The 144,179-nt window shown below is 45.1% G+C and overlaps 2 protein-coding genes across 2 annotated transcripts; one reads left to right on the top strand and one right to left on the bottom strand.

Moving 5' to 3' along the window:
* The first annotated feature begins 6,988 nt into the window (after positions 1–6,988).
* E2F5 (E2F transcription factor 5) lies at positions 6,989–82,271 on the top strand. The gene is made up of 9 exons (XM_073631898.1): positions 6,989–7,246; positions 52,860–52,969; positions 53,212–53,373; positions 54,225–54,268; positions 60,273–60,337; positions 61,052–61,280; positions 62,924–63,121; positions 66,485–66,529; positions 76,926–82,271. Exons 1-9 carry the CDS (start codon positions 7,124–7,126, stop codon positions 77,039–77,041), a joined length of 1,092 nt encoding a protein of 363 aa, XP_073487999.1. The 5' UTR covers positions 6,989–7,123; the 3' UTR covers positions 77,042–82,271.
* Positions 82,270–111,459, bottom strand: RBIS (ribosomal biogenesis factor). The gene is made up of 4 exons (XM_073631897.1): positions 111,328–111,459; positions 101,978–102,097; positions 101,769–101,882; positions 82,270–82,369 (listed from the first exon to the last, which is right to left on the bottom strand). The coding sequence occupies exons 2-4, from the start codon at positions 102,089–102,091 to the stop codon at positions 82,301–82,303; spliced, it is 297 nt and encodes a 98-aa protein (XP_073487998.1). The 5' UTR covers positions 102,092–102,097; positions 111,328–111,459; the 3' UTR covers positions 82,270–82,300.
* Positions 111,460–144,179: the final 32,720 nt, after the last annotated feature.

Raw genomic sequence — 144,179 nt, forward strand, 5'->3', positions numbered from 1 at the left:
TTACCGCTCACCCATTGGTTGCTAGAGGTTACTGCACATCATTATCGTATACCCATTGGTTGATAGAGGTTACTGCACGTCATTACGGCTCACCCACTGGTTGCTAGATGTTAGTGAACATCATTACCGCTTACCCATCGGTTGCTAGAGGTTACTGCACATTATTACCGCTCACCGATTGATTTCTAGAGGGTACTGCACATTATTACCACTCACTGATTGGTTGCTATAGGTTACTGCTTATCATTATCACTCACTGATTGGTTGCTAGAGGTTACTGCAAATGAATACTGCTCACTGATTGGTTGCTATGGGTTACTGCTTATCATTATCGCTCACTGTTTGCTAGAGGTTACAGCACATCATTACCTCTCACTAGGTGGCAGGGCAGTATTGTGGTGTGTGATGCAACTGTTGGGGTACAGTTGGTTGGATGACAGGATGCAGTTTAGGTTGATGGTGGCAGCATTGGGGTGAGAGGCTGAGATCATATCTCCTCTATAATGATAGGGGGTAGGGTGAAAGAATGCCAGAGGTGGGGTACAGTAGGGATGAGGATGATAATGGCAGGAGGCAGGGTGGTAGGGTACCAAAGGTGGGGTACAGGGGGAAGATGATGACAGGGGGTGGGTTTGGTAGGATGACAGAGGTGGGGTAGAAAGGGATGATGGGGATGTTGATGACAATGGGCGGGGTGGTAGGATGTCAGCAAAGGGGGATGATGATGATAGTGGTGGAGTGGTAGGAAGCTGGCAGTGGGGTAAAGGGGGGATGAGGGTGATAATAATGAGGGTAGGGTGGTTTGATGCTAGAGGTGGGGTACAGGGGGATGATGGGGATGTTGATGACAGGAGGTAGGGTGGTAGGATGTCAGAGGTGGGCTATGGGGATGATGAGGATGATAGTGGGTGGGGTAGTAGAAAGCTGGCAGAGGAGTACAGGGGGATGAAGATGACAGGGGGTGGGGTGGTAGGAAGCTGGCAGAGGGATGCAGGGGGATGAAGATGACAGGGGGTGGAGTGGTAGGAAACTGGCAGTGGGGTACAGGGGGATGAAGATGACAGGGGGTTGGTGGTAGGAAGCTGGCAGAGGAGTACAGGGGGATGAAGATGACAGGGGGTGGGGTGGTAGGAAACGGGCAATGGGGTACAGATGGGATGATAATGATGGGGGAGGGGTGGTAGGAAGCTGGCAGTGGGGTATGGGAGGGATGAAGATGACAGGGGGTGGGGTGGCAGGAAGCTGGCAGAGGGGTACAGAGGAGATGAAGATTACAGGGGGTGGGGTTGTAGGAAACTGGCAATGGGGTACAGATGGGATGATAATGATGGGGTGGGGTGGTAGGAAGCTGACAGTGGGAAGTATGATGACAGGAGGTAGGGTGGTGGGATGCCAGGAACGGGGTTGATGAGGAGGATAATGATTATGGCAGGGGTCAGTAGGTGGCATATGCCAGATAGCATTCATATCATCAGGGCTGTGTGTGTGAGTTCATGGGCGGCTGGCAATGGTGATTTTTGGGGCGCCCTCACTCAGGAGGTGACATCACGGTATGCTGTCAGTGTTGGGCAGGACCATCAGATAGTACCTTGAGGCTGTGGCAGACTGGCTCTTCGATGACTGTCAGGCGTCAGCTATGGCAGGTCCTCCCTTACAGAGACCATCCATCCTGCAGAGGAGAGCAGAGAGCTGCACAGCTGCTGCAGGCATTACCTGCGCTCTGCACATGGCAGGAGATTTGAAGAGCGTGGCAGCAGGGGAGGAGCCTGGGGAGGGGAGTACATGGAGCCACCCACTGGCCATGAGACCTTGTCAGTGCTCAAGTGATCAGCCTTCTCCTGGCCATGAAAAACTAGTTGCAGGGAGACCGCAGGCTTTTGTCCCATGTTAAAGACGGTCCTGGGGACACCAACCGGGGGACATTCCCACACACAGGATAGGCAAATTAGGTGGCCGCGAGGCCCCTGGGAGCGTGAGGCCTTAGGCGACCGCCTAATTTGCCTAATTACATAATTGCCAACATTGTAAAAAAATGTATAGGGACACTTTTTTTCTGTAGGTGGGGTCTTATTAAAATTAGGGGAGGGGCATTCATTTGTAGGCGTGATGTAGAGGGAAAAGAAAAATGCATTGTGCGACGCAGCCAAAAATGGGCATGGTTTAAACGAAATGGTGGGTGTGGCTTAAAGGGGGTGTGGCTCGAAGGGGGTGTGGTTAGAGTCTGAGATGAATGAGGGATGGAGGGAGAAAGAAAGGTAAAAAGAGAGAGGGAAAGAAAGAAAGAGATAGGGGGAATTAGAGAGAAGGAAGGGAAGAAAGGCAGATGGGACAGGGACAGCAGGTCCAGATCCTACACCACAATAGAAATATGTGTATTCCAGGAAGTTCAACAACCAGCAGATAAAGATACTCCAAACACCTGGTGTTAGCGCTTCAATCATCCCGGCACCATGGTTGTTATGGTGTCAGGATGATTGAAGCGCATTGTTTCTATTATTAGATTCTAATATAAAATGAAATAGTTCAACTCACCATAATGCCGAATCAGTGGGAGCCCTGAGCGTGTCACTTGCCACCAGATGCCATCAGGCATCCCTAGACCCCCTCCTTACATCAGGTGCCCCCAGTAGGGTCCCTCCTTACACCAGGCATTCTCAGTAAAGTCCCTCCTTAAATCCAGAACCCTTTTATCCTTTATAGCCAAGGAAGCTGCTATGTTAGCCACTGTTTGATCTGCATGTAGCACCCTCTCAGTTAGGCTGCTAGGGAAGATAGGCACATTTAGTTCTGTTGTGGCTCACCTGTAATCATTGGAACAGCTTTTGATTAGTTTAGACTGCTCTGGACTCTGCAGGCTTAAGGTTGTATTGCTTCCCCCTGTTTGCTGGAGCCTTTCAGAATATAGTGGGTGGGAGAATCAGATGAGCAGCCTGAATAGTTATGTGGTTCCAGCCAATCCCTGGGGAAAGGTGCTCAGAAGGTGCCTGCGAGAGTGCATAAATAGTTTGGAGACTCAAACAGCAAGGTTCTTCTCAAGGAGGAGAGGTTTCCATCCAGAAGGGCTGATGCCCTTTTGGTCAGCTCAGCTGAAGATTCTGCTTGTCTCTCATCAAGGTCCCAACTGTGCATAGCTGGGGGCCTATCCTGCTACAATTCTTTGAAGCTAAGAGAAGGGCTTCACTAGAGATCTGGTCTAACAGATTCACTGTGAAGCCTGCAAAGATTAGAGTGTCCTCACATTTCTGTTCAGTGTTCTGGAGTATCCCACAGCTTCCCAACGCCCCATTCATATTAATCTGCAATAAACTTCAAGAAGACAACCCCTAGACTGTTTACCGAGCCAGAAGAGCGTATGTTGCCATTTGGCTGGCTGCTGTTGAACCTGGGACAAAATCAGCAAAGGTTAATGCTACATGCAATTGTCATGGTGCTGTGCATATGATCAGTTATGACACCAGCCATTTAATTGCTTGATAGTTCCATTGAGTGCACAAGCAAACGTGACACTTATCATCCATGGCATGCCTTGAATATAACTATTTTGGTAAACCGTTAAATCGATGATTATAGTTCCATTTTAAACTGAAATTTCAGCTAGGATTAAAACTGCCATCTGACAGAAAATGCAAGATAAAACCTTGCCTTTTCATTCGAGCCGACTGATTTAAAGATCTATCATTACACCATTTTTTACTGTTCTTTCCTATATGGGACAAAGTACATGTAGCACTTTGTTCCATTTTGCTGGGTGCTTCCTAATCCTAGTTGTGAGATCTGAATTGTACCCCCTCCTGCCATGGCTAATCTGACAATAGCTAAAAAGGAAACGGATGCCTCAAAATGGCAGCATGTTTCAGATCTCACCACTATCCCAAGACAAGCAACAGCAAGAGAAAAGCAGAGAAGGAGGGGCATGTCAGCCTCTGCATTCTTGCCATGCTTGTCTCAGAAAAGTGATCAGAGCTGAGACAGTCTGCTGTCATGAAGCATCCATCTCCTTCTTATGCAGCGTACATGCGAGCGGACTTTTCGACCGGACTGGTCCGACGGACTGAGTCCGGCGGACAATCTGATTGTGTGGGCTTCATCGGACCTTCAGCGGACTTTTCCAGTCGAAAATCTGACGGACTTTATTTGAAACATGCTTTAAATCTTTCTGACGGACTTGAGTCCGGTCGAAAAATCCGCTCGTCTGTATGCTAGTCCGACGGACGAAAACCCACGCTAGGGCAGCTATTGGCTACTGGCTATCAACTTCCATATTTTAGTCCGGTGTACGTCATCACGTACGAATCCATCAGACTTATGTGTGATCATGTGTAGGCAAGTCCGTTCGTTCAAAAGTCAGTCGGAAGTCTGTCAAAAGTCTGACGAAAGTCCGCCGGAAAGGCCGTCAGACTTTTGTTGCTGAAAAGTCCGCTTGTGTGTGTGCAGCCTTAGTTGTTGTCAGATCCACGATGATGAGAGGTGAGGGGGCAATGCAGACTTCATTACAAGGGTGAGGAAGCACCTCACCATGGGGAAAAGTACTGCAAGTACATTGTTTCATGGGGCGGCAAAACTGGAAAGTTTACTTCTTTAAAGTAGTAGAGAGGCTAAACCAATTATATATGCTGTATACGGATTATAAGAAATCTTAGGCTACTTTCACACTGAAAGCATCGGTGGTAAAGCGCCGCTAGTCTTAGCGGTGCTTTACCATCGTTTTAGCGGTGCTTTTTTTGCCCGCTAGCGGGGCGCATTTAACCCCCACTAGCGGCCGAAGAAAGGGTTAAAAGCGCCCATATACACCGCTCCCAAACTGCCCCAAAGATGCTGCTTGCAGGACTTTTCAGAACATCCCGCAAGCGCACCGCCCCAGTGTAAAAAGTCACACTGAAATGAATGGGGAGGTGGTTTTCAGGCGTTAGAGGCTATTTCTAGTGCTAAAACGCCTGAAAACTGCCTCAGTGTGAATGCAGCCTTAGTGTATTAGCCACAGCAGCCGCTCATTTACACCAAACAGCCAGAGCTGTGCGGTCACATGACGGTTCAGAAGAAGAACGTCTGAAGGAAGAGATTTAAAGGGGTTGTAAAGGTAATTTTTTTTTTTTTTAAAAATAACAAACATATCATACTTACCTTCACTGTGCAGCTCGTTCTGCACAGAGTGGCCCCGAACCTGGTCTTCTGGGGTCCCTCGGCGGCTGTTTCAGCTCCTCCCCGCAAGCATTTACCACCTTAATGCGAGCTCCCTCGCATGGTGGTGAGTGCTTGCGGGCGCGCTCCCGTGATACAGCCGGCGGCTATAGCCGCTCGCTGTATCACTCGGCCCCGCCCCCCGGCGCGCCGCGTCATCGGATGTGATTGACAGCAGCGCGAGCCAATGGCTGCGCTGCTTTCAATCCATCCACTGCAGCCAATCAGCGACCAGGCTGAGCTGCAATGAAGATGACGAGGACAAGCAGCGAAGATTCGAGGCGTCAGGTAAGTAAAACGGGGGGCCTGGGGGCGGCGGTACTGTCAAAAGTTTTTTCACCTTAATGCATAGAATGCATTAAGGTGAAAAAATTTTTATCTTTACAACCCCTTTAACCTTCACATTAAGAGCTGTATAAATGTGGAATAAACTCCATCAAGAACTGGTTCTGTCCAGCTCAGTAGATCTTTAAAAAAAAAAAAGCTAGATGCATTACTAAATGCACAAAATATAAATGAATATTAAAGAGGTTGTAAACCTCCGAAAAAAAACCTTGCAAGACAAAGGCATAATGAGCAAGTATGCATCGCATACTTGCTCATTATGAAATACTTACCTTAGAATGATGCCCTGCAGTGCAGTCCGCACTCCGCTCTCACGGCCGACATCTTTCCCGGAGTTACTTCCAGGTTTGTGGGCTCCGGCACTGAGATTGGCCAGAGCTGCAATGACGTCACTCCCACGCATGCACGCGGGTGCCGCCGGTCACGGCACGGGTCCTGAAGAACTGGCACAAGCAGACGTTCCTTCAGTGCACATGAGCCGGTGATGTCGATGGCAGCGTATATAGTAAATATCTCCTAAACGGTGCAAGTTTAGGAGATATTTACAGTACCTACAGGTAAGCCTTACCTGTAGGTACAATTAAAGAGGAAGACTTTACTTCCTCTTTAACATTTAAAGGGAATAGCACCTGGGGTAGTTGGTCCAGGAAATATCAGATTGTCTCCTGGGGGATCAGGAAGGAAAGTAAGTACCCCGCTGCAGCAAATTGGATCATGCTTTATTAGGGGTTCTTTTTGCCTTGCTCTGGATCAACTAGGTCTATAGGATCATGTATAAAGAGGTTTTCTATTTGTGTTTTTTTTTAAATTACTATTTTATTAGTCGAACTAGATGGACTTCCTTCAATCTGATTATGTAATGAAAGGTATTTACACTGAGATTTCTTGCTATCTGCAGCATACATAAGAGCTGCATGAAGGCAATGTTTATAATGTGGGCTGTTGCAGCCTTTACTTCTACTTTAACCAATGTTAAATGTTCTGCTTAAAAAAATGTCAATCTTCTCGGTGTTACACAGTGAATGACACATGATGTCCATCCATGGGGTTCAGCCCAGCACCATGCAGGGAATGTCTGTAGCACACTCCCTCAGGATCCTCCAGCCACGTGCTCCTGTGTTGTTCTCCTAGTCATCCAATGCCTGACAGCTTCCCTGTTTACTATTCAATGCTGATTGGCTCACTCCGGGATGACGTAATACCACCGAGCCCATACTACCTATTTGACTGAAAGCCATACTTGAAAAGGGAAAACACACAAAAGGCAAAAAACGATAACGAGGCGTGTGTTAAAAATAAAAGAAACCGAACTCTGCTTGCAAGCAATTAAAACAATACTAAATAAATCTTTCAGGCATTCAATGTTTTTCCTCCCATCTAAGTTTGCCAATTGCCAACATGGCCGCACCAGCTTCTCATGGCGCTTTCGGTCCCTTAAATATGTCGGCTGTGGGTGCCTTCAAGTTTCCGTCTCCAAGGCAACCGCGCGGCTGGACGTCACTTCCGGTGTGGTGGTTTCTCTCGTGGAGCTCCTCGTGTTCTTGCTGGATACCGAACGGTACGGGTGTGGGGCGGGCTGGCTTTAGAAGCCCGCCCCGGGATGACGGGCATGGCGGAGCCGGCGGGAGTGTCCAGCAGACATGAGAAGAGTCTGGGGCTCCTCACCAGCAAATTCGTGTCCCTGCTACAGGAAGCGAAGGACGGAGTGCTGGATCTGAAAGTGGTGAGTGACCTCTGACCCCGGCCTGTCACCCCCTGACTGGTGTCCCCCCTCCACAGAGCCCGGCCTGTTACCCCCGACTGCTCTCCACCCACCACAGAGCCCGGCCTGTTACCCCCGACTGCTGTCCCCCCTCCACAGAGCCCGGCCTGTTACCCCCGACTGCTGTCCCCCCTCCACAGAGCCCGGCCTGTCACCCCCTGACTGCTGTCCCCCCTCCACAGAGCCCGGCCTGTCACCTCCTGACTGCTGTCCCCCTCCACAGAGCCCGGCCTGTCACCCCCTGACTGCTGTCCCCCCTCCACAGAGCCCGGCCTGTCACCCCCTGACTGCTGTCCCCCCTCCACAGAGCCCGGCCTGTCACCCCCGACTGGTGTCCCCCTCCACAGAGCCCGGCCTGTCACCCCCGACTGGTGTCCCCCCTCCACAGAGCCCGGCCTGTCACCCCCGACTGGTGTCCCCCCTCCACAGAGCCCGGCCTGTCACCCCCCGACTGGTGTCCCCCCTCCACAGAGCCCGGCCTGTCACCCCCCGACTGGTGTCCCCCCTCCACAGAGCCCGGCCTGTCACCCCCGACTGGTGTCCCCCCTCCACAGAGCCCGGCCTGTCACCCCCGACTGGTGTCCCCCTCCACAGAGCCCGGCCTGTCACCCCCGACTGGTGTCCCCCTCCACAGAGCCCGGCCTGTCACCCCCCGACTGGTGTCCCCCTCCACAGAGCCCGGCCTGTCACCCCCCACTGGTGTCCCCCTCCACAGAGCCCGGCCTGTCACCCCCCGACTGCTGTCCACCCTCCACAGAGCCCGGCCTGTCACCCCCCGACTGCTCTCCACCCTCCACAGACCCCCTCCACAGACCCCCCCCCCCGACTGGTGTCCCCCTCCACAGACCCCCCCCCCCGACTGGTGTCCCCCTCCACAGACCCCCCCCCCGACTGGTGTCCCCCTCCACAGACCCCCCCCCCCCGACTGGTGTCCCCCTCCACAGACCCCCCCCCCCGACTGGTGTCCCCCTCCACAGACCCCCCCCCCCCGACTGGTGTCCCCCTCCACAGACCCCCCCCGACTGGTGTCCCCCTCCACAGACCCCCCCCCCGACTGGTGTCCCCCTCCACAGACCCCCCCCCCGACTGGTGTCCCCCTCCACAGACCCCCCCCCCGACTGGTGTCCCCCTCCACAGACCCCCCCCCCGACTGGTGTCCCCCTCCACAGACCCCCCCCCGACTGGTGTCCCCCTCCACAGACCCCCCCCCCCCTGACTGCTGTCCCCCTCCACAGAGCCCGGCCTGTCACCCCCGACTGGTGTCCCCCCTCCACAGAGCCCGGCCTGTCACCCCCCGACTGGTGTCCCCCCTCCACAGAGCCCGGCCTGTCACCCCCCGACTGGTGTCCCCCCTCCACAGAGCCCGGCCTGTCACCCCCGACTGGTGTCCCCCCCTCCACAGAGCCCGGCCTGTCACCCCGGACTGGTGTCCCCCTCCACAGAGCCCGGCCTGTCACCCCCGACTGGTGTCCCCCCTCCACAGAGCCCGGCCTGTCACCCCCGACTGGTGTCCCCCCTCCACAGAGCCCGGCTGTCACCCCCGACTGGTGTCCCCCCCTCCACAGAGCCCGGCCTGTCACCCCGACTGGTGTCCCCCTCCACAGAGCCCGGCCTGTCACCCCCGACTGGTGTCCCCCCTCCACAGAGCCCGGCTGTCACCCCCGACTGGTGTCCCCCCTCCACAGAGCCCGGCCTGTCACCCCCGGACTGGTGTCCCCCCTCCACAGAGCCCGGCCTGTCACCCCCGACTGGTGTCCCCCCTCCACAGAGCCCGGCCTGTCACCCCCGACTGGTGTCCCCCCTCCACAGAGCCCGGCCTGTCCACCCCCGACTGGTGTCCCCCTCCACAGAGCCCGGCCTGTCACCCCCTGACTGGTGTCCCCCTCCACAGAGCCCGGCCTGTCACCCCCGACTGGTGTCCCCCCTCCACAGAGCCCGGCCTGTCACCCCCTGACTGGTGTCCCCCTCCACAGAGCCCGGCCTGTCACCCCCTGACTGGTGTCCCCCTCCACAGAGCCCGGCTGTCACCCCCCGACTGGTGTCCCCCCTCCTCACAGAGCCCGGCCTGTCACCCCCGACTGGTGTCCCCCCTCCACAGAGCCCGGCCTGTCACCCCCCGACTGGTGTCCCCCCTCCACAGAGCCCGGCCTGTCACCCCCCGACTGGTGTCCCCCTCCACAGGCCCGGCCTGTCACCCCCCGACTGGTGTCCCCCTCCACAGAGCCCGGCCTGTCACCCCCCGACTGCTGTCCACCCTCCACAGAGCCCGGCCTGTCACCCCCCCGACTGCTGTCCACCCTCACAGAGCCCGGCCTGTCACCCCCCGACTGCTGTCCACCCTCCACAGAGCCCGGCCTGTCACCCCCGACTGTGTCCCCCTCCACAGAGCCCGGCCTGTCACCCCCGACTGGTGTCCCCCTCCACAGAGCCCGGCCTGTCACCCCCCGACTGGTGTCCCCCCTCCACAGAGCCCGGCCTGTCACCCCCGACTGGTGTCCCCCTCCACAGAGCCCGGCCTGTCACCCCCCGACTGGTGTCCCCCTCCACAGAGCCCGGCCTGTCACCCCCCGACTGGTGTCCCCCTCCACAGAGCCCGGCCTGTCACCCCCCGACTGGTGTCCCCCCTCCACAGAGCCGGCCTGTCACCCCCGACTGGTGTCCCCCCTCCACAGAGCCCGCCTGTCACCCCCCGACTGGTGTCCCCCCTCCACAGAGCCCGCCTGTCACCCCCCGACTGGTGTCCCCCCCTCCACAGAGCCCGGCCTGTCACCCCCCTCGACTGGTGTCCCCGCCACAGAGCCCGGTCCTGTTCACCCCCGACTGCTCTCCACCCTCCACAGACCCCCCCCCGACTGGTGTCCCCCTCCACAGACCCCCCCCCCCCCCGACTGGTGTCCCCCTCCACAGACCCCCCCCCGACTGGTGTCCCCCTCCACAGACCCCCCCCGACTGGTGTCCCCCTCCACAGACCCCCCCCCGACTGGTGTCCCCCTCCACAGACCCCCCCCCGACTGGTGTCCCCCTCCACAGACCCCCCCCCCGACTGGTGTCCCCCTCCACAGACCCCCCCCCCCCGACTGGTGTCCCCCTCCACAGACCCCCCCCCCCCCGACTGGTGTCCCCCTCCACAGACCCCCCCCCCCCGACTGGTGTCCCCCTCCACAGACCCCCCCCCCCCCGACTGGTGTCCCCCTCCACAGACCCCCCCCCCCCCGACTGGTGTCCCCCTCCACAGACCCCCCCCCCCGACTGGTGTCCCCCTCCACAGACCCCCCCCCCCGACTGGTGTCCCCCTCCACAGACCCCCCCCCCCCGACTGGTGTCCCCCTCCACAGACCCCCCCCCCCCGACTGGTGTCCCCCTCCACAGACCCCCCCCCCCCGACTGGTGTCCCCCTCCACAGACCCCCCCCCCCCCGACTGGTGTCCCCCTCCACAGACCCCCCCCCCGACTGGTGTCCCCCTCCACAGACCCCCCCCCCCCGACTGGTGTCCCCCTCCACAGACCCCCCCCCCCCGACTGGTGTCCCCCTCCACAGACCCCCCCCCCCCCGACTGGTGTCCCCCTCCACAGACCCCCCCCCGACTGGTGTCCCCCTCCACAGACCCCCCCCCCCGACTGGTGTCCCCCCTCCACAGACCCCCCCCCCGACTGGTGTCCCCCTCCACAGACCCCCCCCCCGACTGGTGTCCCCCTCCACAGACCCCCCCCCCGACTGGTGTCCCCCTCCACAGACCCCCCCCCCCGACTGGTGTCCCCCTCCACAGACCCCCCCCCGACTGGTGTCCCCCTCCACAGACCCCCCGACTGGTGTCCCCCCTCCACAGAGCCCAGCCTGTCACCCCCCCGACTGGTGTCCCCCCTCCACAGAGCCCAGCCTGTCACCCCCCCGACTGGTGTCCCCCCTCCACAGAGCCCAGCCTGTCACCCCCCCGACTGGTGTCCCCCCTCCACAGAGCCCAGCCTGTCACCCCCCCCCGACTGGTGTCCCCCCTCCACAGACCCCCCCCCCGACTGGTGTCCCCCTCCACAGACCCCCCCGACTGGTGTCCCCCTCCACAGACCCCCCCCCCCCCCCGACTGGTGTCCCCCTCCACAGACCCCCCCCCCCCCGACTGGTGTCCCCCTCCACAGACCCCCCCGACTGGTGTCCCCCTCCACAGACCCCCCCGACTGGTGTCCCCCTCCACAGACCCCCCCCCCGACTGGTGTCCCCCTCCACAGACCCCCCCCCGACTGGTGTCCCCCTCCACAGACCCCCCCCCCGACTGGTGTCCCCCTCCACAGACCCCCCCCCCCGACTGGTGTCCCCCTCCACAGACCCCCCCCCCCCCCGACTGGTGTCCCCCTCCACAGACCCCCCCCCCCGACTGGTGTCCCCCTCCACAGACCCCCCCCCCCGACTGGTGTCCCCCCTCCACAGACCCCCCCCCCCCCGACTGGTGTCCCCCTCCACAGACCCCCCCCCCCCCCCCGACTGGTGTCCCCCTCCACAGACCCCCCCCCCCCGACGTCCCCCTCCACAGACCCCCCCCCCCGACGTCCCCCTCCACAGACACCCCCCCCCCCCGACTGGTGTCCCCCCTCCACAGACCCCCCCCCCGACTGGTGTCCCCCTCCACAGACCCCCCCCCCCGACTGGTGTCCCCCCTCCACAGACCCCCCCCCCGACTGGTGTCCCCCTCCACAGACCCCCCCCCCGACTGGTGTCCCCCTCCACAGACCCCCCCCCCGACTGGTGTCCCCCTCCACAGACCCCCCCCCCGACTGGTGTCCCCCTCCACAGACCCCCCCCCCGACTGGTGTCCCCCTCCACAGACCCCCCCCCCGACTGGTGTCCCCCTCCACAGACCCCCCCCCCCCCCCCGACTGGTGTCCCCCTCCACAGACCCCCCCCCCCGACTGGTGTCCCCCTCCACAGACAGACCCCCCCCCGACTGGTGTCCCCCTCCACAGACAGACCCCCCCCCCCGACTGGTGTCCCCCTCCACAGACAGACCCCCCCCCCCGACTGGTGTCCCCCTCCACAGACAGACCCCCCCCCCCCGACTGGTGTCCCCCTCCACAGACCCCCCCCCCCCCCCCGACTGGTGTCCCCCTCCACAGACCCCCCCCCGGTGTCCCCCTCCACAGACCCCCCCCCGGTGTCCCCCTCCACAGACCCCCCCCCCCCCGACTGGTGTCCCCCTCCACAGACCCCCCCCCCCGACTGGTGTCCCCCTCCACAGACCCCCCCCCCGACTGGTGTCCCCCTCCACAGACCCCCCCCCCCGACTGGTGTCCCCCTCCACAGACCCCCCCCCCGACTGGTGTCCCCCTCCACAGACCCCCCCCCCCCGACTGGTGTCCCCCTCCACAGACCCCCCCCCCCGACTGGTGTCCCCCTCCACAGACCCCCCCCCCCGACTGGTGTCCCCCTCCACAGACCCCCCCCCCGACTGGTGTCCCCCTCCACAGACCCCCCCCCCTCCACAGACGCCCCCCCCGACTGGTGTCCCCCTCCACAGACCCCCCCCCGACTGGTGTCCCCCTCCACAGACCCCCCCCCCCCCGACTGGTGTCCCCCTCCACAGACCCCCCCCCCCCCCCCCGACTGGTGTCCCCCTCCACAGACCCCCCCCCGACTGGTGTCCCCCCTGACTGCAGTCTGTCTGACCCTGTCTGCTGTCCACTGCCTTCTGCCTGCCACTTCCTGACTGCGTTCCCCCTAAACCCAACCCTGGCCTTCCACCCCTGACTGTCTCCCTCCACTGATCCCGGCCTGTCACCACCCACTTGAGTCTGTCTAACCCTGTCTGCTGTCCACTACACCTGCCCTCTGCCTGCCAATTCCTGACTGCGTTCCCCCTAGACCCAACCCTGGGTCTGTCACCCCTGACTGCTGTCCCTCTCCACTGACCCCGGGCCTGTCACCCTGTCTGTCTGATCCTAGAAAAAACATAAAATGCAGCGCTCTGAAAGAATGATCAAATAAATTCCAACGTAGTACTGTATGCATAAACAATGCTATTTATTCCATAAAGTTAACCACTTTAAGACCAGCCTCGTTTTGGATTTTAGGTGTTTACATGTTTAAAACAGGTTTTTCTGCTAGAAAATTACTTAGAACCCCCAAACATTATATATGGTTTTTCTTCTAACACCCTAGAGAATACAATGGCGGTCATTGCAATACTTTTTTTTGCACCGTATTTGCGCAGCGGTCTTATAAGTGCACCTTTTTTAGAAAAAATTCACTTTTTTGAATAAAAAAATAAAACAGTAAAGTTATCCCATTTTTTTTTTTATATTGTGAAATATAATGTTATGCCAAGTAAATTGATACCCAACATGTCATGCTTGAAAATTGCGCCCGCTCGTGGAATAGCGTAAAACTTTTACCCTTAAAAATCTCCATAGGCGACGTTTAAAAAAATTCTACAGGTTGCATATTTTGCGCTACAGAGGAGGTCTAGGGCTAGAATTATTGCTCTCGCTCTACCGGTCGCGGCGATACCTCACATGTGTGGTTTGATCACCGTTTTCATATGCGGGCGCTACTCGCGTATGCGTTCGCTTCTGCGCGCGAGCTCGTCGGGACAGGGGGGTTTTAAAATTTTTTTTTTTATTTTTTTTTTAATTTATTTTTACACTGTTTAAAAAAAAAAAAAAAATTGTGTCACTTTTATTTCTATTACAAGGAATGTAAACATCCCTTGTAATAGAAAAAAGCATGGCAGGACCTCTTAAATGTGAGATCTGGGGTCAAAAAGACCTCAGATCTCATATTTACACTAAAATGCAATTAAAAAAAAAAAAAAGTCATTTAGAAAAATGACATTTGAAAAAATATGCCTTTTTAAGAGGCGTGGACGGAAGTGACGTTTTGACGTCGCTTCCGCCCAGCAGTGTCATGGAGACGAGTGAGCGCCATCTTGGCCTCACTCGTCTCCAGACACACCACGGCACAGGACGCGATCGCCTCCGCCGCTACCGACGGCTCCGGTAAGCGGCGGAGGGCACCGGATCGCGGCGGGAGGGGGGGGGCCCTCTCCCGCCACCGATAAAAGTGATCTCGCGGCGAATCCGCCGCAGGGACCACTTTTTTTATCTGAAAGCCGACTGGTGTCCCCCCTCCACAGAGCCCGGCCTGTCACCCCCGACTGCTCTCCACCCTCCACAGACCCCCCCCCCCGACTGGTGTCCCCCTCCACAGACCCCCCCCCCCCCCGACTGGTGTCCCCCTCCACAGACCCCCCCCCCGACTGGTGTCCCCCTCCACAGACCCCCCCCCCGACTGGTGTCCCCCTCCACAGACCCCCCCCCCGACTGGTGTCCCCCTCCACAGACCCCCCCCCGACTGGTGTCCCCCTCCACAGACCCCCCCCCCGACTGGTGTCCCCCTCCACAGACCCCCCCCCCCCGACTGGTGTCCCCCTCCACAGACCCCCCGACTGGTGTCCCCCCTCCACAGAGCCCAGCCTGTCACCCCCCCGACTGGTGTCCCCCCTCCACAGAGCCCAGCCTGTCACCCCCCCGACTGGTGTCCCCCCTCCACAGAGCCCAGCCTGTCACCCCCCCGACTGGTGTCCCCCCTCCACAGAGCCCAGCCTGTCACCCCCCCGACTGGTGTCCCCCCTCCACAGAGCCCAGCCTGTCACCCCCCCCCGACTGGTGTCCCCCCTCCACAGACCCCCCCCCGACTGGTGTCCCCCTCCACAGACCCCCCCCGACTGGTGTCCCCCTCCACAGACCCCCCCCCCGACTGGTGTCCCCCTCCACAGACCCCCCGACTGGTGTCCCCCCTCCACAGAGCCCAGCCTGTCACCCCCCCGACTGGTGTCCCCCCTCCACAGAGCCCAGCCTGTCACCCCCCCGACTGGTGTCCCCCCTCCACAGAGCCCAGCCTGTCACCCCCCCGACTGGTGTCCCCCCTCCACAGAGCCCAGCCTGTCACCCCCCCGACTGGTGTCCCCCCTCCACAGAGCCCAGCCTGTCACCCCCCCGACTGGTGTCCCCCCTCCACAGACCCCCCCCGACTGGTGTCCCCCTCCACAGACCCCCCCCCCCGACTGGTGTCCCCCTCCACAGACCCCCCCCCGACTGGTGTCCCCCTCCACAGACCCCCCCCCCGACTGGTGTCCCCCTCCACAGACCCCCCCCCCCCGACTGGTGTCCCCCTCCACAGACCCCCCCCCCGACTGGTGTCCCCCTCCACAGACCCCCCCCCCCCGACTGGTGTCCCCCTCCACAGACCCCCCCCCCCCGACTGGTGTCCCCCTCCACAGACCCCCCCCCCCCGACTGGTGTCCCCCTCCACAGACCCCCCCCGACTGGTGTCCCCCTCCACAGACCCCCCCGACTGGTGTCCCCCTCCACAGACCCCCCCCGACTGGTGTCCCCCTCCACAGACCCCCCCCGACTGGTGTCCCCCTCCACAGACCCCCCCCGACTGGTGTCCCCCTCCACAGACCCCCCCCGACTGGTGTCCCCCTCCACAGACCCCCCCCGACTGGTGTCCCCCTCCACAGACCCCCCCCCCCGACTGGTGTCCCCCTCCACAGACCCCCCCCCCCGACTGGTGTCCCCCTCCACAGACCCCCCCCCCCGACTGGTGTCCCCCTCCACAGACCCCCCCCCCCCCGACTGGTGTCCCCCTCCACAGACCCCCCCCCGACTGGTGTCCCCCTCCACAGACCCCCCCCCCCGACTGGTGTCCCCCTCCACAGACCCCCCCCCCCCCGACTGGTGTCCCCCTCCACAGACCCCCCCCCGACTGGTGTCCCCCTCCACAGACCCCCCCCCCCCGACTGGTGTCCCCCTCCACAGACCCCCCCCGACTGGTGTCCCCCTCCACAGACCCCCCCCCGACTGGTGTCCCCCTCCACAGACCCCCCCCGACTGGTGTCCCCCTCCACAGACCCCCCCCCCCGACTGGTGTCCCCCTCCACAGACCCCCCCCCGACTGGTGTCCCCCTCCACAGACCCCCCCCCCGACTGGTGTCCCCCTCCACAGACCCCCCCCCCGACTGGTGTCCCCCTCCACAGACAGACCCCCCCCCCCGACTGGTGTCCCCCTCCACAGACAGACCCCCCCCCGACTGGTGTCCCCCTCCACAGACAGACCCCCCCCCCCCCGACTGGTGTCCCCCTCCACAGACAGACCCCCCCCCCCCCGACTGGTGTCCCCCTCCACAGACAGACCCCCCCCCCGACTGGTGTCCCCCTCCACAGACAGACCCCCCCCCCGACTGGTGTCCCCCTCCACAGACCCCCCCCCCCCCGACTGGTGTCCCCCTCCACAGACCCCCCCCGACTGGTGTCCCCCTCCACAGACCCCCCCCGACTGGTGTCCCCCTCCACAGACCCCCCCCGACTGGTGTCCCCCTCCACAGACCCCCCCCCCGACTGGTGTCCCCCTCCACAGACCCCCCCCCCCGACTGGTGTCCCCCTCCACAGACCCCCCCCCCCCGACTGGTGTCCCCCTCCACAGACCCCCCCCCCCCCGACTGCTGTCCCCCTCCACAGACCCCCCCCCCCTCCACAGACCCCCCCCCCCGACTGGTGTCCCCCTCCACAGACCCCCCCCCCCGACTGGTGTCCCCCTCCACAGACCCCCCCCCCCCCCCCCCCGACTGGTGTCCCCCTCCACAGACCCCCCCCCCCCCGACTGGTGTCCCCCTCCACAGACCCCCCCCCGACTGGTGTCCCCCCTGACTGCAGTCTGTCTGACCCTGTCTGCTGTCCACTGCCTTCTGCCTGCCACTTCCTGACTGCGTTCCCCCTAAACCCAACCCTGGCCTTCCACCCCTGACTGTCTCCCTCCACTGATCCCGGCCTGTCACCACCCACTTGAGTCTGTCTAACCCTGTCTGCTGTCCACTACACCTGCCCTCTGCCTGCCAATTCCTGACTGCGTTCCCCCTAGACCCAACCCTGGGTCTGTCACCCCTGACTGCTGTCCCTCTCCACTGACCCCGGGCCTGTCACCCTGTCTGTCTGATCCTAGAAAAAACATAAAATGCAGCGCTCTGAAAGAATGATCAAATAAATTCCAACGTAGTACTGTATGCATAAACAATGCTATTTATTCCATAAAGTTAACCACTTTAAGACCAGCCTCGTTTTGGATTTTAGGTGTTTACATGTTTAAAACAGGTTTTTCTGCTAGAAAATTACTTAGAACCCCCAAACATTATATATGGTTTTTCTTCTAACACCCTAGAGAATACAATGGCGGTCATTGCAATACTTTTTTTTGCACCGTATTTGCGCAGCGGTCTTATAAGTGCACCTTTTTTAGAAAAAATTCACTTTTTTGAATAAAAAAAAAAAACAGTAAAGTTATCCCATTTTTTTTTTTATATTGTGAAATATAATGTTATGCCAAGTAAATTGATACCCAACATGTCATGCTTGAAAATTGCGCCCGCTCGTGGAATAGCGTAAAACTTTTACCCTTAAAAATCTCCATAGGCGACGTTTAAAAAATTCTACAGGTTGCATATTTTGCGCTACAGAGGAGGTCTAGGGCTAGAATTATTGCTCTCGCTCTACCGGTCGCGGCGATACCTCACATGTGTGGTTTGATCACCGTTTTCATATGCGGGCGCTACTCGCGTATGCGTTCGCTTCTGCGCGCGAGCTCGTCGGGACAGGGGGGTTTTAAAATTTTTTTTTTTTATTTTTTTTTTAATTTATTTTTACACTGTTTAAAAAAAAAAAAAAATTGTGTCACTTTTATTTCTATTACAAGGAATGTAAACATCCCTTGTAATAGAAAAAAGCATGGCAGGACCTCTTAAATGTGAGATCTGGGGTCAAAAAGACCTCAGATCTCATATTTACACTAAAATGCAATTAAAAAAAAAAAAAGTCATTTAGAAAAATGACATTTGAAAAAATATGCCTTTTTAAGAGGCGTGGACGGAAGTGACGTTTTGACGTCGCTTCCGCCCAGCAGTGTCATGGAGACGAGTGAGCGCCATCTTGGCCTCACTCGTCTCCAGACACACCACGGCACAGGACGCGATCGCCTCCGCCGCTACCGACGGCTCCGGTAAGCGGCGGAGGGCACCGGATCGCGGCGGGAGGGGGGGGGCCCTCTCCCGCCACCGATAAAAGTGATCTCGCGGCGAATCCGCCGCAGGGACCACTTTTTTATCTGAAAGCCGGCCGCCGCACGAAAACGGGGATACCGGGGTTATGGCAGCTAGCTGCTGCCATAACAACGATATACCCCTTCAAACTTAGGACGTACATAGTCGTGCGGCGGTCGGGAAGTGGTTAAAATATGGTTGAACAGTCAAATGAAATAAATGGTAGTGAACGTTAGCTGTGACCTCAGAGTAGATAAGGGGGAAACAATCACCTGGGAGGCTTGCCTGGATATGGTTTGAACATCAATCACCATCCAATGAAATGGAGGGGAGAAAATTCAGCTCCCAGAGGGGGAGTGTACTGGCTGCTGGCAAGACCTACAAGCTCCAGGTGGATGCCACGGCTGGATGGTGGTCAGCAGGATGGAAAGGCGACCTGTGTGATGTAAATGGCCCCAGAGGGAACAACCAAGCCGAGCAGGCTCGATATTCTCAGCGCGCCTTCTGTGACGTCACTGCTGTGATGGAGATGAAGGAGAAAGTTGTCCTGAAGTCAGTTGTGTAAGCGTCCACTGTTCTGTTGCAGTGACTTACATGTCTTGTGCCCATGCGCTTTGTCAAATCCCCCCAGCCTATCAAGACTGACTGCTGCCCCCCTACACTGACCCCAGCCTGTCACCCCTGACTACTGACCCTGGCCTGTCACCCTGGTCTTGTGTATATCTGACCCTAGCCTACCAAGCCTGTCTGGTGTGCCCTACACCTGACCCTGGTCTGTCACTTCCTGACTGCGTTCCCCTAAACCCAACTCTGGCCTGTCACCCATGACAGCCATCTGTCTGACCTTGAGCCTAACAAGCCTCCCTTCTTTTGCCTACACCTGACCCAGGGCTGTCGCCCTGGCATTTCACCTCTGACTGCTGTCCCTACACCTGACCTGGCCTGCCACCCCTAAATGCTTTCCTCTACACTGACCCAGGCCTGTCGCCTCCATCCGCTGTTCCCCCTCTTCTGGCTGCTGTCCGTCTGCACTGGCCCTGACTTGTCACCCCTGACTGCTGTTCCACCTCAGTGTTGTCCACTATACCTGGTATGTCATCCCTGTCTGCTATCCTTTACGCCTGTCACTTCTGTCTGCTGTTCTCTTCTCTTACTGCTGTCCCCTATTCCTGAGCCTGGCCTATTGCCCCTGTCTGCTGTCCCCTATACCTGATCCTGGCCTGTCGCCACGTTCTGCTGTCCCCTATACCTGATCCTGGCCTGTCGCCACCTGTCTGCTGTCCCCTGTGCCTAATCCAGGCCTGTCGATCTAAAATGCATCTTGTGAGCTGCTATCTTACAAAAATACCTAATGTACTTTCTCCAAGCGTCTTCCAGGACAGCCCATGAGACCTTGGGCTCCTCCTACCAGGACAGGAAACACGTCACCCCCACCAGATAAAAAGGGCGGTCCTCCAGGCCCATGTCAGTTATTTGTGTTTCCTCCGGACGGGGGGTAACATGTTCATGGAACCTGCTCCCATAGGCCTTATAAGCAGGGGCTTTGTATGGCTTTTTTCTGGGGCATTTCACTTACCTCTTCCTCTGCCAGAAGCAGCACACTGCTGGGGAGGTTGGCTGTGTTGCTGTTCTCTGTCCTCAGTGCCTGGAGAGGGCCAGGACCGGGGTGAGGTCGTGCCCCTAGCGCAGTGCATTGCACTCTAGCTCAGCTGAGCTTTGGTTGTCCTTCCCTGCCGACAGCCTGGCTGATCTGAGCAAGGAATGGAGGAAGCCGCAGCATTCGAGGGGGCGGAGCTATTGCGCTCCAAGCTGGCCCACAGGAAGTGCCTGGAGAGGGTTACTTCCGGGGCATATGACATCATCATCGGGCGCCGGAGATGAGGTTCCAGTCTTCATAAACGGCGCGAACAGAGAACGCTGGCTGCTGGTGTTTCTTGGTGTTAAGCAGCCAGGCTGTGGATGACCAAGAGGGGCAGAATGGATCCTCCTGCAGTACCTGCACAGGCAGCGGATGCAGTTCCCAACACCAGCACCTCACAGGTAAGCCTGGGGTGTTCTGTCACCACCTTACTATCCCTGTGAGTGTTCCCTCCCCCCTCTGTAGTAGTGGGTGTAAGGGGACACATTTCCTCCCTCCTGCACGTGGTGTTACGGTTTGTGTGGCTTTAATTACATTGTGGGTCATTTATTTTGTCTTGCAGACCAAGACTCAGGACAAGGCCCAAGCGCAGCCACTTAAAAGGAAATGTGCGGTTTGCGCAAACAAATTGAGCTCCTCATGGAGCAAAGCAGTTTGTCGCACCTGTATAGAAGGCCTAGTAAAGGATGACCCGGTTGCCTCCTGCCAGAAGATGCTTACTTCTGTTAGGGATGAGCTTGCGTCCACCTTCAGTTCCTTTAGAACGCTTATTGACAAGCTCCAGACTCCAGCAGAGAGTCCGTCTTCACTGAAGGCATCAGTAAGCACTCCGCAGCAGGCAGAGAGTGAAGACTCTGAGGCTGAGGTCAGATCTACCCGTTCTTCTCTGGAAGAATCAGGGTCAGATACAGAACCCAGAGATAGAGAATCCACTCGAGGCTCAAGATTTAAGTTATCTGTTGAGGATGTAGATGACTTATTAAAGGCTATCTATACTACCCTTGAATTAAAAGAGGAAGAGGTTCAGTTATCCAAACATGATCTTATGTATAAAGGATTACATAAGAGAAAATCAAGAGTGTTTCCAGTTCATAGTTCTTTGGTTCATACTATTAAACTGGAATGGGATAATCCTCTCTAGTAACCTAAAAAGGAGGTTTCCTTTTGATGAGGACACTGCGCAGCCATGGAATAAGAATCCCAAGTTAGACGCACCTCTTTCAAAAGTTTCTAAAAACTCGGACCTGGCGTTTGATGATATGGGTACGCTTAAGGATCCGATGGACAAGAGGGGGGATATCCTTCTCCACAGAGCCTGGGACTCAGCAGTTGGAAACCTGAAACCAGCTTTGGCTTCCACTTGTGTGGCCAGAAATCTGGAGGTTTGGTTGACTCAGATTCAGTCACATCTGTCAGCAGGTACCTCCAGAGAGCAAATTTTAAAGTCTTTTCCTCTCCTATTTCAGGCAGTGGGTTTTTTGGCAGATTCTTCCGCTGAGTCGGTAAGAATGTCAGCCAGGACTTCGGCTCTAGTGAACTCGGCCAGGAGAAGCCTTTGGCTTAAGACCTGGTCAGGGGACTCGGCCTCCAAGTTGCGCCTTTGTGGCCTTCCTTTAACTGGCGATCATTTATTTGGCCCAGGTCTACAGGAGGCACTGGAACGCACGGCTGATAAGAAAAAGGCGTTTCCAGAGAGAAAGAGAGTTCAGACAGCTAGAAAATTTTTTCGTGGCCAAAACAGGCAACAGAGTCCTAGAGAAAAGGACAGCAGGCCGAAAAAGCATTGGACTGGGCACAAAGGCAGGGGCAAAGGGGGAGTGCTATTTAACCCTCCTCAACAGCCCGCCAAGCCGCAGTGACTTGTGTTCCCCGGTGGGAGGGAGATTGAGGGCCTTCATCCCACAGTGGGCAGCAGTCACTCTGAGCCCCTTCGTCCTGGACCTAGTGACCAACGGGTACAGGCTGGAGTTTGTTCACCAACCACCAGAACGTTTGTTGGTCACATTTCCTCCACAAGATCGGGAGAAAGCGAGGGCTCTGGGTCTCCAGATCGGAGACCTATTAGATCAAAAAGTCCTGATTCCTGTTCCTCGATCGGAGCGGGGCAAGGGATTCTATTCCCATGTATTTGTGGTCAGAAAGCCGGCAGGAAAGTTTCGACTTATCCTGAATCTCCGGACCTTAAACAAGTCCATCAGATACAAGCATTTCCGTATGGAGACGGTTTTTACAATCAAAAACCTACTATACCCAAACTGCTTTATGGCCACGTTGGACTTAAGGGATGCTTATCTTCACATCCCTATCCATCCAGCCTTCCAAAAGTTTTTGAGATTGGCAATGAAGACGGGTATGGGGACCTGACATTTTCAATTTCAGGCCCTCCCCTTCGGTCTTTCCTCAGCCCCACGCATCTTTACGAAGGTGTTGGGGGAAGTGCTGGCTCCTCTAAGATTAAAGGCAATAACGGTTATCCCTTACTTAGACAACCTCCTGATAGTGGCAAAATCATACCAAAGGCTGTTGGAAGATCTCCAGGCTGTACAGGACTTCTTACAGTCCCTAGGCTGGCTAATAAACAAAGAAAAATCGTCCTTGATTCCGGCCCAGAAAGTAACTTATCTGGGTTACGATTTTTGCTCCGTGAACCAAAGAGTTTTTCTTCCTCAGGAGAAGATTACCAAAGTGTTCCAGACTATGTCAACATTGCAGACCAACCAGTCGGTCTCTCTGAGACAGGTGTCAAGGGCAGTGGGTCTTATGACCTCATGTTTTCCCGCAGTACCATGGGCGAGACTCCGTCAGCGTCCGTTACAAAGGTTTCTTTTAAGAAACTGGGACGGGGACGTAAGGTCCCTGGAGTCAAGGATCTGGCTTCCCGACAGGATAAAAAGAAGCCTGTGGTGGTGGAGAGCTGGTCAGCACCTAGCAGGAGGTCTCCCATGGTCCTTTCCCATTTCCCGAAGGATTACCACGGATGCGAGTTCCTGGGGATGGGGGGCCCACCTCAGCAATGCAGTAGCACAAGGAGAGTGGTCCCCAGAGGAGGCAAGGGCCTCATCCAATCAAAGAGAGCTGCTTGCAGTCCAGAGAGCCCTCCAGTCTTTTCAGATGGAGGTCAGGGGTCACAACCTCCAAATCCTGTCAGACAATATAGCGACAGTCGCGTATATCAACAAGCAGGGAGGCACGAGAAGCCGGAGGCTTCAGTCCATTGCCCAGGAGATCCTTTCATGGGCAGAGGGGAATCTAGCCTCCATTTCTGCTGTACACCTGAAGGGGAAAAACAATTGCCTGGCAGATTATCTCAGCCGTCACAGGATAGACCGAGACAACTGGTCCCTTCATCCCGAAGTCTTTGCAAATCTCACCAAGAGATGGTGTTATCCGGTAGCGGATTTGTTCGCAAACCGAAACAACCGCAAGACGGAGATATTCTTTTCCATGAACCCGGCAGACCAAGCCTTGGGGATCGATGCTCTGGCAAACCCGTGGCCTCCAGGCCTCTGTTATGCCTTTCCGCCAATCAGGCTGATTCCAGAAGTCCTCCGGAAGTTTCGGCTGGAAGAGACAGATCTGATTCTAATTGCCCCGTTTTGGCCCAAGAGGCCATGGTTTTCCCTGCTACAGTCTCTGGTTTCAGAGCCTCCGTGGAGTCTTCCGAAAAGGGAAGACCTATTATTGCAGGGTCCAGTATCACACCCTCAGGTGGTTTCCTTAAACTTGACGGCCTGGTATCTGAAGAAAAGATACTGAGCGCCCAAGGGTTCTCTGACAAAGTAGTCAGGACTCTCGTGAATTGCAGGAAGCCAGTTACTAGAGCCATATATTCCAAAGTTTGGAAAAGGTTTAACTCATGGTTATCTGAAAATGATAGATTAGCTCATGATATTCCGTCTATTTTGGAATTTTTCCAAGAGGGTGTCGACAAAGGTCTTTCTGTTAGTACCTTAAAGGTACAGGCGGCAGCTATTAGTGTGTTCCTCCAGTTTTCTCTCCTGGAAAATCCCACTATAGCCAGATTTTTCAAATCTATCTCTAGGGCCAGACCAGTAGTGGTGAGAAGTTGTCCAACGTGGGATCTGTCCCTAGTACTTCAAACTCTGGTGGAATTTCCGTTTGAACCTCTGGAAAGTATGTCAGTTAAGTTACTTACATTAAAAACTGTGTTCCTTATAGCTGTTACCTCAGCTCGTAGGGTAAGTGAGTTGCAGGCCCTATCAGTTAGGGAGCCCTTCCTCACGATTTTTGAGGATCAAGTTGTGTTACGAACCGATCCAGGTTTTTTGCCCAAGGTGGCAAGTACATTCCACCAATCTCAGAACATTGTATTGCCAACCTTTTGTAGTTCGCCACAGGGCGACTTAGAAAGAAAATTTAGTTTCCTAGATGTAAGAAGGATTCTCTTGGTCTATCTTGAGGTCACGAAGACCTTTAGGAAAACTGATGCCTTGTTTGTCCTCTTTTCTGGAGTTCACAAGGGGAATAGTGCATCTAAAGCCACATTGGCTAGATGGATAAAGCAAGCAATCTTGGAAGCTTACAAAATTAGGGAGGTCCCTACACCTTTTGTTACTGCGCACTCAACTAGAGCCTTGTCTACGTCTTGGGCTGAGAGGGCTGGTGCCTCACCGGAACAAATTTGCAGGGCTGCCACTTGGTCCAGTTACTCGACCTTCATTAAACATTATCGCCTGGATCTACTATCAGCTCAGGAGCAAGCGTTTGGTCGTAAGGTCCTTCAGGCAGTTGTCCCTCCCTAGACTGGTAAGTTCTGGCTCATCGGCTCATGGGCTGTCCTGGAAGACGCTTGGAGAAAAGCTGAGTTAGACTTACCGGTAACTCCTTTTCTGAGAGTCTTCCAGGACAGCCGGATTCCCACCCGGTATTGTCTGAAGTTATGTGTATTATGCATATGTTTTGCAGGGTCCTACGGTTCTTCAGAATACTGACATGGGCCTGGAGGACTGCCCTTTTATCTGGTGGGGGTGACGTGTTTCCTGTCCTGGTAGGAGGAGCCCAAGGTCTCATGGGCTGTCCTGGAAGACTCTCAGAAAAGGAGTTACCGGTAAGTCTAACTCAGCTTATTAAAATGAAAATGTTGAATGAAAGCTGCTAGCACTTTACGCACTCCCATATAAGTGTTTGACGATAAATCAAATAAATATCAGTGCAACGCTTTCTGTGCATACAATAAATTTACATCCTCAAATGTCTTTTTTTTTTTTCGTGATACATTAATTCTTCACTCCTTTTGACTTCGTAATTGTTCATATAGTGCTTATTATATTCATCCATTTCAGTGTTAAAATATTTTAAATGCCACCACCATCCCCGGATGTGTTCTCACCTGGAGCCTATGACTTTACAATGTATGCAAAGTCAAAAAGCGCCAGTGAACTATATGGTTTCAGCCTTTTGTCCTAAGAAGTAGTTTATCTTATGCCCCGTACACACGATCAGAAAATCGTACGGAAAATACAGTTTTCAAATTGATCGTACGAACGGATCGTTAGTACAGAGCTTTCGAGAGCCGATCATGACAGTTCATCTGATATTCTATGGAACGTGCACAACACTTTTTTCGTTTAATCAGTACAGTTATCGTTCGAAAATGCATTACAACACATGACATCCCTTCCGAATTTTTTTTTTCTGTCGTACGGGAATTTTCGTGACTTTAGTAAACTCATCAGATTCGATCTAAGATTGGCATGCAAAAGAGAATGGACGATCATTCATCCGATAATCTCATCGTGTGTACGGGGCTTTAGGCTGCTTTCACACTGGGGTGTTGGGGGCGCCAGTGGTAATGCGCCGCTATTCGGCCGCTAGCGGGGCACTTTTAACCCCCTCTAGTAGCCGAAAAAGGGTTAAGTGCCGCTGCGGCGGTTCGGCACTGCCCATTGATTTCAATGGGCAGGGGCGCTTTAGGAGCTGTGTGTACACCGCTCTTACAGCGCTGCAAAGATGCTGCTTGCAGGACTTTAATGGTCCTGCCAGCGCACCGCTTCAGTGTAAAAGCACTCGGGCTTTCACACTGGAGTGACAGGAGAGGCTCTTTACAGGCGTTATGCAGGCGCTATTCTTAGCGCTATAGCGCCTCAGTGTGAAAGCAGCCTTCGCGTTCCACAGCACTCCCACATGTTCCTCCACCGCTCAATGGAAGTAATGCCAAATTCCCTGGGCTGTCGCCCTTGTCTGCTGTCCTCTATACCTGATCCTGGGCTGTTGTCTCATCTGCTGCTCCCATACCAGACCCTGGCCCATCACCCCTGTCTGCTGTCCCATACACCTGACAGCCTCACGTGCTGTGCACTGGCCTCTGCAGGCTATGGGAGTAAATATCCTGTACATGGGAGTAAATATTCTTGCTGATTGAGGCAGACCTAGAGCCATAAAGCTTGGTTCATTGGATCTTTCGTTTTTGACATGGGTTATATCTAGCTACCTACAGGTGATTGACACTGACAAAAAAGGTTCAGGGACATCCCAAGAAAAGCTTACCATCTTCTTTAAAAAAATTTTTGTTTTCTTTCTCTCTGATAATTCCTCTATTAAAGTGGAAGTAAACTTCCAACATTACATTTTGCCTATAATGAGGCTTACCTATAGGTAGTGAAAATATCTCCTAAACATGTACCATTTAGGAAATATTTTGTGTACATGCAGCCAGGGACATCACTGGCACATGCGCTCTGAAGGAATGTCCGCCTGTGCCGTTCCTTCAGAGCCCTGTGCCGTGAACAGCGGCTCCTGCGTTCATGTGCGGGAGTGATGTCATTGTGGCTCCGGACAGTCAGAGCCATAGTCCGTGAACCTGGAAGTGGCCTCCAGCGATCGCTGGAATGCTTCGTTTTCAGGTAAGTTTCACATAATGTGCTGGTATACTATCACATCGTGGCTTTACCTTGCATGCAAGGGGGAAAAAAAATATCGGCGATTTACAACCGCTTTAAAGCAGGGCTAAACTGCACAATACTTGCCTCCCTTCAGGGGTCTGATGTCCCTCATCAGTATCTTCTACCCAGCTTCTGTGTAGCCTGCTGTGGCTGATCTTTTTTGGCTGGTGAGGGTTGACCTAACTCATGTGCAGGAGTGCAGCCATCCCAACATACAGGTGCTGTGCCGGAATGTAATCTGAGCTGCTCCTGTGCAAGTCTGTGTACATTCCAAAGAAGACTGGGAGCAGACAGGTTTCTTTTATTGCAGAAGGGACATTGCATGAGCCCAAGAGCCTTCGCTGCACCAAAACCACTGCATTTCTTCCTGCAGCTACCAGATCAGTTGACTCCTTAGCAGGTAGACTTTCTTAGTCGTCAGTGTCTTGACCCAGACCTGATCATCTCTTGGGCAGAGCTACATGTTTCAGACCTGTCCAAATCCCAGGTATGGAAAATTAGCAGGTAGGGGGGAGCAGGAGGCGGAGCCTAGCAGAGCAGACATGCATTGTTAGAGCTCCACACCGCTGAGAAGAGAAGGACAAAGCGGAGCCTGCAGGCTCAAAAGGTATCCATTTGAACCTTTTTGCCCCAGGGAACAAACTGTGAAAGTTTGGGCAGGAAATATGGTACTGGGAGGAAACCGTGGCAGAAATAAAAATCACCTCATAAAGAGCTCACAGGCACTCACTGCAGCTGAAGCAGCTCCAGTCACCTCACAAGATACAGCATCAGGGCGCTCTCACAGACAGAAAATGTCACAGCAAGACTCTCCATTTGAGTCAGATACAGAACAAATCCTCTCACAAACTTCTCCACAAGCCTCCTCAGTATCCCCAGTAATATTATTACAATTTGAAAAGATGCTTCATAAGGCTTTAAAACAAACCTCAGACCAAATAACAAAAAGCCTAACCAAAGAAATAAGAGAGCTGGGAAACCGCACCGCAGCCTTAGAAATATAAAAATGGATGAAATTGAAATTACAACCCAAGAAAATATAACAGAATTGGAACAATTAAAAAAAGAGAATTTAATACTTCAAACTAAGCTCGAAGATTACGAAAATAGAGCCAGACGTTCAAACTTGCGCATAAGGAGAATACCTGAAACTGTGACAGACCTGCAATCTACTATTACTGCTCTATTACAAGAACTAAAGCCAGATATCCCTATTGAACGTTTAGAACTGGACAGAGTACACAGAGCCCTCACAGCCAAAAAGAAAAATGGACCCCCACGTGATATAATCACAAAATTTCATTATTACAGAACGAAAGAACAAATACTAATTGCTGCAAGAGAAAAAAAGGAACTTAATTTTCAAGGACACAATTATCAAATTTTTGCTGACCTATCCCAACTTACTATTACTAAAAGACGATCCATGAAACCCCAACTAATGGAACTGCAACGCCACAACATTATGTATCAATGGGGCTTCCCCTTTTCAGTCAGATTTAACCACCAAGGTACAATTTACAGAAGCAGATTAGCAGATGAACTACAACAAACCCTTTTAAAATTAAATCTGACAGAACCCACAAGCAGCAACTCTCCCACACGCAGAAGAATGGCATCATCTTCACCTTCAGGGAGCACCCAGAAAATTTCAGAACAAAATGGGAATCATCATTCTCACAAAAGAGGCCGTTATGCCACATCATCCATGGACCAAGAAGATTCAATGGACTGACATCCTAATTCCTGATATCTCTTCATTTATTATACTAAGAGATGGTTCTCTATAAAAAAACTATTTATAACTGAATGTAACTGCATTCTGATAGTCACACACTGTGTGGGATCATGTTACATTCCAGTTATATTTCTTATTACTTCTGATTCATATAGCCTTAGAATATATAAGTGAAATAAGGAAATTCTTGTTCAGTTATATATTATCAGGTAATAACAATAGATTTATTACTTTTTAGGACAAATATGTTCAATAATCCAGAAGTAATGGAAGCTTTTTCTTTCTTTTCTTAAAACAAATATATTATTACCTAACTAGTTCCTAGAATTATGTTTTTGTTTATTCTAATCTGAAGCAATACAACCTCAATTTTATGAGTTAACATATCTAAACAGTTACATATGAATAAAATATGTAATTGTTTACTCTAAAAGGGTTAAAATCCCAAAATAATTCAAACTATCTTCATCAATACCAAAGTTATTAACAGTACCTTTCTAACTGAATTATTTAGCCTAGGGCAAGACTAACCATATACAACCACCCTGGAATAAATAATTTCAACAAAAACTATATTCTGCACTCCAATTAATGAAACATCATTTTGATGTCTTTTGACATAGCACTTCTCTCCTGTAAGCGGAAGATCCGTGTACCCCCATTAGCCCTCCTCATTCTCCCAACCATATTATGTGGGAGTGTGATGAAGGCACTTATTCCCCTGAGAGAGATATTTATTCTCTTTCACGGGTAAATTGTGATTACTTGCAAAAAATAATTTATACAATGTATCATCTAATCTCATATGTTTTTTGTTTACTCTTTACTCCAGAATTCACTGGTTTCTTTTCTATCTATTCATCTCTTCAGTCCACACAGGTTGATCTGCGCAGTCAGCTCTGCATAACAAAAAGTAAGTCAAAACTATTTGATCTATTGCCATGGCACCACTGAATATACTTTCCCTGAATGTTCAGGGAATAAATGTCCCTCAAAAAAGGACCAAAGCCTTCCGTACTTTCCATAACAAGAAGGCTCACATAGTATGCCTCCAAGAAACACACTTCACCAAAGATTCTACTCCAAAATATTTCTCTTTTTTTATCAACAAATTTACACGGCTTCTGCCTGTACCAAGCAAAGGGGAACTCTAATTGCATTTCACCGATCCACACCATTCACCTTATCAGAAATTAAAGACCCAGAAGGTAGATACCTGATACTCATGGGTTATATAATGGATACACCAATCACAGTGATTTCCTACTACGCTCCTAACAAACAACCTACACCATTCCTCTCACATATATTACAAGTGATTAATACACACAAAATAGGAACAGTGATAATGTGTGGGGATTCGAACCAGGTCCTCCTCCCATTTCTAGATAAATCACCTTTTACACCATCCAAAATAACCTCTAGATTACCTTTTTCTCAACTTCTTTCCAAATACAATCTGGTAGATTCATGGAGAGAAAGTAACCCAATGAAAAAAATTCACTTATTTCTCGCACCCTCATCAAACCTTCACCAGAATAGATCATATTTTTCTAACAATAGGAATGATACCAGAAATTATTGCATCAGATATAATTCCGATTCCGTGGTCTGACCATAATGCAGTATACACTACTATAGCCTCAGCCATACCAAAAGCGCATGACCCAACGTGGTACTTACCGGACATAATGCTCAAACACCCACTACATCAGATGGCCATTGAACAAGCTTTAAAGGAATACATATCAATTAATAACACAACAGACATCTCCCCAATAACACTGTGGGAAGCTCATAAGCCTGTCTTGCGTGGTACAATACAAAGACAAATGGCACTATTTAAACGGGAACGCAAAAATCTAGCAAAAAAACTAGAACTCAATTTTAATGCAGCCTACATATCATTCCAAGATAATCCATCTCAGAGTACAAAATCTCATCTGGAAAAATCTAGATTGGAATACGATCTATTTCTCACTGAGTCAGTTGATAAATCCCTCAAACGCTCCAAACACAATTTCTACATGAATACAAACAAACCAGTTACATATTTGGCTCGGGCATTAAATTCAACTAACAAATCTTTCAAACCAATACGTTTGAAATTATCAAAAAATGTTTACACTTGTAATCCAGTTAAAATAGTCCATACATTTCACTCACATCTCGCAACTTTATACAAGACAAACAATGAATTTAATCCTACAGAAGCTGAATCCTTCTTCTCAAAAATAACCTTACCTGAGTTATCTCAGAATGAAAAAAGGAGTTTGGATGAGCCTATAACTATAGATGAAGTTGCTAACGCCATAAAAGACCTAAAACTTAACAAAAGACCAGGCCCAGACGGCTACTCGGCTTTATACTATAAAACATTCTCAGAAATACTCTCTCCCATTCTCACTGAAACTTTTAACAAACTTCTAGATGGACATTCTTTTCGGCAAGAAACACTAATGGCAATTGTTTGTATGATCCCAAAACCCCTTTCTGATGATACTTCCTGTGTGAATTATCGGCCTATCTCTCTGTTAAACCTCGATATTAAATTATTAGCAAAAATAATAGCAAAACGCCTCAATAGCATTATAGGAAAATTAATACATAGAGATCAAGTAGGCTTCATGCCAAATAGACAGGCAGGCGATAATATACGCAGGGCAGTGTTATTGGCACATATTGCTAAAAAACGGAAAATCCCTTTGTTTTCTATCTCTCGATATTAAGAGGGCATTTGACACAGTATCCTGGCAATATATGCAATATTCATTACAAAAATGGGGTTTTGGACCCCACTTTTTAACATGGATCAAAGCATTATATAATAAACCCAAAGCCTATATAAAATATGCTGGATACAAATCTGAAGCCTTTAATATCGAAAGAGGTACCCGACAGGGTTGCCCATTATCTCCTTTATTATTTGCCCTTATACACAAACCCATGGCCCAATACATCAGAACAAACCAAACTATAACTGGCATTGAAGTAGGAGGTATTACACACAAATTATGTATATTTGCAGATGATATATTACTTTTTCTATCATCACCACAGGTCTCTGGTCCTAACTTAATACCAGCTCTTGATGGATTTTCAGCCCTATCCGGCCTTATGATTAATCCTAAGAAATGCCTAGTGCTTAATATTTCACTCACAAACATGGAATTGATCCCGGCTAGGGCTGCACTCCCATTCACATGGGCAGAAAAATCAATCCCATATCTTGGAATTCATTTAACAGCATCTCATTCTGACTTATTCTCAACCAATTATCCTCCTGTATTAAGACAGATCACAAATCTAATAAAACAATGGTCGCAACTTCCTTTATCCTGGATAGGGAAGATTAATGCAATCGAAATGACTATTCTACCCAAATTGCTTTATCTATTCAGAGTCCTCCCTATTCCAATTCCTTCCTATTTTTTGAGAATAGTACAAAAAAGAGCAACTTCGTTTATATGGGGCTCTTCTAAACCACGTATACCTATACACACACTACATCTTCCCAAAAATAAAGGAGGCCTGGGATACCCTAATTTTACTAACTACTACAGAGCAGCACATTTGGCCAGTCTGTCCAAATACCATGCAAAACAGGAAATCCCATTATGGGTATTTATAGAGGCTTCAGAAAATGACCCTCTATTAATATCAAATTTATTATGGCTTGATCCTAAAGACCGCTTTAAAATTCATAATCCCATAACTAAACACTTCTTATCTCTCTGGGATAAACTAAAAACCAAATATCAGTTACAATCTCCACACAATCCTCTCCTTTCTTTTATCAGAAATCCGGCCTTTTATCCGGCCTGGATCTACCCAAATTCTTTTAAAGCTTGGACAACATCAGGCATTCAGACACTAAATGACTTCATAGCATCTAAATCCTTCCTTTCATTCCCATCGCTTAGAGAAAAATATGATCTACCAAACTCTGAGATATTTAGATATCTCCAAATCAAAAATTTCTATATACCATTCCTAAAGGGGGATACACCATTATCCCAATTATCCATTTTTGAATCAATCTGTACAAAAGATCCGTTTGCTAAAGGTACAATTTCATCACTTTATAATCAATTATATGGAGTAGCAAATCTTAATAGACCCTCTTACGTTCAGAGGTGGGAGGAGGACCTGGGACGAACTTTAGAAGACACGGACTGGTCTAATATATGGCTCACATCTAAGTCATCTTCACCCAACATCTTAGCACTGGAGACAAATTATAAAGTCCTAACTCGCTGGTACCTTGTACCCGCTAGAGTGGCAAAATATTCACCTAATACCTCAACTCTTTGTTTTCGAGGATGCCCAGAAATAGGCACATATTTACACATATGGTGGACGTGCCCAGTAATCCAAACCTTCTGGAAGGAAGTCTTCGTGATTGCATCTAAAATATTTAAAAAAATAATACAACCAGATCCATATTTAACTTTACTTAATCTAAAACCGGAATGGTTAACACTCTCTCTTCAAACTTATGATCCAACTAATAACGGCTGCAAAACAAACAGTGGCCAAGGCATGGAAATCTCCTACATTGGTACTAGCAGAAACAATTCACAGAATGAATAATACAATGTCCCATGCTAAGATGGTAGCCATCGATCAAAATCAAATTCCAAAATTTGAAAAACTTTGGCATCCTTGGATAAAACAACAGTTCCTGTCAAACTTCAATGACTCTGTCCTGTTGCCATGGTAACAGATTAACTGCTTCAGATCCGGGCCGTTGTAAAATGACGTCAACAGCGCGGATCTAAATTGCCGGGACGACGTCTATTGACGTCGTCCCGTGCATGAGCGGCCTGCGCGCCCCCTGCAGGGCGCGCGCGGCGCGCTCGGTGATCAGCGAGTCTATGAGACTCGCCTGATCACAGATCAGAGTAAGGGGTTGGTCCCGACCCCTTACCACATGATCAGCTGTCAGCCAATGACAGCTGATCATGTGATGTAAACAGAGCCGGTAATCGGCTATTTTTCCTCCTCGCGCTGACAGCGCGAGGAGGAAAAAAAAAACCCGATCACCGGCGGCCGTGATCGGGACATCAGTCCCGATCACGGCGATCTTCTGACACAAGGCAATAGGCAGCAGTGCTGCCTACCAGTGCCCACCAGCGTCACCCATCAGTGCCCACAGTGCCAACAATCAGCGCCACCCATCAGTGCCCACAGTGCCACCCATCAGTGCCCACAGTGCCACCCATCAGTGCCCACAGTGCCACCCATCAGTGCCCACAGTGCCACCCATCAGTACCACCCATCAGCACCCACATCAGTGCCACCCATCAACACCCACATCAGTGCAACCTATCAGTGCCCATCAGTGTCACCTACCAGTGCCCATAAGTGCCCATCAGTGCCACCCATCAGTGCCCCCCCATCAGTGGTACCTATCCGTGCCACCCATCCGTGCCACCCATTCGTGCCACCCATCCGTGCCACCCATCCGTGCCACCCATCCGTGCCACCCATCCGTGCCACCCATCCGTGCCACCCATCTGTGCCACCCATCTGTGCCACCCATCCGTGCCACCCATCCGTGGCCATCAGTGCCGCCTTATCTGTCCCCATCAGTGCCGCCTTATCTGTCCCCATCAGTGCCGCCTTAACTGTGCTTATCAGTGCCGCCTTAACTGTGCCCATCAGTGCCGCCTTATCTGTGCCTATCCGTGCCCATCAGTGCAGCCTATCAGTGCCCACCAGTGCCACCTCATCAGCGCATATCAATGAAGGAGAAAAATTACCTGTTTGCAAAATTTTATAACAAACTATTAAACATGATTTTTTTTTTTTTTCAAAAATTTCCATCTTTTTTTGTTTGTTTCGCAAAAAATAAAAATCCCAGATGTGATCAAATACCACCAAAAGAAAGCTCTATTTGTGGGAAAAAAATGATAAAAATTTCATTTGGGTACAGTGTTGTATGACCGCGCAATTGTCATTCAAAGTGTGACAGTGCTGAAAGCTCAAAATTGGTCTGGGCAGGAGGGGGGTTGAAGTGCCCAGTAAGCAAGTTGTTAAATGACTTAGAGACACCCATTCTAAGGCTTCAAAGAGAACTAAAAAGAATAATAAACTGACGAGCGGGACAACCTTGTGGACCATACCTCTACCTTTCAACCCTTTTTCTTCTTTCTCTTTCCTTTTCTCCACCTTACGATTTAAAGCTCATTATCAGAATTTATTTGACCTATATACACTCTACTTGTAAACAATATGTATAGTAGGTATAAATCATTTAAATACCTACAAAAGTAACTAAGGAAATGATATATATCTTTAATTTAGGTTTACGTGAACCCAATGTTTAATATTTGAAATTTCATGATATTTACCTATATAAACCCTACTGTAAAACAATGAGCTTACTTTATAGATCCTTGTAAACTTACTTTATGTATCTTTATAACATTGTATACTCAATAAACTTCTTTTGACAAGGAAAATTAGCAGGTAGATTTTCTTAGTCATCAGTGTCTGGACCTGGCAGAATGGGCTCTTTTTATCTGGAGGTGTTTCCAGCCCTGTGCCACAAGTGGGGGATGCTGGATATGGATCTTTTGGCATCCAGATTCAGCAACAGCTGGACCATTGGGCTCTTGCAGTGGATGCTCTGCTGAAATTGTGGGATCAGTTCACTCTTATCTTTTCCTGTTTATTTTCACTACGGACGCTCCCTTGTCTGCTCTACAGATCAAGATGGAGAGCATTTAGGTGATTCTCATAACAATTAATTTGCCCAGGAGATAGTGGTACTCAAACATACTCTGACACTTGCCAGACTCTCTGTGGAATAATCCTGCACTTGGTCACCTGATGATGGCGGCAAGGCTGTTGATGTCTCCTTCCTGCTCTCCAGAAAGCTGGGTAATAGACTTCCCAGAAAATCTACCAGTGAATTGGGAAGACCTATTTTGTTTGGTGTGAGACTTTATCCTAGTAAGTATTCTGTGCTCTGCAAACTCTCTTTTCTCCAGCCTGGTCTGGATCAGAGTGAAGCTGCACTTGGGCTGAAGGTTGGGCACCAGGGCCTGAAGGCAATAGGATACTATCTAGAGCAACAATCTATTGTATTGAACGTTGAACCTCCAGACAGAGTGCCCCCTTGTCATGTATGGATGTATTTATACAAGGTGATTATATCCCCCTGGAGAATATATTAACATTCCTGTCTAACTCCATTGGGGAGATTTCTCATCCCTTCCTGTCCCTATTAGAGCCACATAAGGAAAGTGGGGTGCAGTAATTTCTCTGACAGAAATTGAATCAGAGTTCTGCAGAAGATGGTGCTGTACATGGAAGTATAGATTTGTGAGTTGTACTTGCTGTCAGGAACAGTCCTGAACAAAGATTTTCCTGGAGACCTGTAATGTTTCTCAAGTATAGAACTTGTTTAGCTTCTATATTTCAGCCTCTGCCTCTTGTGACTGGTAAAGCACAGTTGGTATGAGTAGATTATCAGCTTGGCCAAAGCTTTTAATATGAAGACAAGATCAAGAACACCGGAGCTTGACCTCATACTATCAGGAGGAAAGTTCAAAACTAATCTTAGAAAATATTTAGTAGTTGATACTTGGAATAGACTTCCAGCAGAGGTAGTGAGTCAATCCAGTCATGTGTGGGATAAACATGGATTTATACTCAAAGTAACTATATAAAAAAAAAAAAAACTGGGCAGACTCGATAAACCACTTATGCCTCGTACACACAATCGGATTGTTGGCCAACAAAACCGTGGAATTTTGTCCGAAGGGTGTTGGCTCAAACTTGTCTTGCATACACACGGTCACACAAATGTTGGCCAACAATTACGAATGTAATGACATACTATGTTTTTTTTTTTTTTTCAGCTCTTTAGCGCCACCCTTTGGGCTCCTTCTGCTAACTTCGTGTTAGAAGTTTGAGTGTTGGTTTGCGCTTTTCATTTCGCTTCTGAGCGGCCGTTTGTCAACCAGACATGTTGCGGAATCGGAGGAGATAATGTGTTATTTATTATTGGCCTTGGAGTTATTGCTTTGACATTTATTTTTTTTTTTTTTGGTGGAATAATGATTTGATTTGGTATATTCTCTATTTTTGGATGCATAGAATGCACTTTTTGGTTAAGTTCTATTGGCAGATAGCGTGTCGTCCCCCCCGCGCCCCCCCCCCCCCCACACAGACAAATAATGCACAAAAAAAATTGTGGAGAATACTTGGCTATGTGTAGGGCTGCAACTAACGATTATTTTCATAATTGATTAGTTGGCCGATTATTGTTTTGATTCATCGGTTAATAACCTTAAAAAGGTGTGGTGTATAATTTAGTTAATATGTAAAGTTTAAAAAAAGGCAATTTATTCCTAAATATCTTTATATGCAGGGGGTAAATATAAATAACCAACTATATGGTTAGGGAGTAAAATCTTTAATCCTCTGAGGATAACAGACAGAAGACATATACTCTATATACTATTAGAGGTTGAATCTGGTAAATATCATCAGACTCAAATCATATTTTTTTATTTAAAGAAAAAAAAATAATTCTAGACTGTTTTGCAGAATTTCAAACAGAACTGTAATATATTACATGCTTTTCTGCAGCTTCTCCTTTGAAGTATATTGAACCAAAAAAGCACCGTTTTGCATTGAAAAAGGTCCCTGACCCTTTCCAAATACACAGCAGCTGAAAAAAGCATAGATGTGAACGTTAAATGAACTGTAGTGCATTTCTGCAAAAAGCACCAAAAAACAAATGGGTGGGAACCAGGCCTAAGACATTTACTAACATAATGGAGTTAAAAAAAATTTAAAAATTAGCCCTTCGTTTTTTTACTGTGCAACAGTGAAAGTAATATTTACAGCAGTAGAGATTATTTGCTCTTTTTGTACTATGTAGGGCTAATTTTTAGCTTTTTTTAACACCATTATGTTACTGGCCGATTAATCGATTATGAAAATAGTAATCGATGAATTTCATAATCGATTAGTTATTGATTAGTTGTTTCGGCCCTAGCTATGTGTTTTACTTCAAATGACAGTTTGGGAGTAGGCAGTTACATTTTAACCACTTGCCGACCGCCTCACGCATTTATACTGTGGCAGAATGGCACGGGCAGGCAAAGTAACATATGGGTACGTTACTTGCCTCCTTGCCCCAGGCAGCGTCAGGTTAGTGCCAATAGCGCTAACACCCACGCACGCACCGTACACCTCCCTTAGTGGTATAGTATCTGAACGGATCAATATCTGATCCGATTTATACTAGCGTCCCCTGCAGTTTAGGGTTCCCAAAAACGCAGTGTTAGCGGGATCAACCCAGATACCTGCTAGCACCTGCGTTTTGCCCCTCCGCCCAGCCCACCCAAGTGCAGTATCGATTGACTGTCACTTACAAAACACTAAACGCATAACTGCAGCGTTTGCAGAGTCAGGCCTGATCCCTGCGGTTGCTAACAGTTTTTTTTGGTGAACTGGCAAGCACCAGCGGCCTAGTACACCCCGGTCATAGTCAAACCAGCACTGCAGTAACACTTAGTGACGTGGTGAGTCCCATAAGTGCAGTTCAAGCTGGTGAGGTGGCAAGCACAAGTAGTGACCCGCTGCCACCAAGAAGACAAACACAGGCCTGTCGTGCCCATAATGCCCTTCCTGCTGCATTCGCCAATCCTGATTGGGAACCCACCACTTCTGCAGCACCCGTACTCCCCCCCCCCTCATTCACATCCCCAACCAAATGCGGTCGGCTGCATGAGAGGCATTTTCTTTATGTCCTCCCGAGTACCCCTACCCAACCAACCCCCCAAAAAAGATGTGTCTGCAGCAAGCGCGGATATAGGCGTGACACCCGCTATTGTCCCTCCTGTCCTGACAATCCTGGTCTTTGCATTGGTGAATGTTTTGAACGCTACCATACACTAGTTGAGTATTAGCGTAGCGTACAGCATTGCACAGACTAGGTACACTTTCACAGGGTCTCCCAAGATACCATTGCATTTTGAGAGACCCGAACTTGGATGTATGTATGTGTGTGTGTGTGTGTGTGTGTGTGTGTGTGTATGTATGTGTGTATATATATATATATATATATTTTAATGTGTTGTCGTTTTATTGTTCTCTCTATTCTCTCTCTCTTGTTCTGCTCTTTTTTTATTGTTAACCCTTTTTTTGTCTTCAGGTACACCATTCAGCTGCAGCGCGGATTTATTTTTCTTGACAGCAACAGCGTTTGCTCCCACGATATATAAAGCCGTGACTCCAGCGGAGGTGATATATGCCGAAGCATGGGGGCAGCAGGGGCGGAGGAGCGATTTGCTCCTATCTTTTGGGGCAGATGCCCCCATGCTTCGGCATATATAAATGGTGCATGTATGCCCATCATTAGTGGGTGGATGAAGGGAGGTATTCTAATGGTGGGCATACCCACCGATCAATCTCTTTTTCGTTCAGCCCCCAAGCTGCAAAAAAGATTACAATATATGCCCAACAAGGACCAGCAACGTACTGGTATGTTGCTGGACTTTGAGTGGTTATACCAGAATGATGCCTGCAGGTTTAGGTATCATCTTGGTATCATTCTTTTCAGCCAGCGGTCGGCTTTCATGTAAAAGCAATCCTAGCGGCTAATTAGCCTCTAGACTGCTTTTACAAGCAGTGGAGGGAATGCCCCCCACCGTCTTCCATGTTTTTCTCTGGCTCTCCTGTCCCAACAGGGAACCTGAGAATGCAGCCGGTGATTCAGCCAGCTGATCAGAGACCAGAGTGGCTCCAAACATCTCTATGGCCTAAAAACCCGGAAACTACGAGCATTTCATGACTTAGATTTCGCCGGATGTAAACAGCGCCATTGGGAAAGCATTTTATCACAGCGATCTTGGTGTGGTCAGATGCTTTGAGGGCAGAGGAGAGATCTAGGGTCTAATAGACCCCAATTTTTTCAAAAAAAGAGTACCTGTCACTACCTATTGCTATCATAGGGGATATTTACATTCCCTGAGAACTATAAAAATGATTAAAAAAAAAAAAAAAAAAAAAATGAAAGGAACAGTTTAAAAATAAGATAAAAAAGCAAAAAAATAATAAAGGAAAGGAAAAAAAAAAGCGCCCCTCTCCCCCCCCCCCCCCTGCTCTCGCGCAAAGGCGAACGCAAGCGTCAGTCTGGCGTCAAATGTAAACAGCAATTGCACCATGCATGTGAGGTGTCACCGCGAAGGTCAGATCGAGTGCAGTAATTTTAGCAGTAGACCTCCTCTGTAAACCTAAAGTGGTAACCTGTAAAGGCTTTTAAAAATGTATGTAGTTTGTCGCCACTACACGTTTGTGCGCAATTTTAAAGCATGTCATGTTCGGTATCCATGTACTCTGCCTAAGATCATCTTTTTTTATTTCATCAAACATTTGGGCAATATAGTGTGTTTTTAGTGCATTAAAATTTTAAAAATGTTTTTTCCCCAAAAAATGCGTTTGAAACATCGCTGCACGAATACTGTGTGAAAAAAAAAAAAAATGAAACACCCACCATTTTAATCTGTAGGGCATTTGCTTTAAAAAAAATATATATAATGTTTGGGGGTTCAAATTAATTTTCTGCAAAAAAAAAAAAATTTTTCATGTAAAGTGTCAGAAAGGGCTTTGTCTTCAAGTGGTTAGAATGTGTGGGTGATGTGTGACAAAAGCTTCTAAATGTTGTGCATAAAATGCCAGCTCAGCAAATAGCTTGGGGTGTCTACTTTCCAAAATGGGGTCATTTGGGGGGGGGGGGGGGGTGGTTGTGCTATCTTGGCATTTTATGGCCTTCAAAACTGATAGGTAGTGAGGAGTGAATCAAAAATTTACGCCCTTAGAAATCCTGAAGGCGGTGATTGGTTTTCGGGGCCCCGTACGCGGCTAGGCTCCCAAAAATTCCCACACATGTGGTATCCCCGTACTCAGGAGAAGCAGCTGAATGTATTTTGGGGTGCAATTCCACATATGCCCATGGCCTGTGTGAGCAATATATCATTTAGTGACAACTTTTTGTAAATTTTTTTTTTTTTTTTTTTGTCATTATTCAATCACTTGGGACAAAAAAAAATTACTATTCAATGTGCTCAACATGCCTCTCAGCAATTTCCTTGGGGTGTCTACTTTCCAAAATGGGATCAATTGGGGGGGGGGGGGGGGTTGCACTGCCCTGCCATTTTGGCACCTCAGCAAATGACATAGCAGTCATAAATTAAAGGCTGTGTAAATTCCAGAAAATGTACCCTAGTTTGTAGACACTATAACTTTTGCGCTAACCAATAAATATACGCTTATTGACTTCTTTTTTTTTTTTTTTTTTTTTTTTTTTTTTTTTACCAAAGACATGTGGCCGAATACATTTTGGCCTAAATGTATGACTAAAATTGAGTTTATTGGATTTTTTTATTTTTATATATAACAAAGTACAAAATATCATTTTTTTCAAAATGTTTGGTCTTTTTCCGTTTTATAGCGCAAAAACTAAAAACTGCAGAGGTGATCAAATACCATCAAAAGAAAGCTCTATTTGTGGGAAGAAAAGGACGCAAATTTCGTTTGGGTACAGCATTGCATGACCGCGCAATTAGCAGTTAAAGCAATGCAGTGCCAAATTGGAAAAAGTGCTCTGGTCAGGAAGGGGGTAAATCCTTCCAGGGCTGAAGTGGTTAAGAAATACAATGTAAAATTGGCAAGGGACACCAACATAGTTTGATCTTAAAAACTAGGGGGTAATGGCGTTGCACCAAAAAAAAAAAAAAAAACATAATAATCTTTATCCCTACAAAAAAAGCCTTTTAAAATTTGTTTGCAATAACTCCATCAGTATCACCAGCAAAGCAGCTTCTTTATTATCCCATTAAAGCAGAAGAGAATGTGCTCTGCATTTGGAGATTTCATAATTTGCCACGTCACAAATGTTAATTCTCCATTATGAGCGCTAGTTTACAATACCGACTGCTTCTGCTTTTGAGCATGCGTGTTTGTACTTTGGACTTTTGTCCGATGAACTTGCACACGATCGGAAAATCCGACAATGCACGTGTTGGCGGAAAATTTTAAAAACGTGCTAGGCAATATTTGTTGGAGGAAAGTCCGACGACAATTGTCCGATGGAGTATACACACGGTTGGATTTTCTGCCAACAGCCTGACATCCAACATTTCCTGACGGAAAGTCCGATCGTGTGTACGGGGCTTTAGTCTTTCTGCTATTACTCATGTATGTTTTCTATGAAATCCAGCAAATTAACTACCAAAAAGGTGTTGTAATTCCCATTTAAAGTGGTTGTAAACCTCTGAAATAGAAAATGAACAAGGCATATTCCTCTTTTGGATATACTTGCCTCAATCTAAAGCACCTATTCTGATTTCTGTCTGCTTTGTCCTCCCTTTGCTATCTGCATGAGTTACCTCTGACTGGCTATACCAACACCACAAACTCGGGCTCCATCCCTCTCTACAGTACATAGCAGGTGATTAACATCTGTGAATGTTTCCCTATGAGTCTGTGTAAAAAGGGTGGGTATCCATTCCCTCCACTCAGGTCTCAGGTTACACTCTGCTTTGCTGTATGTGAGTTCAGACTTTCCCACCCTCTGGAACTAAGGAATTGGCCTTCAATCTGTAATTTGAACTGTAGCAAAGGCTGCAGATAAACAAGTACAGTGTATGTAGGAGGATTTGTTTTCACCTATCACCCGAGGCTGGTCACTTCAGTGGGTATATGTAGGGGTTTACAACTACTTTAAAGATCCATGCATTGTCCTGAAATGTTAGCATCCATCCAGTTATAAGGGGGTTATGCATGGGTATCGGGTCATTGACTTTGTTAGACAGTTACTTGACATTACACCATGTGTAAAGGTTCTGTCTGCTGAGTGGTCTGTCATGCTCTGCTTGACAGTCAGCCCACACAGTATGGGTGCTCATGTTCTCATTCTGAAAGCTCTCCTGTGGTGATTGGTAATTTATTACAGATTGCTAGTCTTCCGTCTAGTGATGTCTAAGTTTCTATATGAATAAGACTGCTCACTGATTTCAGGAATAACAAGCAATAAGTGATATAACCATACATTTATACAGTTGGTCAGGTTTAAAGATCAGTGTTTTCTTTTAATGCAAGATGTATTTTTCGTGTCTTCTGGGTTACTGCACTTTGGATGTTTGTCCCTACCAGTGGCTCTAAGCTGAAATGTTAATTAAAAGGTGTTAAATGCCTTTAAAACGAACAAAGCATATCCTTACATAGTACATAGGTAGAGTCTGCCTTTTCTCTCCCTTCCTCTATATGCATGTGCCACTTCTGATGGTTTTTCTGGATACCAGACAAAAGACCCCAAAGTTTAATTTCCTAATTTTCCAAAAAATTGTGACAAAAATTACAACTTCAAAAAACTTGTACTTAGGGCCCTTTAACACTTGGGCGGTTTGCAGGCGCTATTGCACTAATAATGGCGCTTGCAAACCGACCCGAAACAGCCGCTGCTGTCTCTCCAGTGTGAAAGCCCCTAGGGCTTTCACACTGGAGTGGTGCACTAGCAGGACGGTAAAAAAAGTCCTGCTAGCAGCATCTTCGGAGTGGTGAAGGAGCGGAGTGTATACCGCTCCTGCCCATTGAAATCAATGGGACAGCACGGCTATACCACCGGCAAAGCGCCTCTGCAGAGGCGCTTTGCGGTGGTTTTTAACCCTTTCTCAGCCGCTAGCGGGGGGTAAAACCGCCCCACTAACGGGTGAATACCGATGGTAAAGCGCCGCTTACAATAGCAGCGTTTTACCGCCGACACCGCCCCATTGTGAAAGGGCCCTAAGTGACCAGGTTTGCAGACATCTCAGGAGGGATTTTGGTCCACTCTTTAAAGATCTTCTCTAAATTCTTAAGGTTTATTGGCTGTCTCTTGGCAACTTGAAGTTTCAGCTTCCTCCATAAATCTTCTATAGGATTAAGGTCTGGAGACTGGCTAGGCCATTTAATATGCTTCTTGAGCATCTCCTTTTGTTGCCGTGGTGGTATGTTTTGAGTCATTGTCATGCTGGAAGACCCATGCATGACCCATCTTCAGTGTTCTGGCTGATGGAAGAAGGTTCTCATCCAAGATTTTACAATACATGCCCCCATCCATTGTCCCCTCAATGCGGCAAAGTCAGTCTGTACATTTTTAGCAGAGAAATGGCCCCAAAGCATAATGTTTCCACCTCTGTTCTGGACTATAAGGATGGTGTTCTTGGAGTCATAGTCAGAATTTTTCTTCCTCCAAACATGGCAAATTCCTCTCCTCAAGAAGACACATGTACAGTCATGGCAGTGAACATCTAAATGATTGAAAGTGCTGTGGTCAGATGAGACCAAAATTGAACTCTTTGGTATTAACTCAAGTCGCCGTTCAGCATTACGAAGGAGGTCTGGTGTTAGAATTTTTGCTCTCATTCTGGTGTTCTGTGATATGTAACAAGTGTATCTCAATCAACATTTTCAGGTGCCCTGCCACGTGCGTTTAAGTTTGTACGTGCGTATATGTTGGGGGGGACCCCCCCATCACTTCTCAGTATAAAAGTCCTCTATGTGACCCAGAACATGTTTGATGATCACGAATGACAGAGGTGTCAGAGGTTTTTATGGGAATGCTTGCTGTGTTGAAGCAAGTGGGTCTGCGTGACAGCTAAGCAGCTAGCATTTTCAGAAGGGGAATAGGAGCCAAACCCTCGGATGTCATCCCGCGGTCATCTCTATCCTTGCTTAAGCATGTTGAGATGCTTGTATGGTTATATATCTGCCTGATACACCGGAATGGTTGAGTGCCTGTTATGTTAGTTTTCTACCTGTTTGTTATCTGTCATTAAAGTTGTGGTACAGAGAGGACTAGATATCTTTTTATTTTGTTTGTGTATGCCGCTGATTGTGAACTTGCGCCACTGATTAGAGGGATTGGAGACCTGGAATGGAGCAGAGCACGTATCCCACTTTAACCTGATTAGGGGACTGCTTACTTGGACCCACTAGTAACACAGGGGTCTAAGTATGAGGTGAGCTGTCATCCTGTCACTAGTGGAGGATCACATTTGAACACTTACTATTATCATTTAGCACAGAGGTACTGTATGTACTCCTTTTTTGGTGTATTTTTTTTTTGGACTCGCTAATTAATTGGTTTTTGATTCAATATAGTAATATCAGTTGTTACCATAGCTGCAACATTGTTGCCCAATATTTATCCGCTCTGTCGTTTTTGTTTTTGTGAGTTGAGCTGCAGACATTTGTTAGTTTAAGATTGAAGTGAATGATAACACTTTTTGGTGACAGCAGCAATTTGAACATTTACACTTTCACCTATTGAGTTGTTTTGTGCGGATTAAGGTTTTGTTTATTTAGAATTGCACTGGAAGCTTTTTATTCTCTTGTGGAAAGCCTACTGTAAAGCTGTGGATAATAAACCAGGGCTGGGGTACGTAACCTTTTCTGGAGAAATTGTAATCTGGGTCTCCCCAATGCTGCCCATGTAATCTGTTAGATGGATCAGAATTCATAGTCTAGCTCAGGGTCATGAAATTTGTCTGATTTCAGGGTTTAAACAATGATTAGGGTTGCATGGATATCTGTACCGATACTAAGCATTTTCACGAGTACATGTACTCATGCAAATGCTCCGATACTGAAACCAATACCTTCTGGGCCTGTTTGCAGTGTGATTCCAATGTGAATAATCGCACCTAAACCAGACTGAAATCGCACAGAACTTTTTAAATCTCACTGCAGGCAGGTTATAAAAACTCACTGAAATGCACATGAAAACTGATGTGAAACTGTTGTCTCTGCGGGTGAAACCAGTGTGGTTTACCCACCCGTTTTCATGCAAATATGGTGTGAACAAGCCCTAAAAAGTCACACGATCCTAAAAATTGAATGTTGGTAATTGATATCTATGAGCACTTGAGAAAAAGTCTCGGTACTCTTACTCTGTCTTAAACTGGTATCTGTGCAAGCCTTATGATGATTGTGTAAGGCAGAGAGGAGTTGGGGCTATCTGGCCTTTTTTTTTTCTTCATTATATTAAACTTCACTCTACTCAGGGATCCACACACAACCCCTTACTCCTGGGTAATTGCTGCAGCAATTTAAAAAAGAAATTGTAAATGCCTGTTTTACTTGTGGTATTTCAGGTCTCTGGGTTTTCTATTGTCTCTAAATAGTGTAGGAGGGTCCTTCATCTAGTCCTACATCACAACTTGTGTGACATGTAGTAATAATAATATTATGCGCCAACAGTTTACACAGCGCTTTACAACTTGGGGGTAGACAGTACAAATACAATACACTTTTTAATACAGTAGGAATCACAGGGGCCTACTCCTTAGCGCTTGCAATCCAAGAGGAAAGGTCAAGAGATACAAGGGGTAATAACTGTGGGGGATGAGCTGATGGAGAAGATAAATGTACAGTTGTTAGCTGGGGGCCAGATAGGCTTCTCTGAAGAGATGAGTTTACAGGGATCATCTGAAAGTGGATAAAGTAGGAGAAAATCTGACAGATTGGGTAGAGTATTCCAGAGGATGGGAGAGGTTCTGGAGAAGTCCTGAAGGCAAGCATGGGATGACGTGACAAGGGAGTTTGAGAGCAGGAGGAGCGAAGAGAACAATTAGGTTGGTATTTTGAGACTAGGTTAGTGATGTATCTGGGGGCCAGGTTGTGTATGGCTTTGTAAGTTGTAGTTAGCCAACAAATTAAATTCAAGATACTGAGTGGCAGGCAGAGGGGTATAGCAGACGCTGAGCAGTTTGTGAGGTGGATGAGCCTGGCAGCAGCATCTGAAAGGAATCCTTTCAGACTTTAGACTCCTGCAGTGGTGCAAGGTGAACATGAGGAAAGAAAAAAAGCAAATGGTCAAGTGGGGAGTGAAAGATGAGGGGTTTAGTCAGGTCCATAAATATTGGGACATCAACACAATTCTAATCTTTTTGGCTCTATACACCACCATAATGGATTTGAAATGAAACAAACAAGATGTGCTTTAACTGCAGCCTTTCAGCTTTAATTTGAGGGTATTTACATCCAAATCAGGTGAACGATGTAGGAATTACAACAGTTTCTATATGTGCCCCCACTTTTTAAGGGACCAAAAGTAATCGGACAGATTAGCAATCATCCACCAAACTCACTTTTTAATACTTGTTTGCAAATCCTTTGCAGTCAATTACAGCCTGAAGTCTGGAACCCATAGACCTCAGGAGATGCTGGGTTGATCATCCCTGATGATGCTCTGCCAGGCCTCTACTGCAACTGTCTTCAGTTCCTGCTTGTTCTTGGGGCATTTTCCCTTCAGTTTTGTCTTCAGCAAGTGAAATGCATGCTCAATCGGATTCAGGTCAGGTGATTGACTTGGCCATTGCATAACATTCCACTTCTTTCCCTTAAACTCTTTGGTTGCTTTCACAGTATGCTTTGGGTCATTGGATGGCACTTCACAGTGCAGATGGACAATGAGTTCTGAAGCATTTTGCTGAATATGAGTAGATAATATTGCCCGAAACACTTCAGAATTCATCCTGCTGCTTTTGTCAGCAGTCACATCATCAATAAATACAAGAGAACCAGTTCCATTGGCAGTGATACATACCCACGCCATGACACTACCACCACCATGCTTCACTGATGAGGTGGTATGCTTTGGTTCATGAGCAGTTCCTTTCCTTCTCTATACTCTTCTCTTCCCATTACTCTTGTACAAGTTGATCTTGGTCTCATCTGTGAATGCTTTTTTAGATGTTTGGCAAACTCTAATCAGGCCTTCCTGTTTTTGAGGCTCACCAATGGTTGGTTCCTGGAGTGTTCTTGATCTGACCAACTGTTGTGAAGGGTGTTTTCTTCACCAGGGAAAGAATTTTTCAGTCATCCACCACAGTTGTTTTCCGTGGTCTTCTGGGTCTTTTGTTGTTGCTGAGCTCACCGGTGCGTTCTTTCTTTTTAAGGATGCTCCAAACAGTTGATTTGGCCACACCTCATGTTTTTGCTATCTCTCTGATGGGTTTGTTTTGTTTTTTCAGCCTAATGATGGCTTGCTTCACTTGTTTAGCTTTGCTTTGCTTAAAAAAAAAAAAAAAAAAAAAAAAAAAAAAACCCCAAAAACTTCTCAAAAGCCTGCATAGAAGTCTGAGACAACGCTCACTTACAGCACCTGAAGAGTTAGCTTTGTTTTGGAGGTATGAGAGATCCCTGCATGCAACAAACATACCGAAAAGCAGCAGTCCCTTCGTGTTTGTGTGTGTGTGTGTGTGTGTGTGTGTGTGTGTGTGTGTGTGTGTGTATATATTCTGGAAGTGTGTGGTGCAGATGTCACATCTGGTGTGCAGCATGGAGCAGCAGGAAGGTGAGTGGGGATCGGAGCAACTAGCAGACGGCACACATGGTGTGCAACATTGGAATGCTTGAATGTGGTGCATAGCATGGGAGAACCATAGCGGGAGGTGAGGGAACCAGAGGATCAGCAGGGCTGGGGGTACTACTGAGCAGGAGATCTGCTGAACAAGGATACTAATCTGGGGATCTGCTGAATGAGGGTACAAATCTGGAGAACTGCTGAACAGGGATACTTGTAAGCTAGGGGTTTGCTGAGTGGGGATTCTGTAAAACAAATAGAAAATCACACATACAGGGCATTTGCCAAGCTTTAAAAAGCATCACCGAAGCATAAAAAAAATGAAAGCATGTTGAAGGGGTAAGCACTTTAACTGCTTCCCGACCGCCTCACGCAGAAATACTGCGTCAGAAGGGCATGTACAGGCAGAATCGCTTACCTGTAAGAGGCGGCTTGCGGGCACGCGCGCCCGTCGGGAGCTTTGTGAGCGTGATCGCGGGTCCTGCGTACTCGATGTCTGCGGGGATACCCGCGATTGTTTCACGGAGAGGAAGAACGGGGAAATGCTAATGTAAACAAGCATTTCCCCGTGCTGCCTAGTGACACTGTCACTGATCACCGCTCCCTGTAATCGGGAGTGGTGATCAGTGTAGTGTCACACACAGCCCCTCTCCCCCCCCACAGTTAGTTAGAATCGCACCCTAGGACACACTTAACCCCCACAGCGCCACCTAGTGGTTAACCCCATTCACTGCCAGTCACATTTACACAGTAATCAATGCATTTTTAATTGCACTGATCGCTGTATAAATGTGAATGGTCCCAAGATCGTGCCAAAAGTGTCCGATCTGTCCGCCATAATGTTGCAGTCGCGATAAAGAAAAAAAAAATTAATTAAAATGCCATAAAACTATCCCCTATTTTGTAAACGCTATAACTTTTGCGCAAACCAAATCGCTTATTGCGATGATTTTTTGCGCTATAAACAAAAAAAATAGCATCAATTTTGAAAAAAAAAAAAAACGCAGAGGTGATCAAATACCACCAAAAGAAAGCTCTATTTATGGGAAAAAAAGGATGTCAATTTTGTTTGGGAGCCACGTCGCACAACCACGTAATTGTCAGTTAAAGCGACGCAATGCCGAATCGCAGAAAGTGCTCTGGTCTTTGGCCAGCCAAATGGTCCGGGGCTTAAGTGGTTAATGTGTATTTTTAAAGCTGAAGCAAGTTTAACCACTTGCCGACCGCCGCACGCCAATGTACGTCCCTACTTTGAGGACGGATGTCGTTGTTATGGCAGCAGCTAGCTGCCATTAACCCGGTATCCCCGTGTTCAATCGGCGGTCGGCTACAAGATAAAAGTGGTCTCTGCGGTGGATTCGCCGCAAGAACACTTTTATCCCGCTGCCCTCCGCCGCTTACCAGAGCCGTCGGCAGTGGCGGAGGCGATCGCGTCTGTCCCCTGGGCTGACATGGAGACAGGTGAGGGGAAGATGGCCCCCACCCGTCTCCATATCATTGCAAGGCGGAAGCGACGTCAAAACGTCACTCCTGCCCATAGCTCTTAAAGGGCCAATTTTTTAATTTATTTTTATTTTTTAAATTGCATTTTAGTGTAAATATGAGATCTGAGGTCTTTTTGACCCCAGCTCTCATATCTAAGAGGTCTTGCCATGCTTTTTTTCTATTACAAGGGATGTTTACATTCCTTGTAATGGGAATAAAAGTGACGCTTTTTAAAAAAAAAAAAGTGTAAAAGGTGAAATAAATAAGAAAAAAGCAACAAAAGTGGGACTTTAAATGAAGTGCGTGAAATGTCCAAAAAACAAAACCGATGGACTACTAGGAAAATTTTATTAAATTCATGGAAGTAGAACATGCATATAAAATTATATATCAATCACAAATAGAGAGAAATATCAGCAATAATAGCAGCAAATATACATGATTCAATGAATAAAACAATTCTCCATGGTACATCAGTAAGATATTAATACACAACCATATAATAAGAAGTATTGCCTGAAAAATAAGCCTCCAAAAAACTCAAAAAATTAGGAAATGGTATGACGCTGGTGAGAAACGCGACAATGGTAGCTCTACGCGTTTCGTGGCTTCTTGTGCCACTCGTCAGGAGCAAGCGCGTATCTTGATCTAAAATAAAGGATATAAATGAACTAGTGATTATAAACATGAAACGGAGGTGGGGTAATTAACAAGACCCCACACAGAGTGCATGCTTACATATTGTGGTTCGTGAGATGGTGGCGGAGGCCATACATCGCTCGGCAATCGGAGACACCACCCCCCCGGGAGCTGAGGTGGACGGACCGATGGGGGCAGCCCCACAGGGCACCATCCAAGGCAGGCCAGGACCCCCAAGGCAAACCTGGAGTGGGAAGTACAGATAGGAGATCAAAATAGCAACCCAACCGTGGGGGTGAACAGCTAAGTGTGAATGGAGAATGCAGGGGTGAAGTAGAAGAAAGATGAGTGACCATGTGGAGGACAAGGAAAGAAGGCTAAATAGAAGCATCCAGTTTAAGATAAAAGTGGTCTCTGCGGCGGACTCCGCGCCGCGAGATCATTTTTTACTCGGTGGCGGGAGAGGGCGATTTCTCCCCCCCTGCGTGATCTGGTGCCCTCCGCCACTTACCGGACCCAGCGACAGAGCCAATTCCTGTGGCCTGACATGGAGACGAGTGAGGGGAAGATGGCCCCCACCCGTCTCCACATCATTGCAGGGCGGAAGCGACGTCAAAAAGTCACTTCTGCCCATAGCTCTTAAAGGCCCGTTTTTTTGTTTTTGTTTTTTTCCATTTTTTTTTAAATGACAAAAAATTTTTTTTTTCTTTATTGCATTTTAGTGTAAATATGAGATCTGAGGTCTTTTTGACCCCAGATCTCATATTGAAGTCCTGTCATGCTTTTTTTTCTATTACAAGGGATGTTTACATTCCTTGTAATAGGAATAAAAGTGACACTTTTAAACAGTGTAAAAAAAAAAAAAGGTAAAATAAATAAGAAAAAAACATTTGAATTGCGCCCCGTCCCGCCGAGCTCGCGTGCAGAAGCGAACGCATACGTGAGTAGCGTCCGCATGTGAAAGCAGTGTTCAAACCACACATGTGAGGTATTGCCGCGATCGGTAGAGCAAGAGCAATAATTCTAGCCCTAGACCTCCTCTGTAACTTAAAACATGCAACCGGTAGAATGTTTTAAATGCCACCTATGGAGATTTTTAAGGGTAAAAGTTTGTCGTTGTTCCAAGAGCGGGCGCAATTTTGAAGCATGACATGTTGGGTGTCAATTTACTTGGCGTAACATTATCTTTCACAATATAAAAAAAAATTTGGCCAACTTTACTGTTGTCTTTATTTTTTAATTCAAAAAAGTTGATTTTTTTTTTTTTTTTTTAAGTGCGCAAATACGGAGTGACAAAGTATTTCAACGACTGCCATTTTATTCTCTAGGATGTTAGAAAAAAATGTATAATGTTTGGGGGTTCTAAGTAATTTTCTAGCAAAAAAAAAAAGTTTAACTTGTAAACACCACATCTAAAAAAGAGGCCGGTCTTAAATTGGTTAAATGAGCCCTAAGTCTCTTCGATCAAAGGGGAGCCTTTTGTGTCCCTGAAACAATTATGTTCAAATAAGAAACAAAATCTAAATTCTAATCTTTGTTTACCATTCCTAGCACTACTGTAGACTAGGGGTGTTTGAATATAATCGCAGTATCTGTGCATCGCGATTTGGACGTTCACGATGCTGCCAGACGGCTGAATACATTTTTGATGACGTAATCCGTCGCTCTGTGCAGTGCTCTGCCTCTCCAGGAGAAACCGAGGCAGAGCCTGCATGGTGGATAAAAGCCCCTTCCCCATCACTGAAGAAAGTCAGCTGATGAGCTAACAGCCAGTACAGTGCAGGGGGAGGAGCTGAAGGTGACCCGACATGATCGGAGGAATCATTGGGGGCATCGGAAGGGGGAAGACACACTGAGCAGCATGAAGGATGGGGAATCAACTGACACTAATAGCAGGTGAGTACCAGTGTAGCTGATCCCACCATGCCTCTGATCCCACCATGCCTCTGATCCCACCATGCCTCTGATCCCGGAGAAAAATTGAGTCTCTTTTCTGACTGCTTGAATTTTTGGATAAAAAGTTTTTAACCATGCTCAGTAATCGTTATGCATTGTGGAATCGAATTGTGGACAAGATAATCATCGAATCGTGAGACCAGTGAAGATGTGCACCCCTACTCCCTACTGTAGACCAGGTTCACCGTTTGGCTATGTGTGCATATCTTTTCTGTAGGCAACTCAAATGTTTGGCAGCTCAGACCCTGTTTGATCAAATAAAATCCCTTGTACAGTTAAACTAATGGCTTCTTTGCTGGTAACGAAAATTTTAAAAGTAAAGTGTTTTTGGTTTTGCTGATCTTTTTTTTTCCAAGTTACCTTTTTAAGAGTAGCTTGTGTTGAGGATAATGGTCTTTGTGAAAATGGCACAATGTTCTGCCCCGGGGGGTCAGATTTTAGATCTCCCAGCTCAGCAGGAAGTCATTACATGTGTTCAGATTTGTATGGCATTGGTTGCTTTCTTAGTGTAAAAGTTTGCCTTTCTTATAGCAAAACATGAAGGAAATTTATAATGGCATGTGCTGATACATACATTTTAGGTATAAACTTTATTTCCATTAATCTGATTATTTTTACACTCTCAAACTTGAAGAAAAAAGTTTTTGGTTAATAGATACTTTTAAAATGTACGTTTGTATTGAGAAAAGGAGAAATGGCTGTTTTTAAAATGTATTTGCTTTATTTAAGTCTTTTTATGTAATTGTTTCCTTGTAATTTTTCAGGCGGCTGATACGCTGGCTGTGAGACAGAAAAGAAGAATTTATGATATTACCAATGTACTAGAGGGGATCGGTTTGATAGAGAAGAAATCAAAGAACAGCATTCAGTGGAAGTAAGGATGTATTTATAATGTTTGTGGTTTTTTTTTTTTTTTTTTTTAATTCTCTGCAGATTTCTTTAGTTTAAGATGTCGTTTTTGGAACTAAATCATAATGCCTGTTGGCAAATTATATATAATTATGCTGGGGACATGCTGTTTTATGAATATATAAATTATATCTGCTTTATTGGCACTTGAATTTAGCTGTACTGTGATATTTGTATCATGCTTTTTTGTCTTGTCCTCCTGTTTAGGGGTGTTGGCGCTGGATGTAACACAAAGGAAATTCTAGACAGGCTCAGGAATCTTAAAGCAGAAATTGGAGACCTGGAATTGAAAGAAAAGGAGCTGGACCAACAGAAAGTGTGGCTACAACAGAGCATCAATAATGTTATGGACGATTCAGAAAATAAATTATATCCTTTTATCGGCTTCTTTAAAAAGACTTTGTTTTGCATTCTGTACTATTAGGAGGTAATTGGTGGTGATGAAATGTTCCTTTTGCAATTTTCGATATATCAGGAGGTCCTTTACCTAATTTTTAGGTGACTGTTTACAGACTGCTAGCATTCACACCAGTATGCGGTGCGGGAAACCCACTTTTCACATGTGGTTCTTGCACTGCTTTAAAAACTCATTGCATTTGTGATTGGCAGCAGGTGCGTTTGCCTGCCCTGGATCCCATGGTACACTAGTATCATGTGATCCGGTTTCTGTGTGTTTTTATAAAGTGCTTTTGGTGTGGTTTGGCTCAAATTCATCCCATTCAAATGAATGGGCTGAAATTACACCACGCCTGGATGATATGTGAATTGTACAGGAATGCAATGTTCCGAATCTTGTACATTTTGATTCGGCCTCCCTCCCCCTGATGAAGTCAAAGGTCAGCCAATTGTGGCGCATTTTGACCTGTAGAATGTCCCATGCATTTTTCTACTAGTGCTAAAGCTGCCAGCAAAATTGCCCAGAGTAGTTTAATCGGCCTGTAAGGGTCTTGATTATAAGTTAGCCTTTAAAGCCATGGACAGAGTAGTCCTCAACACAAAGGTGCTGTTTGGCAGTAGAAAGGCTGACCTTTTAGTTGCTGCACAGAGTGATGATAATTGGCTTGGCTTTTTAGATGACTAAACTATTGTAGTAAAGTATTTTACTGCAATTTGAGAACGATCTCTCTTTATGTTGGGCTACATTATGTACTTTTTAAATACAAGAAGAATATTTTTGCTGTTTATCATTGCCAGCATTACATTCCTTAACATAGTCATACATTTTCTTTTGTAACTCACGATAACCTGTGTAATTGTTTTAATGGTAAGTGCATTTTTTTTTTTTTTTTTTGTGCTCAAGTGTTCTTTCTTCAGATTCAACAACCTTTTCAATGAAGCAGTAATGTTATGCTGGAAGTGTTTTTTTCCCTTGCTAATTTAAAGCCAGTAAATGGTCATGGAATTGCTAAATGTCATTTAATATTATTTTTTTCTATAGCATATGGTCCCGTCTTTGGGGCAGTCCAGCTTAGTACTTGCGCAAACATACATGAAATGGGATAAAAAAAAGATAATCGGGGAACTGGAGAAAGTGCAGAGAAGGGCAACCAAACTGATAAGAGGCATGGAGGAGCTCAGCGATGAGGAAAGATTAGAGGAACTAAATGTATTCACTCTTGAGAAGAGGAGAATAAGGGGGGATATGATCAACATGTTCAAATATATAAGGGGTTCATATAGTGAACTTGGTATTGAGTTATTCTCTTTACGGTCAACCGAGGGGACACTCTTTACGTCTAGAGGAAAAGAGATTTCATCTCCAAATACAGAAAGGTTTCTTCACAGTAAGAGCTGTGAAAATGTGGAATAGACTCCCTCCAGAGGTGGTTCTGGCCAGCTCAGTAGATTGCTTTAAGAAAGGCCTGGATACTTTCCTAAATGTACATAATATAACTGGGTACTAACATTTATAGGTAAAGTTGATCCAGGGAAAGTCCGATTGCCTCTTGGGGCATCAGGAAGGAATGTTTACCCCTGCTGTAGCAAATTGGAGCATGCTCTGCTGGGGGTTTTTGCCTTCCTCTGGATCAACTGAGGGTATAGAATTGGGTATAAAATAAAAAAGCTGCATTAACAATGATTGAAGTATGCCCAAAAAAATTATGAATATCCAAATGGAAGCACTTAAAATCTTGCAATCACCATAGTGTGCACACACAAACAAGGTAAAGTGCCCGACCACCGTAGCTGTAGATTAGGCTTACCAGATGGCAAGCTTTAAAGGCGGATGGCTTTCAACCCAGCCCGGGCCTCTAAGCTTGTAGATGATCACAATAGGGATGATGATTTGGATGATAGAAATCCCTCCCTTATTCGGCTACGGTATCCATTCTCTCAGTATGTACCCCAAAAGAGAAAAGAACTGGCCATAGTGTAATAAATCCAAGATAACTTTGCAGAGGAGGACGGGCTCCGTTTTGTACACGCGATATTTCTACCTCATAACTTTAATAAAAGGTTGAACTGGATGGACTTGTGTCTTTTTTCAACCTGACTAACTATGAAATGCTCTTAATGCATAGGTAGAAGTCATTTTATCAAAATTAAAAATGGACTGAGTGAACCACAGGCCTGCTCACTTTTTATGTGGTGTGTACTTTAACTATTTAAGGACCGAGCATCTTTGAGAGATTTGTTACAAGTTAAAAACATTTTATTTTTGCTAGAAAATTACTTAGAACCCCCAAACATTATACATTTTTTTTTTTTTTCTTTTTTCGAACACCCTAGAGAATATAATGGCGGTCGTTGCAATACTTTCTGTCACACCATATTTGCGCAGCAGTCTTGCAAGCGCACTTTCTTTGGAAAAAAAAATAAATTTTTTTGAATTAAAAAATAATAGCCCAATTTTTTTTTTTTTTTTTTTATATTGTGAAAGATAATGTTACGCCAAGTAAATTGATAACCAACATGTCACGCTTCAAAATTGCGTCCGCTCGTGGAATGGCGACAAACTTTTACCCTTAAAATTCTCCATAGGCGACATTTAAAAAATTCTACAGGTTGCATGTTTTAAGTTACACAGGAGGTCTAGGGCTAGAATTCTTGCTCTCACTCTACCGATCGCGACTATACCTCACATGTGTGGTTTGAAAACAGTTTTCATATGCAGGCGCTACTCACGTATGCGTTCGCTTCTGCACACGAGCTCGTCGGGAGTGGCGCGTTTAAAAATGTTTGATTTATTTAAAAAAAAATTTTTTTTTTTTATTCTTTGTTACCTTTTTTATTTTTACACTTAAATGTAAACCTCTTTTGTAATAGAAAAAGCATGACAGGACCTCTTAAATATGAGATCTGGGGTCAAAAAGGCCTCGGATCTCATATTTACACTAAAATGCAATAAAGAAAAAAAAAAAAAAAAAATTTGTCATTTAAAAAATGAAGAAAAAAAAATGGCCCTTTTTAAAGAGGATACCGCTGTTATGGCAGCTAGCTTCTGCCATAACAGCGATATCCTCCTTCAAACAGCTGACTTATAAGGATGGTGGGCGGTCTGGAAGTGGTTAAAGAATAAGTTCACTTTAAAAAAAAAAAAAAGTAAATGTATGTGCATTTATTTATTTTTTTTGTTGTTGTTGCAGGTGCCTGGAAAGCATTGCACCAGCAATCAGCAGATCGCTGATGCCAAGCAGATCTCCTGCACACTCAGTGTATGGGCTTTCCTGTACATCCCATGCAGGAAAGCCTATACTCCTCGACAGGGAACACTCAATGAACTACCAGGGTGCTCCACAGCGCTGTGGTAGCTCATTGAGAACTAAAAACTGACAGCCGCTGAGGATGTTGGGGCTTGTAGTTCATTCAGACACATGGAGCTGTGTGTACGAATGACTCGTCCGTGTGGGTGGAGCCCCCGCATGGCCGTGCTGTTTTTCAAGCAGTGGCAGCTAGTAGTAGTACGGGGAACATGTTGCACACTAAAATTGGGTGGAATATGTAACATGTTCCCCAAGGTGAATTTATCCTTCAACTGAGGCTACATATGCTTGCAAACTGATGTGTTGGTGTGCAATGTCACACATTAAGACTAGTTGTATTTTGTGTATTAAGTACTCTGTTGTATTAAATTAAAAGATGGCAGATCAGCAAGCTAAAAATATATATAGAAGTCTTGCTATTTTTCCAGAAAACCTGAATGCGGTTCTAACAGAATTAGTTTTTTTCCGGTGTTTATACGAGCCTTTTAAAAGAGCAGTGAGTTGCCATTGCTGACCTGGTCTTTAAAGGTGCAGTCTGGGAAACTTACAATGTATACAGCCACCTCCTACCTATCTGTTCATGGCTTTTGCTTTTCATCTCAGCATTGCTGTTGTAGGCCAAGTCACTTCACTAAATGAAAGCCCCTTGTACGTAGTAGTCTGGTGTTGAGGGGACTCAGCTATTGATCTTTAAAGTGTAACTAAACGCAAGACTTTTGGAGAGTGGAGAGGCATTAGAACACTTGTCAGTTTTTACTGCTTTCTCTGCCCCGTTAGGAAGATTTGCTTTTTCTATTTGTCCTGTTTACAGGTATCGAAAGTGAAAGTAAAAGAATCCCAAATTTTGGGTTGACATCTAATAGAGGGGGAAATCTTCCAATGGGGACACAATTAATAACAAACACATTCTAGCGACACACTGGGACCGCCTCTCACTTCCTAATTTGGCTATGGGACAGGAAGTGAACGGAAATCTCCCCAATGGGACATAGATGGCAAAAAGAGGACTGGGGTGATAGCCCTTCCTTACGTTATGCAAAATGGGGGGGAATGTTTTTTGCCTTTTTAGTTGCGCTTTAACCTTACATTAATTTTCTTTCTTTTTACCGTACAACACAGGTTATCCTCATCTCCATTATGAAAGGGTTATACTGTCACCTTCAGTAATTGGACACGGGCAAAATATACAGGAAATTCTCTCCTAGGCATAGCCCCTCCCTGCAAAGCTTCAGGTTTTTTGTTTTTTTTTGCTGGCGTCTTAGGTGACGGAGGAACCTGAGCACTGCACCCCATGCAATATATCCCCTGGGGGTCAGAATGTTTCATGCAGTTCTGAATTCTTATCTACTATTGCTGGGGTACAGCAGCTATCCAGAATACTTGCCAGCTTGGACCACATTGGTTGCAAATTGAAGCGTCCTCCTTCCCTTCCATCCTCATTATCTGAGGTGGAACCAGTGGAAGATAAAGTAGAGGAAAGGAAAATGAATGTTCTGGAAGAAGGGGACACAGAAGAATCCTCATCCAAAATATCTACTCCTGAAAAATCCCTGGGTCAGGGTTTATCATGGACCCAAAAGACCTTTTGTGATTTTTCTCAGGGAAGTTGACTGGAATAATTTGAAGTCCCGGATTCTCAAGTCCTCTATTCCAAGGGTTAAAAGATTTGGGTTGTAGCAGCCGCCACAACATCCTCAATCCCTTTTGTACGTGCTCCTTTTGAAGGATGTTTTGGACCCAGACTGGGCACACCCTGATGAAGTGTTCCGCCAAAAATGTTTCATCAGCAATAGCCCATTGCGAGTGGGTTCACTAAGCAATGGAATATGCCTTCGGTGGATCCAGCAGTTTCTTATCCCCTCACGTGTCCAGTGGAAGAGGTCCTGTTATTTAAAGATGCCACGCACAAACGTCTGGAAGCCTAATTTAAAGCCTTAATTTGCTCTGGTGGGGGAAGCTTTACTGCTTGCAATTGCTGCTGTGAGTGTGTGCCAAAGTCTTAAGGCTCATCACATGATGGAGGGAGCCTACTGGTGGATGTATGGAAACAAGCCGACACCTGGAGAATTTCCAACATGCCCTTAGCTTCTCAGTGAATACCTTGAAAGACTCCATGCAGCAACTTTCACGTGTGCAGGAATTTATGGTTGATCAGCGGCATTACCCTGCAAAAGCATATGGAACATTTATGTACCTTTTACCTTTGTTTGGTCCTGCCTTGGATAATTACATTGAGAAGGAGGCTATGGATAAGAGGGCCGTGTTACCACTTAAAATGAAGGCTAAACCCAAGGTTCAAATACCTGCCGCTCTCTAATTTTAAAATGCATCCCTTTGCCATTCTCTGCCTCCAAACCCCAGTCTCCATTCCATTAAAAACAAACCCTAAAGCCTGCTAAGCTGGGGAACATGCCCTCTTCACAATAAAGGGGTGTCCCACTTGCTCTGGTAAGGGGGGCATTGGCAGGCCTTTGCAAAGGTTTGGCAGGGGAAGATTGACGTTGAGAAGGTCTGCAATGTAATGGCTGGAATTTCTAAAAATTCCCCCTCCGTTTTTATGCTTTCAAATGCTGGTTCGAATCCACAAAAAAGATTTGCTCTTTTTCAAGCTCTCCATTTTTTTTATTTATTTATTTTTTTCTCAAGGAGTGATCATTCTGGTTTCAGAGGGCAGAGAGTTTCCTGGTTTTGAATACAGTGATGTTAGGCTCATCTTGGATCTCAAGAGATTCGGCAAGTTTCTATGAGTGCAGACGTGCCAGATGTAATTTGTGTAGTCAGCGGTGGCCTCTCTCCAGCAGAAGGTTTTCTGGCATTCGTGGCTATCAAAGATGCTTGCATGCGTTTTCGATCTTCCTATCTTGCCAACGGTTTCTTCAGTTTGTAAAGGAAGACTGCCACTTTCAGTTTGTGGCCTTACTTTTCAGCCTGTCCACAACTTCCAGAGTGTTCACCAGTGTTCCTCTTGGCTCCCACTGCTGTCAATCACAGCCAGTGAGCCAATGAGATGGGGGGGAGGGGTGCCAAGCTGCGGCTCTGTCTTATGGACGCATAGAGCAGTGGCTCGGGAGCGAGCATGCAGCGGTGCACCCAGGGCAGGCGGCTTTGTCTGGGGGCACTGCTCGAAGGAGCCAGGAGTGCTGGTGGGGGACCCGAAAGGAGGATCAGAGCTGCTCTGTCCAAAACCACTGCACAGAACAGGTAAGTATGACATGTTTGCTATTTTTTGGTCTGTGGGGGGGTTTTTTTTGTTTGTTTTTTTTTTTTTTTTGCCAATGTTCAAATACCTTAGGGTGGCAACATAACTGTATTGTGATGGAGAGGAAGATATCCTTTGTCCTATCATGTACAGGTGAACCTTTTTTGTCTCATAGCATGGCATTAACAGTTCTTTTGACTAATTTCACTTTTTGCCTTGTGATGCTCTGTAATTAACTTTGCGCCTGGAGGGCTTTTAGCAAAGCTGCAAACTGCTCAAGGGTCTCTATTCATGAAGAGAAAAAAAAACTAGTCTATTTTATTCTGTTTTTAGAATGTATTGAACATGATTACTTTGTTGCTTAGGTGACACCCTTTTGGCAGTTCAAGCTCCTTCTGGTACACAACTGGAAGTTCCCATTCCAGAAATGGTAAGAATGGCTTATCACCTGTGTGAACGAGGTCTACCAATGAATTTCTCTTGTTTGCTTTTAGATATGGCTAATATACATTATAAGCATTTTGCTATATCTATTCAAAGAGTGCCAAAAAAACCTAATGCAGCACCACCCGACAAGCTTGATACAAAGCGAAGTTGGTTTATTTCCACCTTTATTTTATCAGAACGCTGCCACCTGGTGGCTGATGGCTTCTTGCTTTTCCTTCCTTAGTAAAAAAAAAAATACCGTTTTTATCATCTGTTTAAAAGTGTGCTGAGATTAAGACGTATGGCTTCTTTAAAATTTGCAGGCAACTATCACTAAAAGTGGGAAGCAGTCTGATATTGTTTGCTTGTCAGAGCTTTTAATCTGCGGCCTTGCCCTGTAACATTGCTTGTAATGTGTTTTGTGAGTGAGATGGATGATGTACTTTCGCTGCTTTCAGTTAAGCTACATCAGTATATTTAATCAACAGACAATGCTGAAATATCCAGACACGCTGTCTGAGATGAACAGAAGATTGAATGTAAATTAATACCCAGCAGTGGAACACAAAGCACTGTGTGGGTTTTTTCTCCTGACATGGGGATTTTAAAATGGAACAATATAAACTGTGAGCTTTGTTACTGAAATTGGGCAAATGGTTTTTGTTTTCTCATGACTTCTCACAATGAATTTTAAATTTATTATTTTTCCTTTTTTTAGGGCCAAAATGGACAAAAAAAGTACCAGATCAGTTTGAAGAGTAGCTCTGGGCCAATTAATGTGCTTCTTATTAATAAGGAATCTAGCACATCAAAGCCTGTTGCTTTCCCAGTGCCCCCACCTGATGACATCACACAGTCTGACACGTCCAGCAGTTCTAGGAAACCTCCTACCCAAGATCCTCAGCCAGAGGAAGTGCAGAATAACAACCTATCACAGTCCAGTACAAGTAGGTAATCATAGGAGTACATGGAGGCTCAATTTTTTTTTTTTTTTTTTTTTTTTTTTTGTAAAGAACTCGCCTCGTATAGGAGATTTCATTATCAAGACTTAAAAACAAGTCTATGGTCATTCTGGGCTCTTGGCATTTGCCACGTTCGCTGACAGGAATTCAATTTGCTCTACATACCGAGCCTTTCTATACCTTACTTCTCTACATTGTGAATTTGTGTGTGCCTAAATCTTTCAGATGTTAAGGCCTGTTCACACGAGAATGATGTGCGGTAAACAAGTGGTCCGCGTCGATTTCCCGCACCGCAATCCAATTGCATTGTTCTAGTGATCTGCAGTGGCTGTCAGTACAAAGTTAACGACACCCCAAATGCAGGTCAAACGCACTGCGTTTACCCCCACTGGATCGCATGGTACAAAAGTACAATGCAATCCGGTTGCAGTGCATTTCCAAAAGTAGTGCATGCACCATCTTTTTGTTGTGATGGGCTGAATTTGCACTGCACAAAACTGCATGTGAATTGCACAGGAACTGCACAGCGTTCCTGTGCAATTCACATGCAGTTCCTAGTGTGAATGGGCCCTTATGGTAGTACAATGTAACTCATTTTATATTGCATGAATAAGAATATTGGTGGGAGGGGCAATAATGTCTTGACTTTGCTAGTAAAATAAATGCAGTCAATGTGCTGGGGTCTCCTTTCTAAGGCTGCTTTCACACTGAGGTGCTTTACAGGCGCTATAGCGCTAAAAATAGCACCTGCATAGCGCCTATAAAGAGCCTCTCCTCCAGTGTGAAAGCCCGAGTGCTTTCACACTGGAGTGGTGCGCTGGCAGGATGCCAAAAAAGCACTGTAAAAGCGGTGTATACACCGCTCCTAAAGTACCTCTACCCATTGAAATCAATGGGCAGGGCCATAGCACTGCTGCAGCGGCGCTTTGCAGACGGTTTTAACCCTTTTTCGGCCGCTAGCGGGGGTTAAAAGCATCCCGCTAGTGACCGATAACCTCAGCAAAAGCAATGGTAAAGCAACGCTAAAAATAGCGGTGCTTTACTGCCAACGCCCCAGTGTGAAAGTAGTCTAAGGGTATGCATCTGTAGTAGATGACTGCACACTTGAGTTTTTACAGATAAGGTGTTCAGATCTGTTGTGTCTGCATTTCAATTGCATGTGGTTCCCCACAAACCTAAAGTGTGTGTAAAAAAAAAATAAATAAATAAATAAAATGTATATGTGTATGTATTTTCTCCTTGTTTTTGTTATATAGATGACTAGATTGGCCTTTGTATCAATGGGGTAGATTTATTAAAACGGGTGTAGCTCTGTATGGTAGCCAGTCGGCTTCTAACCTCAGCTTGTTCAACTAAGCTTTGACAAGACCTGGAAGCCGATTGGTTTTAATGCACAAATTAGCCTGATTTTGCACGCTTTAGTAAATAAACCCCACAGTGTCCCTACTAAGAACAAGAGTTTTGTCAAAGCCATCAGTGCACTTCTTACTTTCAGGGAAGGTCCGCTGAGGACTGAGGACAATAACTGCAGTTTTTTTTTTTTAAAGCATGTTAATATCTAAAATTTCTATATGATTGATTTTTGGTTAGGAATCATGTTTCAAATGTTCATTTTATCTTCTTTCTAGATGAAAATATGCAGGAGAGCACTACTACAAGTAGCTTTTCAGAACTGCCAGATTCATTATTGTATCCTTCACTAACTTCAGATCTAACTCAGACTACTGCCAGCTCAAGTGATTACCAACCACCGCTGCTTCCCCTGGATGTCGGCAATATCCTCAAACCCAATTCATTTGACATGACAAAAATGGATGACCAAGAAGGTGCGTTTTTTATTTTAACTAGAGTTAAAAGTGCTTTCAAACATTTGTAAAATGTAAGTCCTATAAGTATGTTATCAAATGATCATAACTCTTCCCTGGGCTTTCAGAATATTGACTGCTGACTCAGCACATCCAGATATAGAAAGAAAGCATTTTTACTATTGTGTGTCTTCAGTGGTGGACTTAATTTTATAGCCTCTTTCTCCTCCCTGTCTGGGCACACTCACCTCTCTCAGCCATTTTTTGTTGCTGCGATTACACCACCACATTCTGCTTTAGACCGTCCTTTTGGTCCAGCCAATGATGGCACAGATGGTGGGCCATAGTACATACTTTTTTTTTTTTTTTTTTTTTGACTGTTCTGGACTGTTAAATATATTTTGGTTATACATACTATACTTATATTTTTTTTTTTTTTTTTTGGTCCTGGTGACCATTGTCACTAAGATAACATATGATGGGAAATTCAAAATTACAGTTGTCTCCAAAAAAAGGGAGGTTAGGAAAAATGTGTGAATAATTGTTTTACTAACTGCTAAGAGGGAAATTTCTCACTTTGGCGAAATTTCCCTTTACTACTTTTGTTACCAGGACATGAAATGAAGGGAGATCTCCCCAATAGGATACGGTGTAAAACCAGGCTGACTAGGGTTTTAAAGTGGTTCTAAAGGCAGACATTTTTTACTCTAATGCATTAAGGTAAAAACCCACCTGGGTGCAGCTCCCCCCTCAAATACATGAGCCCCATTTTGATCTAGCAATGTGTATGAGAGCAGAGGCCCTTGGGTTTCTCTCTCCTCATTGGTTCCTGCTGCTGTTAATCACAGCCAGTGGGCCAATAAGGTGTGTGTGTGTATTACTGTGGACAGGTGGCTTTGCATGTACGTGATTTGGCATTTCCAGTTTTATAGGGTGCCTGCGGCCCCCACCCAATTTGTACTGTCACTCGGTAAAGCACAATTAGGTCAATAGCTTCCAACCAATGATTTATGGGCGGGACCTGTATATCTGCTTTGTGAATCACAGTAAAGACATCTGTGTCTACTAACAGGTGACTATTACAGAAAGTTAGTATGTGGCTGTTTTATTTTTCGTCCTGCAAAGCAGGAATTAAAAACAGCTCATAATATACACATGTTGTTAGGCACACTTTTAACACTTTCATTGGACCTAGATGTTAACCCCTTCCCAGCCAGTGTCATAAGTACAGTGACAGTGTATAGTATTAGCACTGACCTTTGTATTGGTGTCACTGGTGATGTCCATGTCAGTAAAGCCCTAGCACACACCACTAGGGTTTCGGTTTTTGATTATTTTTATTTATTTTCCCAACCCGGCGTGTTGAACGGAAAAAAAACTTGACCGCTCCGTTCGGAGCCACTGCCGCCCACCCCCCTGCCAGAACACTCCAGTCAGCGCTCTCAACCATTGCCTGAGAGCGCTGATTGGGAGCCAGTAGGCTGCTGGTTTTCCAGCGTGCACGTACGACAGAAGCCAGCCAAACGGCAGGCTTCTGTTAGACTGGCTGCCATACACACGGGACAGATTGTCCATCACAGTCCCACTATAAGTCGCCGATCACTGTCATTGCTAGTTTTTGTAAACGCTATAACTTTTGCACAAACCAATTAATATACACTTATTGGGATTTTTTTATTTTTTTTTTTTTTAAACTAATGGCCTGTAATCGCATACATATTGGCCTAAAGAAAATGTAAATTTAATTTGCATACAGTGTTGCATGACCAAAAAGATGCCCTGGTCATGATGGGGGGGAGGGGGGTAAAATCTTGTGGAGCGCAAGCTGTTAAATACAATTTCCACCTGCATACTCACTAGTCATGATCACCTAATCTGGAACATCAGATTCAAATTTCATTGATTTTTAGCTTGGTTTCACGCAGGTGGTCTCCATAGTCCGCATCCACCTGATTAGCAGGGGGTCTCCTCACTGAGTATGGCAGCAGACTGGTCTGTGTCAACTCCGCTATGCAGAATGGACACAGCCCCGCTGTTCTTTATGGGGCTGTCAGATGGAAGCGATCCATCTGGCTGTTGTGTGGTGGGTTTTTTTGTTTTGTTTTTTTTTTTTTTTTTTTGTTTTTGGCGGACAGGATTGGATGCCGGTGCATCTGCTGAAATCCACCGCCGCCCCGTAGAGAGCTATGGATGGCCTGATTAGCTCCACCTGAGAAACCTGACAAGCGAACCTGATCGAACAGCCCGTGTTAAACCAGCCTTGGGGTGGTAAATGTAAGGTTTACTTTTTCCATATGACTGATCTCATTTTCGTTAATTTAGATCAGTGGTTTCCAACCTTGCTCCTCAAGTACCCCCAACAGGTCATGTTTTCAGTATTTCCCTCACTTTGCACAGTCGCTTTTATTCAATGTCTGTGATTTGGTATATGCAACATCTATTCTATTAAGGTGAAATTCCCAAAACATGGCCTGTTTGGAAGTAATTGAGGCATGAGGTTGAACGATAATTTGTGAAAATTGAATGCACCATGTAAATTTTAGATATATTTGAAGGCACAATTTGAACTGCCAATCTAATGTTTGCTTGTTCAAAATATGTTGAAAAATTAATCGATTTCCATGAGTATAGTTTTTCACATGATTTTATCTGTGATCACCAGATTTCCTTGAATGACTTCTCCATTCTTGAGTTGTAATTGAATGTGATCAGGACAGGGGCAGCCATCCATTAAGGGCACACAGGCGCCGCCTCCCCTTTCCGCTGCTGGCCCCTTTCAGGATGCCGGGCGCCTGAATTACAGCGGCAGGAGTTTTTTGAAGCACCTGATTAGAGCCAGAGGTTTCTAATAATATGTTTCAAAATACTGTTTTTAAATATACCCGTTTCTCGATTGGCTGAAATGACAGGTGATCCACAGAAGGAGATCGAAAGCTGCCACTCGCCGAACACGCTTCCTAGATGGAGTAAGTGCAGGGCTTTTATGTCCTGACCATCCTGTGTGTGTGTGTGTGTGTGTGTGTGTGTGTGTGTGTGTGTGTGGGGGGGGGGGGGGTGTTTGACGCCACCCCCACCCCCCCCACCCTGTGTTCTACAACCTACTCCCAACAGTCCCCATTTTCAGGTCCCCTAATCTTATATAGGTAATTTAATCACTATCACCATAGCTGTTTAATTCGAGGGAAATTATGAAAACGCAATGTTGAGGGAATGTGTAAAAACAATGCACATCCTTTCTGTGATGCTGTAATGTGTACTACTATTCTTTGCACCTACCTGATGTTTTTGTTGTACAGTTTCAGTACTAGTCAAACTGTTCACAAAAAAAAATCTGAAAACATTATCTAAATTTTTTTTTTTTTTTTTTTTTTTTTTTTTTTTTAGGTCAGATAAGTGGTGACCTAATTGATGAGCTAATGTCTTCTGATGGTAGGTATTACCATTTCTTATTTTTATACACTGATCAGCCATAACGTTATAAACAATGACCGGTTAAATGAATAACTGGTTATCTCCTTACAATGGCATCTGAAAGTAGGTGGGATGTATTGGGCCTGAAGTTGATGTGTTTAAAGCAGAAAAAAGGGCATCGCAGTTTGTTGAGTGGGGCCGTGTAGCCGAAGACCAGTCAGGGTGCCCATGCTGACCCCTCCACAGTCAAAAACGCCTACAACGGGCATGTGAGCATCAGAACTGCACCATGGAGCAATGGAAGAAGGTGGCCCGGTCTGATGAATTGATGTCTTTTACTGTGTGTGTGTGTGTGTTTGCGCGTGCGCATCACTTACATGTGGAGGGGATGGCACCAGAATGCACTATGGGAAGAAGGCAAGCCGGCAGAGTGAATACTTTGGGCAATGTTTTACTGCAAAGCCTTGGTCCTGCCATTCATGTGGATGTTACTTGACGCATAACAACTACCTAAACATTGTTGCTGACCAAGTACACTTCATGGAAATGGTATTCCCTGATGGCAGTGGCCCTTCTGTAGGATGTTGTATCCTGGCACACTGCAAAAATAGTTCAGGGATAGTTTGAGTAACACTAGTTCGAGGTGCTGACTTGACCTCCAAATTCTCGATATCTCACTTCAATTGAGCATCTGTGGGATGTGCTGGAAAAACCAAGTCTGATCTAAAGAGGCCCCACCTCACAACTTACAGGACCTAAAGAATCTTCTACTGACAGTTTGGTGCCAGATTACAGCGTAGCTTCAGACATTTGGTAGCATCCATGCATTAATGAGTCAGGGCTGTTTTGGTGGAAAAGGGGGACATTTTAAATATTAGGTGAGTGGTCATAAAGTGAGTGTGTGTTTGTAATATATACAGTGCATCCTAAAAGTATTCACAGCGCTTCACTTTTTCCACATTTTGTTATGTTACAGCCTTATTCCAAAATTGATTAAATTCATTATTTTCCTCAATGCTACAAACAATACCCCATAATGACCATGTGAAAGAAGTTTGTTTGAAATCTTTGTAAATTCATTAAAAATTAAAAACCAAAAAAATCACATGAGCAAAGGCTGTGAATACTTGTGTACAATACTTTGTTGAAGCACTTTTGGCACCAATTTCTGCCCTTTTTTTTTGCGTATAATGCTACAAGCTTGGCACACCTATTTTTTGGGCAGTTTCTCCCATTCTTCTTTGCAGGACCTCTCAAGCTCCATCAGGTTGGATGGGGAACGTCGGTGCACAGCCCTTTTCAGATCGGGTTCAAGTCTGGGCCACTTGGGGACATTCAGAGTTGTCCCGTAGCCACACCTTTCTTTGCTGTGTGCTTGGGGTTATTGTCCTGTTGGCAGATGAATCTTCGCCCCTGGCCTGAGGTCCAGAGCGCTCTAGAACAGGTTTTCATCAAGGATGTCTCTACATTGCTGCATTCATCTTTCCCTCGATCCTGACTAGTCTCCCACAGCATGATGCTGCCATCACCACGCTTCACTATAGAGATGGTATTGGCCAGGGGATGAACGGTGCCTGGTTTCCTCCAGACATGACGCTTGCCATTCAGGCCAAAGAGTTCAATCTTTGTTTCTCATGGTCAGAGTCCTTTAGGCAAACTCCAGGCGGGCTGTCATGTGCCTTTTTACTGAGTGGCTTCCGTCTGGCCACTCTATTATGCAGGCCTGATTGGTGGAGTGCTGCAGAACTGGTTGTGCTTCTGGAAGGTTCTCCTCTCCCTTCAGAACTCTGTCAGAATGACCATCGTGTTCTTGGTCACCTCCCTAAGACTCGATTCACACCTATGCATGTTGCTTTTGAGCGTTTTTGGAGGTTTTTTTTTCATGCTTGGCACGTTTTTGAGCAGCGTTTTTGTAGCGTTTTTGCCGCGTTTTGCGGTTTTTTTTTTTTTTTTTTTCCATTTTTTTTTACAGTCTTAACCACTTGCCGACCGCCTAACGTATATATACGTCGGCAGAATGGCACGGGCAGGCAGAATCACGTACCTGTACGTGATCTGCCTCCCGCGGGCGGGGGGTCCCATCGGACCCCCCCCCCGGTGCCAGCGGCGGTCGGCATCTGACTGGGAGCGTCGGGAGGCGAGGGGGAGACCATCCGATCGTGGCCCCCCCTTCGCGATCGCTCCCAGCCAATGGGAATCCTCCTCTGCCTGTGTGTAGTTTCACACAGGCAGAGGATGTGATGTCATCTCTCCTCGGTCTGGCAGTTTCCGTCCCAGCGCCGAGGAGAGAAGACATGTAAGTGCACACAACACAAACACACACAGTAGAACATGCCAGGCATACTTTACACCCCCGATCCCCCCCCAATCACCCCCCCCCCCCTGTCACAAACTGACATTAGCAGTATTTTTTTTTTTTTTTTTTTTCTGATTACTGCATAGTGTCAGTTTGTGACAGTTACAGTGTTAGGGCAGTGAGTATTACCCCCCTTTATGTCTAGGATACCCCCCCAACCCACCCTAATAAAGTTTTAACCCCTTGATCACCCCCTGTCACCAGTGTCACTAAGCGATCATTTTTCTGATCGCTGTATTAGTGTCGCTGGTGACGCTAGTTAGGGACGTAAATATTTAGGTTCGCCGTCAGCGTTTTATAGCGACAGGGACCCCCATATACTATCTAATAAAGGTTTTAACCCCTTGATTGCCCCCTAGTTAACCCTTTCACCACTGATCACCGTATAACTGTTACGGGTGACGCTGGTTAGTTTGTTTATTTTTTATAGTGTCAGGGCACCCGCCGTTTATTACCTAATAAAGGTTTAGCCCCCTGATCGCCCGGCGGTGATATGCGTCGCCCCAGGCAGCGTCAGATTAGCGCCAGTACCGCTAACACCTACGCACGCAGCATACGCCTCCCTTAGTGGTATAGTATCTGAACGGATCAATATCTGATCCGATCAGATCTATACTAGCGTCCCCAGCAGTTTAGGGTTCCCGAAAACGCAGTGTTAGCGGGATCAGCCCAGATACCTGCTAGCATCTGCGTTTTGCCCCTCCGCCCGGCCCACCCAAGTGCAGTATCAATCGAACACTGTCACTTACAAAACACTAAACGCATAACTGCAGCGTTCGCATAGTCAGGCCTGATCCCTGCGATCGCTAACAGTTTTTTTGGTAGCGTTTTGGTGAACTGGCAAGCACCAGCCCCAGGCAGCGTCAGGTTAGCGCCAGTACCGCTAACACCCACGCACGCAGCGTACACCTCCCTTAGTGGTATAGTATCTGATCGGATCAATATCTGATCCGATCAGATCTATACTAGCGTCCCCAGCAGTTTAGGGTTCCCACAAACGCAGTGTTAGCGGGATCAGCCCAGATACCTGCTAGCACCTGCGTTTTGCCCCTCTGCCCGGCCCAGCCCACCCAAGTGCAGTATCGATCGATCACTGTCACTTACAAAACACTAAACGCATAACTGCAGCGTTTGCAGAGTCAGGCCTGATTCCTGCAATCGCTAACAGTTTTTTTGGTAGCGTTTTGGTGAACTGGCAAGCACCAGCCCCAGGCAGCGTCAGGTTAGCGCCAGTACCGCTAACACCCACGCACGCACCGTACACCTCCCTTTAGTGGTATAGTATCTGAACGGATCAATATCTGATCCGATCAGATCTATACTAGCGTCCCCAGCAGTTTAGGGTTCCCACAAACGCAGTGTTAGTGGAATCAGCCCAGATACCTGCTAGCACCTGCGTTTTGCCCCTCCGCCCGGCCCAGCCCAGCCCAGCCCACCCAAGTGCAGTATCGATCGATCACTGACACTTACAAAACACTAAACGCATAACTGCAGCGTTCGCAGAGTCAGGCCTGATCCCTGCGATCGCTAACAGTTTTTTTGGTAGCGTTTTGGTGAAGTGCCAAGCACCAGCGGCCTAGTACACCCCGGTCGTAGTCAAACCAGCACTGCAGTAACACTTGGTGACGTGGCGAGTCCCATAAGTGCAGTTCAAGCTGGTGAGGTGACAAGCACAAGTAGTGTCCCGCTGCCACCAAGAAGACAAACACAGGCCCGTCGTGCCCATAGTGCCCTTCCTGCTGCATTCGCCAATCCTAATTGGGAACCCACCGCTTCTGCAGCACCCGTACTTCCCCCATTCACATCCCCAACCAAATGCAGTCGGCTGCATGAGAGGCATTTTCTTTATGTCCTCCCGAGTACCCCTACCCAACGAACCCCCCCAAAAAAGATGTCGTGTCTGCAGCAAGCGCTGATATAGGCGTGACACCCACTATTATTGTCCCTCCTGTCCTGACAATCCTGGTCTTTGCATTGGTGAATATTTTGAACGCTACCATGCACTAGTTGAGTATTAGCGTAGGGTACAGCATTGCACAGACTAGGACACACTTTTACAGGGTCTCCCAAGATGCCATCGCATTTTGAGAGACCCGAACCTGGAACCGGTTACAGTTATAAAAGTTAGTTACAAAAAAAAGTGTAAAAAAAAAAAAAAACACATACAAAAATATAAAATAAAAAAAAAAAGTTGTCGTTTTATTGTTCTTTCTCTCTCTATTCTCTCTCTCGTTCTGTTCTTTTTTACTGTATTCTATTCTGCAATGTTTTATTGTTGTTATGTTTTATCATGCTTGCTTTTCAGATATGCAATTTTTTATACCTTACCGTTTACTGTGCTTTATTGTTAACCATTTTTATGTCTTCAGGTACGCCATTCACGACTTTGAGTGGTTATACCAGAATGATGCTTGCAGGTTTAGGTATCATCTTGGTATCATTCTTTTCAGCCAGCGGTCGGCTTTCATGTAAAAGCAATCCTAGCGGCTAATTAGCCTCTAGACTGCTTTTACAAGCAGTGGGAGGGAATGCCCCTCCCCCCCCCAACGTCTTCCGTGTTTTTCTCTGGCTCTCCTGTCTCAACAGGGAACCTGAAAATGCAGCCGGTGATTCAGCCAGCTGACCATAGAGCTGATCAGAGACCAGAGTGGCTCCAAACATCTCTATGGCCTAAGAAACCGGAAGCTACGAGCATTTTATGACTTAGATTTCGCCGGATGTAAACAGCGCCATTGGGAAATTAGGAAAGCATTTTATCACACCGATCTTGGTGTGGTCAGATGCTTTGAGGGCAGAGGAGAAATTTAGGGTCTAATAGACCCCAATTTTTGCAAAAAAGAGTACCTGTCACTACCTATTGCTATGATAGGGGATATTTACATTCCCTGAGATAACAATAAAAATGATTAAAAAAAAAAAAAAAAAATGAAAGGAACAGTTTAAAAATAAGATAAAAAAATAATAATAATAAAGAAAAAAAAAAAGCACCCCTGTCCCCCCTGCTCTCGCGCTAAGGCGAACGCAAGCGTCGGTCTGGCGTCAAATGTAAACAGCAATTGCACCATGCATGTGAGGTATCGCCGCGAAGGTCAGATCGAGGGCAGTAAGTTTAGCAGTAGACCTCCTCTGTAAATCTAAAGTGGTAACCTGTAAAGGCTTTTAAAGGCTTTTAAAAATGTATTTAGTTTGTCGCCACTGCACGTTTGTGCGCAATTTTAAAGCATGTCATGTTTGGTATCCATGTACTTGGCCTAAGATCATCTTTTTTATTTCATCAAACATTTGGGCAATATAGTGTGTTTTAGTGCATTAAAATGTAAAAAAGTGTGTTTTTTCCCCAAAAAATGCGTTTGAAAAATCGCTGCGCAAATACTGTGTGAAAAAAAAAAATGAAACACCCACCATTTTAATCTGTAGGGCATTTGCTTTAAAAAAAATATATAATGTTTGGGGGTTCAAAGTAATTTTCTTGCAAAAAAAAATTATTTTTTTATGTAAACAATAAGTGTCAGAAAGGGCTTCGTCTTCAAGTGGTTAGAAGAGTGGGTGATGTGTGACATAAGCTTCTAGATGTTGTGCATAAAATGCCAGGACAATTCAAAACCCCCCCAAATGACCCCATTTTGGAAAGTAGACACCCCAAGCTATTTGCTGAGAGGCATGTCGAGTCCATGGAATAATTTATATTGTGACACAAGTTGCGGGAAAGAGACAATTTTTTATTTTTTTTATTTTTTTTTGCGCAAAGTTGTCACTAAATGATATATTGCTCAAACATGCCATGGGAATATGTGAAATTACACCCCAAAATACATTCTGCTGCTTCTCCTGAGTACGGGGATACCACATGTGTGAGACTTTTTGGGAGCCTAGCCGCGTACGGGACCCCGAAAACCAAGCACCGCCTTCAGGCTTTCTAAGGGCGTAAATTTTTGATTTCACTCTTCACTGCCTATCACAGTTTCGGAGGCCATGGAATGCCCAGGTGGCAAAAAAAAACCCCAAATGACCCCATTTTGGAAAGTAGACACCCCAAGCTATTTGATGAGAGGTATAGTGAGTATTTTGCAGACCTCACTTTTTGTCACAAAGTTTTGAAAATTGAAAAAAGAAAAAAAAAATTTTTTTTCTCGTCTTTCTTTATTTTCAAAAACAAATGAGAGCTGCAAAATACTCACCATGCCTCTCAGCAAATAGCTTGGGGTGTCTACTTTCCAAAATGGGGTCATTTGGGGGGGGTTTGTGCCACCTGGGCATTCCATGGCCTCCGAAACTGTGATAGGCAGTGAGGAGTAAAATCAAAAATGTACGCCCTTAGAAATCCTGAAGGCAGTGATTGGTTTTCGGGGTCCCGTACGCGGCTAGGCTCCCAAAAAGTCCCACACATGTGGTATCCCCATACTCAGGAGAAGCAGCTAAATGTATTTTGGGGTGCAATTCCACATATGCCCATGGCCTGTGTGAGCAATATATCATTTCGTGACAACTTTGTGCAAAAAAAAAAAAAAAAAAATTTGTCACTTTCCCGCAACTTGTGTCAAAATATAAAACATTCCATGGACTCAACATGCCTCAAAGCAAATAGCTTGGGGTGTCTACTTTCCAAAATGGGGTCATTTGGGGGGGTTTTATGTCATCTGGGCATTTTATGGCCTTCAAAACTGTGATAGGTAGTGAGGAGTAAAATCAAAAATGTACGCCCTTAGAAATCCTGAAGGCAGTGATTGGTTTTCGGGGCCCCGTACGCGGCTAGGCTCCCAAAAAGTCCCACACATGTGGTATCCCCATACTCAGGAGAAGCAGCTAAATGTATTTTGGGGTGCAATTCCACATATGCCCATGGCCTGTGTGAGCAATATATCATTTAGTGACAACTTTTTGTAATTTTTTTTTTTTTTTTTGTCATTATTCAATCACTTGGGACAAAAAAAATGAATATTCAATGGGCTCAACATGCCTCTCAGCAAATTCCTTGGGGTGTCTACTTTCCAAAATGGGGTCATTTGTGGGGGTTTTGTACTGCCCTGCCATTTTAGCACCTCAAGAAACGACATAGGCAGTCATAAATTAAAGGCTGTGTAAATTCCAGAAAATGTACCCTAGTTTGTAGACGCTATAACTTTTGCGCAAACCAATAAATATACACTTATTGACATTTTTTTTACCAAAGACATGTGGCCGAATACATTTTGGCCTAAATGTATGACTAAAATTGAGTTTATTGGATTTTTTTTAGAACAAAAAGTAGAAAATATCATTTTTTTTCAAAATTTTCGGTCTTTTTCCGTGTATAGCGCAAAAAATAAAAACGGCAGAGGTGATCAAATACTATCAAAAGAAAGCTCTATTTGTGGGAAGAAAAGGACGCAAATTTCGTTTGGGTACAGCATTGCATGACCGCGCAATTAGCAGTTAAAGCGACGCAGTGCCGAATTGTAAAAAGTGCTCTGGTCAGGAAGGGGGTAAAACCTTCCGGGGCTGAAGTGGTTAAAAAAAAATTACAAAAAAAATAAATAAAAAAAAACGGCAAAAACGCTGCAAAAACGGTGCACTTGCGTTTTTGATGCTTGTCCATTGAAATCCATTACATGCAAAACGCTGCTTTTTGCATGAAAAAAAGTCCCCGACCCTTTCCAAAAACGCAGAGATACAAAAAAGCATTGATGTGAACATGTTCCATAGGAACCCATGTTAAAAAATTCCCATGCATTTCTGCAAAATGCAAAATGCATCAAAAAACGCGCTAGTGTGAATGGAGCCTAAGGCCCCTTTCTCCCCCTGATTGCTTAGTTTGGCTGGGCGGCCCCCTGTAGGAAGTGTCTTGGTGGCTTCAAACTTTTTCCATTTATGATGGGGACCACTGTTCTCGTTGGGACCTTCAATGCTGCAGAATTTTTTCTGTGCCTTAATACAATCCTGTCTCTGAGGTCTACAAACAATTCCTTGGCCTTCATGGCTTGGTTTGTGATCTGACCTGCCTTGTTAAAGGAGAAGTATAGCCAAAGCTCGTTTTGGCTGTACTTCTCCTATGGATCACAGGAGTGCAGGTCATTTTGCACTCCTGTGACCCGTTGTCAGCAGAGAGCGGGCTGAAGTCCACTCTCTGCTGACATCAGATGTCAGTCCAGGCTCCACGTCATCACAGCCACGGAGTTGGAATCTGGCAGGTGCCTGGACTGACACCTGACTCAGCCTCTCGGTGAGATACTGAGAGCCTGAGCCAGCCACTCCCGACCCTTCACAGCCCAGTGCTCCAATGAGCATGGAGGGAGCAGAGAGGGGTGACTGACAGTCTACAGCTCTCTGCTCGGGGAGCTCTAAAAACCGAGCGATCACTCTGTTCTCAGTGTAGAGGTGCCAGGGGACAGATGCAGCATTGGACCAATGCTGTGTCCACCTAGGTAAGTATGAATTGGGGGGGGTGGGGGAACCCCATACTTTTAACTGTTGGACCTTTGTATAGACAGGTGTGTGCCTTTCCAAATCATGTCCCATCAACTGCATTTAACACAGGTGGACTCCATTTAAGTTGTAGAAACATCTCAAAGGACCTGAGCTCAATTTTGAGTGTCATGGCAAAGGCTGTGAATACTTATGTACATGTGATGCTTTCATTTTTTATTTTTAATACATTTGCAAAGATTTCAAACTTCTTCCACATTGTCATTATGGGGTATTGTTTGTAGCAATTTGAGGAAAAATAATGAATTCAATCAGTTTTGGAATAAGGCTGTAACATAACATGTGAAAAAAGTGAAATGCTGTAAATACTTCCCGGATGCACTGTATCCTATCTATCTCTCACACATATACTTACCCCTGTGACTACTTTGAGATTAAAAGCGAATAATTTTTTATCTCCTAGTATGTGGTTGCAGGGGTAGTGTGTCACAGTGAAGTGTGTGTGTTTTTTTTTTTTTTTTTTTTTTTTTATTGGTGGCTTAATGCAAATCCTTATTAAAAAATGTAATTACTTGTATAGCTTTGTAACTGTATATTTATAGGCACTGTTTATCTTATGAATGTTATCCCTCAGACATCAGGGCACCTCAGTTACATACCCAAAGTTTTGAATTCTTGTCAGCATAGTACAGTATGCTTGCTTTTGTATTCTGCACAAATTCATTCACTGTATATAGGAGGAAGCAAATGGCATACTTTGGGTGTTATTTACTAAAAGTAAATCCACTTTGCACTACAAGTGCACTTAGAAGTGCAGTCGTAGATCTGAGGGGGACATGCAAGGAAAATAGCATTTTTGCTTGCACGATTGAATGATAAAATCGGTAGAGCGTCTCCTCATTTCAGAGCGTCCCCTCAGCGACTGCACTTTCAGTGCACTTGTAGTGCAAAGTGGATTTGCCTTTTAGTAAATTAACCCCCTTGTCTACACTAATACGTCCTATATTTTTATTTGAAGAATAAGTTCACCTTTTGTTACATCTGTATTTGGGGTGTAACATATTTAGCATCCTTCCCCTTTCCCAGTGCCAGCAGGCGGGGGTTCTTCACCTCTGACCGCACAGCCACGTCATTCATAAATAGGAATCTGTGAATGCGAACTCCTCCTGCAAGTTCCATCTTCCAGTGTGGCAGACGGCTTGTAGCTCTCAATAAAATACCAGGGCTCAGGTGAGCACCCAGACAGTTCTGCATCTCTGTAACTGGCCATACAGGGGCAGAGAATTCTCATCAGTACTTGCGGGAACCTGATGTTTTACCTGCGACCCACTGATCGTGGGTGCACTGCTCTGCAGGCTGAAATGTAAAAAAAATAAATAAATAAATGCACATTTTTACTTTTTACCATCAAAATCCTGTGCATTTATTTACTCCACAGCCATTAAAGTTTTTAGTAGAAGGTTCCCCCTCCATTTTTCTTTTTCTTGTGACTACTGGGATGTGGTTGTGGATAGTTGTCCCAAGAGATAAAATTATATAAAATTTGCTGCTTTTTGTTATTTTACAAAAGGTGAATTTAGCCTTTTTAAAATGTCTGCTGAAAAATCTTAACTGCTGTATATCATATCTAATTTTCTGTGTGTCTTTTTATCTCAGTGTTCCCTTTGCTGCGGCTTTCTCCCACTCCAGGAGATGACTACAACTTCAACTTGGATGACAGCGAAGGAGTTTGTGACCTCTTTGATGTGCAGATTCTAAATTATTCAATCTAATTCCTCTTCTGGATTTCTGTCTACCTCCTCCTGCCTTACCGTAGCATCAAAGTTGAGGGTTTTTGTTTTTTTTTTTTGTTTTTTTTTTTTTGTTAGTGAAATTTTTTTTTATTACTGAAATTGTTTTTAAAGCAAATACTTTATTCAGCAATTAACAGTGGATAATTATGAACCAAATTCCGTTGACATTGATTCTATACACAATCTGGTAAAGCTTTATTGGCAATCTGTTAATGACTTAAAGGGCCCCTTGTTGCCTAACCAGCCATTTTATCTGCCAGCTTCCTTTTACCATTTCCCTCAAGTATTGTGTGCTGCAGTGAAGTCACTAGATTCCAGTAACTTGATAGGTTTGTGAATATTTGTACACCAAATTTTCATGTACAATGCCCCTCCTAGCTGATTAACAGCTCTTGCTGCAGACAACTTATATGCTCTCTTGTGACCGATGGAAAAAAGACAGTACATATTTCTGGAAGTAACAAGGTTTTTTTTTTTTTTTTTTTTTTTTTTTTTTATTCTTCATGAAGACCAGCGGGCAAAGGTTAGGATTTGTCCATTTTTTTTTTTTTTTTTTTTTATTGCAGTGTCCCAGTATAAGAATGCTTCCTTGTCAGACAAAAGCAAGTGAGGGAAAACCTCTGCTTCTGTAGAGCAGTGTTGGACCCTTTTGGAGTGTTTTTGTTGATGTGACTACTCTCCAGTGTGGTCACTAACCTCTGTCCATGTCACAGAAGAAAGGGGAAGTGTTAGCAGGGACAAGGGCAGCATTTAGTATCTGACAACATCTCTTTAACCATAAAAGACTCCTGAAAAGTTATCCATGCTTTTTTTTTAAAAGTGATGGGCCTGCCATTGCTTTTTAAGAAAATGCTAGTTTCCTCTTGGCTGGGTCTGATTCCATGTGTATCTAAACCAAAAATATAATATATTGTAGCTTACCAGTTTTTCGGCTAGGTGCCTGCATTGCACTAGATTTTTCCTTTTGGGCTTTTTTGTCTTTTTTTTTTTTTACCAATTTATCAGTAGCCATGGTTGCCACCCAGGCTGAAACTATGTCTTTTATTCATCTCCATTCCATTGGGAGTAATGGAATTGGTAGTTTACAAAAGAAAATATATAAATCTGCCACCACCACAGCTGTAGACTGGTAAGCTGCAATAAATTACATGTTTGGGTTGTTAAAGTGGAACTACACTGCATCTGAGCACCACAAACTAAAAATTGTATTCGATTCATTTTTTTTAATCAACGTAAACACATCAATCCATGTATCCCTGCTTTAGTTTGCTCTGAAATAACTTTGAAAAACACCCCCTAGCATTTCTGGCTGTAGACATCTTGAATAAGGGCAAGATGATTCATGTAGTATTTACTTCCTAAAATTAATCTGCCTTAGCTCAGGCATGCAGGTAGGAGGGTGTGATTGACTGAGAGAACCCCTCCTGGAGACTCCTGGTATGTATGACCTATTGCCTAGGCATGGGAACCAGTAAGTAACTGAAAAAATGTAAAAACGTTTTAAAAGTAAATATAATATACCATCCTGTCTATTTTACTAAAAAACTAGCAGCATAAGGATTACAAATGGTCAATGTTGATTGAGAGAGAAGTTCCACTTTTATGCTTTTTCTAGGTTTGGGAATCAAAAAGCACACTATGGGGCTTATTTACTAAAGCTGGAGAGTAGAAAATTTGGTGCACCAGATTTTGCACTCTCCAGTTTTAGTAAATCTACCCCTCTGTCACACTTCTATGACTTGTCATCCAACTTTGGACATCAAAGTCAGATGACAAGTTGTACCCCATATTTTCCAATGAGAACTGTTCATATATGTGTGACTTCAAAGTAGTTCACTACTTTGGTCTGACTTTCATGCAACTTTAGGGCCATAGACTTCAATGTTGACCCTCAAAAGTTGCATGAAAGTCATACCTGCAACAGTTGTCCATTATCTTTGGTCAAAGTCATACCTACCCAACCTTGCATTAAAAAGTCTAGCTACTTTTGAGTTGTAAAAGTGTGACATTTGGCACCTTTCAGGGGTGAGGGGGAAAGAGCAGGGACCTGTTTTTGACCGGACCACTTCCAGGAGACAGTGCCAAGGCGAAGCTCGGCCCCCTTCCTCCGCTGCCAGGCCAATTTGAAAGCGCAGCGTGCTTTGCTGGCTTTTCTTACCACCAATGGTGGCTGCTGCACCCGACAGCTGAACTAAAAATCAGCTGGGGTGGCCACATCGCGGACTCCCTGGACAGGTAAGTGTCCATATATTAAGTCAGCAGCTGCAGTAACCCCCTCTTTAAAAGGAGAGTTCAGCAATGGTATCCACCCATGATTCGCTTTGCAGGAAAAAAAAATGTACATTTATTTTTTTCTTGCAGGAGTCTGGAAAGCATTGCACCTGCGATTAGTGTATCGTTTGTGCAATGTGGGCTCCTGCAGACCTATCCTCCTGCTTTTAGGCTTTACTTCTGCATGCGCTTTCTGTTTGAACGCCAGAGGACATGTCAGACTACGAGCCTGCTAATCAATGATCCCGCACCCTATTGAAACAAGAAGTCTGTCTGCTGTGGTGGTCAGATGGTACTTGTGGTATTATTCATTGACCGGAATCTGTGAATGAAAGATGTGGCTGTGTGAGCAGAGTAAGGATGAGCTCCGGCGTGTTCGCATGCTGCACGTGCCGAGCCCGCCAGGAACTCTGCACGGCGCTAATCACAAGCAGTGAGACATTTCCCGATGTGCGGCTGCAGAGATCGGGAAATGTCTCACTGCCTGTGATTAGCTCAGCGCATTGCCGACTTCTTGGCGGGCTCGGCACATGCTGAACACGCCGGAGCTCATCCTTAGAGTAGGGCCCCGCACAGCTGCAGTGTTTTTGAAAAGTGACAGTGGGTGCAGGGGGAGGAGGAACCCCACCCAGTGTCACACGTTCCAAAGGTGAACAAATCTTTGAATGGCATTGATAACAGATGTAGCACCGGCATTAAGAAATACATTTAGTACTTGTCTTCAGGAAATACGTTTTCTCTTTCCTATCCTTGGCACATATTGTTAGCAGGTGTTTTAAATTTTTACATTTCACAGTAACCTTTTAATGATGGAAATACAGGGACTACCATTGTTGGCCTTCTGAATATGTACATTGATTAGCATACTTTGCGTATTTTAGATCATAAAGTCCTAATCTGCATACTTGTTGCAGGTCAAAGTACTGGCATAAGGGTCAGTATGACAGCCTGGTAACGGTCTTTCTCAGGCAAGAGTAGTAATGGCAGCCTCTGTTATTTTGTTTTTGAATAGAGTGGGCAAAGAGTTAGAACCTCTGTCAGGGTTTTTGCTGTTTCTGCTGTTGAGATTTCTGTTTTTAATGTTAGGGTTGGGAAATATCTCCAGTAGGGACACAGACAAAACCCAAAGAGTGAGGTTATAACCTCTGACAATCTTATTGTGGTTTGTGCCTTTTTGTCTTAGTGGCAACAGAGCACTTTATTTTTTGTATAGATGTCACATGAAGTGAGGGGGGCATTTTCCTTGTGAGAGATTATAGTGGGTAAAAATCCTGCAGTGTGCAGCTCCCCCCAATACTTGCCTAAGCCCGATCTCGAACCAGCGATGTGCATGGGAGCAGTGGGTCTCTCCCTAATTGGCCAAGATGCATGGGCAATTGAGGAGGGGGCGGGGCTAAGCTTCATTCTGTCTCTTATGGATACAGAGAGCTGGTGCCAATTCATCAAGATCTCCAATTACATCACTTCCGGTTACTGTAAACAGTCAGTAGTTGGAGATTTTGACGACTTGCTGTTTTGACACACCGGCAAACGTATACACTCTGGTACATGGCATTATGAGTGGATATTGTTAGTCCGCTCTGATACTAACCAACGAAATGGCCACCTCGTTACCTGCTGTTGTGTCAAAATGGCAAAGTCTTTGTGTACCAGAGTGTGCATGCTCGCCACTGTTGTGTCAAAATGGCAAGTCATCAAACTCCAATTAATGATGGTTTAGTGTAACCAGAAGTGACATAATTGGAGATCCTAATGAATTGGCTATTTTGATGGAACACCGGCTCCGGAGTGAGCACGCATGAGTGCCCTCAAAGCAGTTGGCAAGGGAGAAGGGCCCAGAGAAAAGGAGGATAGGGTCTGCTCTGTGCAAAACCATTGCACAAAGCGAGTATACATTAAATGTTTATTTGTAAAGGAATTATTTTTTTCTTTAAACACTAACTTTTCTTCACTCTATTCAAAAGCAGGAGGCAAGGCTAAGGGTTTTAAAATCCCAGAAGGATGTTGGTCCTTCAGAACACTTCATTGCTAATGACTGACCTGGGGAAAAAACTCTGTTCAGCGTCCCTCCTTTAGTAGTGCTCAGTGGACCAAGTTCGGATTGTGTGAGGGCTGTGTTAATGATTGGCTTGGGCTGATGGCATTAGTTTGCCAGCAGTATGATAATTTAAAATGTGCAGTTGTCTTCCTGACTTGGATCAAGTGGGTTTGCATTCCTATAGATCTGTGTGGGAAAGCAAAACATGTCTTATGTGACCAAAAGCCTATTGACACAGGTCTATAAAGAGTTTACTGTAGTTTCACAACTAAATAGTTGGGCTGTCTTACTTTTTGATCCGTTAAGTGAGTGGGAATTGCTAGTATGTACTCACTAGTGAGTTCATGACCACACATTTGAGTTCAAAAGTAACAATTTAATGTACACTTGTCATTTTCCGAATTGTTTTTGGAAAATAATAAGAAATCTGATTGTCAATGTAAAGCACCACTCCCACTTTCCTCCAGTTTTAAAACCTAATCCCCAATAGGACCCTGGTATTTCTCTTTGCCCCCTTCTTTTTTGTTTTCTATACAATAACCCCCAGCATATTAAATGGAAGACTAAGGAAGTATTTCATGCAGCTATTTGGTGCCAAAACTTTGGACTTGTTCCACATTTATGAAATATTTTAGTCAGTCCTGAAGAGCTTTATCATTTTTTTTTTTTTATGTAAATAACCACTGCCATGTAATAAGTAAACCTTCCATTCCTGGTTGGGCAATTTTCAAGTGCCTTGTAGTGGATAGCACTTTTTCCATTCTAACATGTTGGCTTTGTATATTTGCCTGTATTTGTTAATCCTTCATTTCTCCTGTTTTTGTAACTACATTGCTGTAATGTTAATTTTTCTGATCCTTGTAACTTTTTTTTTTAATAAACATGTACAGAAACTACAAAGGTTTTAACTGATTTAATATAAAATAGGGCTATAGCTGTGAAAGTAGATCTGCAGCATTGTCAACATCTGCGGGGGCTTCTGGTGTTGGCTTGGAAATCTAGAAAGAATAAACACACAAATTCAGTTCTTGGTGTCCACAAGTTAATGAACTTTGCAAAAAAAAATTGATCTACATTTTATTCAAGCTTCAATCTGTCACAAGTACCCTCATGAAGAATTTGCTTCCCTAACAAGCAGTGGGTGATTGTGAAACAACAAGAACAAATAACATAGGGACTACAGGAACTTCTCTGGAAACGGCTGTAAAGGGTATGTCAATTTGCTATAGGTTTGAGGTTTGGTTCACACTTGATTCGCATGTGGCTGACAGAACAGGGATGCACCAGACCCCTGCTGTTTCAGGGACAAATTGGGCCCAAATTTTTGCCTAAATTCTGACCTGAAACTGAGCCAAAGACGCACAGGACTCCTGTGCAATTCGCTATAAGGCTGCACCGGAGATGTGTAAACCAGCTCTATTGATTGTCACCACCTCCTGTAATGCGAATTGGATGCGGGAAAATCCACCTCCAATTTACATAAGTGTGAACCCAGCCTTAATGAAGATCATTAAAGGTAGTGTGTTTGTTTTTTGTTTTTTTTCTCTTGAAGAAGGTCGCTTAACCACTTTAGCCCCGGAACATTATGCTGCATAAGGACCAGAGGACTTTTTCCAATTTGGCACTGCGTCACTTTAACTGCTAATTGCGCGGTCATGCAAAGCTGTACCCAAACGAAATTTGCGTCCTTTTCTTCCCACAAATAGAGCTTTCTTTTGATGGTATTTGATCACCTCTGCCGGTTTTTATTTTTTGCGCTATAAACAGAAAAAGACCGAAAATTTTGGGAAAAAAAGATATTTTATACTTTTTGTTATAAAAAAAATCCAATAAACTCAATTTTAGTCGTACATTTAGGCCAAAATTTATTCGGCCACATGTCTTTGGTAAAAAAATTGTCAATAAGGGTATATTTATTGGTTTGCGCAAAAGTTATAGCGTCTAAAAACTAGGGTACATTTTCTGGAATTTACACAGCTTTTAGTTTGACTGCCTATGTCATTTCTTGAGGTGCTAAAATGGCAGGGCAGTACGAAACCCCCCTAAATGACCCCATTTTGGAAGGTAGACACCCCAAGGAAATTGCTGAGAGGCATGTTGAGCCCATTGAATATTCAGGATTTCTAAGGGTGTAAATTTTTGATTTCACTCCTCACTACCTATCAGTTTTGAAGGCCATAAAATGCCCAGATGGCACCCCCCCCCCCCCCCCCCCCCCAAATGACCCCATTTTGGAAAGTAGACACCCCAAGCTATTTGCTGAGAGGCATGTTGAGTCCATGGGATTTATATTTTGACACAAGTTGCGGGAAAGTGACAATTTTTTTTTTTTTTTTTTTTGCACAAAGTTGTCACTAAATGATATATTGCTCACACAGGCCAAGGGCATATGTGGAATTGCACCCCAAAATACATTCAGCTGCTTCTCTTGAGTAGGGGATACCACATGTGTGGGACTTTTTGGGAGCCTAGCCGCGTACGGGACCCCGAAAACCAAGCACTGCCTTCAGGCTTTCTAAGGGCGTAAATTTTTGATTTCACTCTTCACTGCCTGTCAGTTTCAGAGGCCATGGAATGCCCAGGTGGCACAAACCCCCCCCCCCCCCCCCCCAAATGACCCCAATTTGGAAAGTAGACACCCCAAGCTATTTGCTGAGAGGCATGGTGAGTATTTGGTGGCATGGTGAAATCAAAAATTTACGCCCTTAGAAAGCCTGAAGGCAGTGCTTGGTTTTCGGGGCCCCGTACGCGGCTAGGTTCCCAAAAAGTCTCACACATGTGGTATCCCCGTACTCAGGAGAAGCAACAGAATGTATTTTGGGGTGAAATTTCACATATTCCCATGGCATGTTTGAGCAATATATCATTTAGTGACAACTTTGTGCAAAAAAAAAAAAAAAAAATTTGTCTCTTTCCCGCAACTTGTGTCACAATATAAAATATTCCATGGACTCGACATGACTCTCAGCAAATAGCTTGGGGTGTCTACTTTCCAAAATGGGGTCATTTGGGGGGGGTTTGAACTGTCCTGGCATTTTATGCACAACATTTAGAAGCTTATGTCACACATCACCCACTCTTCTAACCAGTTGAAGACAAAGCCCTTTCTGACACTTTTTGTTTACATGAAAAGTTTTTTTTTTTGCAAGAAAATTACTTTGAACCCCCAAACATTATATATATTTTTTAAAGCAAATGCCCTACAGATTATAATGGTGGGTGTTTCATTTTTTTTTTTTTTTTTTTCACACCGTATTTGCGCAGCGATTTTTCAAACACATTTTTTGGGGAAAAAACACACTTTTTTAAATTTGAATGCACTAAAACACACTATATTGCCAAATGTTTGATGACATAAAAAAGATGATCTTAGGCCGAGTACATGGATACCAAACATGACATGCTTTAAAATTGCGCACAAACGTGCAGTGGCGACAAACTAAATACATTTTTAAAAGCCTTTACAGGTTACCACTTTAGATTTACAGAGGAGGTCTACTGCTAAAATTACTGCCCTCGATCTGACGTTCGTGGTGACACCTCACATGCATGGTGCAATTGCTGTTTACATTTGACGCCAGACCGACGCTTGCGTTCGCCTTTGCGCGAGAGCAGGGGGGGACAGGGGTGTTTTTTTTTTTTTTATTATTATTTTTTTGCTTTTTTATCTTATTTTTAAACTGTTCCTTTCATTTTTTTTTTTTAATCATTTTTATTGTTATCTCAGGGAATGTAAATATCCCCTATGATAGCAATAGGTAGTGACAGGTACTTTTTTTTGAAAAAATTGGGGTCTATTAGACCCTAGATCTCTCCTCTGCCCTCAAAGCATCTGACCACACCAAGATCGGTGTGATAAAATGCTTTTCCAATCTCCCAATGGCGCTGTTTACATCCGGCGAAATCTAAGTCATGAAATGCTCGTAGCTTCCGGTTTCTTAGGCCATAGAGATGTTTGGAGCCACTCTGGTCTCTGATCAGCTCTATGGTCAGCTGGCTGAATCACCGGCTGCATTCTGAGGTTCCCTGTTGAGACAGGAGAGCCAGAGAAAAACACGGAAGACGGTGGGTGGGGTGGGGCCATTCCCTCCCACTGCTTGTTAAAGCAGTCTAGAGGCCAATTAGCCGCTAGGATTGCTTTTACATGAAAGCTGACCGCTGGCTGAAAAGAATGATACCTAAAACTGCAGGCATCATTCTGGTATAACCACTCAAAGTCGTGAATGGTGTACCTGAAGACAAAAAAATGGTTAACAATAAAACACAGTAAACGGTAAAGTATAAAAAATTGCATACCTGAAAAGCAAACATGATAAAACATAATAACAATAAAAACATTGCAGAATAGAATACAGTAAAAAAGAGCAGAAAAATAAAACGACAACTATTTTTTTTATAGTACCTAAATATTTACGTCCCTAACTAGCGTCACCAGTGACACTAATACAGTGATCAGAAAAATGACACTGGCGACAAGGGGTGATCAAGGGGTTAAAACTTTATTAGGGAGGTATCCTAGAAGGGGGCTAACAGTAACTGCCCTAACACAGTAACTGTCACCATGCAGTAATCAGGAAAAAAAAAAAAACTGCTTGGTGTCAGAGTGATGGGGGGGGGGGGGTGCGGTGGTCCCGCTGTTCTGCTACTGCTAATATTTTTGCTGTTTGTTGACCTGCTGCTGACAGGTCTCTAACACCCCCCCCCCCCCTTGTGTTGAAGACCCAAAAATTGCAGCCCGGGAACATTTTAAATGAAACAGAGGGGTGGATTTTTTTTTGGGAGGGGGCGGGGCCTAAGTGCACTGCTGTGAACATCCACGAGGACGCACGGAAGGCAAAGACAAATAAAACCACAGCTGGGACAGTCTCTCCTAGGCTGACGAGCAGGAAACAAAGCAGTCTGGACAAAGGAGCTGTGGGGCATGTGAGGGTTGCAAACTGGCATTCCTGATACAGGAAGGACTTTTTTTTTTTTTTCCCCCCCAGCACTAGGCTGAACGCTATAGCGGCTTCATTGTCCTGACTATATTCAGCGATTAAGTGCAATTGTATAGTGCCTCTGTTTTTGTGCTTAGGACACCACAAAGACCAAAAAGGTACTAAAGGTTTCAACCCCAGGTGCAAGGATCTCGAGTCGCATTTCCACGCTGTCATCCTCGCCTGAATTAAAAAGTTATGGCAAGCCAGGGTGAGTCATTGGAACAAATTGATGGTGCAACTGTTTCTCACATCTCAGCCCCTGTATACGTGACTGAAGATGTCCTTTCCTCCACCCTGTAGGGTCTGGAAGGAAAATTAGTGGCTTTAATTGCATCCGCCATTCAAATGGATAGGAAGCGTGCTAGATCCCCCTCCCCCCACTTCAGAACCCTTGCAAGGGGAACAGTGGGCACAGGATGAGGTGTTACCCTCAGGCGATCAGGAGGAAAAATAAACCGATGAATCCTCTATGGAGGAAACAACGGTAGATGAACCTTTTTCAGCCTCGCAATCTGAGAAATTGCTGATACAAACTCTTACGAAGATGGTTCGTTCTACTTTCATGCTGCTCCTAACAGAGTCTCCTGGAAGCTCAGTTTCTTCCTTGGGTTCCTTAAAACCTTCTCAGCCTTTGCATACATTTCCTGTCCATGCATTACTAGAACAGCTTATTTTTGCTGAATGGGATCACCTGGATAAGCATTTCCTCCCTCCAAAGAGATTTTCCGTTCTCTATCCCATGGAGGAGAAATTCACCAAGAGATGGAAAGTACCAGCAGTTGACGCTGCGATTTCCAGTGTGAATAAAAGCCTAACTTGTCCTGTAGGCAATGCACAAATTCTTAAGGATCCAACAGATAAGAATTTGGAATCCCTGTTAAAATCTACTTTTTTCTTGGCAGGTGCTGTTACTCAGCCTGCAGTCGCTGTAAGCGCCTGTCAATCCCTAAAGGACCAATTTAGACAGGCCCTTAAAGAGGTTCCTGCGCAACAAGCCCGAGAACTGACTGAACTACCAAAAGCATTATGCTTTGCCATAGATGTCATTAAAGATTCTATTCACCAGGCGTCTCGCCTTACGCTTATGCTTGTACATATGCGTAGAATCCTGTGGTTAAAAAATTGGTCAGCCGAAGCACCATGTAAAAACCTCCTAACTGGGTTCCCTTTACATGGGGAGCGACTATTTGGATTTATGTGGCCAAATCTTCTCCAAACAATTTCTAGTGGGAAAAGTACTCTTTTGCCAGTCAAAAGAAAGTATAAACAGCCTTCATTTAAATGGGGCTCTTCCCCTGCGCCAGGGGCTTCTGCCTCTAGGCAGTGGCGACAGCCTCTGCCGTCAAGACTCTAGAGAAAAACTTCAGGGTCAGACCCAGGCTCAAAAGAAGTCCTGGGGTCGGAAACCTGCAAAGCAGAATCCTAAAGCCTCATCATGAAGAGGCAACCCCCCTCACCAAGGTGGGGGAAGACTTCTGCAGTTTTCAGAAGTCTGGCAAGAGGAAATTCAGGACAGATAAGTCATCTCCACGGTAACGCTGGGATACAAGCTGGAATTTCGTGACTTTCCACCGTCTCGTTTCCTGAGGTCAAGCTTTCCACAAGATCCAGAGAAAAGACAATCTCTGTTTCAGGCACTAGACCGATTAATATCTCAAGGGGTGATCATACAGATCCCCACAAAAGAGCAATGTTTGGGGTTTTATTCAAATATTTTTATGGTACCAAAACCAAATGTAGAAGTCAGACCCATTCTAGATCTAAAAATCTAAATCAGTTCCTGAAGATCCACTCCTTTCGCATGGAGACTATCAGGTCAGTAGTTTCCACCCTTCTAGGAGGAAAACTTCTGGCATCTATCGACATCAGGGATGCATATCTGCATGTTCCTATATTTCCCGCTCACCAAAAGTTTCTGTAGTTCGAGTTAAAACAGCAGCATTTCCAGTTTGTAGCCCTGCCCTTCGGGCTAGCCACAGCACCCCGGGTGTTCACAAAAGTGATGTCCCCACCCCTAGCCAGGTTAAGGGCACAGGGCATAACAGTCCTAGTGTACCTAGACTATCTATTGCTAATAGACCAGTCGGTGGCTCGTTTGGAGCAAAGCGTACGCATTACAATCAGTTACCTGGAAAGTTTGGGTTGGATTTTCAACCTAGAGAAATCTTCCTTAACCACTTGCCGACCGCCTCACGCATATATACGTGAGCAGAATGGCACGGGCAGGCAAAATCACGTACCCATACGTGATTGACTTCCCGCGGGCGGGGGGTCCGATCGGACCCCCCCCCCCCCGGTGCCAGCGGTGGTCGGCATTTGGCTAGGAGCGATGAGAGACGAGGGGAAGACCATCCGATCATGGCCCCCCCTCGCGATCGCTCCCAGCCAATGAGGAACATCCCCTGCCTGTGTATAGTACACACAGGCAGAGGATGTGATGTCATCTCTCCTCGGCTCGGCAGTTTCCGTTCTAGCGCCGAGGAGAGAAGACATGTAAGTGCACACACACACACACACACACACACACACACACAGTAGAACATGCCAGGCACACAAAACAACCCCCGATCGCCCCCCCCCCCCCAATCACCCCTCCCCCCTCCCTGTAACACTGACACAAGCAGTATTTTTTTTTTTTTTTTTTTCTGATTACTGCAGGGTGTCAGTTAGTGACAGTTACAGTGTTAGGACAGTGAGTGGTAGCCCCCTTTAGGTCTAGGGTACCCCCCTAACCCCCCCTAATAAAGTTTTAACCCCTTGATCACCCCCTGTCACCAGTGTCGCTAAAGCGATAATTTTTCTGATCGCTGTATTAGTGTCGCTGGTGACGCTAGTTAGGAACGTAAATATTTAGGTTCGCCGTCAGCATTTTATAGTGACAGGGACCCCCATATACTATCTAATAAATGTTTTAACCCCTTGATTGCCCCCCCCAGTTAACCCTTTCACCACTGATCACCGTATAACCGTTACGGGTGACGCTGGTTAGTTGGTTTATTTTCATAGTGTCAGGACACCCGCCGTTTATTACCGAATAAAGGTTTAGCCCCCTGATCGCCCGGCGGTGATATGCGTCGCCCCAGGCAGCGTCAGATTAGCGCCAGTACCGCTAACACACCCACGCACAGCAAACATACGCCTCCCTTAGTGGTATACTATTTGAACGCATCAATATCTGATCCGATCAGATCTATACTGGCGTCCCCAGCAGTTTAGGGTTCCCAAAAACGCAATGTTAGCGGGATCAGCCCAGATACCCGCTAGCACCTGCGTTTTGCCCCTCCGCCCCAGCCCAGCCCACCCAAGTGCAGTATCGATCGATCACTGTCACTTACAAAACGCTAAACGCATAACTGCAGCATTTGCAGAGTCAGGCCTGATCCCTGCGATCGCTAACAGTTTTTTTGGTAGCGTTTTGGTGAACTGGCAAGCACCAGCCCCAGGCAGCGTCAGGTTAGCGCCAGTCGCGCTAACACCCACGCACGCACCGTACACCTTCCTTAGTGGTATAGTATCTGAACGCATCAATATCTGATCCGATCAGATCTATACTAGTGTCCCCAGCAGTTTAGGGTTCCCAAAAACGCAGTGTTAGCGGGATCAGCCCAGATACCTGCTAGCATCTGCTTTTTGCCCCTCCGCCCAGCCCACCCAAGTGCAGTATCGATCGATCACTGTCACTTACAAAACACTAAACACATAACTGCAGCGTTCGCAGAGTCAGGCCTGATCCCTGCGATCGCTAACAGTTTTTTTGGTAGCGTTTTGGTGAACTGGCAGGCACCAGCCCCAGGCAGCGTCAGGTTAGCGCCAGTCGCGCTAACACCCACGCACGCACCGTACACCTCCCTTAGTGGTATAGTATCTGATCAGATCAATATCTGATCCGATCAGATCTATACTAGCGTCCCCAGCAGTTTAGGGTTCCCAAAAACGCAGTGTTAGTGGGATCAGCCCAGATACCTGCTAGCACCTGCATTTTGCCCCTCCGCCCAGCCCGGCCCAGCCCACCCAACTGCAGTATCGATCGATCACTGTCACTTACAAAACACTAAACGCATAACTGCAGCGTTCGCAGAGTCAGGCCTGATCCCTGCGATCGCTAACAGTTTTTTTGGTAGCGTTTTGGTGAACTGGCAAGCACCAGCGGCCTAGTACACCCCGGTCGTAGTCAAACCAGCACTGCAGTAACACTTGTGACGTGGCGAGTCCCATAAATGCAGTTCAAGCTGGTGAGGTGGCAAGCACAAGTAGTGTCCTGCTGCCACCAAAAAGACAAACACAGGCCCGTCGTGCCCATAATGCCCTTCCTGCTGCATTCGCCAATCCTAATTGGGAACCCACCGCTTCTGCAGCGCCCGTACTTCCCCCATTCACATCCCCAACCAAATGCAGTCGGCTGCATGAGAGGCATTTTCTTTATGTCCTCCCGAGTACCCCTACCCAACGAACCCCCCCCAAAAAAGATGTTGTGTCTGCAGCAAGCGCGGATATAGGCGTGACACCCGCTATTATTGTCCCTCCTGTCCTGACAATCCTGGTCTTTGCATTGGTGAATGTTTTGAATGCTACCATTCACTAGTTGAGTATTAGCGTAGGGTACAGCATTCCACAGACTAGGCACACATTCACAGGGTCTCCCAAGATGCCATCACATTTTGAGAGACCCGAACCTGGAACCGGTTACAGTTATAAAAGCTAGTTACAAAAAAAAGTGTAAAAAAAAAAAAAAAAAAAAAACACATACAAAAATATAAAATAAAAAAAAATTGTTGTCGTTTTATTGTTCTCTCTCTATTGTTCTGCTCTTTTTTACTGTATTCTATTCTGCAATGTTTTATCATGTTTGTTTTTCAGGTCTGCAATTTTTTATACTTTACCGTTTACTGTGCTTTATTGTTAACCATTTTTTTGTCTTCAGGTACGCCATTCACGACTTTGAGTGGTTATACCAGAATGATGCCTGCAGGTTTAGGTATCATCTTGGTATCATTCTTTTCAGCCAGCGGTCGGCTTTCATGTAAAAGCAATCCTAGCGGCTAATTAGCCTCTAGACTGCTTTTACAAGCAGTGGGAGGGAATGCCCCCCCCCCGGTCTTCCGTGTTTTTCTCTGGCTCTCCTGTCTCAACAGGGAACCTGATAATGCAGCCGGTGATTCGACCAGCTGACCATAGAGCTGATCAGAGACCAGAGTGGCTCCAATCATCTCTATGGCCTAAGAAACCGGAAGCTACGAGCATTTTTATGACTTAGATTTTGCCGGATGTAAACAGCGCCATTGGGAAATTGGGAAAGCATTTTATCACACCGATCTTGGTGTGGTCAGATGCTTTGAGGGCAGAGGAGAAATCTAGGGTCTAATAAACCCCAATTTTTTCGAAAAAGAGTACCTGTCACCACCTATTGCTATGATAGGGGATATTTACATTCCCTGAGATAACAATAAAATGATTTAAAAAAAAAAAATATGAAGGGAAACAGTTTAAAAATAAGATAAAGCAAAAAAATAATAAAGAAAAAAAAAAAAAAAAGCACCCCTGTCCCCCCTGCTCTCGCGCTAAGGCGAACGCAAGCGTCGGTCTGGCGTCAAATGTAAACAGCAATTGCACCATGCATGTGAGGTATCACCGCGAAGGTCAGATCGAGGGCAGTAATTTTAGAAGCAGACCTCCTCTGTAAATCTAAAGTGGTAACCTGTAAAGGCTTTTAAAAATGTATTTAGTTTGTCGCCACTGCACGTTTGTGCGCAATTTTAAAGCATGTCATGTTTGGTATCCATGTACTCGGCCTAAGATCATCTTTTTTTATTTCATCAAACATTTGGGCAATATAGTGTGTTTTAGTGCATTAAAATAAAAAAAAAGTGTGTTTTTTTTCCCCAAAAAATGCGTTTGAAAAAATCGCTGCGCAAATACTGTGTGAAAAAAAAAAAAATGAAACACCACCCATTTTAATCTGTAGGGCATTTGCTTTAAAAAAATATATAATGTGTGGGGGTTCAAAGTAATTTTCTTGCAAAAAAAAAAATTTTTTCATGTAATCAAAAAGTGTCAGAAAGGGCTTTGTATTCTAAGTGGTTAGAAGAGTGGGTGATGTGTGACATAAGCTTCTAAATGTTGTGCATAAAATGCCAGGACAGTTCAAAACCCCCCCAAATGACCCCATTTTGGAAAGTAGACACCCCAAGCTATTTGCTGAGAGGCATGTCGAGTCCATAGAATATTTTATATTGTGACACAAGTTGCGGGAAAGAGACAATTTTTTTTTTTTTTGCACAAAGTTGTCACTAAATGATATATTGCTCAAACATGCCATGGGAATATGTGAAATTACACCCCAAAATACATTCTGCTGCTTCTCCTGAGTATGGGGATACCACATGTGTGAGACTTTTTGGGAGCCTAGCCGCGTACGGGACCCCGAAAACCAAGTACCGCCTTCAGGCTTTCTAAGGGCGTGAATTTTTGATTTCACTCTTCACTGCCTATCACAGTTTCGGAGGCCATGGAATGCCCAGGTGGCAAAACCCCCCCCCCCCCCCCAAATGACCCCATTTTGGAAAGTAGACATCCCAAGCTATTTGCTGAGAGGTATAGTGAGTATTTTGCAGACCTCACTTTTTGTCACAAAGTTTTGAAAATTGAAAAAAGAAAAAAAAAATTTTTTTTCTTGTCTTTCTTTATTTTCAAAAACAAATGAGAGCTGCAAAATACTCACCATGCCTCTCAGCAAATAGCTTGGGGTGTCTACTTTCCAAAATGGGGTCATTTGGGGGGGTTTGTGCCACCTGGGCATTCCATGGCCTCCGAAACTGTGATAGGCAGTGAAGAGTGAAATCAAAAATTCACGCCCTTAGAAATCCTGAAGGCGGTGATTGGTTTTCGGGGCCCCGTACGCGGCTAGGCTCCTAAAAAGTCCCACACATGTGGTATCCCCATACTCAGGAGAAGCAGCTAAATGTATTTTGGGGTGCAATTCCACATATGCCCATGGCCTGTGTGAGCAATATATCATTTAGTGACAACTTTTTGTAATTTTTTTTTTTTTTTTTTGTCATTATTCAATCACTTGGGACAAAAAAAATTTATATTCAATGGGCTCAACATGCCTCTCAGCAATTTCCTTGGGGTGTCTACTTTCCAAAATGGGGTCATTTGTGGGGGTTTTGTACTGCCCTGCCATTTTAGCACCTCAAGAAACGACATAGGCAGTCATAAATTAAAGGCTGTGTAAATTCCAGAAAATGTACCCTAGTTTGTAGGCGCTATAACTTTTGCGCAAACCAATAAATATACACTTATTGACATTTTTTTTTACCAAAGACATGTGGCCGAATACATTTTGGCCTAAATGTATGACTACAATTGAGTTTTTATTGGATTTTTTTTTAGAACAAAAAGTAGAAAATATCAATTTTTTTCAAAATTTTCGGTCTTTTTCCGTGTATAGCGCAAAAAATAAAAACGGCAGAGGTGATCAAATACCATCAAAAGAAAGCTCTATTTGTGGGAAGAAAAGGACGCAAATTTCGTTTGGGTACAGCATTGCATGACCGAGCAATTAGCAGTTAAAGCGACGCAGTGCCAAATTGTAAAAAGTGCTCTGGTCAGGAAGGGGGTAAATCCTTCCGGGGCTGAAGTGGTTAATACCGCTAAAACACTGGAGTACTTGGGTCTGATCATAGACACAGCCCAGGAAAAGGTGTTCTTGTCTCAGGCATAGATAAACTCCGTAAGAGAGCTGGTGCGGATGGTCAGGTCAAAAGGCAATCCCTCCATTCGCCTTTGCATGAAGTTGCTAGGAACCATGGTGGCTTCATTTTGAAACAGTTACCTATGCCCAGTTCCATTTAAGACTGTTGCAAAACAGTATCCTGTCTGCTTGGAACATAACGATTCAAGCTTTATACTTGCCAATGTGGCTGTCCTTAAGGGTGTCACAAAGCCTCAGTTGGTGGTTACTAACTCAATCTGCTGAAAGGAAAAATCCTTCAGACCAGTTATCTGGAAAGTGGTAACAATAGATGCCAGCCTTTCAGGCTGGAGAGCAGTACTAGAAAAGACAACTGTCCAGGGACAGTGGTCAAGAGCCGAAAGAAACTTGCCCATCAATATCCTAGAGATTCGGGCAGTGCATCTGGCTCTAAAAGCCTGGACTTTCAGGATACAGGATTGTCCTGTCAGGATCCAATCCAACAATGCCACAGCTGTGGCCTATATCAATCACCAAGGGGGCACCAAGCGTCTCTCAGTGCAGAGAGAGGTGAACCATATTCTAACTTAGGCACAGAACATTCCTTTCTGCCCATCAGCAGTCTTCATTCCGGGAGTAGAGAATTGGCAGGCGGACTACTTGAGTCACCAGCAGTTATTCCCAGGGAAATGGTCTCTTCACCCCGACATTTTTCGGGCTGTTTGCCAAAGATGGGGGACTCCGGACGTAGATCCTTCTAGCGTCCAGATCCAACATGAAGTTGGTCAACTTTGTGGCCAGAACAAGGGATCCACTTGCATGCGGAACAGATGCGTTGGTGACCCCGTGGGATCAGTTCTCACTGATCAATGCATTTCCCCCTATTCAGTTGCTGCCCCGACTTCTTTGCAGGATCAAGCTGGAAAGAAAGCCGGTAATTCTGGTAGCACCAGCATGGCCCAGAAGGTCATGGTATGCAGAAATCGTAAATATGGCAGTGGAGGGCCCATGGTCCCTCCCACTACGGCCAGATCTGCTCTCACAGGGACCGATATTCCATCCTACCTTGCGGTCTCTAAATTTAACGGCTTGGCTATTGAAACCCACATTCTGAAGAAACTTGGGTTTTCCGGGTCAGTTATCTCTACCGTGATTAATGCAAGGAAGCCAGCTTCCAGAACTATATATATTATAGGGTCTGGAGGGCTTATGTTTCCTGGTGTGAATCCAAGGGTTGGCACCCTCAGATATATCCTAGGCAGAATTCTTGCCTTTCTACAATTAGGGGTAGAAATGAAATTTGCCTTGAGTACTATCAAAGGCCAAGTCTCAGCTTAATTGGTCTTATTTCAAAGACCACTTGCTAAACATTAAGTCAAACCTCCCTTGAACCCTTGGGACCTAAACTTAGTTTTGTCTGTGTTTCAAAAACAGCCATTTGACCCGATACAACATATTCCCCTAGTCCTTCTGACAAGGAACTTGGTATTTCTGGTTGCTATGTACTCAGCAAGGAGGGTTTCGGCATTGGCTGCTTTCTTGTAGAGCCATATTTGATTTTTCATGAGGACAGAGTGGTGTTACGCCCTCGTCCAGACTTTTTTTCCAAAAGTGGTTTCAGGTTTTCACCTGAACCAAGATATTGTCCTGCCATTGTGTTTTCCAAAACCATGTTCCAGGGAAGAAAAGTCACTACATTGTCTTGATGTGAGAGCAGTGAAAATCTATTTAAAGGCAACTGCTCATATTCGTAAGACTGTCTTATTTATTCTGCCAGAGGGTCCTAAGAAAGGACAGGCAGCGTCAAAATCCACTGTCGTTAAGTGGATTCGGCAAGTTCTAAATCAAACTTACAATTTTAAGGGGTAAGATTCCCCCTTTTCAAGTTAAGGCGCACTTTACCAGGTCGGTTAGTGCATCTTGGGCAGTGCGTCATCAGGCCTCCATGGCTCAGATCTGTAAGGCCGTAACTTGGTCTTCAGTGCATACATTCATCAGCTGGATGTAAGGAGCTATGAGGACATCACCTTCGGGTACAGTGTGCTGCAGGCAGCAGTATAGGTCCTCAAGTCTGGGGGTACCCTCCAGGCTGTGTCTCCCTCCCCTCAAGTAGCATTGCTATGGGACCTCCCATTAATTAATAGGATTTTTATAACAGCTTACCTGTAAAATCCTTTTCTTGGTGTACATCATGGGACACAGAGGTCCCTCCGCTCTTTTCTTTGGGATTTAAGTATATTGCTTTGCTACAAAAACTGATGTGCTCCTGGGAGGAGGGGTTATATAAGGAGTGAACTTCCTGGATTGGGTATACTAGTGTCCATCACCTGAAGGTGGCCTATAACCCATTAAGTAATTAAGGCTCTGTGTCCCATGATGTACTCCAACAACAGGATGTTACAGGTAAGCTGTAATAAAAATCATATTTTTCCCACACGTGAGGTATCCCCATGAACCCCATAGTCATGGGTAGTAATTCTAGCACCAGACCTACTCTAACTCCTAAAATGGTAACCTGTAAAGGCTTTTAAAGAGATTCCTATTTATAGTGTAATGTACATTACAGGTTTGGTATCTATTTACTCAGCGTGACAACATCTTTTATGTTACAAAAAAATTGGGCTATGTATTGTTGTTTTTTGCGTTAAAATTCAAAAAAAAAAAAAAAAATTCAAAGCGGTCTTTTCCCAAGAAATTGTTTAAAAAAAAAAAAATCGCTGCAGAAATGCCGTGTGACATAAAAAAAATGCAAAACCCATCAATTTTATTCTAGGGCCTCTGCTTTAAATAAAAAAATTTAGGGGTTCTAAGTAATTTTTTTTTTTTTTATTAGAAAAACTGTTACATGTAAACAAAGTAGTCCCCCCACAGAGCCATTCACTTGTACTGTATGCAGCACAATGCTGGGGATTTTATGCCTGAGAACTCAAACTAATGAATATCAGTGTGTGTATCAGGCAGAATGCACAGGGATGCAGAGTAGTCAGTAAGGCATTGTTCACCCACTATACATGCAGAAAACACGCAAATGTCACTTGCAGAGACATGAGTTTACATCAGTTTTAATGTGCGTTTTCAGTGAGTTTTATACATGTTGCAAGCTCCTGTGCAGAAAAAAAAAATCTGCATGTGATACCAGTGTTGTGGCGTGAACCAGAACAACTGTTTTCTTCGTGCCCTTGCAGAATGTGTGCAGAAAAACTCATGTCTCAGCACCATGGCGTGAACAAGGCCTAAGAAGGTTTGTCTAGAAGAGCCACTTGGGCTGTTTCATTCTTCTCTACCGGGTTAGCAGCACATACTTGTTCTGGGTTGGTGACTAATGCTGACTCTTGTTTAACTGGTCTCCCATATTTCTTCTAGAGTTTTGCTCTGGTCAAGAAGCAGTAGTGACCCTAACTATGGTTAAAAAAAAAAATGAATATAAACACACACACACACATACATTATATATATATATATATATATATATGTGTGTGTTTTTGACTTGGGGCTAATTTACACTTGCTTCAAAACATTGCTTTGGATACACTGTTAAAGCTCTCTGAACGCCAGTCAAAGACCCTGTCACTAAATAAAATGGTTAGCTTACAGTCCTGTTTACGCTTTGCTTGGTGCTTCGAGCGAGCTTTGCCATAGACTTCTATGGAGGCTTTAAAAACACTTTGAAGCACCACTAACGCTACATGGGGTATCATTTTTGAAGCAAAAGCAAGGTGTAAACAGGACTATAAGCTAACCATTTTATTTAGTGACAGGAGCTTTGACTGGTGTTCAGGGAGCTTTAACAAAGCCTGTCCGAAGCATTGTTTTGAAGAAACTGTAAACTAGCCATTAATGTGTGTTGAAGCCGAAGCAAGTGTAAATGAGCCCTTAATGTACTTTCTATTGCTCTCTGCCTCCTCCAAATCCTTATTATGACCGTTTTCATTCTCCATGGTCCCATATTTGGTAAGAATGTACAGCGGGTAAAATAAGTATTGAACATGTCACCATTTTTCTAGGTAAATATATTTCTGAAGGTGCTACTGACGTGAAAATTTCCTCACATGTCGGTAACAACCCATCCATTCTTCGTTCAGAAATGAAGTTACGTGTAATAAAATGGAATGGCACAAGGTATTGAACACGCTACCTGAAATTTATTTAAACGTCGTACAAAATTCTTTGTTGATAATGACAGTTTCAAGATGCCTCCTGAATGGAAGTGTGCTTTTGGCCAATTCTTCCACAGTCTTCAAATCTTGAAGGTTCTGTGGGCCTCTTCTATGAACTCTGATCTTTCCATAGATTTTCTATTGGATTCAAGTCAGGTGATTAGCTGGGCCATTCTAGCAGCTTTATTTTCTTTCTTTGAAACCAACTGAGTTTCCTTGGCTTTGTATTTGGGATCATTGTCTTGCTGAAATGTCCACCCTAGTTTCATCTTCATCATCCTGGTAGATGGCAGCAGATTTTTTTTTTTAATCAAGAATGTTCTGGTACATTTTTCCATTCATCCTTCAATAATATGAAGTTTTTTTTTGCCAGCACTGTATGTTGATAAACAGCCCCACAGCATGATGTTCCCACCTCCAAACTTCACTGTTTGGTATAGGGCTGTTTTTGGGGTGATGTGCATTGCCATTTGACCGCCATACACATATGGCGTTCAATTTTGGATTGTCTAAATGTTGTGCAGCAAACTTTAAATGAGCTGCAACATGCTTTTTTTTTTCTTCAGCAGTGGACTCTTGTGTTGTAAGCATGCATACAGACCATGGCAGTTGAGTGCATTACTAATGGTTTTCTTTAAAACAATTGTACCTGCTAATTCCAGGTCTTCCTGAAGCTCTCCACGAGTGGTCCTTGGCTCTTAGACAACTCTTCTGTTAATTCTTTTCACTCCCCTGTCAAATCTTGCAGGGGGGCACCTGGTCGTGGCCGGTTTATGGTGAAATTATGTTCTTTCTACTTCTGGATTATGGCCCTAACAATGCTTACTGGAACATTTAGAAGCTTTAGAAATCCTTCTGTAACCAATGCCATTAGTGAGGTCCTGAGAGAGCTCTTTGCTTTTACCCATCATGAGATGGGTAAAAGCAAAGAGATGTTGAGAGATCATGAGATGTTTCTTGTGTGACACCTTTTCTAAGCCAGGTTCACACTGGTACGACATGACTGTCCTCCTACTTTGCCCTGCAACATTGGTCCTACTTCCATCCGACTTGAATGACCAAGATAAGATTTTGCTCAGACTTTGAGATGGTATGGCTTGTCCTTTGACCAATCAAAACAATCCCAGTGTGACAAATTCCTTTTACTGCTGCTGTAGTCAAGTCAGATGGTTAGGACAAGGATCCGACTTCAATTATAGTCAACGGGCTGAAGAAGGACCAAATTAGTGCAGGAATCTTTTTCTCAGTCGCCCTGACTTGTGATTTACACACGTCACGTGCTCCCAAAGTCAGAGCGTATGTCATGCCAGTGTGAACCCAGCCTTTATAGGTGAGACTGAACTAGCTGGTATTAATTTGCACTGATATGGGGCAGGATTGCATTCTAATTACTGATTTCAGCTGGTGTTTTGGCACCTCCTTTTCACTCTTATTCCATTTTATTACACATAACTTAATTTTTTTTACCCCATTTGTTTTGGTTTCTGTGTATGGGTTATTACCGACCCATGAGGTGAAAATTTCACGTCAATTGCTCACGCATCCATGTCTTTATGGACCATGCTTTGTGCACTGGTGTGAAGTCATGTTGGAACAGGAGGGGGTCATACTCAAACTGTTTCCACAAAGTTGGGAGCATGAAATTGTCTTGGCATGCTGATGCCCTTATGCCCCTTTCACACTGAGGCGCTTGTAAACTGCCAGTAACACATTTGAGTGCCTTTGAAGAGCTTTTCAGGCGCTTTTGAAGAGCTCTCCATTAATTTTAATGGAGAGGGGCATTTTTTCCCCACCCTGCCAGCTCACTGCCCCAGTGTGAAAGCATTCATTGATTTTAATGGAAATAGTTTTTCGTGAGCTTTTCAGGTGTTTGTTTTTTTTTGTTTTTTTTTTAAGCATGAAAGGGGTCTAAGAGATCATATCACTGGAACAAAGGGGCCAAGCCCAACCCATGAAAAACAACCCCACCCCATAACGCCCCCTCCACCAAATTATTTGGAGGGGTGGCCCAATACTTTTGGCAATGTAGTGTGGATGAGCGAGTTTGGAGTGGAGGAACTTGAGTGGCCTGCACAGTCTCCTGACCTCAACCTTATAGAACACCTCTGCGATGAATTTAAGCGTAGATTACAAGCCAGGCCTTGTCCAACATCAGTGCCTGAATAGTAGTGATTAAAAAAAATAAAATAAAGCACTTGTGGGTTTAACTAATCTTTTTTTTTTTAATCCTTTAGAGGGGCGTGCCCTATGCCTACATACTTTTGCTAATATGTGTCCCATCACAAAAAGTTGGGAGGTATGTAATAGGCATAATCATTCCAAACAGAGATGCAGGTGCTCATGTGTGTAACAGATTTCAACGACCCCCATAATGTTTCAATGGAGGATCATTAGTAATAGAACGCAAAGATAAATGCATTTTAGTCATAATTAGTTACCTGCACCTAATGGGTGTCCACAAATTTCTTGTGATTCAATTCACCATAAGGCCGGGTTCACACTAGTGTGACAAACGCTCCGACATTGGGAGCTCATGTTGCATGATGTGTGAAAATCAATGTTTCCCTATGGGAGCCGTCTTAACTGGTCAGACACATGTCGGTCCGACTTTGAAAATGCTCCCTGTACTACTTTGGTCCGACTTTGATCCTACTTCAGCCCATTGACTATCATTGTCTTGCATGATCCAACTTTGGCATGCGACTTGTGCTCTGATGATCTTGAGGGGAACTCCACGCCAAATTTTAAATATAAACTGGCATTGGTTCCCCCTCCAGGAGCCTGGCAGAAGATACCAGAGAGCGGGAGAAGAACCTGAGAGCGCGGAGAAGTCGGAAGAGATCCCCTGAAGTGGGAAGAAGACCCCCGGAGCTGCCTAATAAATTACTTTCAAAACCTGTCTAGTGTGTTTTTTTTTTTTTTTACGCTTTTTTTTTTCCTTAGTGAATGGGTAGGGGTACGATGTACCCCATACTCATTCACATAGGGTGGGGGGCCCCCCTTTATTAAAAGGGGCTCTCGGATTCCGATAAACCCCCACCCACAGACACCAACGGCCAGGGTTGTCGGGAAGAGGCCCTTGTCCCTCATCAACATGGGGACAAGGTGCTCTGGGGTAGCCCCAAAGCACCCCCCCCCCCCCATGTTGAGGGCATGCGGCCTGGTACGGTTCGAGGGGGGGGGGGGGGGCGCTTGCTCGTCCCCACCACTTTTCCTGACCGGCCAGGCTGCGTGCTCAGGTAAGGGTCTGGTATGGATTTTGGGGGGAGACCCCCACGCTGTTTTTTCTGCGTAGGGGGTTCCCCTTTACATCCATATCAGACCTAAGGGCCTGGTATGCTCTTGAAGGGGGAACCCATGCTGGTTTTTAATTTAAAATTTGGCATGTCGTTCCCCCTTAAGATTCATACCAAACACTGCCTGGTATTGGCGGGGATCCAAGTCGGATCTCTGTTCATTGAAAGTCGGATGTATGTCGGCTTCAAGTCGCAGGGCAAAGTCGGATCCAAAGTAGGCCGGCTGTCGTGTCGCACCGGTGTGAACCTGGCCTAAAACGTGCTTTTCTTACCTGGCTTGGCTTTGCTTTTGATGCAGTCATCTTTTTCAGCTGGGCAACATCTTTGTGCAGTTCTGTGAAAGCTTTGTTGACTTTGCTCACTTTGTCATTGTTGGAGACATTGATCTAATAAAGAAATATATACAAGTATATAGAATTGATTCATAATACCAGTAATATCCAGCTAAAAATAGAAAGAAAAAAAAAAAAAAAACACCTACTTTCTTTAGTGTGGACTTTACTGGTTTGGCTTTGTTTTTGGCTTTTATACTTCTACTGTTTGCGACATGAAATACATTATTTTGTTTCTGTCCTTTTCCTTTGCTTTTGGCCATTGTTTACTAGGAAAGAAAATAAAGTATTGAGGAACAAGAAGAAATGTGCTCACTACTTTGAAGAATCATTTGCATCCTAGGGCCCATCTACGTGGCTTCAGAGGGCCGTACACCGTCAACAGATGCATACGATTCTGCACCTGGCGGTACAAGAGTTGCATACAGAGGTGGGCAGCAGCCTGTACAAAACATGAGCAAGCTGCACTGGTTAGCTTGTCATTGACTTGTATCTGTCACTTCTGGAGGCAGAAATGTTTGTGTGTTTTTTTTTTTTTTTAACTTGAATACAAATTGAATTCACATGAATACAAAGTTATCGAATGTACTATGAGCATGAGTTCACACTGATGCAATGCGGGAAACACAGCAAATCCTGCGCATTTCCCACACCACAATCGCACAGCATTTATGCGATCTGCTGCGGGTGTCAACGTTAGATTAACAACGCTCCGAAACAGCTTGAAAAATGCAGTGCGATTTCCAGTATCACATCACATGGGTGTGAACACCTATGCAATGCGATTCAGGTTTTTTTGCTGCGGATGCCATTTGAGCCATCCAAAATGGATGGCTCAAATTGTACCTCACAGACATCGCATTTGATGTGCACAGGAATGTGGTGCGATTCATGTGCATTGCGGGACACTGCATGTGATTCGCACAAGTGTCAACCTGGGCTAAAGCAACATGCTTGTTTGTTTTCCAATCAGAAAGATATTGTAAAATGTCATCTCTGTATGAATATTGGTATTTTGCATTTTAGGAAATGTTTGTTAGGCCCCTTTTACACTGGTGTGTGCTTTTCTAGGGTGAAAAAAAGTACATGCAAACTATTCAACATTAAATCCTATGTAACTGTTCACACTGTTTTTTGTAAAGTCATGCATCTTTGGTGTAGTTTTTTAAGTGCATCAAAAGGCACCTTCCATTGTAAGGCAATGGAATTGCATCAAAAAAAATTTGCAGTGTGAAAGAGCCCTGAAACAATGGGTGCACACAAGCATGTGTAAGGCCTCTTTCACATGGGAGGCTAAGGTGAGGCAGTAGAAACAGGGAGCTGAGCCATGGTTTGGTTGCCCACCTAAAGTGTAAAATACAGCCGGAGGAGGCTGTTCACATTCCACACCTGCAAATTTAATGCGACATGCCAGGGTGACAGATGACTGCGCCACAATTTTTCTTAAGAGGTCAGCAGTTGCAGCCTATGTATTTCAAAGATTCCTTGCAGGGCACTGTACAGCAGAGCTCAGACTGGACGAGGGAGACATTTCAGCAGGTTATGCTGTAGTGCACATTTAAAGTGAAATTGCAGCTATATACCAAACTAACCTTAAAGTGGTTTTAAAGGCTTAATGTTTTTCACCTTAATGCACTCTATGGGGGAGGGACAAGACTTGTAAGCTGGACCACAGGAGGTGAGGCTTGAAGTGCATACAAGGTGTGTGTCTGCATGTCACATAGGAGCTGGAGACAGAACACTGCTTTTCTGTTTGCTACTTAATGAATCTTTTATGTGCTGTGCCCAGTAATAAAGAGGGTGTCTGTATATGTGTGACAAAGTGAATAGGTTACATAAAGGAGATTATCTTTTTAAAAGGGATATTCCGGACAGTGGCATTAACTGACATTCCCACTTACAGTAAAAGACGGGGGGGGGACAGGGGGGTTTGGTTGATTTACTTAAACTTGAGGCAATGGTAGCCAACGTCTAACTTCAGTTTCAATTAAGCTTTGACAAAAAAAATAAAATAAAAAAAAATCTGGACGCGGATTGATTTCAATGTACATATTTTGCACGCTCCAGTTTTACTAAATTGACCCCTTTGAGTGGGGATGCCTTTCTGACATGTTATTTGTTGTAGTCTTGATGCTCATATGAGGCTATGACTATGTTGGCAGCTGCAGACAGGATTTAGTGCATTTTTACATTGTGGTATCTATATGGACTAATGGGTATCTGGTAGTGGATCCAGCAGAAGAGGATCTTAGGGAAAGTGATGTGACTACACATAAATCTTAATAGGGATCTGGCAGCAGATCCAACAGCAAAGATCATATAGAAGATCTGGTGACTACATGTGAAGTCGTTATAAAGGTTTACTTGATCGTACATCATGGAACACAGAGCTATAGTAATTACTATGTGGGTTATAAGCCACCTTCAGGTGATGGACACTGACACGTCCTAAGACAGGAAGTCCACTCCCTATATAACCCCTTCCACTACTGGGAGTACCTCAGTTTTTTCACCAGTGTCTAAGGTGTTGGTCACGAGTGTAGATGTACTGTGCTGAGCTCCACTGGAGCAATCCTTGCTGAGGCTAGCTATGCACCCGGATCCATTCAAAGTGTCTTTTTAGGCCGAATTCAATGGTACCCGGGTCTCATGGCGGAAGAAACAAGGTTTAGCCCGTAATGCTTCTCTTTCTAGAGAGCAGGACCCTGGGATCCAGTGCTTTTGTTTTCTTCAGCCTTAAGTTGTTTTTTTTTTTTTTCTGGCGGGGTGCTATTAAGGGTCCAGCAGTGCAGATCCCCCAATAAAAAGGGGCCCCAGTTCCTGAAGGTTTTTTAAATGGAGCCCACCGTGAGGGGTGAAGATTGGGTCTGTTGGTTTTACTACAGAAAACCCTGCGACGGGAAAGGTAAGTGGAGATTTCTAAGGAATTTTTAAGTTTCTTATGAATTGTCTCCTTTAAAAAGTAAATGTTGTCATGCCTAAAAGCCACCACTGGGGGCTGTATAGAGCACGTACCTTGTCATGCTTCCTCAAAGATCACACTGTCTCAGCAGAAGCTGCAGATTCCCTCCAGCGAACAGCCCAGGCCTCCAGTAAGATTGGGGGGGGGGCTTTTCTTACCAAAAAAACCCCCACCTGGACAAAGCTCTCCCCCTGGATAGGGGAAGTCAAAACTTTTGGCGATGCCGCTCCGTTTTTTACCGTTCATGCACGGAGGTTTGATTACCGGGCTCCAGATCATCCAAATTCAAGAGGTAAACCTCAGGGTCAACCCCAGGGACAAAAGAAGTCCTGGGGAAGGAAACCTACAAAACAAAATACTAAAGCCTCCTCATGAAGGGGCGCCCCGCTCGCTCGAGTGGGGGGAAGACTTCTGCAGTTCTCAAGGGTCTGGCAGGAAGAGTGTCAAGAAAAAATGGGTGGATTCCTCAATTACTCTAGGATACAAACTAGAGTTCCGAGAGTCCCCGTCTCCTCGTTTTCTCAGATGAAACTTTCCCAGGGATCCAGAGAAAAAGAAGTCGCTCTTTCAAGCATTGGACCATCTTTTGTCTCAAAAGGTGATATCGGTGGTCCCCATAGAAGAACAGGGATTGGGGTTTTATTCAAACCTTTTCACGGTACCCAAACCAAATGGAGATGTCAGACCCATTCTAGATCTCAAAGATCAAAACCAGTTTTAGAATATCCGCTCTTTTTACATGAAGTCAATCCGATCAGTAGTCTCCATCCTACAAGGTGGAGAACTTCTGGCGTCAATCGACATCGAGGATGCATACCTCCATGTGCTGATTTTCCCCACTCACCAGAAATATCTACGGTTCAAGATAGAAAAGCTTCATTTTCAGTTTGTAGCTCTGCCTTTTGGACTAGCTACTGCTCCTTGAGTATTTGCAAAGGTTCTGGCCCCTCCTCTAGCCAGATTAAGGGCTCAAGGTATAACTATTTTAGCATACCTAGACGATCTGCTCTTGATAGACCAGTTGGTAGCCTGCTTAGACCAAAGTATGGACACCACAGTATGGAATACCTAGGTTGGATTCTCAACCTAGAGAAATTTTCCTTAAAACCATCACATCAAGGAGATTGGAATACATGGGTCTGATCATAGATACAGCCCAGAAGAGGGTATTCTTACCCCAGACGAAGACCAGTGCCATAAGGGAGCCGATTCAGGTAGTCAAGGCAAAGAAGAATCCTTCTATTCGACTTTGCATGAGGTTGTTGGGAAAGATGGTGGCTTCATTCAAGGCCGTTCCTTATACTCAGTTTCATTTGAGACTCTAGATTTCCCAATGTGCTGGTCTCCAAAGGTGCGCCAGAGCCTCAGTTGGTGGTTGATAACCAAGAATCTGCAGAAAGGAAAATCCTTCCTACCAGTTACCTGGAAGGCGGTAACAACAGATGCCAGCCTTTTGGGTTGGGGAGCAATCCTGGAAGAGGCGACTGTCCAAGGGAAATGGTCCAGGTCAGAAATGACCTTGCCCATCAATATTCTAGAGATTTGGGCAGCGCACTTGGCCCCGAGGGCCAAGTTCAGATTACGGAATTGTCCTGTCTGGATCCAACTCAACAATGCCACAGCAGTGGCCTATATCAATCACCAAGGGGGCACGAGAAGTCATGCGGCCCAGAGAGAGGTAACTCATATCCTAACTTGGCCAGAAAACAATGTACCTTGCCTGTCGGCAGTCTTCATTCCAGGAATAGAGAATTGGCAAGCGGACTACTTGAGTCGCCAGCAGTTGTTCCCGGGAGAATGGTCTCTTCACCCCAATATCTTCCTGACAATATATCAAAGATGGGGGATTCCGGACGTAGATCTGTTTGCGTCCAGGTTCAACAAAAATATTGTCAACTTTGTGTCAAGAACAAAAGATCCGCTAGCGTGTGGAACAGATGCCTTGGTATTCCTGTGGTTTTCACTGATTTATGCAATCCCTCCTGTTCTGCTGATTCCATGCAGGATCAAGCAGGAAGGGAAGTCGGTGATTCTTGTGGTCCAGGAGATCTTGGTTTGCAGAGATCATAAAGATGGCGGTAGGGGACCCATGAACCCTACCACCATGTCCAGACCTTCTCTTGCAAGGTCCGGTATTCCATCCTACCTTACAAGCGCTAAATTTAACGGTTTGGCTATTTGAGACTCACATTCTGAAGAAGCGTAGGCTGTCAGGTTCAGTGGTATCTACCTTGGTTAATGCAAGGAAGCTGGCCTCCAGAATCATATATTATAGAGTCTGGAAGGCATAGGTCTCCTGGTGTGAATCCAAGGGTTGGCACCCCAGGAGGTATGTCATAGGTAGAATCCTTGACTTTCTACAAATGGGGTTAGAAATTAAGTTGGCCTTGAGTACTATCAAGGGCCAGGTTTTGGCCTTATCAGTATTATTTCAGCGATCACTTGCTTCGCATTCTTTGGTTCATAATTTTATTCAGGGGCTAACGCGGCTTAATCCTCCAGTTAGGTCACCCCTGAACCCTTGGGACCTGAATTTAGTTCTGTCAGCATTACAGAAACAGCCTTTTGAGCCGATATGACATATTCCCTTTTGACAAGGAAACTAGTTTTTCTGGTAGCCATATCTTCTGCAAGAAGGGTGCTCTTTCTAGTAAAGAGCCATATTTAATTATTCACAAGGATAAGGTAGTATTGCGTCCTCATCCTAACTTTCTAACGAAGGTAGTGTCTAGTTTTCATTTAAACCAGGATATTGTTCTACCTTCATTTTTTCCAGAACCCGGTTCTACGGAAGAAAAGTCACTACATTCTCTTGATATGGTGAGAGCAGTCAAAGTCTACTTGAAGGCGACTGCTCAGATTAAAAAAATTGATGTTTTGTTTGTATTTCCTGAAGGTCCTAAAAGAGGACAGGCAGCATCAAAATCTATTTCCAAATGGATTAGACAAGTAATTGCTCAAGCTTATGGTTTACAGAGGAACATTCCACCTTTCCAAATCAAAGCGCACTCCACAAGGGCTGTTAGTGCTTTGTGGGCAGTGCATCACCAGGCCTCCATGGCTCAAATCTGCAAGGCCGATTCTATCAGGTAAGATGTAAAAAGCCATGAGGGTATCACCTTTTGGGCGCAGTGTGCTGCAGTATAAGTCCTCTGATCTCATGGTGCCCTAATTTTGTTGTGTCTCACTCCCTTCAGTTGGCATTGCTCTGGGACATCCCACATAGTAATTACAATGGCTCTGTGCCCAGTGATGTACAATTAAGAAAATAGGATTTTTTTTATAACAGCTTACCTATAAAAATCCTTTTCTTTGAAGTACATCACAGGACACAGAAGTCCCTCCCTTCTTTCTGGTATACACGTGTATTGCTTTGCTACAAAAACTGAGGTACTCAAAGTAGTGGGAGGGGTTATCTAGGGAGTGGACTTCCTGTCTTAGGGTGTGCCAGTGTCCATCACCTGAAGGTGGCCTATAACCCACATAGTAATTATTATGGCTCTGTGTCCTGTGATGTACTTCAAAGAAAAGGATTTTTACAGGTAAGCTGTTATAAAAATCCTTTTTTTTTTTGTTCTTAAAATAAACATGTTATACCTACCTACTCTGTACAATGGAAATAAACAGAGCAACCCCGAACCTACTCTTCTAGGGTCCCCAGCTAGCACTCTAGGCTCCTCCTCCTCTTCTGTGTCTGCCACCATACCAAGCCACTTGCTATGGGGGCAGACGTTCACAGTTGCTCCTGATATGGGCTGTGTGCATCCATAGACACACACACACAGCTAAGCCCCACGCACTCATTATTTGATTGACAACAACTCCCGCTGCAGCCTTTCTGTCCTGTGTATGCAGGGAGAGAGCTGGATCAAGTGATGGCTCAGGTAAGTATTTAGGGGGGGGGTGAGGGGGCAATACTGCTACTGGGTCTTTTTATTTTTTTTACCTTAATGCAGGGAATGCATTAAGGTAAAAAATATCTTGGCTTTAGATCATACTAAAGTGTTTTTTTTTTAAATGTATTTAAAAAAAGAGGCCATACTTGCTCTGTGCAACAATATTGCACAGAAAGCACTGTCTTCTGCTCCTTCTAGAGTCCCCCCGCTGGCACTGTCACCTCCTTCTTGCTCCAACTGCCCGCTTAGCAAGCTATGTGCTAAGGAGACACTGATGCATGCGTGCTCCTGACCCAAGCGGTGTGTATCCATAGACACACAGAGAGCCGGTAAGACATGCCCCGCACCCTCCTTTGACTGACAGCAGAAGGAGTCTATGACTGTTCCCATTAAAGCAGAAAGTAAAGGGAGCAGTGCTGGACCCAGGTAAGTATTCAGGGATGGATGGGGGGAATAGGACAGAATTGGGTATATTGTACCTAATGCAGGGAATGCATTAACCTCTTCCCACCAGTAAATATGGAGTCTCTCTGTGGGTGGGCTTTAATGCTGAGAGGCCGCATATATGCGGCCCTACATAAACACAAAACTGTGCTTAGAGTGTGCACCCTCCCAGCATGGTCACCGCCGGGGACCAGGAAGTTACCAACGCATACTTGCAAAAGGGAGCTTTCTGATCATGTGACCACTGTGACAGCCAATCATAGCAGTCACTTGACCCGAATGCCCACCGCCACCGCCCCACCCTTTAAGAACTTCTAGATGGTGGAGGTGGGCATTCAGGTCATGTGACTGCTGTGATTAGTTGCCACAGTGATCACGATCGGAAAGCTCCTGATCGCAAGGACAGAGGTTAAAGGGATTGTAAACCCTCAAGGTTTTTCACCTTAATGCATTTTATGCATTAAAAGCAGAGGTACGCCCACAGCTGAAAAATTTAAAAGCCAGCAGCTGATTTTTCCATCAGCTGACGGGTGCATGCCACCTCCATTGCGAGTAAGGTAAACCGGCAGTGAAGCCTTACAGCTTCACGCTGGGAACCCTACTGCGCATGCGCAAGGCTTCGCTCCTCTCCTACTGCCCTGGCGGCAGGGGAAGGTGGAGGGAGCCCGGGCAGTGACGTCAATACCCGCAGCTGAGGCTCCCGGAAGTGGGAACAGGATACCTGTGAAAGACAGGTATCCTGCCCCCCCCCCCCCCTGCCCCAAAAGGTGCCAAATGTGGCACCTGAGGTGGGAAGGAGTTCAACAAGCGGAAGTTCCACTTTTGGGTGGAACTCTGCTTTAAGGTAAAAAAAACCTCCTGTGATGCAACTGCCCCCCTTTTACTTACCCGAACCCAGTCTTTTCAGCGATGGGAACGAGCGCACCAGCTCCAGCCGGTGTCTCGGGTCCTGACTGGATAGACAGATAGCAGTGCAGCCATTGGCTCCCGCTGCTGTCAATTCAATCCAATGATGCAGGGGGTGGGGCCGGGGCTGGGGCCGAGTCCTGCTGTCTGTGTCAATAGATGCAGTAGCAGGACATAGGAGCCCACCTGCACGAGTGCCCCGAGAGACAGCGGCTCTCCAACAGGGCACTCAAGAAGAAGAAGAGGAGGAGGAGCCAGGAGCGCTGCTGAGGGACCCCAGAAGAGGAGGATTGGGGCCACTCTGTGCAAAACCAACTGCACAGAGGAGGCAAGTATAACATGTTTGGTATTTTTTTTTTTTTTAAAACAGAAGCTTTAGATATCCTTTAAGGAAAAATCCCAGTGGATCCAGCAGCAGGAATCTCAGGGAAGGTATGGGGACTACACATAGATCTGAATGGGGATCTGACAGTGGATCCAGCTCAGGCATTGTATGAGGACTATACACGGATCTGGCAGTGGATCCAGCTCAGGGATTGTATGGAGACTATACACAGATCTGGCAGTGGATCCAGGGAAGGTATGGGGACTATACACGGATCTGGCAGTGGATCCAGCTCAGGGATCGTATGGAGACTATACATGGATCTGGCAGTGGATCCAGGGAAGGTATGGGGACTATATACAGATCTGGCAGTGGATCCAGGGAAAGTATGGGGGCTATATACAGATCTGTCAGAAGGTATACTATACACGGATCTGGCAGTGGATCCAGATCAGGGATTGTATGGAGACTATACACAGATCTGGCAGTGGATCCAGGGAAGGTATGGGGACTATACGCGGATCTGGCAGTGGATCCAGCTCAGGGATCGTATAGGGACTATACAAGGATCTGGCAGTGGATCCAGGGAAGGGTATAGAGACTATATACGGATCTGGCAGTGGATCCAGGGAAAGTATGAGGACTATATGGGGATCTGGCAGTGGATCCAGTAGCAGGGAAGGTATGGGGACTACACACGAATCCTTTACTCTCAATACAGAGTCTCTCAGCTCCTATGTACTGAGTCTGACCATACAGAGGATCCGAAGGACAGCTCCAGCCGATCATCACTGAACAGGCACAGCCTCCCCCTATATATAGGAGAAGCCCCATGGCCGGACATTACAGGCTGCTCCTGGGGTCATTCTCTGCATTATCCAGCCAGGCTGTACTAGACGTACCGCCCCCTCCGACCTGTAACCCCCTCCATATGCGGCCACCCTCCCCAATGTAAACAGGCATTACCTTCCTCTAGCATGTGGACTGAACGGAGCCGGAAGCCGGATAACATAGAGAGGGAGGACGGGCAGGGGCGCTCTGTACACCTCCCTGGTCTCGGTGGTGGTGGGAGGAGTGGAGAGTAGATGTGTTGTGTGCAGTGTGTTATCTCTCCATCACTGCTTGTTACAGACATTTGTGGCAGTGAAGTGAAACTTCATGTCTGTTTATCACAAACAATGTAATTACAGGTCATCTTTTACAAAGGAGGCGATTTAAAAAGGTGTTTGCGGCACATTCTGGTGGAGTGGATGTAGTCAGAGGCCTTGCGTCACATTTTTTTAAACCTGCCACATTTCCATTGTTCTGCTATGTGCAACAAATTTGTGTAGTTCTTCGGTGTCATTCACACGGGTTCTGAGGCCTGTAGTCTGTGAATGGGCCGTGTGTTTTTGTTCAGCTTGAGCCGCCAGGCGCTGCGTTGCAGGCAGTTAATATGAGGCCTCATTCACATGGGTGTATCTTTGTGTATACCCATGTGAGGGCCACCATTGCCCACATATACATGTACAAGTGTTCCCTGCAGGCAGCCCCATTCATTTCTGTGGGGAAGCAGTGGCTACATAGACACATGTGCTGCCCACAATTTGACAGCGCGTCCGTGTGCATTTCGGGGACATGCACCTGTGGCTGTTGATTGGGACCAGCAGATATGTCCATGCAGCCACTGCTTCCCCATAGAAATGAATGGGGCTGCCTGTACTTTTCGTGCAGGTGAAGATCACTGATGCCTCCTGATGATCTCCTGCAGACCTGTCAGTGTATCAGCTTGCTCGTACCTCGTACAAGGAAGCCAATACATGCCGACAGAAAGAGGGAATGAACTACTACAGCGCCGTAGTAGTTAACTGAAATTACAAGCCGACAGCTACAAAGGATTCCTTCTGGTCCTTGTAGTTTTCTATTCACAGAGGACTGTGAATCAGTGACGTGGCTAGGTGGGCAGGGCCCCACTCGCCCACATTCTTTTTAAAATTGTAACAGCTAGCAGGGAGGTAGAAGATCCCGGCTAGCTGTCAGAACAGGGAGGTGTGGGGGCCGGTCCATTCGTAACATGTTACATGGCTGAATATAGTAACATGTTACGAAAGGTGAACTTATCCTTTAATCATTGCAGCATACAGGATCACGGTGAGCAGGCAGGGACACGTGTTTAATTGCGGAATATAAATTGCATGTCCCTTCTACAATAAAACAGCGTATCATAGCAGAAATTTAGTTCCACTTTAACTATCTGCATTCAGCACCTGGTGCCCCAAACTGCATAAACACACGGCCCATTCACAGACTACAGGCCTCAGTACCCATGTGAATGAGAACCTATTTGCAACTCTTTTACTGTATAGCTTTATTGCAACACATTCATAGAGAAATGCTACAATATCACTGATAAGGGAAGTGAAAATAAATAAGACTTCTTCCATGTTGGAGAATTTTGTGTCACTCATGTAATTATTGTGCTATATCTTCTGCGGCAATATTTGTGGTCTCGTTCACACAGTCTAAAATGTTCTCTTTACTATGGTGTCCAATAACAGCACTGGATTGCAGCGCTGTGCACTGAAGAAAAGTACCACTTGCAATCTTTTTGTTCAGCAGGTTGCACGGCAAACTACCAAACAACCATGCCACTGTGTGAATAGAACTTTATAAAATGTTCTTTGGTTATTGCTATAAAATTCAGACCAAAAAAAAAAAAGTAAACAGCCCAGTGCGCTGGGACTGTTTACTCCCAGCTCACACCAGTGGTCATGTGATCAGTGCTGATTTCTGGTGTGAACATGCCCTAAAGTTCCTCTGGAAGTGATATTTTACACATTTCCATTAGGCTACATTCACCTGAACTTTCTGCACATAGCTGTCAATCTCAGCCACAGCAATCAGCATATTCTTGCCATTATGCTTTGCACCGTGGCTAAACACCTGGGCAAATGCAACCTAATGCCTGCTACATTGTCCAGCTTATCGGACGAAAGATCATCCTTTTTTTTTTTTTTTTTTTTTTTTATGCATGCTAGTCGCATGCTAGTCTCAAATTGAAAATGAAGAGTGTACTAAAGTGACGAAAATTCTTGTACAACTGAATAAAAATTTGGAAGTGAAGTCATGTGTTGTAGTGTATTTGTATTGTATTTTCTGACAACTGTACTGAATACATGAAAATTGTACGATCTGGTATTGCTTGTCCCATCAGATATTATCAGATGAATTGTCGCTCTCAAAAGATTTGTGCTTACGATCAGATAATCGTACGATCGCTTAGAAAGCGGTATTTTTCCTACGATTTTCTGTACGGGCCATTACTCTCCCAACCTCTCCAGATAGCTCCTCTCCCTGTATAACTTCGGCACTTCACAAAAGAGATGCTTATGAGCGGTCTGTCATAGTTGTGATAGATTCATATACACCTTACGCACAGACAAGTTCCACCATTTGTTGCACTAACATGAGACAGATTTCTGAATAGTATCTATTAGGCTCTTTATGAATTCCAGGTGTTGTGTTTTAAGGATAAAATACCAATCCCCTTCACTGCACACTGTAGGCAGCTTTTTGTTTTATAGAAATAAAAAAAAGTCTTTGGTGATGTCTTTGTCCTGCAAGCAGACTCTTCTCAGTTGACTAGTGTGCCCTCTAGATTTCAATGGAGAGCCAGTCTATGAACCTGTAGGGGGCTTCCACTGAAATGATTAGTGTCTGTGGTGGTCCTGTATGGTAGCTGTACTGGCAGGCTGGGAAGACTTTGGATCAGAGACTGCTTGGTGAATATACAGTGGAGACAGAAAGTATTCAGACCCCCTTAAATTTTTCACTCTTTGTTATATTGCAGCCATTTGCTAAAATCATTTAAGTTCATTTTTTTTCCTCATTAATGTACAAACACCCCGTATTGACAGAAAAACACAGAATTGTTGACATTTTTGCAGATTTATTAAAAAAGAAAAACTGAAATATCGCATGGTCCTAAGTATTCAGACCCTTTGCTGTGACACTCATATATTTAACTCAGGTGCTGTCCATTTCTTCTGATCATCCTTGAGATGGTTCTACACCTTCATTTGAGTCCAGCTGTGTTTGATTATACTCATTGGACTTGATTAGGAAAGCCACACCCCTGTCTATATAGGACCTTACAGCTCACAGTGCATGTCAGAGCAAATGAGAATCATGAGGTCAAAGGAACTGCCTGAAGAGCTCAGAGACAGAATTGTGGCAAGGCACATATCTGGTCAAGGTTACAAAAAAATTTCTGCTGCACTTAGGGTTCCTAAGAGCACAGTGACCTCCATAATCCTTAAATGCAAGACATTTGGGATGACCAGAACCCTTCCTAGAGCTGGCCGTCCGGCCAAACTATCGGGGGAGAAGAGCCTTGGTGAGAGAGGTAAAGAAGAACCCAAAGATCACTGTGGCTGAGCTCCAGAGATGCAGCCGGGAGATGGGAGAAGGTTGGAGAAAGTCAACCATCACTGCAGCCCTCCACCAGTCGGGGCTTTATGGCAGAGTGGCCCGACGGAAGCCTCTCCTCAGTGCAAGACACATGAAAGCCCGCATGGAGTTTGCTAAAAAACACCTGAAGGACTCCAAGATGGTGAGAAATAAGATTCTCTGGTCTGATGAGACCAAGATAGAACTTTTTGGCCTTAATTCTAAGTGGTATGTGTGGAGAAAACCCAGGCACTGCTCATCACCTGTCCAATACAGTCCCAACAGTGAAGCATGGTGGTGGGGGTGTTTTTCAGCTGCAGGGACAGGACGACTGGTTGCAATCGAGGGAAAGATAAATGCGGCCAAGTACAGGGATATCCTGGACGTAAACCTTCTCCAGAGTGCTCAGGACCTCAGACTGGGCCGAAGGTTTACCTTCCAACAAGACAATGACCCTAAGCACACAGCTAAAATAACAAAGGAGTGGCTTCACAACTCCGTGACTGTTCTTGAATGGCCCAGCCAGAGCCCTGACTTAAACTCAATTGAGCATCTCTGGACAGACCTAAAAATGGCTGTCCACCAACTTTTACCATCCAACCTGACAGAACTGGAGAGGATCTGCAAGGAGGAATGGCAGAGGATCCCCAAATCCAGGTGTGAAAAATTTGCTGTATCTTTCCCAAAAAGACTCATGGCTGTATTAGATCAAAAGGGTGCTGCTACTAAATACTGAGCAAAGGGTTTGAATACTTAGGACCATGTGATATTTCAGTTTTTCTTTTTTAATAAATCTGCAAAAATGTCAACAATTCTGTGTTTTTCTGTCAATATGGGGTGCTGTGTGTACATTAATGAGGAAAAAAATGAACTTAAATGATTATAGCAAATGGCTGCAATATAACAAAGAGTGAAAAATTTAAAGGGGTCTGAATACTTTCCGTCCACACTGTATGCTTTTAGCAAATACATCAGTACAAAGATGAACTCCTATAGATTATCTATAGTAGTCGTCAAATTACTAGATATAGGATGCCTCAAGTGCAATCCCTGATATCACCAAAGGGCTCTACGCCATATTTAGTGAATGTAATGCTGCAGATATGGTCAGAGACTGCAGATGTGATACAAGATATGGTCAGAGACTGCAGATGTGATACAAGATATGGTCAGAGACTGCAGTCGTAATACAAGATATGGTCAGAGACTGCAGAGGTAATACAAGATATGGTCAGAGACTGCAGATGTGATACAAGATCTGGTCAGAGACTGCAGACGTAACACAAGATATGGTCAGAGACTGCAGAGGTAATACAATATATGGTCAGAGACTGCAGAGGTAATAAAAGATATGGTCAGAGACTGCAGAGGTAATAAAAGATATGGTCAGAGACTGCAGAGGTAATACAAGATATAGTCAGAGACTGCAGAGGTAATACAAGATATGGTCAGAGACTGCAGATGTGATACAAGATTTGGTCAGAGACTGCAGATGTGATACAAGATATGGTCAGAGACTGCAGACGTAATACAAGATATGGTCAGAGACTGCAGACGTAATACAAGATATGGTCAGAGATTGCAGAGGTGATACAAGATATGGTCAGAGACTGCAGACGTAATACAAGAGAGTCTGGGGCTGCAGACATGATACAAGAGAGTCTGAGACTGCAGACATGTTATATAAGTTGTTAGAGACTGGGGACTTGCTTCACGAGCCAGTCAGAGACTGGGGGTATGTTACATGAAGCTAAACAAAAATGGCAACCACCCCAATTTATACCTAGCATTTAGAGCAAGGTGCACATAGAAGGGCATTGCACAGAATAAACAAACCCATTTTTCCCAGCACACTGACCAGCTAGTCAGCAATAAAAGCCCACCCCAACTTATTAAAGTGTAATAAAAATGAAGGCTCCCCTACCCTCATGTATATATATATGCACACCATAAATTGGTGCACCTATGGGGTTGATTTACTAAAGGCAAATCCACTCTGCGCTGCAAGTGCAGTCACTGTGGATCTGACGGGAAGATCTGAAATGAGGGGAATCTCTGCTGATTTTATCATCCAATCATGTGCAAGCTAAAATGCTATTTTTTATTTTCCTTGCATGTCCCCCTCAGATCTACAGTGACTGCACTTCCAAGTGCACTTGCACTTCACATGGAAGTGCACAGTGGATTTGCCTTTAGTAAATAACCCCCTATGTGTGAAAATGATGATTGTGCTAGATATGATACATCACCAAATATGCTGGAGTGAGAGCAATAATTCTAAGGCAATCATTCATGTTTAATACTAAATTGATTAACCAGATCCCTTTTCAGAGGGGCAGCAAGATCTGCCGCTAATGTAAACTTAGCCTTACAGAGAGTTAAAATGATCTAGCAAGTGGTGTTGGACCCAGAGCTATCAAAAAGGAGGTCAATCAGCCACAGCTCAAGGAACCTCTAGCAACCTCTGGAGGAACCCTAGGATTCCAAAGAAATCTGCTTGAAATATGATTATTCTAGACTGTATGATAAAGTGGTGGTTCTAGTTGTGTAGTAGCTCAAAATTGAATAAAAAATCTGTTATGAGAGAAACAAGGGGTGAAGTTGATTGTTAAATAAGGAATTAATTTGTTTTTCTGAATTTGAGGACTGTGCATAGTTTGACAATATAAGAAATACATTTGTGGATATGTACAGTGCTGGGAGTGGAGCTGGTGTGGTTTCTGAAAGTTTGGATTATTATGAGTAAGTTATTGGAGTCAATAAGAAATTTAGGAATTTGATATCTGCATGCTTAGGTTGCCATAGGATAACTGCTGCTTTTTCTTCTGGAAAAAAATAACTGGCTATTTTTTATAGGAATAGAAAAATGGCCTCAGCACCCCCCGCATGTGTTTTGCTGCACATATAAGAAGCCTCCCTTTGGCCTTCCCCCTTCTTTACAAATAGTCCTGTTGGGTGAAATAGAATAGAATAAAAAAGAATAGAGTAAAACAGAACGGAAAAGAATAGAATTAAATAGAAATAAATAGAATAAAAAAATAGAATAGAATAAAATAGAAAGAACCAGTTATTCGTCACAATTAATTCAGATTTATTAGATATTTTCATTGAATTCGATTTGACTACTTCGAATCTATTAGAAAAATTTTAATCTGGTCGAAAATGAATAAACGTGACGAAATGAAACAAAGCAAATTTCATTACGAATGCAACAAAAGAAATTGATCTGATACAAAACTATTTTTTCATGTTTCATTTATAACTATGTTCACATGTTTTTGATCCCTTTTTGTTTGCCCTTAAAGTCCTTTAATTAAGGTTCTAGTCTTGTATGTATATCATTGGGGGATGATGGCAACCAGTAAGCTCTCTACTAGATCTGTTACTATACCACATGAGTGAGTTTACTGGACAGCCTGAGTAGGGGAGACATTACTATATGTATATACAGTATACCTAGGAGTTGAGTAAAAAAACAGGGTTTTATGGTAATTTATCCCCTTCCCGCCGAGCGTACGCAGATGTGCGTAACTCAGCTTTCCGGGGTTATACCGGGATGATGACCGCAGCTGCAGGCATCATCCCGGTACCGTTGTTTAGAGCGGGCAAGCGGCTATCCAAGTATATTAACCGATGCGGCTAAAAGCCGCTCGGCTGTTATACCGGAGGAGCGGGAGGGGACATCCCCCCCTTCCGCCGCCTCCCGCCGCTCTTACCGGCCCTCCCGTTTGATCGGGAGGCCCGGTGGCCAATCGGCTGCCTCCGGCGGCTGGGGGCGGGCTAGAATGAAGCTGTGGGCGGCTTCGTTCCAGCCTTCCAATTGTAAACACGGAAGTGACGTCATGGCATCACTTCCCGTTTACTCGGCTGCCAATTGCGCCGATTTTAAAAAAATACATAGTATTCAGAATCGCCGTTTTCTTTTCGTTGTTCTGCTACAGTAATGGTGACTCCGTCAGGCCATTTATATATACTTTTGCAGGGTGGGACTTTAGGATTTTTTCCTGTGTGTTTTGTATGTAGTACTATGGTAAGAGGAGAGGGGAGGGAAAGCACAAAGCTCTGGCACTGACTACATTTCACGGGAAACCTAAAAGATGAAGACATATCCAGTATATAAAAAAAGCTATGCATGTTTGTGATCATTTTCTTCTCCACTCAGTTGAATCCTCCTGCACTGCGTCAGTTGCTGTCTGCACTTCAGACACATAGGAAATAAAAAACAGGCCACCGTACTCCAATGACATCACATGGATCCTGGTTCATTAGAACTTGCAAACACAAAAACAGTCTCGACCCATTGAACCTGTTTAGGGTTAGGGTTAGGGTTAGGGTTAGGGTTTCTATTCTGTTTTTCTATATTCTATTCTTGTCGTAATTTGAATTGCGGAAGACAGCTATATTCTTCCTATTTTATTCTGTTGTATTTTTTTATTCTATTCTTATTGTTTCTATTCTGTTCTACTCTGATTGGGTGGGGAGGCTATGGGGGGACAGAAGGGAGCGGCTGAGCTTGAGGAAAAGGGAGACGGTGGATGTGAACTGGAAGAGGAGGAAAGGGGACCATTGGAAGGGGAGAAGAGAGAGGATGGGAGGGATACAGAGGATGTAAAAGAGATAGAAAAAGAGGAAGAAGGAGAGGATGGTCTTGAAGAAGAGGAGGAGAGGGGACTATTGGAGTGGGGGTAGATAGGATGAGAGATAGAAGAATAGGAAGAAGGAAAGGGTGGACAATGAGGGAGAGAGAAGGAGGAGGGTGGAAAGGGAGGAGGTGGGGCTATGGGGGAAGGGAAGAAGGAAGGTGGAGGGAAATATTGGGAAAGAAGGAGGGGACAAAAGAGTTGATGGAAAAATTTGAGAAATTTGAAGATTGGATGAGCATGAGTAGACTATGGGGGAGTGGGGCAGAAGGGAGAAGATGAGCGGGAGGAAGAAGGAGAGGGTCGGCATGAAGGGAAAGGGGAGGAGAGGGGACTATCGAGGGGGGAGAAGAGAGAGGATGGGATAGAAACAGAGGGAATAGAGTAGATAGAAGAGGAAGAATAGAAGGAGAGGGTGGACGTGAAGGGGAAGAGAGAGGACTATTGAGAAAGGGAGAAGCGAGAGGATGGGATGGAAACAGAGGGAATAGAAGAAGAGAAAGAAGGAGAGGGTAGAGGTGAAGTGGAAGGAGAGGAGAGGGGACTATCAGAAGGGGTAAAGAGAGGTTGAGAAGAGAAACAAAGGAAATAGAAGAGACAGAAGAGGAAGAATGAAAGGGTGGACGTGAAGTGAAATGGGAGGAGAGGGGACTATGGCAGAAAAGAGAAGATGGAATGGAAAAAGAGGGAATAGAAGAAGAGAAAGGATAGGGTGGGAAAGGGGGAGAGAAGGGACTATTGAGGGGGGAGAAGAGAGAAGATGGGATGGAAATAGAGGAGATAGAAGAGGAAGAATAGAATGAGAAGGTGGGTGTGAAGGGGAGGAGTTTAAAAGAGGAGGTTATAACAGGGGTCATAGTACCTGTGTAGTGTGAGTACCTGAGTGTTGTCTGAGGAGTGTGTGTGGATGGTTAGTACTTGTGTAGTGTGAGTACCTGAGTGTTGTCTGAGTAGTGTGTGTGGATCGTTAGTACTTGTGTATTGTGTGTGCACGTAGGTCTGCGAGTGCACGTAGGTCTGCGAGTACCTGTGTATTGTCTTGTTGAGTATTAGTGTCAGGAAGCTAGTTGTTAGGTAATTTGGACAGGGTATAATCCCCAATCCCCAATCCTCATTAAATTAATAGGTACGATGCCGGGCGGGTGTGGAGAGGTGACTCATTGTACATCTTGCGGCATGTATGCGTTCCTTGATCATCCGATTGAGGGTGAATACTGCTGTTCAAAATGTAAACACATTGTTTCCCTGGAAGCTCAGGTTCTGAATCTGGGGAAGCAACTGTCAGTACTGAGAAGTCCCTCCATACTAAAGGAGAGCCAGGAACGTATACGGCAGGTCCTGGCAGGGGCCAGCAGAGAGGCGGGTGGAGACAAAGAGGTGCAGGCACTAGGAAAGAGAAGATGGTTGACAGGAAGGGTAGAGAGGTAAGTGCCAGGGAGGCCGATCCAGGGCTGGTGCATCCCAATAAGTACGCTCCATTGAGTGACATTGTTGACACCAGTCAGGGACCAGCACTGCTGGAGCTGAGGGACTCTCCTAGCTGCTGGGGGAAGAACTCCAGTGAGAGCGGGGGGGAAATGAAGGGAAAGGAAAGACAGATTCTGGTGGTAGGGGACTCAATTCTTAGAAGGACAGAGAGGGCAATCTGTAACAAAGACCTGAAGCGCGGAACTGTATGTTGTCTACCGGGCGCTCGGGTTCGGCACATGATGCACGTTAGCACCAATGACTAAGTCAGAGGCAGATGGAGTGTCCTAAAGAACGATTTAAGGGACTTGGGAGCTAAATTGAGGAAAAGGACCTCCAAGGTAGTATTCTCAGGAATACTACCGGTACATCAAGCCACACCAGAAAGGCAGAGGGAGATTAGGGAAGTAAACAAGTGACTAAAGAGCTGGTGTAGTAAGGAGGGGTTTGGGTTCCTGGAGGACTGGGTCGACTTCTCAGTCGATAACCAGTACTATAGAAGGAATGAACTGCACCTAAATGAGGAGGGTGCAGGTCAGCTGGGAATGAAGATGGCCGAAAAGTTAGAGGGTTTTTAAACTAGGCGACGGGGGGAGGGTCCAGAGCTAGAGATAGTCAGCGCGGAGCATATTCCAGAGGGTAGTATTGGGGGCATTAGTGATAGGTTGACCAAAGCACATAAACCCAAGGTAAGTATAGTAGCAAGTCCTAGTTGCAATCTCGGAACACCCAATAAGATGATAATATGTGACCAGTCTAAACTAAGTGCCATGTTCACCAATGCCAAGGGTGAACTAGAGATACTGTTGTATGAGGAGGATTTGGATTTGTGGGAATTTCAGAGGCCTGGTTCAACAGCTCTCATGATTGTTTGGCAACCATTCAAGGGTATACCCTTTATCGCAAGGATAGAGAGGGTAAAAAAGGGGGAGGGGTATGCCTATATATCAAAAATAATGTACAAGGGAATGTGAGAGATGACATCACTAAGGGAGCTAGGGAGGAGGTGGAATCCTTATGGGTAGAGCTCCAGAGGGATGAAGCTAAGGGGAAAATAATATTGGGAGTATGCTATAGGTCCCCTACCCTGAGGGAGGAAGGGGAAACAGGTCTCCTATCACAAATTGGATTAGCAGCAAGGATGGGAAGTGTTATCATAATGGGGGATTTTAATTATTCAGACATAGATTGGGCGGAGGGAACCACGCATTTATCTATGGCTCGCCAGTTCCTAAATGCCTTGCAGGACAATTTTATGAGTCAGATGTTAGAAGCACCAACTATAAATAAAGCGTTACTGGATTTACTGATTACCAACAATACAGACCTGATCACGGATGTGGAAATACGGGGCAGTTTAGGAAACAGCGATCACAGGTCAATTGGCTTCAGTATAGATCACACAAATAGGAAACATAAGGGGAATACAAAGACACTGAATTTCAAAAGAGCCAGCTTCCCTAAACTACGAACCTTACTAGAAGGCATAAATTGGGATAAAATCTTAGGTGCAAAGAACACGGAGGAGAGATGGGTTTGCTTTAAGAGCATATTAAGTAAGGGCATTAGCCAATGTATCCCATTGGGTAATAAATTTAAAAGAGTGAACAAAAGTCCTGGATGGCTTAACTCCAGTGTAAAAATGCATATAAAAGCAAAGGAGAAGGCCTTCAAAAGGTTGAGGGATCATCATCAGCATTCAGACTTTGTAAAGAATGCAACAAGAAATGTAAGGGTGCAATAAGGACGGCTAAGATAGAACATGAAAGACACATATCGGAAGAGAGCAAAAACAATCCCAAGAAATTCTTTAAGTATGTAAACAGTAAAAAAGGGAGGACAGACCATATTGGCCCCATAAAGAATGAGGAAGGACATCTGGTTACAAAGGATGAGGAGATGGCGAAGGTATTGAATTTATTCTTCTCCTCAGTATTCACAAAGGAATCGGGGGGCTTCAGTAACCAAAACTGCAGTGTTTATCCTCATGACACATCACAGGAAGCGCCTCCATGGTTAACAGAGGACAGAATTAAAATTAGACTTGGGAAACTTAACATTAATAAATCACCAGGACCAAATGGCTTACACCCGAGAGTGCTTAGGGAACTCAGTCAAGTAATTGCCAGACCATTGTTCCTAATTTTTACTGACAGTCTACTGACTGGAATGGTACCAGCTGATTGGATAAAAGCCAATGTAGCACCAATATTTAAAAAAGGGCCCAAAATACATCCCTGGGAATTACAGACCAGTTAGCCTAACATCAATAGTATGTAAACTCTTGGAGGGGATGATAAGGGACTATATACAAGATTTTAGTAATGAGAACAGTATCATTAGCAGTAATCAGCATGGATTCATGAAGAATCGTTCTTGCCAAACCAATCTATTAACGTTCTATGAGGAGGTGAGTTGCCATCTAGATAAGGGAAGGCCCGTAGACGTGGTGTATCTGGATTTTGCAAAAGCATTTAACACAGTTCCCCATAAACGTTTACTGTACAAAATAAGGTCCGTTGTCATGGACCATAGGGTGAGTACATGGATTGAAAACTGGCTACAAGGGCGAGTTCAGAGGGTGGTGATAAATGGGGGGAACTCGGAATGGTCAGGGGTGGGTAGTGGGGTCCCCCAGGGTTCTGTGCTGAGACCAATCCTGTTTAATTTGTTCATAAACGACCTGGAGGATGGGGTAAACAGTTCAATCTCTGTATTTGCGAATGATACTAAGCTAAGCAGGGAAATAACTTCTCCGCAGGATGTGGGAACCTTGCAAAAAGATCTGAACAAATTAATGGGGTGGGCAACTACATGGCAAATGAGGTTCAATGTAGAAAAATGTAAAATAATGCATTTGGGTGTCAAAAATATGAATGTAATCTATACACTGGGGGGGGGGGGGGGGGGAGAGAACCTCTGGGGGAATCTAGGATGGAAAAGGACATTGGGATCCTAGTAGATGATAGGAATGGCATGAAATGCTAAGCTGCTGCTAACAAAGCAAACAGAATATTGGCATGCATTAAAAAGGGGATTAATTCCAGAGATAAAACGATTAATCTCCTCTCTACAAGACTCTGGTCCGGCCGCACCTAGAGTATGCTGTTCCGTTCTGGGCACCAGTCCTCAGGAAGGATGTACTGGAAATAGAGCGAGTACAAAGAAGGGCAACAAAGCTAATAAAGGGTCTGGAGGATCTTAGTTATGAGGAAAGGTTGCGAGCACTGAACTTATTTTCTCTGGAGAAGAGACGCTTGAGAGGGGATATGATTTCTATTTACAAATACCATACTGGTGACCCCACAATAGGCATAAAACTTTTTCGGAGTTTAACAATACTCGTGGCCACTCTTAAAATTAGAAGAAAAGAGGTTTAACCTTAAACTACGTAGAGGGTTTCAAGAAACTATTAGATAAGCACCTGAACGACCACAACATACAGGGATGTACAATGTAATACTGACATATAATCACTCACATAGGTTGGACTTGATGGTCTTGTGTCTTTTTTGACCTCACTTACTATGTAACTATGTAACTATGACTATCGGGGGGGGGGGTGACAAGCGAGAGGATGGGATGGAAACAAAGGGAATAGAAGAAGAGGAAGAAGGAGACGGTAGACGTGAAGTGGAAGGAGAGGAGTAGGCAATTATTGAAAGGGATGAAGAGAGAGGATGGGAAGAGAAACAGAGGAAATAGAAGAGACAGAAGAAGGAAAAAGAGATTGGTGGGAAGGGAAGGTGAGAGAGGTAAAAGGAGAGGGTGGACGATGGGGAGAGGACAGAGTGAGGGAGGGAGAAGGTGGGGGTGTGAAGGAAAGGAAGGAAGAAGGTGTGGAGGGAGGAGGGAGGAAAGGGTAGAGGAAAGGGGCATAGAGGTTAAGGGAGAAAAGGGGGGGTAGGGGGAGGGAAGAATGAGTGGGGGAGAAGGTGGAAGGGTGGAGGGAAGGAAGAAGGGGGTAGAGGGAGGAGGGAGGGAAGGGTAGAAGGGGCAGGCATAGGAGTTGAGGCAAAGGGGGGTGAGTGGGGGAGAAGGAGGGAAGTAGAGGGGAGGGAAGAATGAGGGGAGAAAATGGAGGGAAGGAAGGATGGGTGGGGAGTGTACATCCTTCATGTGATATAGTGACATCCTCTGTCATTCCATACCACTTTCATGTGGTACATTTTGGTCCTGTCATCCCAGGTGCGCAAATCTTCATCCTACACTCACCTCAGTGATAGCCTCAAATCCGAAAATTTTAAAGAACGAAAATCTGAAAATAAGAACGAAAATACGAAAATTCAAAAATCTGGAAGAACAAAAAACATTTGGATAATTTCTATTATTGTTAAATTATTACTTTTAATAACCATTATTATAGTTTATTATTATTATTATTTATTATTAATAATAATAAAAACTATAATAATAGTTATACACTATTAAATTATAGGTATTGGAATTTCCTTTCAAATTTGGCTGTTCTTCATCAAATCCCTTCTTAGTTCTACATTCCTCTTTCTCTACAGATCTTGGTCCTCCTCATCAGATGTCTTCTCAGTGGTCCATGTTCATCTTCCTCCGTAGATTTTATTAGTCTTCATCCATGTCTTCTTGGTGACCCATTTTTTTCTGCAGATCTTGGAGGGCTGTAAGAACAAATATGAATTTTGTTAGGTACAGAATGAAAATAAAGTGTTACATATTGTACTTGAGCAACTCATACTGAGCCATGATGTTTATGAAGCCTAAACAATATTCTATAGCCTGTCAGCTGCGTTTTGTCTGATAATGTTATTGACCACTAACCATAGGCTTGGACAGAAGGGCTGATGAAAGTGTGCTCTGCAAGATGTCTATTGTACCAGAGTATTGCTTATCCATGGTTCTCTCTTCCATGCCCAATAGTCAGGATTCTCAGCTATGAGCTAGAACAACATCATTTGCTCTATGATTTATACCCAGCTTCAGCTATTTCAGATTTGTTTTTTGTTTTTTTAATGTTTACATGAATGTCTACTGACAAGTCTAATCCAATTTGGATTAGAACTGTTAGATATTTCATATATTTTTACATTTAGCAGCCATCATATTTTAGTTTTGGAAATATAATAGGATTTTGTTTGTCATTTGACCAATTTTACAAAGTGTCAATTTATATAGATCACAAAGCATTTGACTTCAGAAAACTGCAGTCTTGCCGAATTATAGGGTTTTCTGCACAATGTTGCAGTGCTTTGCATGAAATTAGATCAGATGGTAAATTATCATAAATTATAAAGACAAATCATAAGAGGTTAAAGCTATGTATCTAGTAAGCATGTAGATTCAACCCAGTGATTACACATATTAATCTCCTGTTATAAAACAAAAAGTTGCGCTGAAAATCCCTAAATAACATGAAAAGTCCAAACTGCGCTGAAACAATCCAAGTGGCAAAAATGGAAAGCAAAACAATGTGATGTTTGAATCAAGTGCTTGTATGTAGATAATCCAAGAATATCCTCCACCATGTGACGTCACCAACATTAAGATATAGATGTGCCCTTACCACAACAGGTGAATCCTCTATTATGGAAGGTCAAAAGCGCAATGGGAATTAACAGATGTAGCGTGTCCCAGGACCCTGTAGTGCAGATGACGTCCGTCTCTCCAGCCATTCATACCACACTTAGTGTAAATCGTCCAGGCACCCAGTAATACTCAAAAATAAACAGAGGGTTCCAAATAGTGTAAAAGCCCTTAGGGTATTTATTGAAGGAACAGAGCATTCAAAGGGTGGTAGATGGTGCATTAAAAATAGATAAAAAGCTGCAGCATAAAGGTAGAAAGACTTGCGGTGACTACTCAGTGTGTCCTCGCCCTGTATAATCTCCTGTTATGGAATACTTTATTCTCTTGTAAAATAAGGTATCTTATCTCAATCTCTTGTAAAATAAGATATTTTATCTTGGATAGTAACATACAGTATCTCAAGCTTGATTGACTTGGGTGAGGTATTTGAACTTACTCTGGTATTCATTTTGCAAATGTTACAATATAAAAACATCAATAAAGTGGTACATACCATCCAAAAAGAAAACAACTAATTTCTATTCATCGACAAATGAAAGCCAGTCTGTGATTGGATACTATTAATATGCACTGTGGATATTTCTGTTATTATTGCAGCTTTTCATGTAATAGCATGAAAAATTTACTTTTTGTCACAGGATGATAAACTTTTGGCCACAACAATTCCTGCCTCCAATAATACCAAAACATTTGTGTTTGCAAATTGTGTTTGATTAGGGACCTCAATGACTCAATAGAATGTTTGTTGGTACTTAGCAGCAATTAAGTTACCTAAAACAGAATTTTCACTCCACAGACTGTGGCAGAGTTTTGTGACCAGGTGTCAGCACCTGCTGGTGACACTGTGGTTCCCATAGGTTGTAGTTTCGATGTCCACCAGAGGGTGTCTCCCAGCAGCCAGCAGACCCCAGTAATCAGTTTTCACCTGATGCTGGCTGCTGGGAGGGTATTTAGGTCCTCTCCTACTAGTGCCACTTTCTCCAGTGCTTTGCTTGCTGCCAGATACGGCTAACCCTTATCTTATTCCTGCTGCTGCCCTCTTTGTTGTTTCCTGCTGCCTTGTACCTGTTCTCCCTTGTTCCTGATCCCAGGGTTGGTTCCCCATTCCCATCTGTTCCCTGTACCTCCAGTTTTCCCTGCTTCTCTGTGTCCCCCTTGTATATATTGTATATAGTTAGTTTTTAGGTTTTCTTGGTAATTATTAGTCAGATATTCTGTCCCTGGGTTTTTTGGGAGAATTATATTTTCATGTTTTCTGTGTGCTGGTGTTTGGAAATATTTTTATCACTGTAAATAAATCTACGTAATTTGTAGTCAGAGTCTGGATACTAAGAAGACGACTTACCCCAACTACGGTGACCTGAGAAGTGCCTTGGTCGCATGGAACAGTATGCTTAAAAGAGGGCATACCCTGACTATGAAATAAGCAGTATGAGGGGTATGGGTGGGAGGGTACCAGAAAACGCTAGCCGACGAGTGTGTAGGGAAGGAGGGGGGGGTTATAAGCCCCAGACTCCTCCTACAAACTCAGGCTAGCCAATAGCAAGCCTTCTAACTTGTAGTCAGAGTCTGGATACTAACAAGACGACTTACCCCAACTACGGTGACCTGAGGTGTGCCATGGGCGCGAGGAACAGTATGCTTAAAAGAGGGCAAAAATACAAGAACTAGGTAAGCATAGTGAAGTTTAATGGAAAACCATGTGCACAGTCAGTCAAGCAGAGTAGCAAAAGCTTGTTTAACTTCCTCATAAGGATCAGGAATATATCGACTCTAACAGGATAATTTCCAATGACCCATGTATTAGATAACGTGGGACGGGACCCCTTGCTTTGATGCCGAGGAAGCCGCCCCAATCCTAAAGGAATGACCCGAAAACTGTTTTGGATTTAACCCCAAACTAACGAGCAAAATTCCAACATATGTGATGAACTGTCTGGAAGCCAGAGGTTGCGTAGGGAAAGGGATTAATGGGCTGACAAGAGCTGCTGCAAACATGGAGGAGAGCTGGTCCAAGACATCAACTGGACACCAGATAGTGTTGGTTTTATAATAATTGATAACAAAACCCTGACCAGTCTGTTGGTTTTTGCTATTGGGTAGTTGAAGTGAAAAGTGATCAGGACATCTGGTGAGACTAGCCTTGAGGAGCACTAGTGCGTTGTGACTGGCTTGGGATACCTCCGTGGGTCTGAGGAAACCGAAGTAACTCAGGAAGACAGCAGCCTTAAGGACAAGGCTGGGACCTGAGCCAAATTTGCAGACGTGTCAAACGTGACTGACCCTGATCTCTCTGTATACCTTTCAAAATAGCTTTGATGGGGTGAGCCGCAAAAAAGGATGGTCTATCAGGATCCTGAAGTGGCATAAAGTGCTGAATACCTGAGAATTACAGCTTGATGTATTGAATGAAAGGGACAACTCGCCATGACAATAGGCAGCAAAAGCCAACATGTATTTGACATCCCCAACCGAATTACAAGGATAAAGGGTCATGAATCTAGAAAAACACTTCCAAGCCGTCTTGTAAGCCTTGAGTGTATTCATTGACAACAAAGAATCACCAGGTTGGCAGCTTGCACCCTGAGTCCGGCTAATCCATTGTCAACGTGGAAAAAGGAGGTACCGGCTTGCCCACCCAATCTGCTTCCGGATGCTGTAGAAAGAAACACTGGTAATCAAAATGAGATAAGGCGTCAGAAGCCACATAACAGACACCACTGATAAACTCGCCCTGAAAATGAAAATTATGCATGAGGCCCAACCATGTCAGCCTGCGCATTAAGGACATTATAATGAGCGACCCGGATCTACCCCTATTAATGATTTTGGCTGTAGCTGAATTATCGGTAAAGAAAATGACTGTGTGACCAGACCAAGTGGGACCCCAAGTGACAGCTGCTGTGACTATTGGATAAATCTCAAACAGAGCAGAAGTCTGAGAAAACCCGGAAATGTTGAAAACCTCAGGGAAGGTGGTGGGGACCATGGAACAGCTAACCATTGACATCCACAGATTGCTGCAAAACCCACTGAGGCTGCAGCATCAGAAAAAATTCTGGGGGACACAGGAGTAGGAAGATGGATAAAGATGGAGATACCGTTCCAATTGTTCAAAAACTGGTCCCACATGAGCAGATCAGCAGCCGCATCGGTTTGTAACCTCACAGCTGAATCTGTGTCCTGGCACAGAGGTAGGAGAGCCAACAACCTAGACACAAATTACCTGTCTTGAGGAATAATCCTCATGGCAAAGTTGCGTAACAGACTGCAAATCCTTCCTAGAGCAAACAGGGGACCTGACAAGATTGTGAATAGTGCCACAAATCCTATATAGCTTTTCTTGAGGCAAACTGGCGATCATGCGATTTGTGTAAAGGGTAATACCTAGGTCATGCCCACACAGCTACCCACGCCATTGATCTTCTGTGATACCTTATCCGGGAATACCGCTCTCAGCGGTAATAAGGTATATCGGGACTCAACGATCTATGATACATGCTTATATTATTTTAATACATTGTACGTGTACATCTATATGGGATCACTTTGTTTTTTAAATAAAAGTATTTTAATTTACTGGATTACGCTATGGGCACTTCTATTTCTTCACTTGTTATTAGCTTAATTTAGATGGAAGTATGCAGAGTGCGCTGACAGCTATCCAAATATCCATTCATGGATCCAGTCCTATTTGAGTGAACTAAGTCCGTCGATATTAAACCAGTGAAAGGCACACTCTTAACCCATCATCTTCTGGTAAGTGAATTACCTATAGGGGATTCCTATAAAAGCAATGCGGTGAAGGATTTATCTGGGATTTTGATCAGCAGAGAGTTGGTGTTCAAGATTCTTTATAAACGGATCAGCTACCACCCCACACCCTGCCGTACACAATTAAGACACTTTTCATCTTTATTTGTAATTTATTTCACATATGAACGTCTTAAGCGCTCCTAATGTTTAAAAGACCTTGTTTTTTTTAACATATTTTTTGATACAGTCCCATGTCAATGTTGCTCCAACATGTGACCATTTGAAACTGTGCCCAAGTAGCTGCGACCTTTGCTGAAAAAGGTCGGTGATAGTCGTAGAACGTAGAGCCACTTGTGAACCAGGTCCGCCACCTTGTGGAGATAAAGGTCCAACTCCTCTCTCCTTCCAGGACTAACAGCACAAATGACGTCTCTGTAAATACCAAAGGACAGAACAAATTCTGCTATGCTGAGTTTACGATTGGGTCTCTAGTTTTGAGAACCACAGAGACTTCCCCGCAAGCATAATACTTGTTTTTGACAACGTCTTGTGACTCTATGAGCAGGGATGCCAGATTTATATCTTTCCCCTCTAAGATATCTTTTTGAGGTTGGCAAGGATGAAGGGCGCAGGGGACACAGATGGCAGCACTGCTAGTGGCGAAGAAATAGCTACTGGTAATGGCACGCTGGTATTACATGCAGAGGTGCCAGCTTGCATAGAGGCTATGGGAGCAGCAGCAACTTCCACCCTGGCTGTGCGGGCCTCCATCACATCCATCCTATCTTGCAGCAGTTGAACTGAAGTGCAGAGTGTGTTTAGGACTGCGTGAATCTGCGATAGTGACATGAGCAAGGACACATTCTCTGTACTAGTGGATGGCTGTGGCTGGGACGGGCTAGAAAATAAAAGCCTGAACAACTCCGCTTTCCTGGCCATAGCCGAGAACGGAATGCCCCTGCGTTGGAGCGCTGCAATGAACTTCGGTATAGTCCAATTTCTTAGAGTTGGGGAGCTGCCGTACTCTGAACCCCTAACAGGAGTAGGAGCGATGAAGGCAAATTCGTCGCTCTCCGAAACATGCAACATGTCCGAATATGTGGAAAAACCCAACCATCAGCCCCCAGAAAATTAAATTCTGAAAAAAACAAAGAAAAATTAAATCCTGAAAAAAAAAACAGACACCCTACCTTGCCTAATTCTGAATGAAAATGTAGGTGTAAACAACAGGAACAGCGCGTGATGGTGAATCTAGTGACCGTAACCCCTTGTGTATATGTAGTAAGCGAGCTTGAGTAACCTGCAGTGCAAAGACAGGTAATTAAAAAGCGAACACTCAGAGCTTGGAACATACAGACCATGGTAGGCAGAGATAGGAATGTAAGTGACGTGCAATGTATGATGTATGAAGTAAAGGCGAGAAGACTGCAAATATTACAATAATTTAAAAACGAAACCTCAGCCCGCACGGATCTGTAGACGTGACAGAGAGAGTGAGAGCAATAATTCTAAGGCCATCATTCACATTTAATACAAAATTGATTAACCAGATCCCTTTTCAGAGGGGCGGCAAGAGCTGCTGCTAATGTAAACTTAGCCTTACAGAGAGTTAAAATGATCTAGCAAGTGGTGTTGGACCCAGAACTATCAGATAGGAGGTCAATCAGCCACAGCTCAAGGAACCTCTAGCAACCTCTGGAGGAACCCTAGGGTTCCAAGGAAATCTGCTTGAAATATGACTGTTCTAAACTGTGTGATAAAATGGTGGTTCTAGTTGCATAGTAGCTCAAAATGGAATAAAAAATCTGCTATAAGAGAAACAAGTGGTGAAGTTTATTGTTAACCACTTGCCGCCCGCCATACAGTAGAATGACGGCGGCAAAGTGGTTTCAATATCCTGACTGGGCGTCATATGACGTCCGCAGGATATTGAGCCGCTGCGCGCCCCCAGGGGCGCACATCGCGTCGATCGTTGTTGCAGGGTGTTAGTCTGACACCCCGCAACACCGATCTAGGTAAAGAATCTCTGACGGAGACTCTTTACCACGTGATCAGCCATGTCCAATCACGGCTGATCACAATGTAAAGAGGAAGAGCCGGTAATCGGCTTTTCCTCACTCGCGTCTGACAGACGCGAGTAGAGGAGAGCCGATCGGCTGCTCTCCTGACAGGGGGGTCTGTGCTGATTGTTTATCAGCACAGCCCCCCCTCGGATCCTACCCAGGACCACCAGGGAAGCCGCCCAGGACCACCAGGGAAGCCGCCCAGGACCACCAGGGAAATCAGCTACACTGGACCACCAGGTATGCCCCCTAGACCCCCAGGGAAATACTAATCAGTGCAAAGGCAGCTGCCAATCAATGCCCAGGCAGCTGCCAATCAGTGCCCACTCCAATGCCTACCACTGCCAGTGCCACCAGGGATGCCTATCAGTGCCGCGTATCAGTGCCCATCAGTGCCACGTATCAGTGCCCATCAGTGCCACCTATCAGTGCCCATCAGTGCCTAGCAGTGCCGCCTATCAGTGCCCATCAGTGCCACCCATAAGAACCCATCTTTGCAGCCTTTCAGTGCCCATCAGTGTCGCCTATCAGTGCCCATCAGTGCCCACAAGTGCCACCCAGTGCCACCCATGAGTGCCCATCAGTGCCGCCTAGCAATGCCCATCAGTGCTGCATATCAGTGTCACCCATCAGTGCCGCCTACCAGTGCCCATCAGTGCCGCATATCAGTGCCCATCGTCAGTGCCCATCAGTGCCCGCTCATCGCTGCCGCCTTATCAGTGCCTGTCAGTGTCACCTTATCATTGCCCATCAGCGAAAGAGAAAACTTACTTATTTACAAAATTTTTTTTTTTTTTTTAAATTTACTTTTATTCAAATTTTCCTTATAAGACACAAAGACATAAAGACATATACAAATTGGTTGTCTAGCTTGTACAGGTAATGTGAAAAGGGGATTTTTGGAATTTTTGGGCCGCCCCCCCACTGCCCATAAAGGCCTATACCTATTAACTAGGAATTACATTTAATCGTCGATTCTTGGTATCGTAACTGAAGCTAGTCCAACATTAGTAAGCAATGTTCATTTCCTCCAGCCACCCACTCCAAACCTTATTAAATTTCAATTGGCAGCCTCTATTAAGATAGGTATCTTTATATAGTGGAAGATTATCGTTAACCAAACGTTTCCACTAGACATTTGTGGGGGGATAGGGCTTCTTCCATTGAAATGTTATGGTTTTCCTAGCGTAAAATAGAAGCAAACCAATCATCGTGCGTTTAGCTACAGCAGGAACTAATTTTTTTATAAGGCCCAACATACAAATCTCCATAGACAGTGGTAGATTAGTGGATGCAATTTTATTGATTAGGCCTAGTACCTCCCCCCAGAATTGTTGTATCTTTGGACAATGCCAAAAGATATGGGAAAAATCTCCGGGGGTGTAGCTACATCTCCAACACTTAGGGGAGTGGGCAGGATTTATCAAATGAAGTCTGTGGGGAGTGAAATACGCCCGGTGGACTATTTTAAATTGGACTAACTTGTCACGTATAGAGACTAGCGAACTAAAAGGGAAGTCCCAAACACCATCCCAATCTTCGCCACTCAAAGCTGGAATGTCACGCTGCCAATGGGACAAAAGGCCGTCCAACGGAGGCAAGGACTCATAGATTAAATGCTGATATATGTGAGATATAGGTTTTTTTGTACAACCGGATCTAAGAGTAGTCTCCAGTTTAGGCTGTATTAATATACAGGACGAACGTGGGAATTGGGCTTCGAAAGCATGCGAAAGTTGAAGATAACGGAACTGATAGTGCTGCGGAAGATTATACTGGAAGGAAAGCTGACAAAAAGAAAGCAGTGAGGTGCAAGACACCACTTGTGAGATTAATTTTATACCATATCTAGTCCATATCTGGGGGTCAATAGATTTGTAAAAATGTGGTAAATTGGGGTTTAGCCATAGGGGTGTATTAGGGGAAATTCCCATCTGGTTGTGTTTTTCAATAGCCAGGCCCATTTTCCAGGCCCGTAAAGTAGTAAGCATAGACGGAGTTAATAAGTGTGGGGCACATGGGCCTCTGTAAATTAGGTATTGAAGAGATTCCCAGGAGCCTGCCACGGTGGCCTCCAAAGCGGAGGCCACATTGGTTTTATCAGGATTTAGCCACCAGACCACTGTCACCAGCTGTGTCGCCAAAAAGTACTTATAGCAATCCGGAAAGGCCATACCACCCTGCGATAGTGGCCTCATTAATGTAGTTAACTTATATCTCGGTGGTAAGGAGCCCCAGAGAAACTCTGAAAAGCGTTGGTTTAGTTTAGTAAAGAAGGATTTAGGAATCCACTGCGGGGAATGGCGGAATAAATATATGAATTTGGGGATGACCTTCATTTTAAGCAAGTTGACCCTTCCCCATACCGATAGGGGGAGATTATTCCATGCCTTGAGTTTAGCTTTCATATCCCCCACTACCGGATCCAAGTTTAATTTAAGAAAATCTGAGGCTTGTGCAGAGACACAAACCCCAAGATATTTAAAGGAGTCAACCCACTTTAATGGGCTATCTGGAGAGGATGTCAATTTGGCTGCTTGATCTATTGGAAATAGAGTAGATTTTGGCCAGTTTACCCGGAGGCCCGTTACCATGGAGAAAGTGTTGAGGAGTGACAGAGCACCCTGAAGTGATGGACCCGCGTCCCCCAAAAATAAAACCATGTCGTCAGCATACAGGGCTACCCTCTCCTCCAGCATGCCTATCCTAAGCCCCTTAATATGAGGCGATGTACGGAGAGCCTCTGCAACTGGCTCTATAGCTAGAGCAAATAGAGCCGGAGAAAGAGGGCAGCCCTGTCTAGTTCCCCGAAACAGTTGAAATGGAGTTGAGAGTCTGGAGCCCAAACGAATCGATGAGATGGGACACCTATAGATCACCTGCAACCATGATATAAACCGTAGTGGAAAACCCATTCGACGTAGAGTCTCCCACAAAAAGGGCCACTCCACAGTGTCGAATGCCTTTTCTATATCTAGTAGGGCAATAGCTCTGGTACCGGAGTTATTGTGTGTGTTTACAAAATTTTTAAACAGAAACAAAAGCAAAACTTTTATTTTTTTGAAAATTTTCGGTCTTTTTTTATTTGTTTCGCAAAAAATAAAAATGATAAAAATTTAGTTTGGGTACAGTGTAGCATGACCGCGCAATTGTCATTCAAACTGCGACAGCACTGAAAGCTGAAAATTGGTCTGGGCAGGAAGGTGTCTAAGTGCCCTGTATTGAAGTGGTTAAATAGGGAATAAATTTGTTTTTATGAATTTGAGGACTGTGCATAGCTTGACAATATAAGAAATACATTTGTGGATATGTACAGTGCTGGGAGTGGAGCTGGTGTGCTTTTTGAATGTTTGGATTATTATGGGTAAGTTATCGGAGTCAATAAGAAATCAGGATTTTGATATTTGCATGCTTAGGTTGCCATAGGATAACTGCTGCTTTTTCTTCTGGACAAAAATAACTGACTATTTTTTATAGGAAGAGAAAAATGGCCTCCGCACACCCCCCCCCCCCCACCCATCCACCCATTATGATTTGCATGTGTTTTGCTGCATACATAACAAGCCTTCCCCCTTCTTTACAAATAGTCCTGTTGAGTGAAATGCGTTAGAAAGCAGGTTCAGTGGGTGGAGATTGTTTTTGTGTTTGCAAGTGCTAATGAACCAGGATCCATGTGATGTCATTGGAGTACGGTGGCCTGTTTTTTTATTCCCTTTGTGTCTGAAGTGCAGGCAGCAACTGACGCAGTGCAGGAGGATTCAACTGAGTGGAGAAGAAAATGATCACAAACATGCATAGCTTTTTTTATATACTGGATATGTCTTCATCTTTTAGGTTTCCCGTGAAATGGGGTCAGTGCCAGAGCTGTGTGCTTTCCCTTCCCTCTCCTCTCACCATAGTACTACATATAAAACACACAGAAATGACTCCTCAAAGTCCCACCCTGCAAAAGTATATATAAATGGCCTGAAGAAGTCACCAGTACTGTATCAGAACAATAAATTACCATAAAACCCTGTTTTACTCAACTCCAAGGTATACTGTATATACATATAGTAATGTCTCCCTTACTCAGGCTGTCCAGTAAACTCACTCATGTGGTATAGTAACAGATCTATTAGAGAGCTTACTGGTTGCCATCATCCCCCAATGATATACATACAAGACTAGAACCTCAATTAAAGGAGTTTAAGGGCAAGCAAAAAGGAATCACATAAACATGTGCAGAACGAAAAAAATTGTTTTGTTTCAGATCGACTTGTTTTGTTGCATTCGTAATAAAATTTGCTTTGCTTAGTTTCGTCACGTTTATTCATTTTTGATCAGATTCAAATTTTTCCAATGGATTCGAAGTAGTCAAATCGAATTAAACGAAAATATCAAATCACTCTGAATTGATTGTGAGGAATAACTAGTTCTATTCTATTCGAAATGCAAATTTCAGAAGACGTTATATTCTTTCTATTTTTTTCTACTCTATTTTTTATTTTTTATTCTATTTAATTCAAATACCGTGACTCCACTATAGAGATAAAACTTTTTGCGCAGAAGGGAGTTTAACAAGACTCGTGGCCACTCATTAAAATTAGAAGAAAAGAGGTTTAACCTTAAACTACGTAGAGGGTTCTTTACTGTAAGAGTGGCAAGGATGTGGAATTCCCTTATACAGGCGGTGGTCTCAGCGAGGGGTATTGATAGTTTCAAGACACTTTTAGATAAGCACCTGAATGACCGCAACATACAGGGATATACAATGTAATACTGACATATAATCACACACATAGGTTGGATTTGATGGACTTGTGTCTTTTTTCAACCTCACCTACTATGTAACTATGTAATTCTATTCTTTTATTTTCTATTCTATTCTGTTTTACTCTATTCTTTTTTATTCTATTCTGTTTTTCTATATTCTATTCTTGTCATAATTTGAATTGAGAAAGACGACTATATTCTTCCTATTTTATTCTGTTCTATTTGTTTTATTCTTTTCTTATTGTTTCTATTCTTTTCTACTCTGATTGAAGAAGGGAAGGGAGAGGCTGAGCTTGAGGAAGAAGGAGAGGGTGGACATGAAGTGGAAGGAGGAGGAAAAGGGACTATTGGAAGGGGAGAAGAGAGAGGATGGGAGGGATACAGAGGATGTAGAAGAGATAGAAAAAGAGGAAGAAGGAGAGGATGGTTGTGAAGCAGATGAGGAGCGGGGACTATTGGGGAGGGGGGGGTAGATAAGATGAGAGATAGAAGAGGAGGAGGTGGGGCTATGGGGGAAGGGAAGAAGGGAAGTGGAGGGAAATATAGGGAAAGAAGAAGGGGACAACAGAGTTGAATTTGAAGATTGCATGAGGAGACTGGGGGGGGGGGGGGGGGGGGCAGAAGGGAAAGGATGAGCAGGAGGAAGAAGGAGAGGGTGGGCATGATGAGAAAGGGGAGGAGAGGGGACTATCAAGGGGGGAGAAGAGAGAGGTTGGGATAGAAACAGAGGGAATAGAGGAAATAGAAGAGGAAGAATAGAAGGAGAGGGTTGGCGTGAAGGGGAAGAGATACGACTATCAGGGGGGGGGAGCAAGAGGGAATAGAAGAAGAGGAAGAAGCAGACAGTAGATGTGAAGTGGAAGGAGAGGAGTGGGGATTATTGAAAGGGATGAAGAGAGAGGCTGGGAAGAGAAACAGAGGAAATAGAAGAGACAGAAGAAGGAAGAAGAGATTGGTGGGAAGGGGAGGTGAGAGAGGTAAAAAGAGAGGGTGGACAATGGGGAGAGGACGGAGTGAGGGATGGAGAAGGTGGGGGGGGGGGTGAAGGAAAGGAAGAAGGTGTGGAGGGAGGACGGAGGAAAGGGTAGAAGAAAGGGGCATAAAGGTTAAGGGAGAAAAGGTAGAAGGGGCAGGCTTAGGAGTTGAGGCAAACAGGGGAGAGTGGGGGAGAAGAAGGGGGGAAGTAGAGGGAAGGGAAGAATGAGGGGGAGAAGGTGGGAGGGAAGGAAGGATGGGTGGGGAGATGGGCGGATGGGAAGAAGGGGGCTGCTAAGGCCTCTGTCACTCTAGGTGTACATCCTTTATGTGATATAGTGACATCCTCTGTCATTCCAGGTGCACTTCTTTCATGTGGTACAGTTTCGTCCTTTGTCATCCCAGGCGCGCAAATCTTCATCATGCACTCACCTCAGTGATAGCCTCACATACTTAAAAGTCCAATTTCTCACTGGAAATCTCCCATTCATGTGTTTGTCTTTAATCATGCAACTCAGTCGGTAGTACTGAATCCTGTAGGATATACAGATCAGGTAATTGTGTATGTTCAGAAATCAATCACAAAATTAAACACAAAGTATAAGGCGCAATCCTAGGTGTGAATTAGCACTATACTTCCCAAAAAGTGTGATACCTAGCGGACAGCTCCACCCAGAGGCAGGAGTGGATCTCTGAAAAACAATGGAACAACACAGGGGGGCGCCACTAAGTGCACTATTAAAAAACAACAAACAGGAAAGGAGTGCTTGTTAATGCAGTAACATAGAGGATTATCCAGACTCAAGGGAGAGGTGTCAGCAGCAGCTTCCAGTATAGGTGGATGAGCCAGAAAGCCGCTCGTCAGCTGAAGTGGAAAGGCATCCGGAACCACCGTGGAAAAGAACAAAAATACGAAAATTTGGAAGAACGAAAATCTGAAAATAAGAACGAAAAATCCGGAAATTCAAAATTCAAAAGAAAAAAAAGCATTCAGAAAATTTCTATTATAATTAAATTATTACTTTTAATAGCCATTATTATAGTTGTTTATTATTATTATTATTATTATTATTAATAATAATAATTAATAATAATAAAAACTATAATAATAGTTATTAACTATTAAATTATAGGCATTGGAATTTCCTTTCAAATTTGGCTGTTCTTCATCAAATCCCTTCTTGGTTCTACATTCCTCTTTCTCTACAGATCTTAGTCCTCCTTATCAGATGTCTTCTCAGTGGTCCATGTTCATCTTCCTCCGTAGATCTTATTAGTCTTCATCCATGTCTTCTTGGTGGCCCATGTTTTTTTCTGCAGATCTTGGAGGCTGTAAGAACAAATCAGAATTTTGTTAGGTACAGAATGCAAATAAAGTGTTACATATTGTACTTGAGCAACTCATACTGAGCCATGATGTTTATAAAGCCTAAACAATATTCTATAGCCTGTCCACTGCGTTTTGTCTGATAATGTTATTGACCACTAACCATAGTCTTGGACAGAAGAGCTGAAGAAAGTGTGCTCTGCAAGATGTCTATTGTACCAGAGTACTCCTTATCCATGGTGCTCTCTTCCATGCCCAATAGTCAGGATCCTCAGCTATGAGCTAGAACATCATAATTTGCTCTATGATTTATACCCAGCTTCAGCTATTTCAGATTTGTTTTTTTTTTTTTTTTTTTTTAATGTTTACATGAATATTTACTGACAATTTGGATTAGGACTGTTATATATTTCATATATATTAATTTTTTTTAACTTTGATTAATTTTTTATTGAAGTTTTTAAATGTACATACACAAATAAAAAATGGAGCCATAGACATATACCTGTAACGTAGTCAAATCTACAATGCCGTGCATATGATAGGCTTCTAAAATGTCACCTAATATTAACCATTTCCCCACTATACCCCCCTCTTTACACCCCCCCCCCAACCCACCATGTGAAAATGTATAGCCGTTCTTATCCACACACCATATATTGTGAATGTATTTATATATACTTTCCTCCCCTTTCTCTCCCTCCTCTCTCCCCCTTGTCCTCTCCATTCCCTTTCCCTTTTTCCAGGCTAATCTACATATTTTTAAACCAGCCTCTTAATTCTATTCTGTCCTTCGCTTAATTCTACTCTGTCCTCATCACACCTTTCCTCATGGTGGGCAACCCATTTTATCTAGCCATGGCTTCCACAGCTTTAGAAAACTATCAAAGTTCCCATGTCTAGGAAATACCACTTTTTCCTTCCACACTGTTGCATCCAACACCTTAACCCATTCTTCAGGTTTGTCGGAGGCCTCACTGATTGTCAATTTTGGGCAATTATCTTTCTTGTTTGAAATAGGCATCTTAATACTACCGTTTTAATGTTTGCAGAATCTCCAGTTCCCTCCATACTTCCCAAAACGCATAAACAACCTTGCAGCTCCAACTTGGTCCCAAAGGTTCTATTTATAACCTCTAATATCCCAGACCAATACCTAAATTGCTTTGGGCATCTCCACATCATGTGTATAAGATCCCCTGTCTCATGACACCTTGGACATTTAGCATCTGCCCGGCAACCAAACCAAAATAACTTCTTGGGGGTATAATAGGCTCTATGTATCAAGAATAAATGCAACATTTTCTGTGAGGGCGAGACTGACACCCGGGAGCTCAGTTCTAATATCCTCCTCCACTGCTCTACTGTTATTGTTGCCCCCAAATCCTCTTTCCATCTTCTCTTGTTATTAGTCAGCCGTTCCCCAGTGATGGTTTTACTACATATCTGCTCGTATAGATCAGAGATTAATCCTTTGGCAATTCCTGACTTAACTACCTTTTTGAAGAAGAAGGGGCATTCAAAGCATGTCTAATTTGAAGATACCTGTAAAATGCATCTTATCTTGGTGCATGGGGCATTATGAAGTGCTTTTAACCAACCTACAAAGATGGGTCCAAACCCACCACAAATAATCCCACTCCAGGCTATCAAAGGCCTTGGCTGCATCCAATGAAAGGATGGCCCGTGAACCCATATTTACCGTCGGGGGTTTCATATAGTTTTACATTTAGCAGGCCTCATATTTTAGTTTTGGTGATAATAGGATTTTGTTTGTCATTTGACCAATTTTATAAAGTGTCAATTTATATAGATCACAATACAATAGACTTAAAAAAAATGCAGTCTTGCCGAATTATAGGGTTTTCTGCACAATGTTGCAGTGCTTTACATGAAACAATTAGATCAGATGGTAAATTATCATAAATTATAAAGACGAATCATAAGAGTTTAAAGCTATGTACAGTATATAGCATGTAGATTCAACCAAGTGATTACACATATTAATCTCCTGTTATAAAACAAAGTTGCGCTAAAAATCCCTAAATAACATGAAAAGTCCAAACTGCACTGAAACAGTCCAAGAGACAACAATGGAAAGCAAAACAATGTGATGTTTGAATCAAGTGCTTGTATGTAGATAATCCAAGAATATCCTCCACCATGTGACATCACCAACATTAAGATATAGATGTGCCCTTACCATAACAGGTGGACCCTCTATTATGGAAGGTCAAAAGCACAATAGGAATTAACAGCTGTAGTGTATCCCAGGACCCTGTAGTGCAGATGATGTCCGTCTCTCCAGCCATTCATACCACACTTAGTGTAAATCGTCCAGGCACCCAGTAATACCCAAAAATAAACAGAGGGTTCCAAATAGTGTAAAAGCCCTTAGGGTATTTATTGAAGGAACAGAGCATTCAAAGGGTGGTAGATGGTGCATTAAAAATAGATAAAAAGCTGCAGCATAAAGGTAGAAAGACTTGCGGTGACTACTCAGTGTGTCCTCGCCCTGTGTAATCTCCTGTTATGGAATACTTTATTCTCTTGTAAAATAAGATATCTTATCTCAATCTCTTGTAAAATAAGGTATTTTATCTTGGATAGTAACATACAGTATCTCAAGCTTGATTAACTTGGGTGAGGTGTTTCAACTTACTCTGGTATTCATTTTGCTGATGTTACAGTATAAAAACATAAATAAAGTGGTACATACCATCCAAAAAGAAAACAACTAATTTCTGTTCATGGACAAATGAAAGCCAATCTGTGATTGGATACTATTATTATGCACTGTGGATATTTCTGTTATCACTGCAACTTTTCATGTAATAGCATGAAAAATGTACCTTTAGTCACAGGATGATAAACTTTTAGCCACAACAATTCCTGCCTACAATAATACCAAAACATTTGTGTTTGATTAGGGACCTCAATGACCCAATAGAATGTTTGTTGGTACTTAGCAGCAATTAAGTTACCTAAAACAGAATTTTCACTTCGCAGAGTTTTGTGACCAGGTGTCAGCAACCAGCTGGTCACACTGTGGTTCCCATAGGTTTTAGTTTCGGTATCCACCAGCGGGTGTCTCCCAGCAGCCAGAAGACTAATCAGTTTTCACCTGATACTGGCTCCTGGGAGAGTATTTAAAGCGGGGGTCCACCTATCTATCGTTTTTTTTTTTTTTTTTTGAGTTCATTCACAAACTTTTCTTCTCAGCATTACATACTCACATATTGTGTGTAATATGTCCGCCTGTGTCAGATTTCGTCGGAAAGAATAATTTATATTATTCACTGCAGGCGGTTTCCATCTTCATTGTGGGCATTTGAAGCCCACAAGCATTTATTTCCTGGATGCGGTGAATGCTGTGCTCCCAGCATTCACCGCTCGTTCCCGCACATGCTCAGTGGCATCCTGGGAAGCCTGAGACTAGCTCCCAGGAGTCTGGGAGAGGCTAGAAACACACCTACTCCCACGGGAGGAGAACCAGGAAGTGCAAAGAAGTATAGAAAAATAAAAGGTAATTACGGCGATTTAAATTTTTTTAAACGGCATGTCAGCATCTAGGCAAGGAAGAGAATACATACAGATATTGTTCAAAATTTGGGTGGAACCCCGCTTTAAAACCATAGGGAAAACACCTTGTACCAAGGGTATGGTGAAAGACCCCTCAGGGTCGTTAATAGAGAGATCAAACCAAAGTAAAAAAGTATAAATTTTATTACAAATTGTCAATAACATACATATAAGAACAATACATTTAAAGCATGAGAGCCATAGTAAATACCCTGAATATTACAATTGTATGGATAGGTCACCATCCTGATGCAGAAAGGACTGGCGGCAATCGACACAGTGTATATAACACTTTACATGTTATGGACTGAAAGTCCTTCTTCAGAGGTTTTATGTTATTAATTCAGATCAGTATAAAGTTTCTACAAGAGAAAGTATATAAGTAAGTTTAACATTAAAAAAAAGTTTAATCATATCAGTAATCACTCGGCTAAACATACCATGCAGTGCAAACACATGACATGTAACATAAAACATGAACCAGTTTACTCACATGACAAACAAACATATCACACTGAACATGTCTCTGAGGAGATTGGCCTGGTCAGGAATATCTGCTAATCATAAGGGCGCACATCCTTCCAGTCTGCCAAACAGACTAACCAAATGGATGAGCCGGGGCTTACTTCACTGCAAGGACTCAAAAGTGGTGGGACTGGATATATTCTGACCACCAACACTGGACAAATACTGCTATATGTACTATAAGATATAAAAAGTATATATCTGTATCAAAAGGTACTATGAAAAAATAACCAAAAAACTGTCAGTAATTGAGGCATGTAGTTGCCCCTGCAACTCAGACATAATATCTGGTGCAGGGGGACATATACCTTACCTAGTAAGATAAGTTATAATAAACCAACCTGAAAAGTAGCATGTGCTAATATGGCTGACCGCTCTCCCACAGTGCCTGAAAGAGACCTAGGGAGTGGTTTAAATACACCTGTCAGGAGATGGGTAATCAATCACGATGTTAATCGTGATTAAGATCAGCTATTGCAGTGATTGGGAGGGACAGTGTGAAGGGAGCGGTTTAAATACAGGAGATGTCCATTGAGATGTCTATGTCTGTCTATTAACGACCCTGAGGGGTCTTTCACCGTACCCTTGGTACAAGGTGTTTTCTCTATGGTTTTCAATATTTGGGTCAGACAGACCAAACCTTTTCACACACAGTCCCATCCCTCCCCCACTTTCTGGGAGGGTATCTCCTATTAGTACCATTTTCTCCAGTGTTTTGCTTGCTGCCAGATATGGCTAACG

This window comes from Aquarana catesbeiana, linkage group LG05 (assembly GCF_042186555.1).
Source record: "Aquarana catesbeiana isolate 2022-GZ linkage group LG05, ASM4218655v1, whole genome shotgun sequence".
NCBI lineage: Eukaryota > Metazoa > Chordata > Amphibia > Anura > Ranidae > Aquarana > Aquarana catesbeiana.

What these genes read in the sequence shown, in the direction of transcription:
- E2F5 (XM_073631898.1), top strand. Translation starts at nt 7,124, where the DNA reads ATGACGGGCATGGCGGAGCCGGCGGGAGTGTCCAGCAGACATGAGAAG. An exon ending in AAGAACAGCATTCAGTGGAA is followed by an intron (nt 52,970 to 53,211) that starts GTAAGGATGTAT and finishes CCTCCTGTTTAG; the next exon opens with GGGTGTTGGCGCTGGATGTA. An exon ending in TGAGCTAATGTCTTCTGATG is followed by an intron (nt 66,530 to 76,925) that starts GTAGGTATTACC and finishes TTTTTATCTCAG; the next exon opens with TGTTCCCTTTGCTGCGGCTT.
- RBIS (XM_073631897.1), bottom strand. Translation starts at nt 102,091, where the DNA reads ATGGCCAAAAGCAAAGGAAAAGGACAGAAACAAAATAATGTATTTCAT. An exon ending in TAAAGTCCACACTAAAGAAA is followed by an intron (nt 101,883 to 101,977) that starts GTAGGTGTTTTT and finishes TTTCTTTATTAG; the next exon opens with ATCAATGTCTCCAACAATGA. An exon ending in CAAAAGCAAAGCCAAGCCAG is followed by an intron (nt 82,370 to 101,768) that starts GTAAGAAAAGCA and finishes TATTCTTTCTAG; the next exon opens with ATTTCCAAGCCAACACCAGA.